Source organism: Hypanus sabinus, unplaced genomic scaffold, assembly GCF_030144855.1.
Source record: "Hypanus sabinus isolate sHypSab1 unplaced genomic scaffold, sHypSab1.hap1 scaffold_553, whole genome shotgun sequence".
NCBI lineage: Eukaryota > Metazoa > Chordata > Chondrichthyes > Myliobatiformes > Dasyatidae > Hypanus > Hypanus sabinus.
Window position 1 is genome coordinate 131,164 of NW_026781414.1, and position 109,176 is coordinate 240,339.

General features: G+C 44.0%; 3 protein-coding genes across 9 annotated transcripts in view; 1 reads left to right on the plus strand and 2 right to left on the minus strand.

The window, feature by feature from the left end:
• Positions 1-1,136, plus strand: part of LOC132389386 (gastrula zinc finger protein XlCGF26.1-like) — a 56,987-nt gene extending 55,851 nt beyond the window's left edge. The window contains exon 2 of the mRNA XM_059961913.1: positions 1-1,136. This exon is cut by the window's left edge and continues 1,635 nt beyond it. The gene's annotated coding sequence lies outside the window, so the exon portion shown is untranslated.
• Positions 1,137-35,846: 34,710 nt separating this feature from the next.
• On the minus strand, positions 35,847-80,948 carry LOC132389383 (zinc finger protein 773-like). 7 transcript variants are annotated; one of them, XR_009510512.1, is made up of 3 exons: positions 64,939-65,079; positions 60,769-60,936; positions 35,847-36,122 (listed from the first exon to the last, which is right to left on the minus strand). XR_009510512.1 is itself a non-coding variant. In XM_059961905.1 (3 exons), the coding sequence occupies exon 3, from the start codon at positions 50,740-50,742 to the stop codon at positions 50,191-50,193; it is 552 nt and encodes a 183-aa protein (XP_059817888.1). In that variant the 5' UTR covers positions 50,743-51,149; positions 60,769-60,936; positions 65,043-65,134; the 3' UTR covers positions 46,211-50,190. The 7 variants fall into 7 exon arrangements, 4 of the variants coding, with proteins under 4 accessions (XP_059817888.1, XP_059817887.1, XP_059817891.1 ...); XR_009510511.1 differs by lacking the exon at positions 35,847-36,122 and adding an exon at positions 43,394-44,085; XM_059961905.1 differs by lacking the exon at positions 35,847-36,122 and adding an exon at positions 46,211-51,149 and having other exon boundaries at positions 65,043-65,134.
• An 11,001-nt stretch (positions 80,949-91,949) lies between these two features.
• LOC132389382 (gastrula zinc finger protein XlCGF26.1-like) lies at positions 91,950-105,121 on the minus strand. The gene is made up of 2 exons (XM_059961903.1): positions 104,505-105,121; positions 91,950-95,071 (listed from the first exon to the last, which is right to left on the minus strand). Exon 2 carries the CDS (start codon positions 94,664-94,666, stop codon positions 92,771-92,773), a length of 1,896 nt encoding a protein of 631 aa, XP_059817886.1. The 5' UTR covers positions 94,667-95,071; positions 104,505-105,121; the 3' UTR covers positions 91,950-92,770.
• Between the last annotated feature and the right edge of the window lie 4,055 nt (positions 105,122-109,176).

Sequence of the window (109,176 nt, forward strand, 5' to 3'; positions counted from 1 at the left end):
TTACTGTATTACAAGTAGATCCTAATAAAGATAGTTTTAACATCAAAAACAGACTCCAGGTATAGTCTATTGCTGCTGGTTCATTTCTAAAACGTTATGATTCGTAACAAAATTGGGGCCTGCATCCAGTATATGAACAGATTTGGGGGTGTATTCATTAATTATCAACTTCATCCCTTTTCATTTATTTGTGTGTGGAAAATCAGCAGCAATGGATGCTGATAGCTGTCTGGAAGCACCAGCCTCTGAGGCATTAGAGGACGCCAGAAGGATTGAGTTGTTGAGCCTTGCTAGAAGGGTAAAACTTGCTAAGGTGAAATTGACAATGAGGAGGGCACAGATGCAGAGGATAATAGCTGAACATTATGTATTTGTTGGTGCGTTTAAAGTGGAGGAGTTGGAGGTGTTTCCTGAAAGTAAACCTCGTGAGCTTGAGCTCCCGTACAAGTGAGAAAAATTAAACTGGCTGCGGAAAGGCAGAGGCAGTTTGAGGCTAGAGTGGCAGAAAAACAGAGAAGAGGCAGAAAAATAGAAGGAGGAAACAGAAAGACAGAGGCTGTTCGAGCTGCAAAAGATAAAGAGGTTGCAGCAAAGGAGTCTAGTGTTAGTCTCTGGTGATAAATTTGACGAGAGTTGGGAAGTTAAATTGGTCTCTCCATTTGATGAGGCAGAGATTGATAAATACTTTCAGCATTTTGAGAAGATTGCTCAGAGTTTAAAGTGGGTTGGCCTCTTCTCATAAAAAGTGTAATTAAGGGGAATGCTCAACAAGCCTATTCTGCTTTGACAATTGATGAAGCAGCTGATTATGACCTAGTGAAACAGGCTATGCTCAAAGCTTATGAGTTGGTCCCAGAATCATACAGGCAAAAGTTTAGAAATTTGAGGAAATCTGTGAACCAGACTTATATGGAATTTGCTTATGAGAAGTTTGTGTGTGTGACCGCTGGTGCACATGTAAAAATGTGAATGATGATTTAACAGCTTGAAAGAATTGGTTTTAATTGCAGAATTCAAAAGGTGCGTCCCTGATGACATAAAGACGTATGCCTGTGTTCTGTATGTTGAAGCACCAAAAAACCCACAGGGTTCTGAACATTCTATGGAAGCTTAGTTAAAGTCTGAGGGCTCTGACCGTGTTAAGAAGGGATTTGATCATTTTATGTCAGATGGATTTGTATTAGTAAAGGAAGAGTGAAGCCCATTTCCAGTGAAAATTCTTCGAGATTAAAATTCTTTGAGTTACTGGGGCTTCTCAGCCACTTATATCAGACAGTGCTCTAAAGTTTGGTGATAAGTCTAACACTGGTGAGGTAAATCTTATTAAAGGCCTTGGGGGCGGCATGGTTTCTGTGCCGTTGCACAAGGTAACTTCACAGACAGGGCTGTTTCGGGACCTGTTGAGATCGGATTAAGCTCCAGTTTACCGGTGGAAGATGTTACTTTGCTGTTAGGGAATGACCTGGCAGATGGTAAAGTTGTTCCTGCAGTGAAGTTAACAATTAACCCAAGCACTGACAACCCACAGATGGATTTTAACATTTATCCTTCCTGCACAGGAACTCGAAGTATGGCTAAAAAGTCTGCTGACGCAGACGAGTTTATCGCAGAACAGAACCAAGACCCTGAGATTGAAGCTTTAAAAGAAACGGCTCTCTCAGATGATGAGATTAAGAAAGTGCCAGTAGTATATTATCTCAAGGATGGAGTGTTAATGAGGAAGTGGGCCACCTGCTACACCAGCGAGTGAGGAATGGGAAAGTGTTCACCAAGTTGTAGTTCATTAAGTTTATAGGGCTGAAATTTTAACTTTGACCCACCATCTACCCTCAGGTGGCCATCCTGGAGTGAATAAAACTGTAAACAGGATTATGAAATAATTCTACTGGCCTAATCTGAGGAAAGATGTGACCTTTTGCAGAACCTGTCACATTGGTCAAGTTGTGGGTAAACCTAATCAGGTCTTCACAGTGCCCCACTGCAGTTTATTTATAACTGCATTTGGTAAACCCTTTTCCAAAGTTATAGTGGATTGAGTTGGCCCATTGCCAAAGACTATAGCTGGCCATCAGTATCTGCTGACTATTATGTACACTGCATTCAGATTCCCAGAGGCAATACCTCTCAGAAATATTAAAGCTAAAATTGTGGTGAAGGCTCTTACCAATTTTCTTATTTTAGTTGTTTTGCCTAAAGAAATCCAGTCTCATTAAGGAAGCAATTTTACATCTGGATTATTCGAGCAGGTAGTTTATGAACTGGGAGCTTAAAAAATTACATCGTCTCGTACCATCCAGAATTACAATGGGTTCTAGAAAAATTTCATTCTACCCTCAAAACAATGATTACGACATAATGTGTTGCACACCATCTCTCTCTCTCTCTCACTCCATTCTTTGTAAAGGCTTGAAAAATACATCATCCGACGCACGCACGCACAAGCTGAAAAAAGACATACTGTGTTGAAAATGGAAAAGTCTGGGATGAAGGAACATATTTGCTTTTGTTCGCAGTAAGAGAATTGGTCAGGAATCAATGGGTTTTAGTCAATTTGAATTTGTATTTGGTCATCGAGTGAGGGGACGTTTCTCCTTGTTAAATGGAACAGTGGATTGATGCGGATGTGCATGTTAACTCGTTAGACTAAGTTTTGAAGTTCAACAGTGAACTACGTCAGGCCTGTAGTCTAGCGAGATAAAGCTTAAAGATTTCTCAAAACAAAATAAAGTGTTGGTTTGCTAAGCGGGCTTGCGAAAGAAAATACCAGGTGGGGGATAAGGTGCTGACTTTATCTCCAATGTTGACAAATCCACTTCAGGCAAAACTCAATGGACCGTGTGAAATAGTCGCTCAAATTAATAATGTGAATTATGTTATCAAAGCACCCGACCGACGTAAACTAACACAGGTGGTACAGATAAATATAATAAAGCCTTATTTTGACAAGCAGGCACCATCTTTGAGTGTTGTTGTCAAAACATATGAATCTGGCAACCCTGAGAATGAAACAATCGACTCGTCTGAGACCTTTCACAAGCCAAACATTGTCCAAGTTAGGCTAATGAACTCGGTTGTTCTAGAAAATATTGATAACAGGTTGGCTCATCTGCAGCCAAAGCAACAACAATAGCTGAATGAATTAATTCTGAAGGTTAAAGATGTATTTCCCGATGTTCCCAAGCAGACCACAGTCGCAGTACATGATATAGAGATTGGTCAAGACAAACCGATTAAACAACACCCATATTCACGAACGTAGAGAACTGTAAATAGGCTGAGCAGGAAATTGAAAATATGCTGGAAAATGGTATTATTAATCCTTCAGCATCAGATTGGAGTTCACCCTGCGTTATTGTGCCCAAACCTGATGGGAGTGTTAGATTTTGCACTGATTATAGGAAGGCAAATGCAGTAACGAAAACAGATGCCTATCCTATCCCTAGGGTGGATGATTGCATCAATAAGGTTGGAAAAGCTGAATTTCTTACAAAGTTTGATCTGTTGACAGGGTATTGGTGTGTTCCATTGATGGAGAGAGGTAGAGAAATTTCTGAGTTTGTGACACCTTCTGGGTTGTATGAAAACAATGTCTTGCAGTTTGGAATGAGAACTGGTCCAGGAACATTCCGGAGAATGAATGACTCTGTAATTCGTGGGTTGGAACACACAGATGCCTTTATTGATGACTTAGGCACAGGGAGTGACACTTGGGAAGAGCATATCTCTGCAGTAGAAAAGCTGTTTGACAGGCTTTTCCAGGCCAGCCTTACAGGTAACTTGGCTAAGAGTGAATTTGGGCATGCCATTGTGACCTGTCTTGGCTATGATGTAGGTCAAAGCTCCTGTTCGGGCAAAAGTCCAGGCAATTTCTCAAGTTCCTATTCTGACTGCTCAGAAGGCTCTTCGGAGGTTTCTGGGAATGGATGGATATTATTGTAAGTTCTGTAAGAACTGCTGCTATCGCTCTTCCTCTGACTAATCTCCTGAAGAAGGTTGAAAAGTTTGTTTGGACCGAGCCTTGTCAGGAGGCATTTGGGCGATTGAAAGTTATTATGTGAGATTAGGCCAATCAATGTAGTGCTGTCAGCAAATTTAATTAGCCGATTGGAGCTGTGGGTGGCAACACAAGTCATGGGTGCACAGAGAGTAAAGGAGGGGGCCAAAGTGACAACCCTGTGGGGTATGTGTGCTGAGGGTCAGAGAGACAGAAGAGATGGAGCCCACTCTTACCACCTGCCGGCGATCTGACAGGAAGTCCAGGATCCAGCTACACAAGGCAGGGTGAAGGCCGAGGTCTCTGAGCTCCTTGTCGATACTTCACGCCTTTGTATGGCTACTGCTCTGCCCATGACTGCAAGGAACTGCAGAGAACTTTGGAGAGCAGAGAACATCGGAGAAACAAGCCTCCCCTCCATGGACTCTCCCTACACTTCCCCTCCCTCAGAAAAGCAGGCCTTGTACACAAAGAAGCTCATAACCTGGACATTCTTGCTGCAAACCCGCTCCCACATTGGCGGAGAGATACAAAAGCCTTAAAGTGCGTAACAGCAGGCTGAAGGACGGCTTCCTGTCTGCAGTTATAAGCCAAATGAATGATAAAATGGACTCGACCACACAATGTAACTCGACGTGACCCTGCACCATATGTCTATCTGCACTGCACTTACTCTGCAGCCATAATGCGTTGTTACAGTTATTGTTTTTATCGTATATCAGCTCGATGTACCGTTGTAATGTATCGATCTGTGTGGATGGTACATCAGGCAAAATTTTCACTGTATCTCTGTACATGATGATAATAAATAAATTTCCATATTTTAATTGTGTGGAAATATTAGACAGACTGAGCTTCTGCTCTGGAAGCTCAGAAGGAAACTGAACTGTTGTCATTTCTGTGGAAAGCAAATATATGGAAAAGGCTTCAATCTCACATTACGATCTGCGGTAACTGGGATCAGGTGACCGGTGGTGGGTCTCCCATATCAATATCAGAATCAGGTTTAATAGCACCGACATGTGTCATGAAATTCGTTGTCTCTGCGGCAGCAGTAGAACCTAATTCTTAACAAAAGATTTTAACAATTGAGATTTAAAGTAAGAATACATATATATAGTGCAAAAATAGAAAAAATAAAAATGTAATAAACTATTTTAATTGTGTGGAACTATTTCACTGACTGGGTGTTGCTTTGGAAATTCTGAACTGAAGCTGAACTAAACTTTACACATTTATGAGAAGCTCAGAGAAATACAAATGGCTAAATTCTCACATAAACGGGTCAGACACCCAGAAACATCGGCTGCACTTCAGCACGTCGAAACAGTGAATGAAACATGCAGAAAATATTGTAGAAAAAAAAACATTGTCCACACACAACGAGAGGACGTGACAGATCCGGATCTCACTGCCTTGTCTGAAGGGGCAAAAGGTGAAGCTACACGTACATGTAGAGCAGTGACCCGCAGATGCTGTAGATCTGCAGAAAAACGTGAACAGGAAACGGGATCACGTGACGGGTGGAGGGTCTCCCACCTGATCCCACCTATGCTCCTCTCACCTCACACACTGCCTGACCCATCCGCCGCGTTCCCCACATTATTCCATTTTTACACCAGATACATGTCTACTTTTCCACAGTATGTCTACCCCGATCCGTTTTCGTCTACCTCCAGGTCAAAGAGTCCCGGGCTCGATTCCCATCGTAATCCCGGTCCTAATTCAAGCCCAAACAGGAAGTGTTCACGTTTCATTTAAATCAGTTCCGTGTTTATAAACACTAATTTCTATTCATATTCCTCCTGCTTCACTGGACAGGAACACTGAACATCAAATGAGAAACAGCAAGAGGTGGTCATTCAGCCCCTCTAACCATCAACAAGATGGCGGCTGCTCTCCCATCTCAGCCACGTATATGTGTGATCCTCATTTCCTCGATCACTTCGGTCTCCACACATCTGCCGGCCTCTTTTCTACGTGAGGACGATCACTGAGTCTTCACCGCCCTCTGTGGATGGGATTTACAGACATTCACCACCGTCGGAATGGAGACTTTTCCTCTCATCTCAGTCCCGGACAATCCACCCCCTTTTTCAGAGACTGGGATCCCTGGTTCAACGGTAATGATGTTGTGAATTTCAATGTGTTCACCTCTCAGTCCTCGACTCTCTAAATGACATTTAGAGTTATCACATTTGATCTTTCTTCAAGTGATGACCCCACCACTCCAGGGATCAGTTAGGTGAATCTTCATTGCACTCTCTATAACAAATACTCTCTCACCTCTTTGTTCATCCTATATGGAAGGAATTTCCATCTACTGCAGCCCCGTGTTGCCCCAAACACTCACCTCACACCCCTGTCACTATTTCCACCTTCCCACCTCCCCCCTCACCTGGATCCACCTCTCACTCCCCAGCTCCTGCCCCATCCCCACCCCTCACCTCTTTTCTCTGACTATTTCCCGTCCACTCTCAGTCCAGAGGGAGGGTCTCGGCCCGAAATGTTGACGGTACATTTCTCTCGACAGATTCTGCCCGACCCACTGAGTTCCTCCGGCAGTTTGTTCTTTGCTCTGTCTAACCCGTGTTAGCATGGGGAGCGGGATTTTACATCATATTCCAGGGTTAGGGTTAGTAGACCTCTCGGTGAGACAACAACATTAACCGCGGGTTTCATCACTGAATCCAGTGTTGTGAAATGTAAAGTCCCCTGTTATGTGTCCGGCTGTGTCGTGTTGTTGGTGGAGTGGGCAGCGTGGTGTTTGTCTCGATTCGGGTCACAACACCAGAATTGCCAGCGGGGTCCACACACAGTGTATTAGTCAACAGAAAACCTTTCGTCCCTGCAGTCTTTGTCTCCTGGTAAACTCAACACCCTGACAGTGTGGACCATAGATACCCCTTCCTCTCAGAGTCAGGGGATCATTCAGACAGCTGATTGCTGAGAGGAATTATATTTATTGGTCATTAAAGTTCACCCAGATTCTATTTGACGGATTTGATGTGGAGTTCTGGGTGTCACAGTGAAAGGGCCGGACGGCCGAACTCTCTCCGTTGTCCAAACATCCTTCCAGGTGAGGCGACACTTCACCTGTGAATCTTCCGGGGTCGCCTGTTGTGTCCGCTGCTCCCGATGCGGCCGCCTCCACACTGGTGACACCGGCTCCTCCGCAGATGTGCCGGGTAGGAATATTTTTTAACGGGTGTCGATATTTTTCTTCCCTTTTGTGCGGGAGGGGTGGGTTTTGGGGGTTGATGATCGGGATGCCGTCCTTTTTGATGCGGGAGGTTTGGAGGGAGTTTCATTTTTTTTTCTCTCTGAACGATTTTCATGTTTTCTTTGTTTCGTGATTTTCTGGAGAAGAAAAAAACTCAGCGTTATTTACGGATACCTGCTTTGATAATAAATTAACCTTTGAACTATCCACTCCGAGCGGGACTTACTTAGTTAGTCACTCAGACAGGAACAGTCTGTGAATGCTTCCACCCAATTCACCAGTTCCCCTTACACCACAGATATATCTGTCCAGATACTCCCCACACAAGACAGGCAGGAGCCAAAAAGATTTACTACATGACAGACCCAAAAGACAAATTACAAAATAGTCATAATGGCTTACACAGGGAGAACAGACAGAAGCTGTCCTATCTCTACACATGAGTGCACAAGGAGATAAGCATCCTGAAACCCTAGCCAGCCACCCTCAAGAAGAAATATGGCTCAGCATGGCTTAGTACATCTGTTGATCATCAGCAGTTTCTTTCAGAAAAAACAGGCTGTTATAGTTTAACGAAGTGTTAACCCTTTTACATACTTTAACATTCCATCCTTTAGATCATTACATGATCAACAAAGCAGTAACATTTTGCAAAGAAATCAATCAAGTACAGCGTTAACTTCTCAGTGGGTAAAAGCGGCATACATCAGTAATTATAACAATGATATGTACAACCATTTCGACATAATGCAATTTCGTGCCCCACATATTACCGACAGGTCTTCGAAGATCACCATTTCGACCCTTCGGTGAACCCGTGTAAATCCTGGCCTACTCTCTTGATGCTGTCAGTCTCCTTTGCAGTGTGCTCGGAGAGGGATGTAACCTTAGTCGCCTCATCAGGGATATAGGTGCAGCATTCTGTGTCAATAATAGCACAGGTTCCCCCTTTCTCAGCTGGGATAATATCTGAAGCCGTACGATTCTGTACGACTGTTTGCCGGATTGCAATCATTTCAGTGGATATTTCTGTTACTTGGGCCTGTGTTTCTGTCAGGGCCCCTGCAGTATTTTGGCCAGCTCCTTCAAGTGCTTGTAGCCAAATTGATTATCTCTCGTGAATTCCTGGCTACTCCATAGGAGAGAAAAGCGATCATCCAAAATCGCTCAGTCTCAGTTGTTCCTCTCGGCTGCTGGGCACCTGCGGTTCTGGCCAGGATGCATGTTTCCCAGTATATGAAGTTCAGTTTGGTGGGGGCCTGAGATTCCATTCCTCAAAACACTGACAGCCACAGTCATCTTTGACTGGACCACAGTTTCTCACTCTCTTCCCCTGGCGTTATTTGAGGAAGCCCAGGCTGAGAGTTCCTCACTCTGGTTGAGCAGGATTACAGACATTGGAATCATAGTTTTACCTAGCAGGCCCCTAGTTCTACCGGTTTGGCAAGGTGTGACAGAGAGACAGAAAGGTGTTAACATGGGGGCCCCCAGAAAGACATAAACACGAACACCTCTGTTACATTCCTGTAACGGTTTAAATGAACCAGCAGCAATAGACCACACCTGGTGTGTGGTTTTGATGTTAAAACCAATGTTTTTATTCGTATCTATTTATAATATAACAAATTAAGCAAACTAATCAAAAGCTAAAAATGTTATGAGTACACATATGTGTAAATATTACTCCCAAACCACTGAGCCCAGGGAATACCAAGCTTAAATCTTGACATGGTAAACTATGAAAGTTCAGTTCATCCACGGAATCAATGACGAGAGAGAGAGATTTGTAATCTAAGGTGAATGTCAAGAGAAGGCAATTACGTTGAATTCCACAAATTCCACAGAGGTAAAACAAGATAACAGTCGCTGTAGGTCTTATCCGTCGTTGTTCTAAATCCACATACGAATTATCACCAGAAGCAGCTTTTCACGGGAGTACTGTCTTCAGAAGGAACTACCACCCAGGCAAGGGTTAACACACAGGTAGATTCGGCAAAGGTACTCTCAGTCCAGATCAAACACACCACTTCTCACAAGTGTTTACCACATAACACACCCGAATCCGGCTAAGGGTTAACCAAAGTGGTAGACACGAGATACTCCAACAATATCCCCAGATGGATTATACGAATTATCACCAACAGTGATTGGTCACAGGGATACCCTCTTTAAGTGAATTACCACACCCAGGCAAGGGTTAGCACAAGTGGTCCTCACAGGATACTCCCAAACCAACAGATCCACTCCAATGGATCAAACAAAGTGACAATCCCACATTCGGTATAGGCTGGATCAATAATCAACCCACCTTGTGGGCAAAAGAGAGTCCAAACAGTGGCCTTTGGCCACTAGGCACTTTGTTTCGAGCTTTCCATCTTCTTTCTTTCTCTCTGGCTGACTGTGTTTGTGACTGTCCTTGCTTAAATAAAACAAACTGTGAACTATGTAAACACAAGCTGCAAGCAAGTGTAAACACGCTGCATAGTCAAATAGTTCCGCCCCTCTCTCTCTCTCAGTAAGAATCAAACAGGAGACGGGAAAGCCAGGCTTGTATGCACAGGAATTTAGAAGGAGAATCTAGAATTTAGTATTTTCTCAGTGTCGCCTTTTTAGTTATCTTCTGTTACTCTTTAAAAATTTCCCAATCCTCTGGCTTCCCACTCATATTTGCTATGTTACACATCTTCTCTTTTATTTTTATACTGTCCTTGACTTCCCTTGTCAGACATGGTCGCCCCCTACTACCCTTAGCTGGATTTTACCACTGAAATTGTTTCGGACTACAACCAGAGGCCATGGGTTAAGGGTGAAAGGTGAAATGTTAAGGTGAACATGAGGGGGAACTTCTTCACACAGACAGTCATTCGGGTGTGGAATGAACAGCCAGCACAAGTGGTGCATGCGAGCTTGCTCTTAATATTTAAGAGGTCCGTGTAGGTACCTCGATAGTAGGGATGTGGGAGTGGGCAGTTTAATTACTTCAGCACAAACCAGATGGCCCAAAAGGCCTGTTTCTGTATTGTAATTTTCCACAAGAACCTGAAGTAATACTAATATTCACTCTAAATCCTTTTACCAGCTGTGCAGACCAACCATTCACCACAGCAGGGATTTTTTTTTATGGCGTTAAAATTGTGGAACCTTAATTTAATAATAGGTAACAGAAAATCCCAGATGCACGTCAAGAAAGACAATTTGCATGAGAGTGTTTCAGTTACTGTGGGGCCAGGCACCCATGCAGCTCAGCAGGAAGAGGGAATAATACCAATGGAGAGAGTCAAACTGAGCCAGGGTACAAATTGCAGATGGCAGAAATGCCCCATTCTTATACAAATAGGAAGGACATCGGGGAATTAATGGTCATTCCCGATACCAGCTCTCTGCCCAGTCAGGAGATGATTTCTCTGTCCAACCTGGGTTCAACCTCATTGTAACAGCGAGGAACAGCCAGATCAAAACTTGGCGACTCAAGTAATCTCATCTGCAATGTTGTCCTAAAGCCATTGATGGACTTTGCAAATCATTTCTGAGGTTAAAAAGAGAAGGAATTAGTCTCCAGGAATCTCAAACACAGCACGCCAGTTTTGCTGTCTCTGTCCAGATATTTAAGAAGTAGAGCGAGGGATTCAATCGACCATCCTTCCTGCTCAGACTGTGGGGAGGGATTTATTCGGTCATCTGACCAACTGGCACGCCCGTCATTTTACAAAGGAAAAAGGCCGTTCATCTGCTCAGACGGTGGGAATAGATTCACTCTGTCGTCTCAACTGAAGGTACATCAGCAAGTTCACACTGGACAAGGCCATTCACCTGTTCTGTTTGTGAGAAAGGATTCAATTGGTCTTCCCACCTGCGGACACACCGTCAGTTCACATCGGGCAGAGGCTGGTGATCTGCTGAATTTGTGAAAGGATTCACTCAATAACCTGACGTAATGGCACACCAGCGGGTTCACAATGGGGAGAGGCCATTCACTTGCTCAGAATGTGCGAAACGATTCACTCGGTCATCCGACCTACAGAGACACCATCGAGCTCACACTGGGGAGAGGCCATTCACCTGCTCAGAATGTGCGAAACGATTCACTCGGTCATCCAACCTACTGAGACACCATCGAGTTCACACTGGGGAGAAGCCCTTCATTTGTTCAGAATGTGGGAAGCGATTCAAACGATCTTCCATCCTACAGATACATCAGCGAGTTCACACCGGGGAGAAGCCGTTCACCTGCTCAGTCTGTGGGGAGAGATTCACTCAGTCATCCACATTACAGAGACATCAGAGAGTTCACACTGGGGAGAGGCCGTTCACCTGCTCAGTCTGTGGGAAGGGATTCACTCTGTCCCACCACCTACAGAGACATCAGCGAATTCACACTCGGGAGAAGCCGTTCACCTGCTCAGTCTGTGGGAAGGGATTCACTGATCCATCGAACCTACAGAGTCATGAGCGAACTCACACTGGGGAGAAGCAGTTCACCTGCTCAGAATGAGGAACGCGATTCACACGGTCACCCAGCCGAGAGAGTCACTTGCGAGTTCACACTGGGGAGAAGCCGTTCACCTGCTCAGTCTGTGGGAAAGGATTCACTCAGTCATCCCAAGTACTGGCACAACAGTCAGTTCACAATGGGGAGTTGCCGTTGTTATGAATCCCTCGATTTCGTTTGCTGTAGACTGCCATTTTAAGAGAGAGAAATTAAAAAAAAAATAAATCAGTCTGACTTGCAGCTTGTTTAGTATTAACTGAAGACAAAGACACTCAGAGTCAGACGGAGACGAAGGAGGTAAAATGGAAGGATCAAAACCAGGGAACTCGTGGCTAAGGATCACTGATTGCAACTTTCCTATTCCCACAAGGGTGGGTTAATTATCGATTCAGCGTACTCAAATGTGTGGTTGTCACCTTGTTTGATCCGTAGGGGAGGATCTGATTTGGGGTATCCTGTGAACACCACGAATGTGTTAACCCTTGCCTGGGTGTGGTGTGGTAATTCACTTGAAGACGATCCCCCTTGTGACGAGTCACTTTCCGTGATAATTGGTATGTGGATTTGGAAAGATGACGGGTAAAATCTACAGCAACTGTTGCTTGGATTTACCGCCATGAAACCAGTGGAATTCGACATAATTGCCTTCTCTGAACTTTTACGCTGGATTACAAATATCTCTCTCATCACCTATTCCATGGTTGTACTGAACTTTCATACTTTGCCATCTCAAGACTCCAAGCCTTGTTTCTCACGAGCTCAATAGTCTGGGAGTTATATTTATACACATAACACATTTGTTTATCTTGTTTAAGTTACTATATAATAAGTAGATTCTAATAAAGATAGTTTTCACATCAAAACAGACTCCAGGTGTGGCCTGTTGCTGGTGTTCGTTTCTAACGCGTTACAATTCATAACAAAATTTGGACCTGAGTCTGGGATATGAACAGATTTGGGGGCGTAGTCATTAATTATTGATTTAATTGGGGAAATCCCTTTTTGCTAGAAGGTTAAAACTTGCTAAGGGGAAATCGACAATGAGGAGGGCACAGATGCAGAGTGTAATAGCTGAACATTATGTATCTGAGGGTGTGTTTAAAGTAGAGGAGTTGAAGGTGTTTCCTGAACGTAAACCTAGTGAGCTTGAACTCCAGTACAAGTGAAAAAAAATTAAATGCCGAGGCTGCGGAAAGGCAGAGGCAGAAAAACAGAGGGAGGAAGCAGAAAGGCAGCGGCTGTTCAAGCCGGAAAAGATAGAGAGATTGCAGCAAAGGAGTCGAGTGTTAGACTCTGGTGATAAGTTTAAGGCCAGTCGGGAAGTTAAATTGGTACCTCCATTTGAAGAAGCAGAGGTTGATAAATGCTTTCAGCATTTTGCGAAGGTTGCTCAGAGATTAAAGAGGCCAAAAGAGGGTTGTCCTATTCTCTTACAAAGTGTAATTAAGGGGAAGGCTCAGCAAACCTATTCTGCTTTGACAGTTGATGAAGCAGCTGATTATGACATCGTGAAACAGGATGTGCTCAAAGCTTACGAGTTGTGTCCCAGAATCATACAGGCAAAAGTTTAGAAATTTGAGGAGGTCTGTGAAGCAAACTTATATGGAACTTGCTTATGATAGGTTTGTGTGTTTTGACCGTTGGTGCACATATAAAAATATAAATGATGATTTCAACAGCTTGTAAGAGTTGGTTTTAATTGAAGAATTCAGAGGGTGCCCGCCTAATCACATAAAGAGATATTTAGATGAAAAGCATGCTGCCATTTTGCAGGAGTCTGCTAGATTAGCAGATGAGTTTGCTTTAACCCTCAAGGTTAAGTTTATCCCGAATAGGAGTTCCCAAAAGAGTAGCAGGGATCACCAGGGTAAACCAGAAATGAAAGCTGGGACTAGTAACAAGTGTAATGATGAAGGAAAGCAGTTGAGGGAGAAATATTCGTTTCTTACTTGTTACTATTGTAAGAAAGCTGGTCATATGATAGCTAATTGTTGCCTCCTGGAGAAGAAAAAGGAAAAGGAGGCAGTCCCGAATGCCTGTGATCAGTCTGTTGAAGCACCTATAAACCCACAGGGTTCTGAACATTCTGTTGAGCCTCAGGTAGGGACTGAGAGGTCTGACCCAGTTAAGAAGAGAATTGATTATTTTATGTCAGATGGGATTGTATTATTAAAGGAAGGGTCAACACCGATACCACTGAAAATTATTTGAGATACAGGGGCTTCTCAGTCACTTATATTTGACAGCATTCCAAAGTTTGGTGATGAGGCTGAAAACGGTGAGGTAAATCTTATTAAAGGCATTGGCAACGGTGTGGTTTCTGTTCCATTGTACAAGGTAACTTTACAGTCAGGGCTGTTTCGGGACCTGTTGAGATCGGATTGTGCTCCAGTTTACCGGTGGAAGATGTTACTTTGCTGTTAGGGAATGACCTGGCAGATGGTAAAGTTGTTCCTGCAGTGCTGTTGACAACTAAGCCAACCACTGACGACCCACAGATGGATTTTAACATTTATCCTTCCTGCGCAGTAACTCGAAGTATGGCTAAAAAATCTGCTGACGCAGACGGTTCTGTGCAGCATGATTCTGATACCCATGATGGCCACAATCGGGATTCAGGTTATGATGACTTGTCAGGGACTTTTCCGCCTTCATTGTTTCAACAGGATTTAGGTAGTAAGTCTGATGAGAAAGATTTATCCCTGTCTAGGAAGGAGTTGATAGCAGAACAGAACCGACAGCCTGAGTTTGAAGTTTTAAAAGCAACAGCTCTCTCAGATGATGAGAATAAGAAAGTGCCAGTTGTGTATTATCACAACGATGGAGTGTTCATGAGGAGGTGGAGACCTCCTGCTGTACCAGCGAGTGAGCAATAGGTAATTGTTCACCAAGTTGAATTTTCTAAAGTTTGAAGGGCTGAAATTTTAACTTTGGCCCTCAGTATGCCCTTAGGTGGCCATTTTGGAGTGAATATAACTGTATGCAGTCTTATGAAATAATTTTACTGGCCTAATTTGAGGAAATATTTAATATTTTGCAAACCTGTCACACTTGTCCAGTTGTGGGTAAACCCCACCAGGTCACCCCAGTGGCCCACTGGGGTCCATATCTGCATTCGGTGATCCCTTTTCTAAAGTTATAGTGGATTGTGTTGGCCCATTGCCAAAGACTAAAGCTGGCCATCAGTATCTGCTAACTATTATGTGTACTACATCCTGATTCCCAGAGGCAATACCTCTCAGAAATATTGAAGCTAAAACTGTGGCGAAGGCTCTTACCAAGTTGTTTTTTTCACTTTTTCTGGATTGCCTAAAGAAATCCAGTCTGATCAAGAAAGTAATTTTACACCTGGATTATTTCAGTAGGTAGGGTATGAACTAGGAACTGAACAAATAACATCACCTGTGTACCATTTGCAAACACAAGGGCGGTAGGAAGTTTTCATTCTACACTCAAAACAATGATTAAGACATACTGTGTTGAAAATGGAAAGGCTGGGATGAAGGAATATATTTGCTTTTGTTCTCAGTAAGAGAGTCAGTACAGGACCACTGGGCTTTAGCTCCCTTGAACTATTTGGTTGTAGACTGAGGGGACCTTTGACCTTGTTAAAGGAACAGTGGATTGATGGGGATGTACATGTGAACTTTTTAGACTATGTTTTGAAGTTCAGAAATAAACTACACCAAGCGTGAAGTCTAGTGAGACAAAACATAAAGATTTCTCAAAACAAAATGAAGTGTTGGTTTGATAAGCGGGCTTGCAAAAGAAAATACCAGGTGGGGGATATCTTACCTTATCTCCAAAGTTGACGAATCCACTCCAGATGAAACTCAATGGACCGTATGAAATAGGATCTCAAATTAACGATGTGAATTATGTTATTAAAACACCCGACTGACGTAACTAACACAAGTTGTACACATAAATATGATAAAGCCTTATTTTGACAAACAGGCACCATCTGTGAATGTTGCTGTCAAAACATATGAATCTGGTAACCCTGAGAATGAACCAATTGACTCGTCTGAGACTTTTCACAAGCCAAACATGGTCCCAGTTAGGCTAATGAGCTCGGTTGTTCTAGAAAACATTGATAACAAGTTGGCTCATCTGCAGCCAAAGCAACAAGAATAGCTGAAGGACTTAATTCTGAAGTTTAAAGATTTATTTCCTGATGTTCCCAGGCAAACCACGGTCGCAGTACATGATGTAGATATTGGTCAAGCCAAACCGATTAAACAACACCCTTATTGAATGAACGTAGAAAAGTGTAAATTGGCAGAGCAAGAAATTGAAAATATGCTGGAAAATGGTATGATTAGTCATTCAGCATCTGATTGGAGCTCACCCTGCATTATTGTGCCCAAACCTGATGGTAGTGTTAGATTTTGCACTGATTATAAGAAGGTAAATGCAGCAACAAATAGAGATGCCTATCCTATCCCTAGGGTGGATGATTGCATCGATAAAGTTGGAAAAGCTAATTTTCCAATACTGATTGATCTGTTGAAAGGGTATTGGTGTGTTCCATTGATGCAGAGAGGTAGAAAAATTTCTGCGTCTGTGACACCTTCTGGGTTGTATGAATACAATGTTTTGCCGTTTGGAATGTAAAAATGGTCCAGGAACATTCCAGAGAACGTTTGATTCTGTAATTCGAGGGTTAGAACACACAGATGCCTATATTGTTGACTTAGTCACAGGGAGTGACACTTGGGAAGAGCATATCTCTGCAGTAGAGAAGCTGTTTGACAGGCTTTCCCAGGCCAGCCTTACATTTAGCTAAGAGTGAATGTTGCCATGCCACTGTGACTTATCTTGGCTATGTTGTAGGTCAAAGCAAGTTGGCTTCTGTTCAGGCAAAAGTCCAGGCAGTTTCTCAAGTTCCTATTCTGACTGGTAAGAAGGCTCTTCGAACGTTTCTGCGAATGGTTGGATGAAGTTCAGCAAGAACTTCACTCGTCCTCTGACTAATCTCCTGAAGAAGGGTGAAAAGTTTGTTTGGACCGAGACTTGTCAGGAGGCATTTGATGGATTAAAAGCCATTTTTATGTCATTAGCCTGTGCTCAGGGCACCTGACTTTACAAAGCCGTTTTCTGTAGCTGTGGATGCCAGTGAGGAAGCTGCCGGGACAGTGTTATTACAGAAAGATGATGATGATGTTGAACATCCTGCAGCTTACTTTTCGCGAAAATTCAATGAGCAGCAAATAAATTATTCCTCCTTATCGGGCTCACTTTTGACATATAAGAAAAACTTGTACAGATATATGGATGAGAGGGGTTTGGGTTGATATGGCCCAGGTTCAGGTCAGTGGGACTAGCCCATCAAACCAGCCCACTCCGGCTAACCACTGAGGAATTTTAATGAACAGAATAGTACCAAGTAAGCAGCCCTTTCCGGAGCCGTGAGTCTTACAGGAGTCATAATATGGTCTCACTCCCCCGGTGTTATCAGCAGCAGATGTTCCAAATTGTTTTCCTCTTATCTGTGTCTCTCTCTCATTCCCTCTCATGAGCAGCGTGGTAACAGTAACAGTTTGTGATTTTTTTCCCAGAGGAGGGGACATGGGCAACCCTGCACCCTTCTGTCCATCAAAGCTGTTCATCCTTCGTAACAATGGTCATGCACGACAAGACCTAATGGGCCTCGCACGACAAGATTGCTAACTAACCCTTCCTCATTGCTCAATACCCAATCTGGAATGGCCTGCTCTCTGGTTGGTTCTTCGACATGCTGGTTCAGAAAACCATCCCGCATACATTCCAAGAAATCCTCTTCCTCAGCACCTTTATCAATTTGGTTCACCCAATCTATATGTAGATTGAAGTCACCAATTATAACTACTGTTCCTTTATTGCACGCATTTCTAATTTCCTGTTTGATGCCATCTCCATCTTCACTACTACTGTTAGGTGGCCTGTACACAACTCCCACCAGCGTCTTCTACCCCTTAGTGTTATGCAGCTCTACCCATATCGATTCCACATCATCCAGGCTAATGTCCTTCCATTATATTGCGTTAATCCTCTCTCTAACCAGCAATGCTACCCCGCCTCCTTTTCTTTCCTGTCTATCCCTCCCTGAATATTGAATATCCCTGGATGTTGAGCTCCCATCCTTGGTCACCCTGGAGCCATGTCACTGTGAGCCCAACTATATCAGATTCATTAATAACTATCTGCACATTCAATTCATCTGTCCTGTTCCGAATGCTCCTCACATTGACACACAAACCCTTCAGGTTTGTTTTCACAACACTCTTAGCCCTTATACAATTATGTTGAAAAGTGGCCTTTTTTGCTTTTTGCCCTGGAATTGCCTGCCTGCCACTTTTACATTTCACCTTACTACTTTTTCGTCTACCCTCATTTTACACCCCTCTGACTCTCTGCACTTGTTCCCATACCCCTGCCACATTAGTTTAAATCCTCGTGAACAGCAGTAGCAAATGCTCCCCCTATGACATTGGTTCCAGTCCAACCCTGGCGCAGACATACCGGTCCCACCTCCCCCAAATCAGGTTCCAATGCCCCAGAAATTTGAATCCCTCCCCCTTGCACCAGTTTTCAAGCCACGTATTCATCTGGAATATCCTCCTATTTCTACTCTGACGAGCAGGTTTTTGATGTTACCAAGGGCAAATCATGCTTGACTAATCTGTTGGAGTTTTTTGAGGGTGTAACAAGGATGTTAGACGAGGGTAAGCCTGTGGATGTTGTGTACCTAGATTTTCAGAAGGCATTCGATAAAGTGCCACCTAGGAGATTGGTGAGTAAAATCAGAGCTCATGGCATTGAGGGCAGGGTTTCAACATGGATAGAAAACTGGTTGGCAGATAGAAAGCAAAGGGTAGCAGTGAATGGGTGTTTCTCGGACTGGCTGGAGGTGGCTAGTGGGGTACCACAGGGCTCTGTATTGGGACCACAGCTCTTTACGATTTATGTCAACGATTTAGATGAGGGCATTGAAAACTATATTAGCAAGTTTGCTGACGATACGAAACTGGGTGGCAGTGTGACATGCGAAGAGGACGTTAGGAGAATACAGGGAGACTTGGATAGGCTGGGTGAGTGGGCAGATACTTGGCAGATTCCATTCAATGTGAATAAATGTGAAGTTATCCACTTTGGAAGCAGGAACAAGAGGGCAGAGTATTGTCTGAACGGTGTAGAGTTAGGTAAGGGAGAAATGCAAAGAGACCTAGGAGTCCTAGTTCAACAGTCAATGAAGGTGAATGTGCAAGTGCAACAGGCAGTGAAGAAGGCAAATGGAATGTTGGTCTTTGTTACAAGGGGAATTGAGTACAAGAGCAAGGATGTCCTTTTGCATTTGTACAGGGCCCTGGTGAGACCACACCTGGAATATTGTGTACAGTTTTGGTCTCCAGGTTTAAGGAAGGACATTCTGGCAATTGAAGAAGTGCAGCGTAGATTCACTAGGGTGATTCCTGAGATGGCAGGGCTGTCTTACGCAGAGAGATTGGAGAGATTGGGCTTGTACACGCTGGAATTGAGGAGATTGAGAGGGGATCTGATTGAAACGTTTAAGATAATTAAAGGATTTGATAGGATTGAGGCAGGAAATATGTTCCAGATGTTGGGAGAGTCCAGTACCAGAGGGCATGGATTGAGAATAAGAGGTCAGTTATTTAAAACAGAGTTGAGGAAGAGCTTCTTGTCCCAGAGAGTTGTGGAGGTGTGGAATGCACTGCCTCGGAAGACGGTGGAGGCCAATTCTCTGGATGCTTTCAAGAAGGAGCTAGATAGATATCTGATTGATAGGGGAATCAAAGGATATGAGGACAAGGCAGCGACTGGGTATTGATAGTGAATGATCAGCCATGATCTCGAATGACGGTGCAGAATCGAGGGGCCGAATGGTCTACTTCTGCACCTATTGTCTATAGTCTATCGTCTGAAACCACTATCTTTATTCGTATCTACTTACAATATAATAACTTAAGCAAGATAAGTGTGTATATGTATGTGTACATAGAACTCCCAAAATATTGAGCTCGGTTTTGGATGGTGGGGTGGGGGGTGTTTGGATCAATGCTTAGAATCTTGAGATGGCAAAGTGTGAAAGTTCAGTTCATTCACGGAATAGGGGATGGGACAGAGATATTTGTAATCCAGGGCAAATACAGAGAGAAGGCAATTACATTGAATTCCATAGGTACCACGGTGGTAAAATGAGATAACAGTCGCCGTAGATTTTACCCGTCGCCGTTCCAAATCCACGTACGAATGATCACCGAAAGTGACTTGTCACAGGGATCAACAACACACACAAAATACTGGTAGAACACAGCAGTCCATGCAGCACCTATAGGGAGAAGCGCTTTCGATGTTTCGGGCCGAGACCCTTCGTCAGGACTAACCGAAAGAAAAGAGATTTGAAAGTAGTGGGGGAGAGGGGGAAATGCGAAATGATGGAAGACCGGAGGGGGTGGGATGAAGCTAAAAGCTGGAAAGGTGACTGGCGAAACTGATACGGAGCTGGAGAAGGGAAAGGATCATGGGACGGGAGGCCTCGGGAGTAGGAAAGGAGGGGGTATCACAAGAGGGAGATGGAAAACAGGCAAACAACTAAGTATGTCCGGGATGGGGTAAGAAGGGGAGGAGGAGCATTAACGGAAGTTAGAGAAGACAATATTCATGTCATCATGTTGGAGGCTACCCAGCCGGTAGATAAAGTATTATTCCTTCAACCTGAGTTTGGATTCATTTTGACAATATAGGAAGCCATGGATAGACATATCAGAATGGGAATGGGACGTGTAATTAAAATGTCTAACTTCCGTTAATGCCCCTTCTCCCCTTCTTACCCCATCCCTGACATACTTAGTTGTTTACCTGTTCTCCATCTACCCCCGTCCTTCCTTTCTCCTGAGGCCGACCGTCCCATGATCCTTTCCCTTCTCCATCTCTGTATCACTTTCGCCAATCACCTTTCCAGCTCTTAGCTTCATCCCACCACCTCTGGTCTTCTCCGATCATTTCGCATTTCCCCTCCCCCCAACTAGTTTCAAATTTCTTACTATCTTTCCTTTCGGTTAGTCCTGACGAAGTGTCTCGGCCCGAAACGTTGACATCGCTTCTCCCTATAGATGCTGCCTGGCCTGCTGTGTTCTACCAGCATTTTGTGTGTGTTGTTGTTTGAAGTTCAGATTTCCTCGTGTTTGCTTTTAGGGAAATCTTCTTCTAATGAATCACCACACCACATACCCAAGCAAGGTTTAATACATAAGTGATCTCCACAGGATTCCCCAAACAGTTCCAAGCCTCATCAAGGTCGTTCTTGTGTGTGGCAATGGCAGTCACGGGGTACAAATCATGACTCTGATTTCGAATTATTTCATTTAACCTGATCAGGAACACGCAGTGCCTTTGCGAGAAGTTGAAATCCCAACAGACTCTGTTACTGACCCCACTTCTGCACCCTCATGTGGGCTTTTCCATTTACATTCCGCACTTAGCTGGCAATGCCCCGTATTTCCTACTTTCGAATCCATTATTACAGTCTCCTCAACGATGAGCAAAATAACACGAAAATATTCGCGATACAGACATTGGCCATTCTACCAATCTGGACCGCTCCGCCATTCCATTATGACTCGTTTATTATCCATTTCAAGACTGTTTTCCTGGATTCTCCTCGTCGTCTTTAATCGTGCAAACTGCGCCTGAAGTATAACTAATATCCTGGGCTGCACAGCCAAAGAATTCCACAGATTCACTGCGTTCTGGCTGAAGAAATTTTCTCCATCTGTGTTCTAATTGGATGTCCTTCGATTCTGAGGCGTTGATCTCTGGTCCTAGACTATCCCACTGTAGGAAACGTCCTTTCAAATCCTCTGTATTGAGAGGTTTCAATGTTCGGTAGTTTGCCACGAGATCTCCCTTCATACTGCTAAACTCACCGTGAGTTAATCAGTCTGATGGCCTGGTGGAAGCTGCCCCGGAGCCTGTTGGGTCTGGGCTTTGATGCTGCCGAATGGTAGCAGCCGGAACAGTTTGTGGTTGGGGTGCCTCTGTTCCCCAATGATCCTTTGGACGCGTTTTTTCACCTGTGTTTGTAAATGTCCTGAGTCTTGCCAAGTTCACAACTACAGATGTGCCGGGCTGTCCGCACCACACTCTGCAGAATCCTGCGAGTAAGGGAGGTACAGTTCGCATGCCAGGTAGTGATGCAGCCAGTCAAGATGCTCTCAATTTTGCCCCTTTCGAAATTTCTTAGGATTTAGGGGCCCATACCAAATTTCCTCAACCGTCTGAGCTAAAACAAAGCGCCGTTGTGCCTTTTTCACAACACACCTGGTGTGCACAGACCACGTGAGTTCCCCGGTGATGTGGATGCCGAGGAACTTAAAGCTGTTCACCCTCTCGACCCCAGATCCAATAATGTCAACAGGGATTATCCCGCCTCCATTCCTCCTGTAATCCTCAACCAGCTTCTTTGCTTTTGCAACATTGAGGGTGAGCTAGTTTCCTTGCAACCACACTGTCAGGGAGATGACTTCTTCCCTGGAGGCCACCTCGTTATTGTTTAAGTCCAATCCATTTAGCGTCGTCAGCAAATTTAATTCGCAGATTAGATCAGTGGGTAGCGAAACAATCGTGGGTATACGGGGAGTAAAGGAGGGGGCTTAGTACACAGCCCTAAGGGGCTCATGTGTTGAGAGTCAGAGGGGTGGAGATGATGGAGCCCACTCTTGTGAATTGTGAAGTTATACATTTTAACATTATTGAAATTATAAAACGAAAATTCTTTTAACTTGTTTCTTGTTTTCCTCATGTTTTCCTCATCATTACTGCAAACGGCCGTGCTGCAAACCTGCTTTAGCAAGGTTAACTTATATTTACAGTTTGAAAATTCTCTCAGGCCAATAGGAAATGTGTCCCGATATGTTGTCAGATTAGAGACAAGCTGGGCCGATGAAGAACTACATCGCATCTGTACTGTAGGATTCGATGATTGCTGAAACTGGAAAGCTTCAGCCAGACAGAGAAAGGGCAATTATTCTCCCAGCAACATACTGGTATAGGAGATAAACCAGAACTTTAAATAAAGGGAAAACGCCGAACGAGAAGGAAAGAGAATGGACGTCGGGATTGGCAGTCACTCCCAGGTCACTAGGAAGGTTTAGAAAATGGACACTTCGACAGTGGATCTGTGTGTTTTCAATACGGGATATCAGGGTGATATAACGTGCAAAGTAAAATACATTTTACAGGACGGAAATTACCAAGCAATCCAATCTATACTTTGATTTTTTTCCCTCTGAAATAAAGGCATAACTGCTGGGAACAGCAACACTTTCAGGCAGTTCAATTCACTAATATGCTTTCAGAGCAGGTTTTTTATTTCGAAATTTGTAAATTATTTGATCCTATCATCTGAGCGGTACAGACCTAAAATATTTCAAAACTAAAGTAGCCGGCGAGAGCAGAAGAACTTTCAGTTGTTCTCTAAATTTTGTCTGGGTTACTCCGTAGATAAAAGTATTTGTGCAGCTGCTGAAATTCTGAATCACTGAACTCCAAACCTGTGCCTGAAAAAGCCGGATAGACATTTCTAGGTCTGTGTAGAGGCATCGCATGAAAATGAAGACCAGAGTGGTTGTCGCCCAACAGAGAAGGAAACTCGCCGACAGACTGAAGAGCAGAATGATGGATTGTCTCCGACTCTCCATCTCCGGATCTCGCTGTTTCCCGCAATTTCCCCGTCCCTTCAGCCCCCTGCGGACTCTGCTCGCCGCCAGTATCTGTCTGACGGTCAGAGTATTGAGGGTCAAAATGAGGAAGAAAGGAAGTAGCGGATTCAACAGACGGTCCACCCAATAAAACCCCTCAAACGATCCCGAGAAAAGAAGTACGGACCTATCGAAACAGACCCAGTGACCCCTCACCAACAACGATGCCCATTCCATGTATACGAAATAAAATGGTATGTTTTTTAAACAGAAACCGATCGATATTGCGCCAATCACCAAACCCGCAATTTTTGGGATGCAGTATTTCGTTTTAAAATTAGCGGAGCAAATGGCCACAAAGCGATCGAAAGTGAAAACGACAGTTAACCACACGGAACAGTCAACGGCCACGTGACACAGGACGTAGTGGGCAAGGCAGAACGGAGCATTGCCCAGGACTCTGTAAGGAAATCTGTATACTCGACCCATCTGGTAGAACAGGACTTCGATAATCACCACCATTAGATCCGCCGCAGCCATCGCCACCAGGTAACGCGTCACACATTTGGAGAGACCGCAGTTTCCTCGGCTGAGAATGATGATGGCCACAAGGTTAACTGCAGTGAATCAAAAAAGACCAAAAATAAGATTAAAGAAAATCAAAAGCATTTTTTTTTTGGAGAAATACAGCAGTCATTTGTTCGATTGAGGTAAAATCCATCGTTCATCTCTGCTGGACTTTATCAGTGGAAGTAAAAAAATGCTTTGCTTGTTTCAACACGTGACCGCAGCACAAAGCGTTTGACAGTAGCGCATGCTCACATTAATCTCTTCACGTTCACCGATGCAGCAGCGAGGAGTAGAGTCCAAGAATGATGGAGCACAGAAACGGGTCCTTCGGCCCAATATCTCCATACTGACCGACGTGGACATCTGATACCGTTTTCCGTGATTGGATCAGATTCGTCAAACTATTCATGTGTACTTCAAATATTAGTAACGACTGTGTAAGGCCCATTTCCTTTGTCAGGCTGTTCAATGCACACAGCAACTTCTATGTGAGGAAACGTCGCTCGGAATCCAACTAGATTTCTGCCTTTTGCAATAAAATGCCACTCGGCCGAACCTCTCCCTGTAACTCAATCCCGCGAGTCCCTGCAAATCTTTGTAAATACCGACTGCACTCTTTTCAGCGGACTTCTGGCTTTCCTATCACAGGGCGGCCAAGACTGTTCACAGAACTCCAAGCGCGGTATCTCCAAGGAGAGAGGTAGTGTAATTGAAGTGCGCATCTACGCTTCTTTCCGAAAGTCTGAGTTACTATTCGATTGCAAGGTCAGATTCTGAAACCAAGATCTTGCACCGCAGCAACCTTCCCTCTGTTTTATTTTACTGCTTCGGGGACAAACCATTGCTCTGAGCAGAACATTGTTACCCGGTCTTAAAAGTACTCGGCACTTGTAATGTTTTTTAAATCTGTAATATGCAAGTCAAACGATGACCAAACATAACACACAACACACGTAGACACTGTCAGGCAGTCACAATTGACAGGGAGGATGCAACAGTGAAATGTCCTGACGGGACGACGTTGGTGGTTTCTTAAAAGTAAGACTTCTATTCTGTCTTTATTGTGACCATCTTTGACAGTGTTGTAACTTCAAACAATGACAATGCACATACGTTGAAGCTAAAATTTTTCAATGTAACTGTTGTACGATTAGTGCTTAGCACATTTATGGTTTGTATTCATTAATACAGTTAAATTCAGTTTATTTCATTATTATATTACCAAAGATGTCGAAACATTTTAGCATAATTTTAAAATGATGTTAACATGGTGTAAAAGAAATTCCAGCTGCTTGTCCACAAATGCCACGTTCGCGGGGGAGTTTCAATCATGGCGAGGCTGTGGTATGGAATTGATGATGGGCGCCGTAAAATAAGTCCTGATCCATCGAGCCGGAATCGAACAAGCGACCTAAAGATGACTCTGTTTCCTCTACAGTCCTCCGCTCTACCAACTGAGCTATCGAAGGAAAAGCGACACCAAGTTTCTCCACGTTGGCTCCTACCGACAATCATTATGCAGATTTCAGCCTGGCATCTGTCGACCGATGGCAAAAGCCTGCCTGTGGCAACTATCTCGTCCTTCCAGGACTGGGGGCCACAGGCCACGGGATGACGCCTATCACCGCACTTCTGACAATTCTAGGGATAATACGATTCCAACACAGCTCTTTCATCGCCCTCGCCCGTTCAAATCAAAGGTTACTTAGCTTTCTCTTTTCACCCAGTCACCAGGGCAATGTCCTTCTAACCACTCACCTGATTTATGCCTGAATCGTCGCCTGCAGCTCATCCATTACTGAAACACCAGCTGCCAGCCGGCTTTCCCTCCAATCTGCTTTCAACGCAGCAAACCTACGACAATTTCTCCCGGCCCTTTGACTGAGACACTTTCCGCACTACCGCATCTTTTGTGCATTCCAAGTTCAGAGATTTGATGCGACGAATCCTCTGAATACAAAATGTCGATGGAGAATGCGAGCATCGATCTCGCTACCTCTCGCATGCTAAGCGAGTGCTCTACCATTTGAGCTAATTCCCCAGCACATCGCGCTAGCCTCCTATAATTTGCTCTGTCGGACAAACATCATTGCATGCCTGCCACTGTTCACCGATGCACAATCAGCAGCTCACAGACAGGCGCACACTGTCACTCACTCATCAGTAGCTGAGCGCGGCGTGAGGTCTCTGCTTCCGTATAAGTAATCGAAAGGTACTTACCCGGGATACCGACAATTACAGTGACTGTGTAACAAATCTCCCTGCCTGGAAACATTGTTGATCCAAGGCTGCTCTGTTTGGAATGTTGTCAATTTCTAAATTTCATAAATGTTGTAAATAGCCAGTAAATAAACTCAAACAGTTATAACAAAAGCCAGAGAGCAAATTTCATTCGCGCCTGCAGGGTAAAACTCTTCACGGATCACACGTTGTTGAGAGTCCACCGCGTCTGGATGTTTCCGTCTTCAATGTAGCTGAAGCACAGAATGACGTACTTTTATAGAAAAATCGGTCACCGACAATGAAAACAACTTGCACAGTGACTGGTGCTAATTACCGCTAATTAGCAAAAATATCTGTGGTCTAACGAACCGTAATGCCAGTGGGGAAATAATACGCCTTATTTCATTGAACTGAACGCAACACCTGTCATGAAGCCTCAAGAGACGGCCGATGCTGGGATCGCAACACCAGCTGCGATGTTGTCAAACTACTCCGTGTAATGACAGGACATTATCTGACCATCGCTGGTGACGACAGTAGTCTGTAATCCTGTGGGTGAGTCCACCTCATCAGCGCTGATTCCATTCTCACATTGCGAGTGGAGTCTCTGTCTTGTCTTCCCCGTGATGACGCACCTTTCATGTGATTCACTGTCACTTTGCTTGCGGTGATTTATTTTTTAATGGACATTAACATGAATGATTTCTGGCGCAGACCCTCACTGTTTGCACTGTTACCGGAGTCAGTCGCAAACACAGATGTTGGCAGGTATGCGGCGCGAAATGCGAACCAATGACCCCAGCATTACAGACATTGTCCGCTGCTGTACCAGACAGTGAAAAACAGAAAATATTGTGTCAACACCGGTCTTAATGCAAATGTAGCAGTAACGATATTACAGAGGCACCAGATGATTTTCGAAGTTAGATTTCAGAAAAAGTGCATATTAAGGTGCTAACCAGAGGTGAACAGCGCAGTGGAACATCAATACGCGTGCACAGCGAGGTATCAGGATATAGAAAGAGAGCTGTTCCTGAAACACGCTGTTCTCGTGTTTGGACAGAGAAATATGGAGAACCAGGGGACAGGGGTTCTTTGACATTTCATGAAACATAACAGGCCAGTTGCGTCACTTCAGCCACAGCACATCAGGAACAGAATGACGGTCCAAGGAGAGACGCATTGGAAATAACGCAGCATTATGAACCAGCATCAGTAACTGAGCTTCCGGGCGTGCACTGGCTTCAGATTAGAGCCGCGCAAATATCTGAGTGCCGGGGAAAGCGGATTGATGGTAAATCAGGGAGGATCCTGGCACTAATTGTCGAACCCCTTTCTATGTGCATGAGAATAAAATTCTGCGTCAATTCAGCCAGTGGACATTAGGAACATCCAGGGAGACGCTTTCGAAAGAAAGCAACATTCTGAAACCAGCATCAATAACTGAGATTTTGGCCGTACAGTGGCTTGGAATTACAGCTGTTTCTATATCTGAGTGCCGGGGAAAGGGGATTAATGGTATGTCAGGGAGCATTCTGGCACTAACGGTCGAACCTCTTTGTGTGTGCATGAGAATGAAATGGTTAATTGTGTGCAGCGCTCTCCTCCTCGAGGACAGGCATACTTTGGATTCTATGAAAGCGAAGATAAGGTGCCTCCACCCAAAAGGTCATCTGTCCATTTTCCTCCACTGACGCTGCCTACATGACTTGTTCCTCCAGCATCGTGCAGGCTCCTCATAGATTCTTTTACAGGAGTTTCTCAGCTTGTTCAAGGCCAAGACAGGAGCCGCGGAATTCAAAAGTTAATTCCAAGTAGCTTTGTGGAATAAAATGTTATTTTGCTCATTCATTGCTTAATTCACTGACAAGAATTGCAGAAAAAAATGAGGTAATTATTTCTGCCTACAGCAGACTATGAGAGAAATGGTTTGTGTCCCACACTGATACCACGCCACACCCAGACTGATGGAAGTACCCTTACCCCGCTGGAGAACATCCCGCAGTTGTATTCGGAAACAGAGTCACAAAGCACAGTTCATGGAGAAGTCCGGCACTGAAACAGGCTCCTATGCTCATCCGCCAGTGCGGAACTGATACTCTCCCTAGTCCCGTGGACATTGCACCTGGACCATGCCGTCCATTCATGTAGGAGTCAATTTCCTCTTCAATGTTGCAATCGGTCCTGCATCCGCCATTTCCGTTGGAAGCCCGTTCCACACTCTCGCTGCCTCAAGAAGATGTCAGCCGCATATTGCCCTGATGTACTTCACCTTACAACGATTGCTCACTACTCTCGTCAAAGTTCAGTGAAATACGCCTGCTTATATTTACGCTATCCATACACTTCATCAACTGGAACTTCTCTTACAAAACGTTCCCTCTTCCTTCAACGCTTGGGGGAACCCGAACCTATTCCTAACCTACTTAATCTTTAGCTCTAACTCCCGCCCTCCAGTCCCGGCATCATCCTTCTAACTTCTCTATGTACATTGAAGTCGTCCATGCAAGTACGTGTCTAGAACACACATTCAATACTCGATATAGGACATTGCCAACGCCTTATACAACTTCAACGTAGCATCACAACTCCTGTACACATTACGTTGATGTTTGAAATCAAATGTGTCAGTAGTACTCTTTACGACCCGATCTGCCTGTGAAGCGAATTTCAGGGAATTATGTATCGGTCTTCCCAGGTCTCTCTGTTATACCACACTACTCAATGCCCTACATTTTGCTGCGTAAGTCCTACCACCGTTTGTCTCTCCAGCCCCCCCCCCCCCCAAACTGATACACCACACATTTACCTGTATTCAAGACCATTAGCTAATCTTGTTGTTTACTGCTCATCCAATTTTCAAATATCATTTTCAAATCTGCAGATTCAGCCTATCAGACTGTCGGTCAGATGGTTGATCTATATAACACACAACAATGGACCCAGAGCAACACCTGCGGTACACCGGTAACTACAGGACCAGTTAGAGAAGCCACCGTCTACCACCACTCTTTGGATTCTGCGTCCAAGACAGGGGTTCCCATTATTTTTATTGTTTTTATTTTTTTATTGCGTGGAGGTCTTTCACCATCGTGCCGGTCGCTCAGAGACTCAGTCACCGGAGTTTCTGAGCTTACCCAAGGCCAAATCAAGAGCCGCCAAATTCAGAGGTTAAATCCATGTTGCTTTTTGGAATATAATATGTTGTTTTGCCAAATCATTGCTTAAGACCGACGAGAATTGCACAAATGTGCGATAATTATTTCAGCCTACAGCAGACTATGAGAGGAATGGTCAGTGGTCCCATATTGATGCCTCGCCACACCCGGCCTGACGGGAGTACCCTTACCCCGCTGGGGAACATCCCGCAGTGGCATCTGGTCACAGAGTCATCGAGCAGTCCGGCACTGAAACAGGCTCTTCTGCTCATCCTCCAGCGCCGAACTGATCCTCTCCCTAGTCCCGTGGACACTGCACCTGGACCATGCCGTCCATAACCCTCCCATTCGTGTCGGATCCAATTTCCTCTTCAATGTTGAAATCGGTCCTGCTTCTGCCATTTCCGTTGGAAGCCCGTTCCACACTCTCGCTGCCTCAAGAAGATGTTCCGCCGCATATTGCCCAGATATATTTCACCGTTCACCCGCAGCTCACCACTCTAGTCAAACCTCAGTGGAAAATGCCTGATTGTATTTACGCTACCTATACCCTTCATCAACTGGAACATCTCTTAAAAACCTTCCCTCTCACTCCAAAGCTTGGGGGAATGCGAACCTATTCCTAACCTACTCAATCCTTCCCTCCAACTCCCCTCCTTATGTCCCCGAATCATCCTTCTAATTTTTCTATGTACTCAGTCAAGATATTGATATTGTTCATGCAGGTTGGTGACCAGAACACATACAATACTCGACATTAGGCATCACCAACTATACAACTTCAGCATAGCATCGCAACCCCTGTACTCGTTGCTTCGATGTCTGAAGGCCGATGCGCCTATAGTTCTCTTCACAATCCTATCTGCCTGCGACGCCAGTTGCAACGGATTATGGATCAATCTTCCCAGGTCCCTCTGTAATACCGCAGTACTCAACGCGCTCCCTTTTACAGAATAAATCCTACCACGGTTTGTCCTCCCAAAGTGATACACCACACACTGACCTGTATTCAAGACCATCAGCCACTCTCGCTGTCTACCACTCATCCAATATCGGGATCACACGCAACTCTGCAGATTCAGCCTATCAGACTGTCGGTCAGATCGTTGATCTATATAACACACAACAATGGACCCAGTGCAACCCCTGCTATACACCAGTAACTACAGGCCTCCAGTTAGAGAGGCCACTACCTACTACCACCCTCAGGATTCTGCCTCTAGGACAGGGGTTCCAATATTTTTATTGCATGGAGCCCTACGGTTAACCGAGGGGTCCGTGGATACAAGGAAGGGAACACTTGCAGTAAGCCAGCGTTGCATCCAATTTACTACCGCATTCACAGTGACAAAAGACGGGACACTCCGGCACAACCTCTCAGGCCCGACATTGACAAAGGCATTAATAAACCTGATTCTGATTCTGGTTTGCTAATCTGGGTTTGGAGTGCTCTATAAATCTCAGCACGGAGTGCAGTATTGAACCGGGTGCATGGCGGCCCGGTGTGGGAACACCAATACCGCAGAACGGAAACACCTGCACAAGGTAGTGGATGCATCCCATCCCATCACAGGAAAAGCCCCGCACACCCGACAGGTGAAAACACAGGAAACTAGCGACACAGCTACAACGTGTGACGTCACAAGGAAGCAGAAGGCACAAACAAGAGCGTCCACCTTCCAGATGATTCTCTTTTACCCCGGCTGCCCTCGGAAAGAGACGCAAGACCAGGTTTAGGAACAGTTCTTCACTCCTACCTTCAGGCACCTGAAACAACGCGGATTACTTCACTCACCGCAAAACTGAACAGATTCCCCAACCATGGACACAGTTTGAATGGCTCCGAAAGTCATGTTCTCCTAATATTGATGTGATGTATTCATTGATCAAGTTATCCATTTTTCTGTCCTATCGACCTCTATTTACCTATCTATCTATCTATCTATCTATCTATCTATCTATCTATCTATCTATCTATCTATCTATCTATCTATCTATCTATCTATCTATCTATCTGTTTGTTTATTTATTTATTTACTGTTTTGCATTATTATTCACTCCCTCCGTTGGCCAGTGTTGACCATGGACGGTGCGACCGGGTTGTCTCCCTGGTACACAAGCCAATGTGTCAAGCTATTGCAACAGTATACACAGAGCACGTTGTTGCCACGTAGTTGTTGTTCACAACATTTCCTCGTAGTTTGCTACCGAAGCTTTCCCCAGGACTGGGTTTTGTTGTAGGGTGGAGAACAGAATTCTCCATCACATGATGAGTGCCAACCCCGGCTGACAAGCCCCATCCGTCCGAAGCCATGGTGAGCAGCCTTTGCTCCTCATCCTGTCAATAGAAATGGTTCCGCCGGGCTCAGCAGTTAAACCTCATGTGAAGGTCAGGAGCTGGGCTTGTTCAGACGGGGTAGACAGCCCAGAGGTTGTCTGAGAAACACGCCATTGAGAGATGTTTTGTGTAGTGGGAGTTAATCAGCATTACCAACCCCGTCTACAACACGCATAATGAAGCTTTTCATTCTGATTACTATTTAAGTTTTTTTTTTCTCAGCTCAAGCTGGTCAAACTTGCGGCATGTCCACAGCCGAGGGCACTTATTTTCTTAATTGCGGGGAGTTTTAGGAGCATTCTAGAGTTGTTTATTATTGTGGCTTTCTGGAGACTTACATAAATATTGTTGTGAAGGCCTAACTGTTTCAAAATACTGTATGGTGTGTTTGGGATGAGACCAGTTGTGAATATTCCTATTGGGACAATGTATACTAGACAATGTATGCTAGAGCTGTTCGGGAGGGTTTAAAGTAATTTGCCGTGGGTGGGACCCGGGTCGTTCGTGCTGAGGATGAGGTACGAGGGGTGATTGACGGACGGGCGCCATGTATTGGCCCTATTTGTAATAATGAACCGGCCTTAATGTAATTGTAGGACTCCGACGCTGAAAACTGGATCAGGTTCTATCTATAGTAACGTTACTGCCTTTTATGGGTTAGCATTTTAAAGCAAGAATTTGGTGAATGACGCTGGCCACCTGATTTCACCTGTATCAGTAATGAAACTGAGTTAATCTGCTGCAGGATCCTGTGCTGCGATCGATTGTTTCTGCTTTCTCGTGACATTGTCGGCTTGAATTTGTTGTTCTTCTGTATTTTATATTGATTCAGAATTCACCACCTTGTGTTACACCGTTCCTGGGAAAAGGACTCCAAATCTGAGCTAATCCTTCGCCGTTTCCTTGTCGACATCGGCTCTGTTCAGATCGTCGGGATGTTCTCCACAGAGGGTCATGTTCTTCCATCGGATAACTTTCTGTTCTGAAGTGACAATGTTATTATTTTTTCTATATTGTACTTTCATTTAAGTTTAATGGTGTTGCCTCCATATCAGAATTCCACATGTTCGCGTTGATTACTAAAGCCTGTCTTCCTTGATGAAAAGTTATCTTTCTAAGTTTCGTCTGGGTAGTGTGTAAACTTATTGCGTCTGTTATTTCTCTTCCGCCTCTGTCCGAGGTACCTGCTTTCAAGTGCATGTAGTGTTTTCTAAAATTTTCATTTCAGTTATTATTTTTCCTTATCAGTTTTCCAGATAGGTTTTGACAAACAAATATAATGTATTAGCAGCAAACCTGTGTGTTGCCTTTGTAATATTTTCACTATTGAGCTCTTTCTGGTGCATTTTCTTAAGACCTGAAGTGGTTTATTTCCATTTATTACGCCATGATCTAATTTGCTTGCATTTTGATATCCCAGGTGTTTATATGTTTCATATCCATCCATGGGGAGTATCGGAACTTGCTGCTCTACTCGCTCTATTGCACCTTTCATTATGTTTAATGTTCTGCGGTTATCCAGTCCAAATGACATGTTTCTCTAGGGTGGGGCAGAACTAAATAACTTTTGGTAGTCAACATAACAACATGAAAGCTTTCAGATATTCATTCGGGCTTGATTCAGAATTACAGAATCTATTAACAGTTATCTTTACATATTTTCACACCCTCACGGCATACTTTCTGCTCTTCTGTAATTATATTGTGATTACCTAAGTGAGTGTCGAATAGCTATGGGATGCATGATGCTACAATTTTATACCGTTTGTAAACAGGTAAATTATTATCAATGGCATTATTGCAGCCGCACTTTTTTTTTCCCTCTTGCTCTCAGCTCCAGCCGCTAAATCCTGAGGCACGAGCAAACCGCACACACCTACTTCTCAATTCGTGTGAACTTTCCAGCCACTCTGGTCGTGTGAACTATCATGGCGTTCTGGAGACTGACATCAGTATTGCTGTGTAAGCCTAATTGTTTAATGCTACTGTGTGCTGACTTTCGGATGATGCAGATGTAGCTGTCACAATTGAGACAATGTGTTACGAGGATTTCCCATCAGCAATAATGATCAGTTAGGTACAGAAGGAGTTTGTATTTATTGGTAAGTGCCTTTATTGTCTGAACTAAATGAGCACGTGAACGTACACAGCCGACGAAGTTTCCATGAACCTGGGTAAACTGTCAAATAATCGAAACGATGATTGCCGGTGAAGAGTGGGGTTCCACAGGGCTCCATGTTGGAACCGATTCTTCTTACGTTTTGTGCCAATGATTTCAATGATGGAATTTATCGCTTTTATTTACAATGTTTGCAGACGATATGAAGAGAGGTGGATAGGCAGGGAGCTTTGTGTAAGTAGAGAGGCTGCAGAAGCACCGACATAGATTAGGAGAATGGGTAAGGAAATGGCAGGTGGAAGGTAGCACCGTCTCTGGTCATGCATATTGGTAGGGGAAACGAAATCATTGATTATTTTCTAAACGGAGGGAAAATGCAAACACAAATCTCAGGGGGAAAGAGACCCGGGAGGTCCTGTGTGACAGTCCATAAAGGGGAATTTACAGGTTGAGTCTGGGTGAAGAAGGCGTGCAATGTCAGCGTGGATTTCCAGAGAACCAGAATATAAAAGCAAGAAGATAATGTGGACAATTTATAAAGAACTTTATAAAGGAGGGTTATGGGCTGAGTGCGGGTAGGTGGGACTAGGTGAGATTAAGGGTCAGAATTAGATCCTGGTTTGCACTGTTGAAAAATTATGATCGACACAACCGAGGTAATCCGGACGTGGACCCCGTCCGAAACGGGCTACGGGACAGATTTGTGAAAGATAGGTGGAGGCGTTGGTAGGGCTGAGGAAGCAATGTGATTGCAGGAAGACAGAGGCAAATTTGAAGAATGAGCAAAAATGTGGCAGATGGAATACAATATTGGGAAATGTACGATAGTGCTTTTTAGCAAAAGGAACAATACTGAACTATTATCTGATGGGGAAGAAGGTTCAAACAACATAAGTACAGAAGGAAATATGAATCATCGGGCAAAACTCACAGAAGGTTAATTTACGGGACGAGCCTGTGTAAAGAAGGCAAATGCAAACTTGGCAATTATTTAGAGTAAAGTGGAAGATGGCTTGTACACGCTGGAATTAAGGAGATTGAGAGGGGATCTGATTGAAACATATCTGATTATTAAGGGATTGGACAAGATAGAGGCAGGAAATATGTTTCAGATGCTGGGAGAGTCCAGTACCAGAGGGCATGGTTTGAGAATTAGGGGTAGGCCATTTAGGACAGAGTTAAGGAAAAACTTCTTCTCCCAGAGAGTTGTGGGGGCCTGGAATGCACTGCCTCGGAAGATAGTGGAGGCCAATTCTCTGGATGCTTTCAAGAAGGAGCTAGATAGGTATCTTATGGATAGGGGAATCAAGGGATATGGGGACAAAGCAGGAACAGGGTATTGATAGTAGATGATCAGCCATGATCTCAAAATGGCGGTGGAGAACTCGAAGGGCCGAATGGTCTACTTCTGCACCGATTGCCTATTGTCTATATATGCAAGGAGATAATGCTAGTATTTTTAAGACCCTTGTAGGCCGCACAGAGCATTTGAGACCCATATCTCTGAAAACGTGTGCTGTCGTTGGAGAGAATCCAGAGGATGTTCAAGATGATGATTCCGGGAATGAAGGGGTTAAGATATGAGGAGCGTTTGCCATCCTTGGGCCTGTACTCCTGCACTGACCTAAGTTTAATGAATGCGGGTAGTGGGGTGGCAAATCGCACTGAAACTCACCGAATGAGGGAAAAGTCTAGAAAAGGTGGATGAGGACTGGACTTTTCGTATGGTGGGGGTTGCGATAACAGAGGACACAGCCTCAACACTGAGGAGCGACCTTTCAGTTTCGTTAAAAAGAATCTTATTCAGTCAGAGAGCAGTGAATCTGTGGAATTCTCTGACGACGGTGAGGGACACGTCTGTGGGTACATTTAAGGCAGAATCCAGAAGCTTGCTGATCAGTCAGGGCATTACAGGATATGCTGAGGAGGCAGGTGCATAGGGTTGAGTGAGAACCGGGATCATCCATGACAGAACGGCAGAACAGACTTGATGGGCTGAATGGCCTAATTCTGCTCCTATGTCTTATTGTCTTATACAGTGAAGAATGACACAAAATACTTGTTACGTTCAGCTGCTATCTCTTTGTTCGATCGGCAGCATCATCTTCCAGCGGTACAATATCAACTCGCCCCCTTTTACTATTTATATGTATGAACAGCTCTTGATAACTGATATTATTGGCTCACTTACTTTAATTTTTCATCTTGTCTCTCCTGTGTGTCTTTTTTTCGTCGTCTCCTGTTGGTTATGTAATTTCCAATCCTCTCACTTCCGACTGTTTTCCTGCTATATTACGTGATCCCGCCTTTATTTTATCAAAAACAGGAGAAAATCTGTGGATGCTGGAAATCCAAGCAACACAAACACAAAATGCTGGATGAACCTAGGTGGCAAGGCAGCATATATGGGAAATAGTAAACAGTCGACGTTTCGGGCCGAGACCCTTCATCAGGACTGGGAAAAAAAGGATGAGCCGTCAGTGGAAGAAGTGTGGCGCTGAGAGGGAAGAAAGAAGCGGTAGATGACAGGTGAAACTGGGAGAATGGGAGTAATGAAGGAAGAATCTTCTCAGGATATAATTTCCTTAACGATTCTCAAAAGTTCATTGATAATACCTCCACATCTCCTCAGCCACCTCGTTCAGATCTCTGGAGTGTACGCTATCCGTTCCAGATGAACTATTTAACTTCAGACCTTTGTGTTTCCCAAAAACCTTCCCCTGAGTAACGTTACTTTACACATTCTGACCACTGACATCTGGGACTTCGGTATTCCTGGCAGAGTGATAAGAGTGATGTACAATAATTATTCAGTTCATCTGCCATTCCCATGCACCCCCACCACATTACTACCTCTCCAGCATCATTTTTCAGAGGTCTGATATCCACTTCCGCCTCTCTTTAACACTATATGTACCTGAAGAAAAATATGGCATCCTCTTGAATATTACTAGCTAGCTCACCTATGTATTCCATCATTTCCTTCTTAATTATTTTGGTTGCATTCTGTTGGTTTTTAAATGCTTCTCAATCATCTAACTACCGAGTAATTTTTGCTCTATGCCCTCTCTTTGGTTTTCATGTTGTGTTTGATTACTCTTATCAGCCAGAGTTTGGTCACCTTACCTTCAGAATTCCACTTCCTCCTTCGGATGTATACATCCTGTGCCTTCCCAATTTCTTCCAGAAATTCCAGCCTTTGCTGTTCCGTTTTTACCCTGCAAGTGTTCTTTTCAAATCAATTTTGACCAGTTTTTCTCTCGTGCATCTCTAATTCTCTTTATTCCACATCTGACTTTAGTTTCTCCTTCTCTAATGTCAGGATGAATATGATCATATTAAGATCACTTGTCTTTAAGAGTTCCTTGAACTTAAGTGACCGAATTAATTTAGGTTCATTACAACACACAATCCAGAACAGCTGATCCCCAAGTGGGTTCAATCACGAGCTGCTCTAAAAAAACATCTTGAACACCATCCTAATTTTCCTAATCACCTGCATGACAATCCTCCATGACCATTGTAACATTGCCCTTTTGGCACACATTTTCTATCTCCCAATGTAATGTTTGGACCACATACTTACTGTTGTTTGGAGGTCTCTGTAGAATTCCCATCAGGGAGTTTATTTACACTTGCTGCTCGTTAATTCAACCCAAGGAGATTCTACACCTTCCAACCCCATGCCAACTCCTTCCAATGATTTTATTTAATATTTTACCAACAGAGCCACACAACACAAATAGCTTGTTCTTGGCTTATTCTTTCAAGAAATATATAAGTATCTGGGAAACAAGAGGACCTGCAAACGCTAGAGAACTACACACAAAGTGCTGGAGGATCTCAGCATATCAGACAGCATCTATGGATGGGAATCAACATTTCTGGCCAAGACCCTTTATCGGGACTCTTGATTCCCATGTATCTGGGAAAACTTTTGACAAAATTTAGTTCAAGGCTTAAAAAAAAACCCTATCAAACAGAGCACAATATTTATCAAATACAACAAATGCAATAAACACCTTCATCAATACCGACATTGATTTTTCTTTAACAAAAATATCTTGGACACATTTCAATCAGCAAAGTTAAAAGATAAATAGCAACTTTAGAAAAGACTATTTACACACAAACCCACTTAGACTTTGGACAGAAGGAGGAAGAGAAATCATACACATGAAACAAATCACACAACCGTCAGATGAAACTTCTAACAACGTGAACTGACAACAAACATGAACTGGATTCAGCACTCCATGTGTGTATATGCAATCGTTATAAGAAAGATAGACCAGAAAACGTACATGAGAGGCCAACTCAGAAAAACGAATCATCACTATCAAAGAAAACATTAACCAGTGGAATGAGTATGACCCTCCATGGGAGACATCCCAACGATCTGAGCAGACTGGATGGTGACAAGGAAGCATCGAGCACCTGACAGAGAGTTGGAAAACTGTTCCCAGAAAGAGAGACATTCCTTGCAGAACTACAGGACAAGGTGGTTAAAATGTAAAAAAAAATCAAAAAAATACTTGAAATACAAACAAACAAGGCAGTAAGTGCACAAAATGCCAAGAGTAACCAGACACAATCCAACACAAACCAGGATCCTGCAGCAGTTTAACTCAATCGGATTACTTACAAAAGTACAATCAAGTGGCAAATATCATTCACCAAAATATTGCTTTAATGTACTGATGAATGACCTCCATCACTTCAAAAAGCCACCATAAATTCAAGCGTGATCCAGTTTTAGAGTCAAAATCTTACAAATTACATGATAATCAATACATTATTTCAGATAGGACAACCCATAATAACCATCCAGATATAACATTACAGGATAAACAAGCAGGAACAACTCCCCCAATAGATAAAACCGTTCCCAACACACACATGTTCCTCGACCACTGGAGCACCTCACCACAGGTACTGTTTGTGTCATCAGTCAGACAACCAAATTATTTTCTCTGTCAATCAGCTTCCAAATGTTACTACTCTGTCATTCGTTGCCACGCCTGCTGCTGATTCCCTTCTCCTCATCATACGTTTTTACCCTGATCATCGCCGAGCCCCAAACTCTTCCCTGTGCAGAATTGCCTCTGGTTTCTGACCCTGCTCCGTTGAACATCCGACAGATGGTTCCCCATTCCGCTTTCAGTCTTTAGAGGAAAGTGCGCTTTCAACAACCCTTCAGAAGCAGGAAAAATGACCCATAATGTGGAAATGAGCCATGAATAAGGAGGTTAACTACCAATGTCATTCTTCCTCAACCCAGAGATTTGAGGGGCGAAGAACATCTCAGACAGAACTGCAGTCAGCGCGACTTCTTCTTCAGTCTGCATGAACTTCAAAGGAAACCTCTTCACCCACAGAGTGGTGACTGCTTGGAAACCATCACCACAGGCAGAGCGAGAGGTGAACAACAGGGGAGGATTTACAAGGACTCACCTGGAACAGAATCACTGGCAGTGTCCAGCTGGCCTGACTTGACCATCTACTGTACATTAGCAGTGTTATAAATTCAACAGAATCCGAAGACAGAGTTGAAAATAGAACTGATTTATTTGTCTCAGAGCCAGAATATTAATCTCCAGTTCCATTAAAGGTGAATGTGCAGCAGAAGAAACTCCTCCCATGCCCAGTGACCAGGGTGCAGAACTGGGTGTGGTGAGCAGCAGCAATAATTGCGGAGTTCAGCACCGACAGTCAGTCTCAAAGTTGCATTCAGCAAAGGGGATGGACAAATATCCAGTATACAGCTTACTGAAACTTCTTCCTATTGTGAACTACAAGGTTAATGGTGCCATAAGGTTAATTACTGAGAGAATCCCTTTCACACTCACAGCAGGTGAACAATCACTCCCCAGTGTGAACTTAGTGATGCACATTTGGTGGAGATGACTGAGAGAAACTCTTCCCAAAGTCTGAGCAGGTGATCGGCCTCGAGCCAGTGTGAGATCGCTGGTGTTTCAGTAGGTGAGATGACCATGTGAAAGACTCCTCACATTCAGAGCAAGTGAACAGCTTCTCCCCAATGTGAACTCTCTGATGACTCTGTAGATTGGATGATTGACTGAATTCCTTCCCACAGTCTGAGCAGGTGAACGGCCGCTCCCCAGTTTGAACTGTCTGGTGCGTAATAGGGAGGATGACTGAGTAAATCCCTTCCCACAGACTGAGCAGGTGAACGGCTTCTCCCCAGTGTGAACTGGCTGGTGTCTCCATAGGGTGGAACAGTGAGTGAATCTCTTCTCACAAACTGAGCAGGTGAACGGCCGCTCCCCAGTTTGAACTTGCTGGTGAGACATTACGTTAGATGACCGAATAAATCTTTCTCCACAAGTTCAGCAGATGACCAGTCTCCGTTCAGTGTAACTGACTGGTGTGTCCACAGGTGGGAGGACAGACTGAATCCCTTCCCACACACAGCACAGGTGAATGGGCTTGCCCCAGTGTGAACTTGCTGATGTACCTTCAGATGAGATGACCGAGTGAATTAATTCCTATTGTCTGAGCAGGTTAATGGCCTCTCCTCTATGTAAAATGATGTGCGTGCCAGTCAGTCAGATGACCTTGTGAATCTCTCCCCATAGCCTGGGCAGGAAGGATGGTTGATTGGATCCCTTGCTCCACTTCTTAAATATCCAGACAGAGGCAGCACAACTGGTTTGTTGTGTTTTAATTCCCACAGAAAAATTCCTGGTCAGATTTAAACTGTAAAAAGATATACAAAATCCATCAGTGGGTGAAGGACAACATTTCAGATGAGATCACTTGAGAGTCAGAGAAGATCTATCAAATGTATATTTCAATAAAAGTACAAAGAAAGGAATATGCACTGTCAAAATCATGTAGCGTATACCACTGAGCTAATATAAAAAAGGAACCACAACTACTCTTAACAATTCATAGAAAAACTTCTATTATTGAGAAAGAAAAAAAGCATCACTTCCCAGTATTTCCGGCAAAAATCTCAGGAGCAAAATCTTCCACTATACCAATTTCAGTTGAATTGTAGATTAGTTGTCCTCTTTTTCTAGCCTCTCGGAGTATAGCTTTTTTGCTTGTATAACAATGCAAGAAAAGTATGAGTGGTCGTGGACGTAATTCAGATAAACGCCGAAATCTCGGAATTCTATGTGCTCTGTCGAGTAAAGGGTTCACTTCAAGGATCTCACTAAAAAGTGAATGCAGCATATCTCAGAAGAAAATTAAGAGGTCACCAGTTTCAGTATTTTCAGGCAAACCCGAAAATTCTTCCGGCGCGCTCTGCTGTCTAAATCAATCATTTTTTTCTCTTTGTTCTTGATAATTCCAATGTGACTTCATTAACTTTCTTTTCCATAGATGACATCTTCAATTCTAGTTTGTTAACTGTTATTGTTCCCTCTCAATTCGATGGGTAGTCTGTTTGAGCATCTGAAAGGTGTTTCAGGAAAGGTCTTGCCGCTTCTCAATTCAAAACCAGATCGACTTCCTGCCATCATGATTAAATCTTAAATCCTTTAACAAAAATAATGAAATTGAAAGTCCAAAATCTTCAGAGATTCTTGAACAGTAGAGATAGATTTGTCAAGCTTTCTGTTAGCATCCGTCATCTGTAAGCGAACCAAATTCAAGTTTCATATCATGTATTTCTGCGAAAGTAACAGATTTCTCTGATTTATTTGTTCTGCTGTTCCATTTCAGGAAAGGTCTTGCCGCTTTTCAATTCAATACCAGATCGACTTCAGGCCATCATGATTAAATCATAAATCCTTTAACAAAAATAATGAATCTTCATTTTCAGAAACTTTTTATTGATGCATAATCTTCTACAGCTATAAAATGATACAAAACTTCAACAAGTTCATATATATACAATTAATAAAGCTGAAGAAAAAAAGATTATCAAAATATATGAAGGAAAAAATGAGAACCCCAACTAACTAAAAAAAAAGAAACCCCACTAACTACCAAAAAAGGAAAAAAGGAAAAAAAAACATTAGGAATCAACTCCCACAGCGATACATCTTACCATCATATATTCATATTCTCTCTCTCTCTCTCTCTCACAAAAAAAAAAGAAAAAGAATCATTAACTGCTAATTCATCCTTACATAAAATAAAATTGGAAGGAAACCATATAAAATACTACAAATTAAATAATTTGGCAAAACAGCCCCATCTTCTCTCAAAGTCGAATCAAGGATCAAAAGTTCTACTTCCATTTTTTTTTCCCAAAACCGAGATATAATATTACTTGAGAAAACTATTGAATTAATGTAGGGACAGAGGTATCTTTCCACTTTAATAAAATAGCCCTTCTTGCAAACAATGTAACAAATGCAATTACATGTTGATGTGAAGATGCAATACCCTGAATATGATGTGGAACTATTCCAATTAGTACAGTCAATGTAATAGGTTGTAAATTAATTTTCAGAGCTTTAGAACTTGTAGAAAACAAAGATTTCCAAAAAGATTTTAATGAAGAACATGACCAGAATATATGTGACAAAGTGGCTATTTTAGTTTTAGACCTATCACAGTAATTGTCTATGTCAGGAAATATCTTGAATATCTCACCTTTGTTAAATAATAACGGTGAACAATTTTAAACTTAATTAAACCGTGATTGGCATTACTTATTTTCAGAACTCGCAACCAATCTTCATTAACCAAGGTCATATTAAGTTCTCTCTCACAATCTTGTTTAATCTTTAGTGAGAGGATATCTTTTTATAGTAAACATAAATTATAAATTCTACCAATGGAACCTCTTACTAATGGATTCAAATTCAAAATTGTATCCAACAAATCAGATTCTGCCATATATAGAAACTTAGATAAGTATTGTTGTAAAAAAATGTCAAACCTGAAAATATTGCAGTAAGTGTGTATGAGAGAGAATGTTTGCTAATAAACTCTTCAAAAGTCATCAATCGGCCATCACAAAGTAAATCTGCACAAGACCGGATCCCCTTATTTCTCCACAGGAGAAAAATCGGATGAGTTATTGAAGGTTTAAATAAAAAAATTCAATATAAAAAACCATTGTTCTAAATTATTGTTCTAAATAAAGTACAAAATAAGTGAGTCAGTTTGATCAATTATTTTATTTAAAAAGATAGGAGTATTTTGAAAAATATATAAAAATCTAAGTAAAATCATCATTTTCACGGCATGGATACGACCTATTAAAGCAAGAGTAAGTGGATTCCATCCAGAAAATAGTTGTTTCATGGAGTCCATTAAAGGAACTACATTATCTTTATAAAGATATATATTTAGTAATTATAATACCTAAAGATTTAAAAGAATGAACAATACTAAATGGAATATCATTATATTTAAACACAGCGGCATTTCATGGAAACAATCCCCTTTTTATTGGTTAAGTTTATATCCTGAAAATTTACCAAAATCTTTTACCAAAAGATCATCTGTGTAAAGAGAAATCTTATGTATAGTTCAATTCATAGAAATACCATGAATATTTTTAGCTTCACGGAGTTTTATGGCCAAAGGCTCCAGTACAAGATTAAATAATGAAGGGCTTAATGGAAAACCTTGTCTTGTGCCACTGAAAGTGGGAAAAAAAAGGACCTGAAATTATTAGTAATAACTGTGGCAATAGGATTCTCATAAATCATTTGAATCCACCTGTTGAAATTATTACCAAAACCAATTTTTTCCTAAAATTTTAAACAAATATGACCACTCAACTCTATCAAATGCCTGTCCTGCATCGAAAGAGTTAACACATTGGGGTTCCTTAGATAGTGATGAATATATAATGTTCATCAATCTCCGAACACTGGAGAAACAGTAACGACCTTTAATAAAGCCTGTTGGCTCCATCGAGATAATTTTAGTTGAAATATTTTCCAAGTGGTTAGCCATTATCTTAGAGAGAGTTTTCAAATCCACATTTAATAACGAAATAGGTCTATATGATGAACGTTCAGTAGGATTTTTATCTTTCTTAAGGATTAAAGAAATAGAAGCTTCATAAAAAGGTAAACTACCCTTCTCAAAGGATTCATGAAATATTTCCAACAGGTAACGAGAAAGTAACCTTTCAATTTTTATGTAAAATCCTACCAAATACACATCAAGTCCAGGAGCTTGACCTGACTGCATTAACAACATAGTTTTCTGAATTAAATGCTCAATAACTGGTGCATCAGGCATCTGTTGATCTTCAACAGTAATTTGAGGAAATTTAATCTTATGTAAAAAAAAGCCTTCACTTTGGAGGAATCTGCAGAAAGTTGAGATCTATAAAGAAAAGAATAAATATCCTGAAAAATATTATTGATGTCTTTATCGTTACATGATATATCTCCAATATTTTTACGAATCTTTAAAATTTGTCTTAGCTACAGCTGCCATTAATTGGGAAGCTAAGTGCACAGTATTTTTATCCCCAAAAATATAAAACTGAATTTACAATTTAAGCAAATATCCTTCAATAGGATATGTTAGTAATAAATTATACTGTGATTGTAATTTAACTCTTCTTTTAAACAAAGCAACATTTGGAGAGGTAGCACTGATGTTATCTAATTCTTTGTTTAGAGATTTTATCTAATTCCATTCTTGTCTGTTTCTTCAGCTTAGCTATATATGAAATAATCTGATCACCTAAATAGTCTTTTAATGTATCCGAAATTACTAACTTTGAGACGTTTCCTGTATTATTAAAGATAAAAAAAACTCTGAGTTTCAATAAACTCAACAAATTCAGAACTTCGTTGACAATGTTCTGGAAAACAAAGTGGTCCAGTAGAAGCATCATCTTTCAGTTCAATTATTAGGTTTAAAGGAGTATGATCAGAGACAACAATTGCATCATATTCACATTTCTGAACATTAAATATAAATCGAGGGTTGACTATAAAATAGTCGATTCTCGAATATTTATTATGAACATGTGAGGGAAAAAAAAGAGTATTCTCTATCACTAGGATGCATATGCCTCCAAATTTCAATTAAGCCATAATCAATTAAAAAAAGAATTAATAAGTGATGCAGAATGATTAGGGAGTTGATGTTCGGATGAAAGAAGCATAGAAAATAGGTTCAGGGGTAGGTCATTCAGCCCTTTGAGCCTGCACCGCTATTCAGCATGGTCATGGCGAATCATCCAACTCAGAACCCTGTACCTACTTTCTCTCCATACTCCCGGTCGCTTTAGCCACAAGGGCCATATCTAACTCCCTCTTAAATATAGCCAATGAACTGGCCTCAACTGTTTCCTGTGGCGGAGAATTCCACAGATTCTCCACTCTCTGTGTGAAGAACTTTTTCTTCATCTCGGTCCCAAAATGCTTCCCCTATCTCTTTAAACTGTGACCCCCTCGTTCCAGACTTCTCCAACATCGGGAACAATCTTCCTGCATCTAGCCGGTCCAATCCCTTTAGAATTTTATACATTTCAATAAGATCCCCCTCAATCTTCTAAATTCCAGCGAGTATAAGCCTAGTCTTTCCTCATATGAAAGTCCTGCCATCCCAGGAATCAATCTGATGAACGTTCTTTGTACTCCCTCAACGGCAAGAGTGTCTGTCCTCAGAGTAGGGGACCAAAACTGAACACAATACTCCAGGTGTGGTCTCACCAAGGCCTTGTACAACTGCAGTAGAACATTCCTGCTCCTATACTGGAATCCTCGTGCTATGAACGCCAACATACCATTTGCCTTTTTCACCGCCTGCTGTACCTGCATACCAACTTTCAATGACTGGTGTACAATTACACCCAGGTCTCGTTGTACCTCCCCTTTTCCTAATTGGCCACCATGTTTTCCTGCTCTTGCCACCAAGGTGGAGAACCTCACATTTATCCACATTAATTTGCATCTGCCATGAATCTGCCCACTCATCTAACCTATCCAAGTCAGCCTGCATCCACTTTGCATCCTCCTCATAGCTAACACTGCCTCCCAGCTTCATGTCTTCCACAAACTTGGAGATACTGCATTTAATTCCCTGGTCTAAATCATTAATAAATATTGTAAACAGCTGGGGTCCCAGCAATGAGCCTTGCAATACCCCACTAGTCACTGCTTGCCATTATGAAATGGTCCCATTTATTCCCACTCTTTGCTTCCTGTCTGGCAAACAATTCTCTATCCACATCTGTACCATACCCCCAATACCGTGTGCTTTAAGTTTGCACACTAATCTACTGTGTGGGACCTTGTCAAAAGCCTTTTGAAAATCCAAATATACCAGATCCACTGGATCTCCCCATCCACTCTACTAGTTACATCCTCAAAAACTTCTATAAGATTTGTCAGACATGATTTACCTTTCACAAATCCATGCTGACTTTTTCCGATGATTTCACCTCTTTCCAAATGTGCTGCTTTCACACCTTCGATAACTGTCTAGCATTGTCCCCACCACTGATGTCAGGCTAACCAATCTACAATTCCCCAGTTTCTCTCTCCCTCCTTTTGTAAGAAGTGGGGTTACATTAGCCACCCTCCAATCCTCAGGAATTAATCCAGAATCTAAAGAGTTTTGAAAAATTATTGCTAATGCATCCACTGTTTCTTAGGCTACTTCCTTAAGCACTCTGGGATGCAGGCCATCTGGCCCTGAGGAGTTATCTGCTTTTAATCCCTTCAATTTACCTAACACCACTTCTCTACGAACATGCATTTCCCTCAGTTCCTCAATCTAACTAGACCCTCGGTCCCCTACTATTTCCAGAAGATTATTTATGTCCTCCTTAGTGAAGACAGAACCAAAGTTGTTATTCAAATGGTCTGCCATGTCCTTGTTCCCCATGATCAATTCACCTGTTTCTGACTGTAAGGGTTGACATTTGTCAACCAATCGTTTTCTTTAAAAGGCTATAAAAGATTTTACAGTCAGTTTTTATGTTCCCTGCCAGCTTTCTCTCATAATCTTTTGTCCCTTTCCGAATTAATCCCTTTGTCCTCCTCTGCTGGACTCTGAATTTCTCCCAGTCCTCAGGTGTGCTGCCTTTTCTGGCTAATTTGTATGTTTCTTCTTTGGAATTGATACTATCCCTAATTTCCGATGTCAGCCATGGGTGCACTACCTTCCCTGGTTTATTCTTTTGCCAAACTGGGATGAACATTTGTTGTAGTTCATCCACACGATCTTTAAATGCTTGCCATTGCATATCCACCATCATCCCTTTAAGTATCATTTGCCAGTCTATCTTAGCTAATTCCTATCTCATACCTTCAAAGTTGCCCTTCTTTAAGTTCAGAAACTTTTTTTTCTGAATTAACTACGTCACTCCCCATCTTAATGAAGAATTCCACCATATTATGGTCACTCTTACCCAAGGGGCCTCGCACGACAAGATTGCTAACTAACCCTTTCTCATCACACAATAATACCCGGTCTAGAATGGCTTGCTGTCTAGTTGGTTCCTCGACATTTTGGTTCAGAAAACCATTTTGCATACATTCCAAGAAATCTTCTTCCTCAGCACCCTTACCCACTTGGTCCACCCAATCTATATGTAGAATGAACTCACCCATTACAACTGTTGTACCTTTATTGCATGCATTTCTGATTTCCTGTTTAATGCCATCCGAAACCACACTAGTACTGTTATGTGGCCTGTACACAACTCCCACCAGCGTTTTCTACCCTGGAGTGTTATGCAGCTGTACTGATATTGATTCCACATCCTCCAGGCCAATTTCCTTTCTTTCTATTGCATTAATCTCCTCTCTAACCAGCAATGCTACCCCACCTCCTTTTCTTTCTTGTCTATCCCTCCTGAATATTGAATATCCCTGGATGTTGACCTCGCATCCTTGGTCACCCTGGAGCCATGACTCTGGGATCCCAACTATATCATATTCATTAATAACTATCTGCACATTCAATCATTCACCTTGTTACAAATGCTCCATGCATTGACCCACAATGCCTTCAGCCTTGTTTTTAAACACTCTTAGCCCTTATACAATTATGTTGAAAACTGGCCCTTTTTGATTTTTGCCCCGGATTTGCCTGCCTGCCACTTTTACTTTTCACCTTACTACTTTTTGCTTCTACCTTCAGAAGTGTGAGGTGGTGCACTTTGGAAGCTGAAATCTCCAAGGCAAAGTACAAAGTAAATGGCAGGATAATTGGTAGTGTGGAGGAGCAGAGGGGTCTGCGATACATGTCCACAGATCTCTGAAAGTTGCCTCACAGGTAGATAGGGTAGTTAAGAAAGCTTATGTGGTGTTAGCCTTCATATGTCGAGGGATAGAGTTTAAGAGACGCGATGTAATGATGCAGCTCTATAAAACTCTAATTAGGCCACATTTGGAGTATTGTGTCCAGTTCTGGTCGCCTCACTATAGGAAGTATGTGGAAGCATTGCAAAGCGTACAGAGGAGATTTACCAGGATACTGCCTGGTTTAGTCAGCATGCATTATGATCAGAGTTTAAGGGAGCTAGGGCTTTACTCTCTGGAAAGAAGGAGAATGAAAGGAGACATGATAGAGGTATACAAGATATTAAGAGGCATAGATAGAGTGGACAGCCAGCACCTCTTCCCCAGGGCACCACTGCTCAATACAAGAGGACGTAGCTTTAAGGTAAGGGGTGGGAAGTTCAAGGGGGATATCAGAGAAAGGTTTTTTCACTCAGAGGGTGGTTGGTGTGTGGAATGCACTGCCTGAGTCAGTGGTGGAAGCAGATATAGTGAAATTCAAAAGGCTACTAGACAGGTATATGGAGAAATTTAAGGTGTGGGGGGATATATGGGAGGCAGGGCTTAAGGGTTGGCACAACATTGTGGGCCAAAGGGCCTGTATTGTGCTGTACTATTCTATGTCCTATAATCAGCTGCTTCATCAACTGTCAAAGCAGAATCGGCTTGCTAAGCGTTCCCCTGAATTACACTTTGTAAGAGAATATGCCAACCCTCTCTTGGCCATTTTAAACTCTGAGCAAACTTCTCAAAAAGCCGAAAGTATTTATCAACCTCTACCTCGTCAAATGGAGGAACCAATTTAACTTCTTGACTGGCCTCAACTTAACACTAGAGTCTAACGCTAGACCCCTTTGCTGCAATCTCTCTATCTTTTCCAACTCAAACAGCCGGTCTTTCTGCTTCCTCCCTGTTTTTCTAACTGTCTAGTCTCAAGCTCCCACTGCCTTTCCGCAGCCTCCATCTTTAATTTTTCTCACTTCTACTGGAGCTCAAGCTCATGAGGTTTACTTTCAGGAAAAAACTCCAACTCTGCCACTTTAAACACTCCCTCAGATACATAATGTTCAGCTATTATCCTCTGCATCTGAGCCCTCCTCATTGTCGATTTCACCTTAGCAAGTTTTAACCTTCTAGCAAGACTCAACAACTCAATCCTACCGGCGTCCTCTAATGCCTCAGAGGCTGGTGCTTCCTGACATCTATCAACATCCATTGCTGCTGATTTTCCACACACAAATAAATCAAAAGGAATTTCCCCAATGAAATCGATAACTAATCAATACACCCCCAAATCTGTTCATATTTCGGTTGCAGGCCCCAATTTTACTCTGAATTGTTATGCTTTAGAAATGAACCAGCAGCAATGGACTACACCTGGAGTCTGTTTTTGATGTTAAAACAATCTTTAATAGAATCTACTTATACAATAACTTAAGGAAGATAAACAAAAGTTAAGTGGCATGTGTGTAAATATAGCTCCCAAACTATTCTCGGGGGAAACAAGGCTTGGAGTCTTGAGATGGTAAAGTATGAATGTTCAGTTCATCCACAGAATAGGTGATGAGAGAGAGATATTTGTAATCTAGGGTAAATGTCGAGAGAAGGCAATTATGTTGAATTCCACAGGTTCCATGGTTGTAAAATGAGAGAATAGTCACTGTAGATTTTATCTGTCATCATTCCAAATCCACATATGAATTATCACCGAAAGTGACTTGTCACAAGAGGTATCGTCAAGTGAATTACCACACCACATCTAGGCAAGGGTTAACACATCAGTGGTCTTCACAGGATACCCCAAAACAGATCCACCCCTATGGATCAAACAAGGTAACAACCACACATTCGATGAATGCTGAATTGATAATTAACCCACCATTGTGGGCATAGAAAAATTCCAAACAGTGACCCTTGTCCACTAGTTCCCTGGGTTCGATCCTTCCATTTTTCCTCCTTCATCCCCATCTGACTCTGAGTGTCTATGTCCTCGGTTAAACTAAACAAGCTGCGAGCAATGTAAAATAGCTGCAAGTCAGACTGATTCATCTTCTTCATTTCTCTCTCTTAAAATGATAGTCCACAGCAAATGAAACCTAGAGATTCATAACAATGGCCACTCCTCATTGTGATCCGACTGGTGTACCAGCAGTTGGGATGACTAAGTGAATCCTGTCCCACATTCTCAGCAGATGAATGGCTTCTCCCCGGAGTGAACTTGCCGATGTCTCTGTAGGCTGGAAGAGCGAGTGAATCTCTTCCCACATTCTGAGCAGTTGAACGGCCTCTCCCCAGTGTGAACTCGCTGGTGACTCTGTAGGGTGGATGACTGAGTGAATCTCTTCCCACATTCTGAGCAGGTGAACGGCTTCTCCCCAGTGTGAACTCGCTGATGTCTCTGTAGGCTGGATAACTCAGTGAATCCTTTTCCACATTCTGAGCAGGTGAATGGCCTCTCCCCAGTGTGAACTCGCTGATGACTCTGTAGGTGGGTTAACTGAGTGAATCTCTTCCCACAGACTGAGCAGGTGAATGGCTTCTCCCCAGTGTGAACTCGCTGATGTACCAGTAGGATGGATGACTCAGTGAATCTCTTCCCACAGATTGAGCAGATGTACGGCTTCTCCCCAGTGTGAACTCGCTGGTGTTTCCACAAGATGGAAGAGTGAGTGAATCTCTTCCCACAGTCTGAGCAGGTGAACGGCTGCTCCCTCGTGTGAACTCGCTGGTGAGCCATTAGATCAGATGACTGAGTGAACCTTTCCCCACAAATTCAGCAGATGACCAGCCTCTGCCCAGTGTGAACTGACTGGTATGACCACAGGTGGGAAGACCGACTGAATCCCTTCTCACACACAGAACAGGTGATTGGCCTTGCCCAGTGTGAGCTTGCTGATGTACATTCAATTGTGATAAGCAAGTGAATCCATTCCCACTGTCTGAGCGGGTGAACGGCCTTTCTCCTGTGTAAAATGACGGGCATGCAAGTTCGTCAAATGCACGAGTGAATCCCTCCCCACAGTCTGAGCTGGAAGGATGGTCGATTGAATCTCTTGCTCCACTTCTTAAATATCTAGACAGAGACAGCAAAACTGCCGTGCCAAGTTTGAGATTCCTGGAGACAAATTCCTTCTCATTTTTAACCTGTAAAAAGATTTTCAAAATCCATCAGTGGGTTTAGGACAACATTTCAGTTGAGATTACTTGAGTTGCCAAGGTTTGATCTGGTATCACACTGTTACAGTGAGGTACATCCCAAGTTGGAGAGAGAAATCATCTTCTGACTGGGCAGAGTGCTGGTATCTGGAATGAGCATCAATTCCCTGATGCTCTTCCTGTCTCTATAAGAATGGGGCATTTCTGCCGTCTCAAATTTGTGACTTGGCTCAGTCTGACTCTCTCCATTGGTATTATTCCCTGTTCCTCCTGAGCTGCATGGGTGCCTGGCCCCACAGTAACTTAAACACTCTCACACAAATAGTTTTTCTTGATGTGCAGCTGGGATTTTCTTTTCTGTGTTATTAACTTAAAGTGCCACAGTTTTCACGCCATATAAAAATTCCTGCTGAGGTGAATGGTTGGTTCGCACAGCTGTTAAAAGGGCTCAGTGAATTGTTCTAATATTTCAGGTTCTTCTAGAAATGTACAACACAGAAACAGACTAAAATAATCGATAGGGATGGGGGTAAGGGTAGGCCGGCAGGAAGGAGGCTACCTAGGCGGGAGATAAGGTATGGCTCCATCCACCTGTGTCTCCATCTTGATGGCAGAGGAGGCCAAGGACAGACATGTCGGAGTGGGAGTGGTCTGTGGAATTGAAGTGTGTGGCCACAGGGAGATCCCGCCACTGCTGGAGGACCGATGGCTGGTGTTCGGCGAAATGGTCTTCCAGTCTGTGGCGGGTCTCCCCAATGAATAAATGGCCACATCGGGAGCACCGGATACTGTATATCACCCCAGTTGACTTTCAGGTGAAGTGGTGCCTCACCTGAAAGGACTGTCTGGGGCCTGAGATAGTGGTGAGGGAAGAAGTGTGGGGGCATGTGTAGCACTTATTCCGTTTGCAGGGAAGAGTGCCCGGAGGGAGGTCGGTGGGGAGGGTTGGGGGGGGAATGAATGGACAAGGGAGTCGCGTAGGGAGTGTTCCCTGCTGAAAGCCGAGGGGGGTGGGGAGAGGAAGATGTGGTTGGTGGTGGGATCATGTAGGAGGTGGCGGAAGTTACAGAGGATTATGCGTTGGATCTGTACGCTGGTAGGGTGATAGGTGAGGACTGGGGGGACTCTATCCCTGGTGGGCTGGTGGGGGATGGGCGAGAGCAGAGGTGCGTGAAATATGGGAGGAACGATGGAGGGCAGAGTTGATAGTGGACGAACGGAAGCCACTTTCTTTAAAAAAGGAAGACATCTCTTTTGCCCGAGAATGAAAGGCCTCATGCTGAGAGCAGATGCGGCGGAGGAATTGAGTGAAAGGGATAGCATTTTTGCAGGAGACAGGGTGGGAGGAGGAATAGTCTAGGTAGCTGTGGGAGTTAGTAGGTTTGTAGTAGACGTCAGTGGATCGGGTGTCTCCAGAGATAGAAACAGAAAGATCTGGAAAGGGGAGGGAGGTGTTGGAAATAGACCAGGTGAATTTGAGGTGAAAGTTGGAGGCGAAGTTAATGAAGTCCTAGGCCCCAGGCAGTCCTTTCAGGTAAGGCACCACTTTACCTGTGAGTCAACTGGGGTGATATACTGTATCCGGTGCTCCCGATGTGGACATTTATACATTGAGGAGACCCGACTCATACTGCGAGACCGTTTCGCCGAACACCGGCGCTCAGTCCTCCAGCAGTGGCGGGATCTCCCTGTGGCCACACACTTCAATTCCACAGACCACTCCCACTCCGACATGTCTGTCCTTGGGCTCCTCTGCCATCAAGATGGAGACACAGTTCGATGGAGCAATACCTTATCTCCCGCCTAGGTAGCCTCCTTCCTGCCGGCATGAACATCCAACTCACAGACATCCGTTGATACCCCTGCCCCCCACCCTTACCCCCATCCCTATCGATTATTTTAGTCTGGTTCTCTTTCTCTCTCTTTGTCCCCCCTCCCTATAATCTCTCCCCCCAGACCTACCTTTCTTTTTCTTTTATTTCCCATAATTCTCCACCTTCCCCCAGCCCATTTCCCTCCAGCCTATCACTTCCCAGCTCTCTACTTTAACCCTCCCCCCACTTCTTATCCCCCATCGACCATTCCATGTTACTCCACTCCTGATGAAGTTTTTCGGCCCGAAATGTCATTATTACCTCCTTCCATAGATGCTGTCTGACTTGCTGAGTTTTGCCAGCATTTCGTGTTTTTTTATTTATTTCCAGCATCTGCAGATTCACTCGTGTTGAACACAGAAACAGGTCCTTTGGGCCATCTAGTTTGTGCTGAACTATTTAAACTGCCCACTCCCACACCTCTACCATCCAGGTACCTACACAAACCTCTTAAATGTTGAAATCGAGCTCGCATGCACCACTCCTGATGGCTGCTCATTCCACACCCGGATGACCGTCTGTACGAAGAAGTTTCCCCTCATGTTCTCCTTAACATTTCACCTTTCACCCTTAACCCCTGGCCTCTGGTTGTAGTCCCACCCAATCTCAGTGGAGAAAGCCAGCTTGCATTTCCACTATCTATTCCTCTCTATCACAATCAAATCTCCCCTCAATCTGCTACATTCGAAGGAATAAAGTTCTGACCTGTTCAATCTTTCCTTATAACCCAAGTCCTCCAGACATGGCAACTTTATTGTGAATTTTCTCTGAAATCTCTGAACCTCTTTTACAGCTTTCCTGTAGGCAGGTGACCAAAACTACACACAATACTCTAAATTAAGCATCACCAATGTTTTCTACAAGTCAACATAACATCTATATATTGTCAATATTTGGTTCATGAAGGCCAGTGGGCTAAAATCTTTCCTTCCGTCTCTATCTGACTGTGAGACCACTTTCAGTGAAATAAGGACTTGTATTCCCAGGTCCCTTTCTTCCACAGCACTCCTCCGTGCCCGATCAGTCATTGTGAAAGGCCTCCCTTGGTAGGTCAGACCAAAGTGGAACACCTATTTTCCATTTCTCAAACCATTTTCCCAGGGGGTCCAGATCGCACTGCAAGCCATGATAGTCTTCCTCGCTGTCCACTACACCACCAGTCTTGGTGTCATCCACAAATCTGCTGATCCAGTTAACCACACTATCATCCAGATTACTGATATAGATGACAAACAACAACAGACCCAGCACTGATCCCTGTGGCAACCACTAGTAACAGGCCTCCAGACAGAGAGGCAACCATCTGCTACCACACTCTGGCTTCTCCCAAAGACATTGTCTCATCCGATTTCCTGTCTACTCTTGAATGCTGAATGACTGAACATTCTTGACCAACCTCCCATATGAGATTTTGTCAAGTGCCTTGCTAACATCCATGTAGACAACATCCACTGCCTTGTCTTCATCCACTTTCCTGATAACTTCCTCGAGAGACTCTATAAGACTGGTCAGACATGATCTACCATGCTGTCTATCCTTAATCAGTCCACATCGATCCAAATACTTATATATCGGGTTCCTGCCCATATGTTCTAATAACTTTCCCACAACTGATGTCAAGTTCACTAACATAACATTTTCTCGTTTTTACTTAGAGCCCCTCTCGAACAGTGGAACAACATCGGCTGTCCTCCAATCCTCCAGTACCTCACCTGTCACTAAGGATTATTTCAATATCTCTGCTTGAACCCTGACAATTTCTGCTCTTGTCATCCGCAGGGTCCCAGGGAACTTGCCGAGCCCTGGGAATTAATCCACGCTAATTTGTCTTAAGGCAGCAAAAACCTCCACCTCTGTAATCTGTCCAGGGTCTCTGAAATTGTTGCTGCTTTGTGTCACCTCTATCGACTCTGTGTCCATCTCCTGAGCAAATACAGATACAAAACTACTATTTAAAACCTCCCCCATCTATTTTGTCTCCAGTATAGATTACCATTCCGATCGTCCAGAGTGGGCTTGTTTCTGTTCTGACCTTCTCCATGTTTCTGTGACAGAGAAGCTGGCCAAACCTGACTGGAAGGGGAGTCTGGTAGGAGTGACGACGGAGCAGCAATGGCTGGAGTTTCTGGGAGCAACTCGGGAGCTGAGTGAGAGACACATCCCAAAGAAGTTGAGCATTGGAAAGGCAGGAGGACACAACTGTGGCTGAAATGAGAAGCCTAAGCCAACATAAAAGCCAAAGAGAGGGCAAATAATAGAGCAAAAAACATTGGGAAGCTTTAAGAAACCAACAGAAGACAACAACAGAAAGTCAGATGAGCTCTGGGTGTGGAAATATGATATTGTAGTCATTAATGTGTCTTGGTAACATCCAACAGCCTGAGGAATTTAGAGGAACAAAATATCCATGGCCTCGATATCTCTTAAAAACAAAGGTTCCCTGCACCAGTTACCTTTCAAGTTTTATTATGGTAGGCACATACAAACTCTACACCTTCAAAATTTCACTTCTGAAGAACCCCCACTTACCAAGTACTCCTTTGCCAGAAAACAGCCTGTCCCAGTCCACACTTGTCAAATCCTTGCAAATACCATAAAAATTGATCTTTCTCCAATTTAGAATCTCGAGAGGTCCAGGCCTCTGTTTTTCCGTACTTACTTGGAATCTCATGGCATTATGATCACTATACACAAAGTGTTCCCATTCACTAATTTCTGTCGCCAGCCCTGGATCGTTTCCCAAAGCTTATTGCACACTTCTACACCGGATGTGTTACGTCCTGATTAAGGCTCATTTGACAAACTCTACCCCATCTAGTCCTTTTACAGTATGGGAGTCCCAGTCAATATATGGAAAGTTAAAATCACTTACTATATCAACTATTGTTTCTTGGTATAGTCTGTGAACTCTCTACAAATTTGTTCCTCTAGATCCGTCAGACTGTTGGGTGCAACCAATTCCCAGTAATGCCTACGATATCACAATTCCATTCCCTGGGTTCATCTGGCTTTCCTACGATGCTTCTTGCATCGTGATTTCCACAGCTCATCACATCCATCGCACCAGGCTCAAGCATTTGATGCTGACTCTGTCTGAGCTCTGAACAACATCTGTCTAGTGTCAAGAAAACAACCTCTCCCTCAATGTCAGAAAAACCTCTGACGCTGAATTTTGTGGTGAGGACGCAAGAAAGGTTTTCTTCTGATGACTCTTCCATGAAGGTCATGTTTGTGCAGGTATCACTGCACAGTAGAACAATGCACCACCACTCCAGAGTCTGCTAAATCTTCCTGAAGGTCTTTTTACAGTCAAACAGGGGTTTTGATTTGTCTTTCCAGCAATCCTACGAGTAGTTCTTTCGGAAAGTTTTCTTGGTCTTCCAGACATCAACTTGACCTCCACCGTTCCTGTTAACTGCCATTTCTTAAATTACATTACAAACTGAGGAAACGGCTACCTGAAAACGCTTTACTATCTTCTCATTGCCTTCTCCTGCTTTGTGGGCATCAATTATTTTAACTTTCAGAGTGCTGGGCGGCTGCTTAGAGGAGCCCATGGCTGCGGATTGTTGGGACAAGGTTTGAGGAGTCTGGGTTTGTGATCTGCATAACTTGGCCTGTCCTAACAATGACTGTGAACAAGCCATTGTCCTAACAAGCTAATTCAGGTCTGAGACCTTGGTAAAATTTAACTGAGAGCTCAAATCTCTTGGGGTGCCCAAACTTTTCCATGATGCTCCTTTCCTTTTTTTCCCCACTCTAAAATTGTACAAAACAGAAATAATACACTAAACTGCTGAAGAAGGATTTCAGCCCAAAACGTTGTCACTACCTCCTCCCATAGTTGCTGTCTGGCCTGCTGAATTCTACCAGCATTTTTGTGTTTTTAATAATACACTAATCTTGCTTAAAATGTTGAATGTTTTATTTTTAATTTTATGACTTTCGTAGACCAGTTCACCTTCTACTCACTGAACTATTCATAGTAACAGGAAGTTTGACCAGTGGTGCCCAGGCGTTTGCATACTGGGGTGGAGAGCGCGGGGTGTGACGGGGGAGAGGGGGAGGAGGAGGAGGAGTGGGACTGACAAGGAGCGAAGAGGGAGAATGCGTGGGGTGAGTGGTAGATTTGGAGGGTGAGAAAGAGGGGAAGACACTATGGGATACGGGAGCCAGCAGGGAGAGTGTTTGAGAGAGGGGGGAGGGTGGGATGTAGGGAGAGAGACAGAGAGGGAGAGAGCTGGAAATGAAAGAGGTTACAGAGTGGTGGAGGCGACTGAGTGAGAGAGACGAGTTTGATTGAGGTGCATGAGAGAGGAGGAGATGGAGAGGGGAAGACAGAGGGTGACTGAGATCGAGTTGGTGGGTGATAGGGGTAGGGACAGGGATTGTGGAATGGGAGAGAGAATGGAAGAGAAACAGATGGAGAGATGGATAGAAGGGGAGAGAGTGAGAGAGAAATGAAGAGAGGCATGACAGAGTGAGGAGATGAAGAGAAACAAGAGAGAGGAGTACGATTTATTACTAGAGGGGTAGAGAGAGTGGCAAAAAAGGAGAGCGCGAGGAAAGGGGTGAAAGAGAGTGGGAGACTGGTCAAGTAGCAGTGCAACTGAGAGGGATAGGGAAGAGAGAAGCGGGAGGGAGAGAGGAGGTGAGGAAGCAAGAATGATTGAGGGGGTGATGATAAGGAAGGGGTGAGGGAGAGTTGAGAGTGTGGGAGAGAGGGAGCAAGAAGGGAGGGCTGGAGTAGAGGGCCCCAATGAGGAAGACTGTGAGGAGGGTGTGGTGAGGGAAGTGGGGTAAGTAGCTAGGGGTGAGGGAGAAAGGCAAGGAGACTGTGTGTCTGATTAGAATTGTTAGATTAACTATTTATCCAGTCCCCAGTTGCAGAGTCATTAATCACGTATGTTCACAAGTCACCGAACAAATCCACCGTGGGATTACGGTTCCATGCTGGGAATTATGAGTGTGAGGGCAGCTTGCTGTTCTCGGTGTCGGATGTGGGAGGTCCCGGAGTCTCCTAGCCTCCCGGACATTCACATCTGCGCCGAGCTGCAGTTCCTAAGGGTCTGTGTCAGGGAACTGGAGCTGCAGCTCGATGACCTTCGTCTGGTCAGGGAGAGTGATGAGTTGATAGAGAGGAGTTACAGGCAGGTGGTCACACCGGGGCCACGGGAGGCAAACAGGTGGGTCACGGTTAGGATGGGGAAGGGGAAGAGTCGGGTACTAGAGAGTACCCCAGTGGCTGTACCCCTTGACAATAAATACTCCTGTTTGAGTACTGTTGGGGGGGGGGGGGGGTGAACAGCCTACCTGGGGTAGCAACAGGGGCTGTGCCTCCGGCACAGAGTCCGGACCTGTAACTCAGAAGGGTAGGGAAAGGAAGAGGAAGGCAGTAGCAATAGGGGACTCAATAGTTAGGGGGGTCAGATAGGCGATTCTGTGTAAGCAGTCAGGAGACCCGGATGGTAGTTTGCCTCCCTGGTGCCAGGGTCCGGGATGTTTCTGATCACGTCCATGATATCCTGAAGTGGGAGGGTGAGGAGCCATAGGTCGTGGTACATATAGGTACCAATGACATAGGTAGGAAAAGGGAAGAGGTCCTGAAAGGAGAATATAGGGATCTTGGAAGGGAGTTGAGAAGAAGGTCTGCAAAGGTAGTAATCTCGGGATTACTGCCTGTGCCACACGGCTGTGACAGTAGTAATGGAATGAGGTGGAGGATAAATGCGTGGCTGAGGGATTGGAGCAGCGGGCAGGGATTCAAGATTCTGGATCATTGGGACCTCTTTTGGGGCAGGAGTGACCTGTACAAAAAGGACGGATTGCACTTAAAACCTAGGGGGACCAATATCCTGGTGGGGAGATCTGTGAAGGCTACTGGGGAGACTTTAAACTAGAATGGTTGGGTGGTGGGAATCAAATTGAAGAGTCTAGGAGAGAAGAGGTTAGTTCACAAATAGAGAAAGCTTGTAGACAGTGTGAGGAAATCTAGGAATAATGGTGCATATTTCCCTGAAGGAGGAATCTCATGTGGTGGTGAAGAAAGCTTTTGGTATGCTGACCTTTATAAATCAGAGCATTGAGTATAGGAGTTGAGATGTAATGTTAAAATTGTACAAGGCATTGGTGAGGCCAGATTTGGAGCATTATATACAGTTCTGGTCACCAAATTATACGTAAGATGTCAACAGAGAACAGAGATTTACTAGAATGTTACCTGGGTTTCAGCACCTAAGTTACAGAGGAAGGTTGAACAAGTTAGGTCTTTATTCTTTGGAGCATAGAAGGTTGAGGGGGGACTTGATAGAGGTATTTAAAATTATGCGGGGATTGATAGAGTTGATGTGGATAGGCTTTTTCCATTGAGTGTAGGGGAGATTCAAACAAGAGGACATGAGTTGAGAGTTAAGGGGCAAAAGGTTAGGGGTAACATGAGGGGTAACTTCTTTACTCAGAGAGTGATAACTGTGTGGAACGAGCCTCCAGTGGAAGTGGCAGAGGCAGGTTCGATTTTTTCATTTAAAAAAAAAATTGTATAGGTATATGGACAGGAAAGGAATGGAGGGTTATGGGCTGAGTGCAGGTCAGTGGGACTAGGTGAGAGTAAGCGTTCGGCACGCACTAGGAATGCCGAGATGGCCTTTTTCCGTGCTGTAATTGTTATATGGTTTTACCGCGTATGATTCTGGTCTCCATATCCGACAGCGGGGAGTTTTAACTCATATGGGGACCAACTGCAGCTCAACCCCAGCTGATGCGGGTGTTTCCCCTGTTCAGGTGGCGGTGAGGAAGGGGTTAATCTCGGGTTGTGTAAATCGAGGGCTGATTGCTGTGGGAAAGGGGTGGGACCGAGCCGGACAGCTGGAGGCTCCGGGCTCTCCACTCTTGCATCCCTGGTTTTAGTTTTGCACCGTGTCGGGATCGCGGGATCAGTTTGTTGTGGTTCCCCAAGCTGGGAGGGTGGACGTGGGTGAAGGGGGCCTGTCTATGTGTCGGTGTGGGATGAATGGTCAGAAGGGTGTGGGGCCACTGGCGGGACGGAGAGTGGTTGGGGTACTGTGGGTGATATGACGTGGGTGGATGGGCAAGGGGTAAATTACGTTGTCAACGAGGGTGGAACTGGTCCAGTGAATCAGACAGCTCAGCTCGCCTGTCCTTTCAGGAGGCCACAATTCTCTCATCATCTTAATCACTGATTAATCTTCCTGTTAACATTGAGTTTGTTACAGAGCCCCAGAGCCTGGGAATGGCTGGGTGGTAAGAGGCAGAGGGGGATGGTGAGAGGCTGTTTCTTGGACTCGAGTTCCATGCTTAGTGACGTTCCCTGGGGTTACACCCATTGCTACTGGTCATCTATGTCAATAATTTAGTTGAGAAAGTACAGGGTATGGGTAGAGAGTCTGCAGCAAGTTCAAACAATTACTGTTTTTGAAAGACAGTCAGTATAAACACTCCCCTCTCTTTCCCTCTCCCCACTCAGATCTGACCAAAAGCTACTTCAGAGGATGCAAGATCTTTTACTGAGTAACCACTGTGAGGGAATGGGAGTGGTTTCAAAGGGCTGGGCTGCTGGAAGCACATTACCAGACCTGGAGTGATTGCAACTGGGTCTGGCAGAGGCATAACTGGTTCTGCTGGGCACATTCAGTCTCACTCCCAACTATTTCCTCCCTTCCTTTGTACAGGTATGTAATGTCTAAAGGACCAGTGTTTGAGTAAAGGAGACTCACCAAACTTTCTCCTGACTGAATCACCGGAATCTCTGAGTCAGATGGGTTCTCTCCAGTCGGTGCTCTCAGTCCTCGGGCTGGTTCACTTGTTGCTGTTCCCTCGTCTTCAGTCGTGGTTTGCCTCCAGTTGGGGTTTTTCTTCAAATAAATCTCTCACCACAGGTCGAACTTTAAACAGAGAGACAATGAAGCACATTAATAATGAAAAGGAGAACCAAACATTTCTGTGTAATGTTACTAAGAACAAAACTCACTGAAATTTAAACACTGAAGGCAGATGTAATGATCTCAGTGAAGAATCTTTTATTGTCCCTCACATGTCACAGACGATATGGGATAAGAAGGAGCCATCATTCAGTCATGGTAAGACATAAGACACAGGAACAGAATTAGGTGATTCGATACATCTGGTCTGCTCCACCATTCAACCAGGGCTGATTTTTATTCCAACACCACATTCCTGCCTTCCTCCTGTAACCCTGAGCTGCTCAGCAATCATCAATATGTTAATCTCTGTCATATGTATACCCAAATGGCAGCTTCAACCACCCTCTGTGGCAACAAATTCCAAAGATCAGACATCTTCTGGCCATAAAATGTTTCTCATCTGAGTTTTAAGGGGAAGCATCTTTATTCTGAGACTGCACTGTCAGATCACAGTCTAATGGAAACATCCTCTCCATGTCCATTGTATCCAGGCTTTTCAGCATTCGGTAGGTTTATTAACCATACATCCCTCCACCACCCCCACCGGCCCTCTAAACTCCATTGAGCACAGGTCCAGAACCATCAAATGCTCCTCATTCATAACACCGATCGTTCCTGAGATTATTCATGTAAACCTTGTTAGGAACACTGTACTGAACACATTTCCAGGAAAAACAGAAAAATCGGTTCCAGGATAATTGACAGGGAAAAGTTGTGCTTTCTTTACTGTTCTACTATCACATGTGCTGGCGCGTGGCCAAGTGGTTAAGGCGTTGGTCTAGTGATCTGAAGGTTGCTAGTTCGAGCCTTGGCAGAGGCTGCCTGTGTGTCCTTGAGCGACGACACCGGTGCCAAGCTGTGTGTGTCCTAATGCCCTTCCCTTGGACAACATCGTTGGCGTGGAGAGGGGAGACCTGCAGAGACTCTAACGGAGGCCTACAAACTATCACAGCCATTTTCATTTCCAGGTTAAAACAGGTCCATTTCATGAAATATAAACCAAGAAATAAAAAGAAACTGGAATTACCAGAAAGACTCTGCAGGTAAGGAACAGCTTACAATACAATTCAATTAATAACATTTCATTAGATTGAGTTCAAACATTTTCAGTTATTAGTGCAGATCTCCAGCACAGCTGCCTGATTTCCACTGTGTGACAGTGGGGGGTGGGGGGGGGGGGGGGGGGGAGATTTCCAAACACAGTTTGAACACCAGACTCAGGGTCTATTTCTACTGTTGTAAACACGGAACAGCCCAGTTACTCACAGCCTCTCCCTGTGAGGATGGAATGGGAACTCATCCTCTCCTCAGACTGGCAGTCATTGCTTCCAAAGGAACTCCAGAAACAAACATCTGATCCCAGGCCAGAAATACTCAATCAACACCTCACAAGCCCAAACAGCTCGATCCCGGGGTCCACTTTAGCTGGATCAAAAACTATGATATCCCAGGACCCAACCTCACAGACTCACACAGCTTAATCTGCCACTCACCAACCCTGAGAGTCTCACACATCGTCCCCACATCTCACACTGGGTCGTGCAATCCGGGATTTCCCCACAACCAATGTCCAGCTGCTCGAAATTTCTGCTTCATTGCAGGACGAGCGTCCGGCCCCATCTGTAGAAGCTCAAACCAAAGTCAAAGCCAAAACACCAATAGTTCCATTTGCCTGGAAAGCCGATCACAGGATTAGAGCCCAAGCACCAACTCTCCCAGTACTCTTTGCTGCCAGCAAAATGCTGCAGTGTGTCAGCCCGTCACTGTTCATAAACTAGCACCTCCACACCAATGCACAACAGAACTGGGACCTGATGACCCTCCGGCATTCCAGCTAACAATAACCGATTCTGGAAATGACTCAGCGAGGCCAAAGGTACAAAAGAACACTTCACAATGAAGACAGAGGTTGGAAGAAAGTTTGCTGATATATAACATTGAGGAGGTGGGATACAGGGTGGACCGAAGATGACCCAGATGGGAGATGTAAATCACTGAAGCAGGAAGATGGGTTTAGGAGACTGCACAGAGGTTGAACAAGATGAGCAGAGATAAGCAGATGGAACCAGGTGGGAGAAGGGATCATACATTCAGAGGTGCAGTGCTACCAGAGCTCACCGGACAGCTGCTCCAATACCTCTGTAAAAAAGTCAAAATAAACAAGCGGGTAATTTAACAGCAGCCACATATTAAATAGAGGGAATTCTACGGAAGCAGGGGGTTGGGAAGTGGGGGTGTTGGCTGGTGGGGAAAAGTACCAGTAATAACATTAGGATATTTGATCGTTTTTGGTTTAATCCTGGAGCTGTGACTGTTTTTTATTTAGGTATTTGTGAAATTCCTTCTCGCTCGACCCATTGTCCAAGGAAGCTGGGAAATACCTGCACAGAAGTGCAAGCATTTTCCTGCTCTTTCCAACGGGTACCATTGGATTCCAGGAAGGAGCTATATTAAGCAAGGAATGAACATAGAAACCCAAGTTTAGAAGTTTAAAACAATGAAAGAAAAATTCACTGCTCGCTCATCTTCTTCCTGATTTTGATCAAATACACAAGCTCATCATCCAAAATCCTCTTCTACACCTGGATAAATTTAGTTTTGTTTTACAAGCTAAATGGAAAAAAAAACATTTCTGGGCTATAAGGTAGTTTTACGTCATTTCAACTATCATTAATAGCGGATCAACCCCTTGGCCTCGCTCCACCAACTGTAGCTGATGGGAAAGAGGCTCTTTTTCTCTTTGTGTTGATAGGAAAAAGAGTAATTTAGTGAGGCAATGAATGAGATGAAATGCATTTCCAAAACTCCCAAATGGTTGCTGTCCTCCCGTTAACATTTGTCACTTCCAAACAACGATATTTTCTATTTGTATAAATGCGATAATAATTTATGTAAAGATTCAAACTTCTTTAACTTTTTATATATTTAAAGACTAAACAGGATCTGTAAAGGTCGAACTATGTAACACCCGACGTGTGAGGAGATTGTATCGACACTCACAGATACACTTCCCGTCCAACCATTTCTGCGAGAGAAATGGTACGAGGTAGATTTGCCAACCTACCACTTTTGAGAATAACATTCAGCAATATTTGTGGCTTTTGCAATAGTTCATCAGAGTTTATTTTTTCATACTTGATTACTTGGTTCCAATTTAGGTGGCTAAAATCGTAAAAAATGAATTGCTTTATTTCTGTTATTTTTATACCTCTGAGGAACACTGCTAAGCGCTGCGGGCCCTGCCGTCTGCTCTGACTCAGTCGTATTAGTAAGGCTACATCTATGGTGGTCCGTGGATTACTCGCAAATCCTAAAGTAAATTTTTCTCAGTAACAACCCTTTGGCTTCTAAGCAAACAAAGTTATTTTACTTGCTTGATAATTATATTTTATGATAATCGGTTAAGTGCAACAATGCAATATTTTGTCATATTATTAAATTAAGTATTATATGTTTAATTTTACCAGTTATACACTGAAATGTAATGATAGGCTGTCATCTTGTTAATGTCTTAGCTGTGGAGCTCTGGAATTCATATATTTATTTCACCTTGGTTTACTGCTTGCCATTATAGGAAGCCCTATATATGTCACATCCAATTTGTGCACCTGCTCATTGCACGTATGGGGCAAGGCAGTTGCCCAGTAAATGAAATGAGCATGTACACAAATTGGATATCACAAACTGGAAGTGATTGATAAGTTCATGGCCTAAGGTGGAAGGAGTCAATTTTACAAAACCGATCAATTTTACAAAACCTAGCCATTTTCAATTATGTCAAACAGAAATACCACAAAAGTTATTAACTTCAAACTTTCTGCATAATCACTCAAAGAGTTGAACGACACGTGCAGGCACCGAGCGCTGTATAGCTTCAGGCCTTCCAATTTAGGCCACGAACTTATCAATCAAACCACCACCCACCCACCCACCCCCCCACAGCTCCGGCAGCTAAAAAATTACCACTTCAGCCCTGCTCCTCAGCCGTCCGGCAGAGCTCGGGCCCGGCCCTTTCCCAATGCAACCGGCCCCCGAGTTACACAACACCGGGATCATTCCCGACTCACCCCTGCTCGAATCGGAGAACCGCCAACAACAGCGGCACTCGGCACCGCGCATGCGTTCAGCAGGCGTTTCTCCGCAGCGCCACCGATGGCCGGAGGTCTGCACATCGTCACCGAAGGCCGGAGATCTGCACAGCGCCACCAGTGGCTGGAGATCTATACAGCGCCACCCGTGGTCGGGGGCCGGAAGGACAACGGAGAGTTAAATCACAAACACGACAAAGTCTGCAGATTCTGGAAATCCAAAGCAACACAAACAAAACGCTGGCCGAACACAGCAGGCCGGGTAGCAGCAGGAATGGAAATCAGAATGAAAATGTTTGGACACCGGGAACTCCCGCACGGAGCGGATAGTTCAAAGGTTAGTTTATTATTAGAGCAGCTATCCATAAATAACACTGAGTTTCTGTTTCTCCATAGAACCACGAAACAAAGAAAGAGCATGAAAGTCGCTCAGGGAGAAAAATCAAACTCCCACCCCACCCCCCGGATCAAGAAGAACGGGATCCCAATCATCAAACCCCAAAACCCACCCCTCCGCACAAAAGGGAACAATAACATCGAGCCCCCCACAAAAAAAATCACCCCTACCCCGCACAACTGCGGTGGAGCCGGTGTCACCAGTGTAGAGGCGGCCGCATCGGGAGCAGCGGACACAACGGGCGACCCCGGAAGATTCACAGGTGAAGTGTCGCCTCACCTGGAAGGATGTTTGGACAACGGAGAGAGTTCGGCCATCCGGCCCTTTCATTGTGACACCCCGAACTCCACGTCAAATCCGTCCAAACGAATCTGGGTGAATTTTAATGACCAATATATATCGATCAGCTGTCTGAATGATTCCCTGACTCTGAGAGGAAGGGGTATCTATGGTCCACACTGTCAGGGTGTTGAGTTTACCAGGAGACAAAGACTGCAGGGACGAAAGGTTTTCTGTTGACTAATACACTGTGTGTGGACCCCGCTGGCAATTCTGGTGTTGTGACCCGAATCGAGACAAACACCACGCTGCCCACTCCACCAACAACACGGCACAGCCGGACACATAACAGGGGACTTTACATCCCACAACCCTGGATTCAGTGATGAAACCCGTGATTAATGTTGTTGTCCCACTGAAAAGTCCATTAAGGTGCTTTTAAATGCCTGCGCTCTCCCACAGGTGACGTCACACAGCTCCTACCCCCCACGCGCCTGACGTCACACATGGGCTCCCCACACCGGGATCTGCCCTCACGTGCGCGGTGTCTTACGTCACCCACGAGCTTCATCGGTACAACGGCTGGGCTAATAATCACGTGACCAGCCCATTCCCCCATCGCTGTCAACAGAGGAGTCAGGAGCTACGTTATTCCCATTGGTGCGAAGCGATGTCAATCACTGGTTACAACCAGTCACGGAGGCGGACAAGCCGAGTGGGCGTTACCCCGCTGAGTACGTCTCCCGCTCAAGCGCCAACCGCCTCCTCAGAGCGGAGAAAACCTCAAAGTAAATGTCCGCTTTCTGATTTATTTCCATTTCCCTCCGAGGGAAGTTGGGGCGTTTGTGAAGCGTCTCCCGCGGCCGGAGTCTGATGTATCGCTGAGAGGTAGGAGGAGACCGCTCGGCCCGTCGGTTTGATGCCGGTTCCCCGGGGAGGGAGGGATTGTATTGAAAGGATGAAGATGCTGAGAGAGGGGGCGGACAGGATGTTTGTCCCGGTGGGGACAGGAGGGGCTCATCTGTGGAAATGTCTGAGCCCACGGTGGTGTCGAGCAGAGGGATTCACCACATTGGGGGCAAACACCGGCAGACTGTTGCCCTGCAAGCGGGGCCAATGGTCCGGGTAAAGTGATAATTATCTGTGCTTTGTTGAGATTGTACCTGGAATATGATGTAAAATCCCGCTCCCCATACTAACACGGGTTGAACAGACCAAAGAACAAACTGCTGGAGGTACTCAGTGGGTCGGGCAGCATCTGTGGAGGGAAATGGACCGTCAACATTTCGGGCCGAGACCCTCCGTCTGGACTGAGAGTGGACGGGAAATAGTCAGAGAAAGGAGGTGAGGGGTGGGGATGGGGCAAGAGCCGGGGAGTGAGAGGTGGATTCAGGTGAGGGGGGAGGTGGGAAGGTGGAAATAGTGACGGGTGGGAGGTGAGTGATCGGGGCAACACGGGGCTGCAGAAGATGGTAATTAATTCTATAGAGGATTAACAAAGAGGTTAGAGAGTATTTGTTAGAGAGAGTGCAATGAAGATACACCAGACTGATCCCTGGGGTGGTGGGGTCATCATATGGAGAAAGATCAAATGTGATAACCCTTTCTTTTAGAGAATCGAGGACTGAGAGGTGAACACACTGAAATGCACAACATCATTACCGGTTGAACCAGGGATCTCAGTCTCTGAAACAGGGATAGACTGTGCGGGACTGAAATGAGGGGAAATGTCTCCATTCCGAGGGTGGTGAATGTTTATAAATCCCCACCACAGAGTGCGGTGAAGACTCAGTGATTGTCCGCACGTAAAACAGATGTGTGGAGACCGAAGGGATCGAGGAAATGAGGATCGGGCAGAAACACATGGCTGAGATGGGTGAGCAGCCGCCATCTTGCTGATGGTTAGAGGGGCTGAATTGCCTCCTGCTGTTTCTCACTTGATGTTTCAGTGTTCCTGTCCAGCAAGGCTCTGGAGGAATGTGAATAGAAATTAGTGTTTAGAAACACAAAACTGATTTAAATGAAACGTGAACATTTCCTTTTTGCGTCTGAATTATGTTTTGGACCTGGATGGGAATTGAGCCGGTGACTCTGTGACCTGGACGTGGAGGGAAAAGGATCGGGGAAGATATGGTGTGGAAAAATAATCATGTATCTGGGGTAAATATGGAATAATGTGGGGAATGCGGTGGATGGGTCGGGCAGCATGTGAGGGGCGAGGAGCAGAGTCAACAGTTCAGGAGGGAGTCCCTCCACCCGTCACCTGATCCCGGTTCCTGTTCACATATTTCTGCAGATCTGCAGCATCTGCGGGTCACTGTTCTATGTGTCCGTGTAGCTTCACCTTTCCCCGTTCAGACAAGGCAGTGAGATCCGGATCTGTCACGTCCTCTCGTTGTGGGTGGACAATGTCTTTTTTCTCTGCAATAGTTTCTGCATGTTTCATTCACTGTTTTGAGGTGCTGAAGTGCTGCCAATGTTTCTGGGTGTCTGACCCGTTTATGTGAGAATTTAGCCATTTGTATTTATCTGAGCTTCTCATAAATGTGTAAAGTTTAGTTCAGCTTCACTTCAGAATTTCCAAAGCAACACCCAGTCAGTCAAATTGCTCCACACAATTAAAATAGCTTATTACTTTTTTCTCTATTTTTGTACTATATATATGTATATTCTTATTTTAAATCACAATTTTTCAAAACTATTGTTATCAATTAGGTTCTGCTGCTACCGCAGGGACAACAAATTTCATGACACATGCCGGTGCTATTAAACCTGATTCTGATATTGATATGGGAGACCAACCACCGGTTACCTGATCCCAGTTACCGCAGATCGTAATGTGAGATTGAAGTATTTTCCATATATTTGCTTTCCACAGAAATGACAACAGTTCAGTTTCCTTCTGTGGTTCCAGAGCAGAAGCTCAGTCTGTCTAATATTTCCACACAATTAAAATGGGAAATTTGTTTATTATCATCATGTACTGAGCTACAGTGAAAATCTTGCCTGATGTACCATCCAGACAGATGGATACATTTCAACAGTACATTGAGCTGATATACATCAAAAAAATCACTGTAACAAAGCATTATGGCTGCAGAGAAAGTGCGGTGCAGATAGACATATGGTGAAGGGTCACGTCCAGTTACATTGTGAGGTTGAGTCCATTTTATCATTCATTTGGCTTATAACTGCAGACAGGAAGCCATCCTTCAGCCTGGTGTTACGCACTTTAAGGCTTTTGTATCTCTTCCCAATGGGATAGCAGGTTTGCAGCAAGAATGTCTGTGGTTGTGAGGATCTTTGAGTCCGTGGCCTGTTTTTCCGAGGCAGGGGAAGTATAGGAAGAGTCCATGGAGGGGAGGCTTGTTTCTCTGATGTTCTCTGCAGTTCCTTGCAGTCATGGGCAGAGCAGTAGCTAGACGAAGGCGTGAAGTGTCGACAAGGAGCTCAGAGACCTCGGCCTTCACCCTGCCTTGTGTAGCTGGATCCTGGACTTCCTGTCAGATTACCGGCAGGTGGTAAGAGTAGGCTCCATCTCCTCTGTCTCTCTGACCCTCAGCACACATACCCCACAGGGCTGTCTCTTTGGCGCCCTCCTTTACTCTCTGTGCACCCATGACTTGTGTTGCCACCCACAGCTCCAATCTGATAATTAAATTTGCTGACAGCACTACATTGATTGGCCTAATCTGAAATACTGATAACAATCAATCAAATGCCTTCTGACAAGGCTCGGTCCAAACAAACTTTTCACCCTTCTTCAGGAGATTGGTCAGAGGAAGAGCGATAGCAGCAGAGTTCTTACGGTAATATCCATCCATTCCCAGAAACCTTCTAACAGCCTTCTTTGCAGTCAGAATAGGAACTTGAGAAATTGCCTGGACTTTTGCCCGAACAGGAGCCAACTTCCTTTGACCTACAACATAGCCAAGACAGGTCACACTGGCATGGCCAAATTCACTCTTAGCCAAGTTAACTGTAAGGTTGTCCTGGGAAAGCCTGTCAAACAGCTTTTCTACTGCAGAGATATGCTCTTCCCAAGTGCCACTCCCTGTAACTAAGTCATCAATATAGGTATCTGTGTGTTCTCACCCTCGAATTACAAAATCAATCATTCTCTGGGATGCTCCTGGAGCATTTTTCCTTCCAAAAGGCAAAACATTGTATTCATACAACCCAGATGCTGTCACAAACACAGAAATGTCTCTACCTCTGTCCGTCAATGGAACACACCAATACCCTTTCAACAGATCAATCTTTGTAAGATATTAGCTATTCCAACCTTATCGATGCAATCATCCACCCTAGGGATAGGATAGGCATCAGTTTTTGTTACTGCATTTACCTTTCTACAATCAGTGCAAAATCTAACACTACCATCATGTTTGGGCACAATAATGCAGAGTGACTCCAATCTCATTTTGAAGGCCTAATAATACCATTCTCCAGCATATACTCAATTCCCTGGTCAGCCAATTTACACTTTTCGACGTTCATGCGAAGTGGGTGTTGTTTAATCGGTTTGGCTTGACCAACATCTACATCATGTACTGCGACCGTGGTTTGCTTGGGAACATCGGGAAATAAATCTTTGTACTTCAGAATTAATTCCTTCAGCTGTTGTTGTTGCTTTGGCTGCAGATGAGCCAACTCGTTATCAATGTTTTCTAGAACAACCGAGTTCATTAGCCTAACTGGGACCATGTTTGGCTTGTGAAAAGTCTCAGACGAGTCAATTGTTTCATTCTCAGGGTTACCAGATTCATTTGTTTTGACAACAATACTCACAGATGGTGCCTGCTTGTCAAAAAAGGCTTTATCATATTTATGTGCACCACCTGTGTTAGTTTACGTCAGTCGGGTGTTTTAATAACAGAATTCACATTATTAATTTGAGAGACTATCTCATACGGTCTATTGAATTTCGCCTGAAGTGGATTCGTCAACATAAGGCAAGCACCTTATCTCCCACCTGGTATTTTCTTTCGCGAGCCCTGTTATCAAACCAACACTTCATTTTGTTTTGAGAAATCTTTAAGTTTTGTCTCGCTAGACTACAGGCTTGGTGTAGTTTATTTTTGAACTTCAAAACATAGTCTAACGAGTTAACATGTACATCCCCATCAATCCACGGTTCCTTTTAACAAGGTCAAAGGTCACTCTGCGACCAAATACAAGTTCAAATGGAGTAAAGCCCAGTGATTCCTGTACTGACTCTCTTTCTGTGGACAAAATCAAATGTATTCCTTCATCTGGACAAAAGCAAAAGTATCCCTTCATCCCAGTCTTTTCCATTTTCAACACAATATGTCTTAATCATTGTTTTGAGGGTAGAATGAAATCTTTCTAAAGCCCCTTCTGGTTCCGGATGGTATGCAAATGATGCAATCTGTTTTGCTCCCAATTCATAAACTACCTGCTTGAATAATGCAGATATACAAATACATCCTTGATCAGACTGTATTTCTTTAGACAAATCGAATAAAGTGAAAATCTTGGTAAGAGCCTTCACCACAGTTTTAGCTTTAATATTTCTGAGAGGCATTGCCTCTGGGAATCTGGATGTAGTACACATAATAGTTAGCAGATACTGATGGCCAGCTTTAGACTTTGGCAATGGGCCAACACAATCCACTATAACTTTGGAAAAGGGTTCACCGAATGCAGGTACAGGCCACTGGGGTGAGCTCATTAGGTTTACCCACAACTTGACAAGTGCCTTTTGGAAACTCTTATTCAGGGTAAACATAACTTCATGAATTAAAGCAAACTGATCTGCTAATCCAGCAGATTCCTGCGGAGTGGCAGCATCATTTCCATCTAAATACGTCTTTATGTCATCAGGGACGCACCTTTGGAATTCTTCAATTAAAACCAAATCTCTCAAGCTGTTAAAATCATCATTTACATGTTCAGATGTGCACCAGTGGTCAATAGACACAAATTTCTCATAAGCAAATTCCGTATATCTGGTTCACAGATTTCTTCAAATTTCTAAACTTTTGCCTGTCTGCTTCTGGGACCAACTCGTAAGCTTTGAGCACAGCCTGTTTCACTACGTCATAATATGTGGTCATAATGCGTGGCCATGTGGTTAAGGTGTTGAACTAGCGATCTGAAGGTCATGAGTTCGAGCCTCAGCCGAGGCAGCTTGTGTGTCCTTGAGCAAAACACTGAACCACACACAGCTCCTGCACATTTATAGCCCAGTGGCGATGATTGGGGCAGCATAAATAAGTAAATAATAAGCTGCTTCAGCAACTGTCAAAGCAGAATAGGGTTGCTAAGCCTTCCCCTTAAGTACACTTTGTAAGAGAATTTTCTGTCTGCTTTTCTGCCTCTTTAGCCTGAAACTGCATCTGCCTTTCCGGAGCCTCCATCTTTAATATTTCTAACTTCTATTGGAGCTCAAGCTCACGAGGTTTACATTCAGGAAACACCTCCAACTCCTTCACTTTAAACACATCCTCAGATTCATAATGCTCAGCTATTATCTTCTGCATCTGTGCCCTCCTCATTGTCAATTTCACCTTAGCAAGTATTAACGTTCTAGCAATACTCAACAACTCAATCTTTCTGGTGTCCTCTAATGCCTGAGAGGTTCACACTTCCAGATATCTATCAACATCCATTGCTGCTGGTTTTCCACACACAAGTAAATCAAAAGGGATTTCCCCAATGAAATTGATAATTAATCAATCCTTAAATTTGTCATATCCCAGACACAGCCCCATTTTGTTACAAACCATAATGCTTTAGAAATGAACCAACAGCAAAAGACTACTCCCAGTGGCCACACATTTTAATTCCACATCCCATTCCCATGCTGATATGTCTATCCATGGCCTCCTCTATTGTCAAAATGAATCCAAACTCAGGTTGGAGGAACAACACCTTATATACCGGCCGAGTAGCCTCCAACATGATGGCATGAACACTGACTTCTCTAACTTCTGTTAATGCCCGTCCTCCCCTTCTTACCCCATCCCTGACATATTTAGTTGTTTACCTGTTCTCCCCCTCACTCTGGTACTTACACCCCCACCCTTTTCTTTCTCCCAAGGCCTCCCTTCCCATGATCCTTTCCCTTCACCAGCTCTGTATCACTTTCGCCAATCACCTTTCCAGCTCTCAGCTTCACCCCCACCCCCTCAGGTCTTCTCCTATCATTTGCATTTCACCCTCCCCTCATTACTTTCAAATCTCTTACTATATTTCAGTTAGTACTGTCGAAGGGTCTCGGCCCACAACGTCGACAGTGCTTCTCCCTTCTCCCTGCCTGGCCTGCTGTGTTCTATCAGCATTTTTTTTGTGTTTGTATTTCCAGCATCTGCAGATTTCCTCATGAGTGTTATGTGTATGTATGTGTGTAAATATAACTCCCAAACTTCTGAGCTCAGGGGAAACAAGGCTTGGAGTCTGGAGATGTTAAAGTATTAAAGTTCAATTCATTCACAGAATAGGTGATGTGAGAGAGATATTTTTGTAATCCAGGGTAAATGTTGAGAGAAGGCAATTATGTTGTATTCCACAGGTTCCATGGTGGTAAAAAGAGAGAACAGTCGCTCTAGATTTTATCCATCATCTTTACAAATGTACATACGAATTATCACCTAAAGTGAATTGTCATAAGTGGTATCATCAAATGAATGACCACGCCACAGCCAGGCAAGGCTTAACACATAAGTCGTCTCCACAGGATATCGCAAATCAGATCCACTCCTGTGGATCAAATGAGGTGACAACCACACATTCGATGTACGGTGAATCGATAATTAGCCCACCCTTGTGAGCGAAGGAAAGTTCCAAACAGTGATCCTTGGCTACTAGTTCCCTGGTTTTGATCCTTCCATTTTTCCTCCTTTGTCTCCGTCTGACTCTGAGTGTCTGTGTCCTCAGTTAAAACTAAACAAGCTGCGAGCGATGTAAACAAGCTGCAAGTCAGACTGATTCACTTTCTTAATTTCTCTCTCTCTCTCTCTTAAAATGACAGTCTACAGCAAACAAAACCAAAGGATTCATAACAATGGCCTCTCCTTACTGTGAACTGACTGGTGTGCCAAGAGGTGGGATGACTGAGTGAATCCTTTCCCACATTCTGAGCCTCTCTCTAGTGTGAACTCGCTGATGACTCTGTAGGGTGGATGACTGAGTGAATCTCTTCCGACAGAATAAGCAGGTGAACGGCTTCTCCCCAGTGTGAAGTCGCTGGTGTCTCTGCAGGGTGGAAGAGTCAGTGAATCCTTTCCCACACACTGAGCAGGTGAACGGCATCTCCCCACTGTGAACTCGCTGGTGTCTCTGTAGGTCGGATGACCGAGTGAATCGCTTCCCACATTCTGAGCAGGTGAACGGCTTCTCCCCAGTGTGAACTCGCTGGTGTCTCCGTAGGGTGGAAGAGTCAGTGAATCTCTTCCCACAGTCTGAGCAGGTGAACAGCTTCTCCCCAGTGTGAATTCGCTGATGTACCAGTAGGATGGATGACACAGTGAATCCTTTTCCACAGACTGAGCAGGTGAATGGCTTCTCCCCAGTGTGAACTCGCTGGTGTCTCTGTAGGTTGGATGACTGAGTGAATCCTTTCCCACAGACTGAGCAGGTGAATGGCTTCACCTCAGTGTGAACTCGCTGGTGTCTCTGTAGGTTGGATGCCAGAGTGAATCCTTTCCCACAGACTGAGCAGGTGAAAGGCTTCTCCCCAGTGTGAACTCGCTGGTGACTCTGTAGGGTGGATGACAGAGTGAATCCTTTCCCACAGACTGAGCAGGTGAATGGCTTCACCTCAGTGTGAACTCGCTGGTGTCTCTGTAGGGTGGATGACAGAGTGAATCCTTTCCCACAGACTGAGCAGGTGAATGGCTTCTCCCCAGTGTGAACTCGCTGGTGACTCTGTAGGTTGGATAACTGAGTAAATCTCTTCTCACAGACTGAGCAGGTGAACGGCTTCTCCTCAGTGTGAATTTGCTGATGTACCAGTAGGCGGGATGACAGTGTGAATCCCTTTCCACAGTCTGAGCAGGTGAACAGCTTCTCCCCAGTGTGAATTCGCTGATGTACCAGTAGGGTGGATGACAGAGTGAATCCTTTCCCACAGACTGAGCAGGTGAATGGCTTCTCCCCAGTGTGAACTCGCTGGTGACTCTGTAGGTTGGATAACTGAGTAAATCTCTTCTCACAGACTGAGCAGGTGAACGGCCGCTCCCCAGTGTGAACTCGCTGGTGAGCCATTAGGTCAGATGACAGAGTGAATCCTTACCCAGAAGTTCAGCAGAAGACCAGCCTCTGCCCGGTGTGAACTGATTGGTGTGTCCACAGGTGGGATGACCGACTGAACCCCTTCTCACACACAGAACAGGTGAATGGCCTTGTCCAGTGTGAACTTGCTGATGTACCTTTAGTTGAGATGACCGAGTGAATCCATTCCCACTGTCTGGGCAGGTGAATGTCCTTTTTCCTGTGTAAAATGATGGGCATGCCAGTTGGTCAAAATCACCGAGTGAATTCCTCCCGACAGTCTGAGCAGGAAGGGTGGACAATTGGATCCCTTGCTCCACTTCTTAAGTATCTAGGCAGAGACAACAAAACTGGCGTGTCGTTTTTGAGCTTCCTGGAGATGAATTCCTTCTCATTTTTAACCTGTAAAAAAATTTACAAAATCCATCAATGGGTTTAGGACAACATTTCAGATGAGATTACTTGAGTTGCCAAGGTTTGATCTGGTATCACACGGTTACAGTGAGGTTCACCCTAAGTTGGACAGAGAAATCATCTCCTGACTGGGTAGAGTGCTGGAACCTGGAATGACCATCAATTCCCTGATACTCTTCCTGTCTCAATAACAATGGAGCATTTCTGTCGTCTCCAATCTGTGACCTGGCTCATTTTGACTCCCTCCATTGGTATTATTCCTGGCTCCTGCTGAGCGGCACGTGTTCCTTGTCCCACAGTGACTGAAACACTCTCATGCAAATTGTCTTTCTTGACATGCAGCTGGGATCTTCTCTTGTGTATTATTAACAAAATGCCACAATTTTAACGCCATTTAAAAAATTCCTGCTGAAATGACTGGTTGGCCGCACATCTGTTAAAAGGACTTAGAGTGAATTTTTGTATTATTTCAGGTTCTTGTCGCAATCATAGAAAATTTCAACACAGAAACAGGCCCTTTGGGCCATCTAGTTTGTGCTGAACTATTTAAACAGCCCACTCCCACACCCCTACCATCCAGGTATCTACACAAACCTCTTAAACGTTAAAATCGAGCTCGCATGCACCACTTGTGCTGGCTGCTCATTCCACAGCCGGATGACCCTCTATGTGAAGAAGTTCCTCTCATGCTCCCCTTAACATTTCACCTTTCACCCATAACCCATGGCCTCTGGTTGTAGTCCCACCCAATCTCAGTGGAGAAAGCCAGCTTGCATTAACACTATGTGTGCCTCTCTATCACAATCAAATCTCCCCTCAATCTTCTACATTCCCAAGAATAATGCCCTGATTTGTTCAATCTTTCCTTATAATCCAAGTCCTCCAGACATGGCAACATCCTTGTGTATTTTCTCTGAAATCTCTGAACTTCTTTTACATCTTTCCTGTAGGTAGGTGACCAAAACTGCACATAATACTCCAAATAAGGCCTCACCAATGTCTTCTACAAGTCAACATAACATCCATCTATTGTTGTCACTACTGTGGTTCATGAAGGGCAATGGGCTAAAATATTTCCTTCCATCCCTATCTAACTGTGATACCACTTTCAGTGAATTAAGGACTTGTATTCCCAGGTCCCTTTCTTCTACAACACTCCTCCGTGCCCGATCAGTCACTGTGAAAGACCTCCCTTGGTAGGTCAGACCAAAGTGCCACGACTCACACTGGTCTGCATTAAATTCCATTTTCCATTTCTCAAACCATTTTCCCACCTGGCCCAGATCACACTGCAAGCCATGAAAGTCTTCTTGCAGCTGCTAAACCCCCAGTCTTGTTGTCATCCACAAATTTTCTGATCCAGTTAACCACACTATCATCCAGATTACAGATATAGATGACAAACAACAACAGATCCAGCACTGATCCCTTTGGCACACAACTAATCACAGGATTACAGTTATAGAGGCAACCATCTGCTACTACACTGTGGCTTCTCCCAAAGACAGTGTCTCATCCAATCTACTGTCTCATCTAGAATGCTGAGTGACTGAACCTTCTTGACCAACCTCCCATATGAGACTTTATCAAGTGCCTTGCTAAAGTCCATGTAGACAACATCTACTGCCTTGCCTTCATCCACTTCCCTGATAACTTCCTCGAGAGACTCTGAAAGATTGGCTAGAGCCATACTGTCTATCCTTTATCAGTCCACATCTATCCAAATACTTACAGTATATACTTGGTTCCTGCACCCACATTCCAATAACTTTCCCAGTTCTGATGTCAAGCTCACCAATGGATAACTTCCTAGTTTATTTTACAGCCTTTCTTGAACAGCAGAACAACATTGTCTGTCCTCCAATCCTCCAGTACCTCACCTGTCACTAAGGATGATTTAAATATCTGTGCTTGGACCCCAATAATTTCTGCACTTGTCTTCCGCAGGGTCCAAGTGAACAACTTGTCAGGCCCTGGGGATTGATCCACACTAATTTGCCTCAAGACAGCAAACCCCTCCACCTCTGTAATCTGTACAGCGTCCATGAAGTTGATGCGGCTTTGCCTCACTTCTCTAGACTCTGTGTCCATCTCTTGAGTAAATACGGATGCAAAAAAAATCTCCCCAAGTCTAGGCTATCCTTCACGTGGATTACCATTTTGATCTTCCAGAGGATTAATTTTTTTTCCCTTGCAATCTTTTTTGCTCTTAACATATCTGAAGAATCCCTGAGGATTCTCCTTCACCTTGTCTGCTGGGGCAACCTCATGCCTTCTTTTATTTCTTTCATAAGTGTTCACTTGAATTTCCTGTATTTCATAAGTACCCCATTTGCTCCTATCTGCCTGTACCTGGTATGCACCTCCTTTTTATTGATCTGGGAGAGGAAAGCCAAAGAGGTGATAGATCTGCATGGAGGGAGGTGGGGGTAAGGAGTGTTAAACTAAAGTTGCAGGGGGAATGGGAGCCTGAATAACAGAACAGATGGTGGTGGGGTTGTGGAGAAAGATGTTGTTCAGGCCTCAGACAAATTTCAGGAATGAAAAAGTTGAGCATGGTGCAGTGAATATGCTGAGCCCTGTATATTTCAATACAGGGAGCAGTGCAGGAAAGGTGGATGAGTTCAGTGCATGGATCAACACCCAGAATCAACACTAGGACCTGGCAACTGTGGATTGGGACAGGCTGCTTTATGGCAAAGGTGTGCTTGGTAAATGGGAGGCTTCAAAGCAAAATTTTGAAAGTAGTAAGCGGGTATGTCAGAATAAAAGGTAAAGATAGAAACTGTAGGGAAACTTGGATTGCACGAGATATTGAGACCCTGGTAAAGCACAAAATGGAATTGCATAACAGGGATAGGCAGTCAGTTTCTTATGGAGTATAAGAAATGCAAGAGAACACATAAGAAATCAATCAGGATGGCTAAAAGATGGCATGAGGTTGCTGACACAGAAAAGGTGAAGGATAATCCTCAGGGATTCTAGTGATAGATTAAGAGCAAAAGGATTGCAAGGCACAAAGTTGGTCCTCTGGAAGACCGGAATGGCAATCCACGTGTGGAACCAAAGCAGATGGGGGAGATCTTAAATATTTTTCCATCTCTCTTAACTCAGGAGATGGACAAAGGGTCTTTGGGAGTGTGGAAACTCGGCATTAACCATTTCAACCCTGGGGGAAAAAACACTCCTCTGGCCACTCACATGCTCAATACCCCTCATCATTTTATACACCAAAAAATGTCTCTAAATATAAACAAGGAAATTATACATTGCACAATCTACTTTCCACGATTCAGTACATTTACACAGACAGGTGTGTAAAAAGGGCCCAACGAATATCAGCAACAAAAAGGCCCAATTCACCAGAACCACAAACTGTTCCTGCTGCTATCATCCAGGACACGGTACCACAGCAAAAGGGCCAACAGGCTTCGGGACATCATCTTCTACCAGGCCATCAGACTGATTAATTCATGCTGATACAATTGCATTTCGATGTTATATTGACTGTCCTATGTACAAACTATCTATTATAAATTACTATAAATTACACATTGCACATTTAGATGATGTAAGGTAAATATTTCTACTCCTCATGTTTATGAAATATGTATCTAATAAAGTCAATTCAATTCACCCTCTCCACTATCTGTTCTGTCATTCTGGCTCCCATTCCCCCTACAACTTATTTTAACCACATCACCCCCTCCCCTGCTCACTACCACTAGCAAGTCTTACCACTAGGATATTCGTCCCCTCTTGTTCTGTTCCTCTAACTAACGAATCCCCTATCAGTCTTTTGACTTTCCTCTGCCAGGTAATTCCCCCCACAGCTTCTGAAGTGGTCCACCTGTTGTTGTGTGAAATGGCCACAAGAGTACTCTGCGATGCCTATTTAACCTCATTCCCCTTCCTGACTCTCACCCAGTTTCCTGTGTCCTGCACCTTGGGAGTAGCTCACCTCCCTTCATGTCATATCTATCACCCCCTCCAACTGCTGGATGATATGGAATTCACCCATTTCAAGCAGCTCATTGAAGTGCAGGGTTACAAGTTGCAGCTGGATGCACATCTTGTAGGGGAGGGCATCAGGGACACTGCAGGTCTCCCCTCCTTCCCTTGAATACCCCTCTACTTTGTAATAACCAGTGTGCAGATAAATCTTGTACTGTGTATTTTTTACCCAGTGACAAGATGTGCACAGTGAATTTTATATAGAGAGGTATTCATTTTCACGGCTAGCAAATCACTGTCAATAGGAACTTTGATCTCCTCTGGGTTTGATCGAGTTCATCTGCACTCTCACACAACCTATGTAGCAGGCCTGTAACAGGAAATGCAGGAGTTTCTCACCAAAGCTTTTACACATTGTCCATATGTGGTTTGCTTGCTAAATTACACTTTAAGAAGTCAGATTTCCAAATATCACTCCACTTCTTCCCACTTGCAAATTCTCCAGCAACTTTTGCATCACCAAAATGCAAACAGGCATCACTAGTTTCTGTGTTCTACATAAATATTCCCCCTGAACCCGTCCCCAATGACTGATGGTGGTGAACTCAGTGAATGAAATCCCAATGAATATGAAGGGATGGGCAGTAGTCTGTCTCACTGGAGTCTGGCACATTTGTGAAGTGAAAGCTACTTGTTGTCCAGGGCAAAGGTGTTTGATATCATAATGTACCCAGAGAGAATGGGACAAAACATGTTCTCACCGGTAGAAAAGTGCAGAACTAGAGGAGGTAGAGGAAGCAACACACACAAAATACTGGAGGAACTCAGCAGGCCAGGCAGCATCTACGGAAAAGAGTACTAATGCTGAGTTCCTCCGGCATTTTGTGTGTGTTGCTTGGAATTCCAGCATCTGCAGATTTTCTCTTGTTTGTGTTGGAGGGAGAACAAAGGTGATTTTCTCAACTGCTGATGTAAAAGATTTTGTTCCCTTTCTCCGAGTTCCTAATCCTTGGATTTAGATAGCTGGAGCTCAGCTCTGTCTGAGAGATCCATCGGTTCCCATTCCCTCATCAGCCGGAAGCTCCCCGGGGCCCGTGTACGGATCGTGGAGCTGAGAGAGAGGGAAGAGGGCAGGACTGTCCCGGGATTGCTGTCCACGGTGTCCGAAATTCAGAGGAATTATCCTGAAGTCGGTATTTAAGATAAAAACACAATTAATCGCTCTTACCTGCAACCGACATTTTCAAAGCCTTCTGTGCACTGCGCGCATGCGTGAAACTCAGGGACGTCCTCAGCCTGACGCCTGCGCATTTCATCGGCGCTTCAGCGCCGGCGAAATTCTTAACGAATTGCCCTATGGGTAATCACGGTGCCATTAAACATTTCTGCAAGCACCGGTTCAATGTCCATACCTCATTTTTTTTATCTTGGGTATAGAAAAAATCTGCAGCTGTTTTAATGCAGAAAGCGGCTCCCATAAGCAATATACTCAATATCAACGTGTATCTAATGCCAAAGTAAAATGCAGATATAAAACATAGGAGATTCTGCAGTTGCTGGAAATACTGAGAAAACATTTTCTAAGTATTCCTCTCCAAAATTTCTGCCTTATCTGTTGATTTCCACCTGTGTTTTGCAGAAATTAACCACCTTTTTTTTTCGATCAACCAGTTTCCAAATGCTTCTAATCTTTCACTTTTAACCACATCGTGCTGGTCTTATTCGTCCTCCTCCTCTGGACACCATCTCTCTATGGAGCCCCTGACTCAGGCTGGCAAATCTTCGGTTTCTGACTCTGCACCATCGGAGATTCACTCGTTAGTCTGCTGTCAGACTTTAGAGGTGCATTGTGTTACGAGACCGCAGGTTCGTTTACTGTGAGTGTCGCTTTAAGTGGCTGAGTGAGGCGGGGCTGTGACGTCAGACACAGGCTGCGGCAGCCTGAGGGAGCGGGAGAGGGAGAGGGAGAGGGAGACAAGCTGTTGGAACTTCAGCGTGTGACTGCTATAGGCTGCAACTCTTCCATGCCCAAAAGGTTGTGTTGATCTGATCATCGACACGCAGTGCAGAACGGATGTGTGACTGTCACTTCGTATCATCCATATGTGTGGATTTGCTGGAGTATCCTGTGGTATCACTTTTGTTGGCCCTTACCTGGAATCGGGGTGTTCTGTGGTAATCACTTGAAGACGATATTCCTGTGACTGTCACCTGGTGATATTTCTAAGTGGATTTCGGAGCTAATCGACGGATAAGATCTTCGGCGACTGTTATTTCGTTTACCCAGCGTGGAATGTGTGTGGAATTCTTCGTAATTGCCTTCTCTCTACATTCCCTTTATTAGTAACTACGCTATACAACAATATAAATGCAGATATATCAAACAGGTTAGCAATGATTGTGTGTGTGTGTGTGTGTGTGTGTGTGTGTGTGTGTGTGTGTGTGTGTGTGTGTGTGTGTAAATAGGAAAGCCAAGCTTCTTCACGCCTCGGGGTGAATGGATACCGTCTTCCGGTGATGAGTGAAGTTCGGTTCAGTTCGTGGGATTGAGTCGGGGAGTGATGGAGAGAGAGAGAGGGAGAGTTTTGAGTCTTCAGGTAAGCTGACGCCGTCGATAGTCCCTTCGTCCTCCGAAATCCTTTGGAAGTCACCGACTGTGACCACTATAAATGGGACCGTTCTTCAGTGGTGGAGTTATTAACCCAGGCGAGGGATGGACACACGAATAACTCCCCACCGGTCACAGCCTTTTCACACTGCGAGAGCCACTGTTCGATGCTCCGGATCGATCTTCCAAAGCCCAACTTTTTCTGTGGACACAACAAAGCTCATTCAGTGTCCAAAACCATGTGTCTGGAGGTCTATCAGCGGACCTCCTACTTATCTCATCGTGCTGAGCCCCAGCTGTCCATCAAACAGTTCCTCCCTTCTCTCTCTGTAAGAACACAGAAGCTGACAGTGTCCTTGTAAAAGTGTCAACAAGCTTGCAGAGAAACCATAACATCGTCTCCGAGCAGTCTTCCTCTCTAACTCTCTCTCTCTCTCTCTCTCTCTCACTCTCTGTCCACCTTCCCTCCCTCCCTCTCTCTGTGTCCGGTGTTGAACATCTCCCTCTCTCTTTTCAAAAATACAGTTCATAAGGGTAATTCAGGACCCCGTCACTATAATAATGAAGAGAGTGGTTTTAACATCGAAACCAGACTCCGTTAGTGATCTATTGCTGCTGGCACGTAACAATTGCAACAACCCAGCTGTCTGAGGCACAATCCTTTAAAATTGGTGAAAATGACCCAAAACGTTGAAAAGAGCGGGTAAGAAGGAGTTTAACCAACTTCGTCCGGAGCCCTGAACAACGTCACAACCACAGTGAGCTCATCGTCTTGTTCAGCCCGGAGACAATCATGCAGGAAATTCATTCAGGTGTATAAGATGATGAGAGGCATTGGTCGTGTGGATAGTCAGAGGCTTTTTCCCAGGGCAGAAACGGCTAACATGAGGGGGAATAGGTTTAAGCTGCTTGGAAGTAGGTATAGAGGACATGTCAGAGCTAAGTTTTTTAAACAAAGAGTGGCGTGTGTGTGGAATGCACCGCCAGCGACGGTAGTAGAGGCGGATACAAAAAGGTCTGTTAAGATAGGTACATGGAGCTTAGGAAAATAGATGGCTATGCGGTAGGGTAATTCTAAGCAATTTCTAGAGTAAGTTACATGGTCGGTACAACATTGTGGGACAAAGTATCGATAATATGTTGTAGATTTCTGTGATTCTATGACATTCAAGGGAAATCTCCTATCCCACGGAGTGGTGACTAGATGCAACCTGTCATCTCAGGGAGAGTGAGAGGGAAACGGCGGGGGTAGATTTTCATATACTGATATGGAACAGAAACATGGGCAGGGACCAGCTGGGCTGAGTGGCCTCTCAAGCGAGACACGGGATTTGATACAGACCTGATTTATCTTTCACAGATCCACAATATTAAACACCAGTCTAGTTTAAGGCTACCATCAGCAGAACGGACTCCTCCAATGCTCAGTGACCAGGGTTCAGTCCTGGGTGCGATGAGCAGCCGCAAGAACTGCAGAATCTGACAGTAACAGTCCCTCATGAACCCGCAGCTGCCTTCAGTCACCGTGATGGTTAAACATTTAACACGGAGCTGATTTGAACTTCCTCCCTGATGTGAAGTTTCTGGTGTTGCAGCAGCTGGGATGATTGAGTAAAACTCATTGCTCACTCCAGACAGAAATGTGGCCTCTATTTATTGCGAACTCACCGGAGCATCACAAGGTGGGTTAACTGAATGAGTCTCTTCGCACACACGGAGCAGGTGAACGGCCGCTTCCCAGTGTGAAGCTGTTTGTGTATCTGCGATGGCCGACTGAATCCCTTCCAAAATGAGAGCCAGTGAATGACGTCACAGTGCTATAACGTCATGGCGATGTATCCAATCAGATCACGGACATGGACACGTGATCGGGCTCTCCTTGTCGCGAGTGGGGCGCTGTCTTCTCCAACATCTCCGCCTCCACATTCAAGGACCGGAGGCATTCAAGCGATGGTGACCTGACAGATACAGCGGACTAACGTGTTTGTGAGTCCCATAGACAATTCCTTTGCCTTTTCTACACTGTTAAAAGCTTACAACGCACGTTGGAGGGTGAAGGACAACATTTCAACTCAGGTAATTTTACTCTCCATGGTGCCTTCTGAAAAAAACTGTCACAGCTCAGAACAAGTTGGAGGAACAAGACTTCATCTTCTAACAGGCTACAGTTCCGGCATCAGGAACAATATCAAACTCTCCGCTTCCCTCTCTGTGTCAAAATGGATCATTCCTCCCCTTCATCAGTCTGTGACTTGGCTCAGTTTGTCTGTCTCCTTCGCGTTCTGAGCATGCGCCACACACCCACTGAGATCACATTTTATTTACACGGCTGTGACTAGAGACTTTCTGATTATTATGTCCCTCCCGGCATTTGACGGTGGTAAACTCCGAGTCAGCAATGGTATTGACCCTCAGGAGTAGGTGATTAGGCTTTTTCGTTGGAGATCGATAAACTGCCGGTAGTGTGTGTCTGGATGAGTGGGTCATTTTCAGACTGGAAGGAGGTAGCGTTTGGAGTACCCCAGAGAGCAGTCCCTGACCACAGTTGTTCACAATTTAATGTCCTGGCGGAGGCAGCGAGATGTGAGATGCCCCAGTCTGCTGGTGACGCAGAAAGAGTGGAGTTGAGGGAGGGGAGGCTATTCACATGCAATTTCGTAGCTTTGCAATCAGTACATAGTGCACTGTGGGGCTGCAGTGGCGGGTTCCAATCTGCTAATTAGATTTGCTGACCACGGTACATTGATCCGCCGGATCCCAAATAATAACGAGGCAGCGTATAGAGAAGAAGTCATCACCCCGACACAGTCATGTCAAGAAAACAACCTCTCCCTCATTGTAACGAAAACAAAGGAGCTGGTTGTGGATTACAGGAGGAATGGAGACAGGGAACAAATTCAACATTTCCAAGTCTGTTATTGACACACATGCACATTTTAGTATTGATCATGACACAATGTATTTTAAATATTGTTAATGACATAAAACATATTTACAGATTGTTACTGACAGAGAACCGTATAACTTCTGTTCCGCGTATTATTTGAATGTACTTGCCTGTGATGCTGCCACAAGTCAGTGTTTCTCTGTTCCTGTACCTTCCCGTACTTGAGCACTTGGCAATAAATTCAACAGGACCTGAGAAATCTCAGTGAGATTTGATTAGTGATGATCATCTTGGCAGCTCGGTAGGTCGAATGTATGAGACAGTACACTGTTAAATGCAAAACCCTGAGCATTGTCGATGATCAGAGGGATCTTAGACTCCAAGTTCATCGCTCCCTGAAAGAGACTGCACAGATTGATCCGGTGGTTAAGAAGGCAAATGACATGGTTGTCCTTATTAGTTGAAGCATTGAGTTCAAAAGTCGGGAAGTTGTGTTGCGGCTGTTACGAGCCTGCGGTCGTACTGTGACTGTTTCTTTAAGAGCGCCGGCCGGCGTGAGGAGGCGGGACTATGACGTCAGTCACAGGCTGACAGCGCTGACTGTGGACTGAACCGTAAGAGAGAGAGAGAGCGATCTGCAGACAGGCAGTCGGCCAGTCTAAAAAAGAGAGAGAGAGAGAGAGAGAGTGAGAGAGAAAGAGAAAAAAGCTGATCGCTTCAGTTAGTCGCAGCTGAGGCTTGGAACTCTCCTATGCCCACAAGAGTGGGTTGATCATCGGTAGACGGAAACACAACGAACGTCTGTGGCTGTCACTTCGTATAATCCATAGGAGTGGGTTTTGGAATATCTTGTGTTAACCCTTACCTGGGTATGTTGTGTGGTAACCCCTGGAAGACGGTAACTCGTCTGTGGACGGATTCAGCGGATAAGAACTTCGACGGCGGTTGGTTGAAGTAACGGCCGTTTCTCTACGTTTCACCCTGGATTACAAATATCTCTCTCCCATCATTTATTCCGTGGATTACTGAACTTTCCTACTTTACCATCTCAGGACTCTAAGCTTTGTTCCCTCAGGCTCGATAATCTGTGGGTTATATTTACACACATATACACATAACACTGTTAATTTCCCTTCATTTCGTTAAGTTACTATATTATAAGTCGATACTACTAAAGATAATGGTTTTAACATCAAAACCAGACTCCACTGTGAACTCTAGTGCTGCTGGTTCGTTTCTAAAACGCCACAGTTTGGAACACAGTTTTATAGAACTAGTTAGACCACATCTGGATTGTTTCATACTGTTCTGGTCGCCCCGATTCTCGGAAGGATGTCGGGTCTTTGGAGAGGGCACAGAAGAGGTTTACCAGGACACTGCCTGGATTAGAGGACATGAGCTATAACGAGAGTTTGGACAAACTTGTGTTGTTTTCTCCAGAGCGGCGTAGGCTGGGGTGAGACTGGATGGACGTTTATAAGATTACGAGAGGAATAGATAGAGTGGATAGACGATATATTTTTCCTGGGGGTTGAAATGTCTAATACATTTAAGGTGAGTGGAGATGTGAGCGGCGTTTGCTTCTTTCCACAGAGTAGTGGGTAAACGGACATCTGTCTGGGGGTGAGAGACCAAAGCGGCCACGTGATCCCGTTTCCTGTTCACGTTTCTCTGCAGATCTGCAGCATCTGCGGGTCACTGCTCTACGTGTACGTGGAGCTTTATCTTTCCCCGTTCAGACAAGGCAGTGAGATCCGGATCTGTCACGTCCTCTCGTTGTGGTGGACAATATGGTTTTTTTTTCTGCAATATTTTCAGCATGTTTCATTCCACTGTTTTTACCTGCTGAAGTGCTGCCGATGTTTCTGGGTGTCTGACCCACTTATGTGAGAATTTAGCTTTTTATAATTATCTGAGCTTCTCATAAATGTGTGCAGTTCAGTTAAGCTTCACTCCACTACTTCCAAAGCAACAACCCAGTCAGTCAAATAGTTCCACACAATTAAAATAGTTTATTACATCTTTTTTTCATTTTGTACTATTTATATAATTTAACAATGTGATAGTTATATTCTTATATTAAATCACAATTGTTAAAATCTATGGTCAAAAATTAGGTTCTACTTCTGAACGAATTTCATGACATATGCCGGTGCTTTTAAACTTGATTCTGATATTGATATGGGAGACCCACCACCAGTCACCTGATCCCACTTACCGCAGATCGTAATGAGAGATTAAAGCCTTTTCTATTTATTTGCGTTCCTCAGAAAGACAACAGTTCAGTTTCCTTCTGTGGTTCCAGAGCAGAAGCTCAGTCTGTCTAATATTTGCACACAATTAAAATGGGGAATTTGTTTATTATCATCATGTACTGAACGACAGTGAAAATCTTCCCTGACGTACCATCCACACAGATCGATACATTACAACGGTACATCGAGCTGATATACGATAAAACAATAACTGTAACAAACATTATGGCTGCAGAGAAAGTGCAGTGCAGATAGACATATGGTGCAGGGTCACGTCGAGTTACATTGTGAGGTCGAGTCCATTTTATCATTCATTCGGCTAATAACTGCAGACAGGAAGCCGTCCTTGAGCCGGGTGGTTCGCTTTAAGGCTTTTGTATCTCTTCCCCGATGGGGGAGCGGGTTTGCAGGAAGAATGTCCAGGTTATGAGGTTCTTTGTGTACATGCCCTGCTTTTCTGAGGGAGAGGAAGTGTACGGAGAGTCCATGGAGGGGAAGCTTGTTTCTCTGATGTTCTCTGCTCTCCAAAGTTCTCTGCAGTTCCTTGCAGTCATGGGCAGAGCAGTAGCCATACAAAGGCGTGAAGTATCGACAAGAAGCTGAGACATCGGCCTTCACCCTGCCGTGTGTCGCTGGATCCTGGACTTCCTGTCAGATCGCCGGCAGGTGGTAAGAGTGGGCTCCATCTCCTCTGTCTCTCTGACCCTCAGCACACATACCCCACAGGGTTGTCTCTTTGGCCCTCTCCTTTACTCTCTGTGCACCCATGACTTGTGTTGCCACCCACACCTTCAACCTGCTAATGAAATTGGCTGACAGCACTACATTGATTGGCCTAATCTGAAATAATAACTTTCAATCGATCAAATGCCTCCCGACAAGGTTCGGTCCAAACATACTTTTCACGCTTCTTCAGGAGATTGGTCAGAGAAAGAGCGATAGCAGCAAAGTTCTTACGAAAATATCCATCCATTCCCAGAAACCTTCTAAGAGCCTTCTTATCAGTCAGAATAGGAACTTGAGAAATTGCCTGGACTTTTGCCCGAACAGGAGCCAACTTGCTTTGACCAACAACATAGCCAAGACAGGTCACAGTGGCATGGCCAAATTCACTCTTAGCTAACTGTAAGGTCGTCCTGAGAAAGCCTGTCAAACGGCTTCTCTACTGCAGAGATATGCAAGTGTCACTCCCTGTGGCTAAGTCATCAATATAGGCATCTGTGTGTTCTAACCCTGGAATTACAGAATCAATCATTCTCTGGAATGATCCTGGACCATTTTTTCTTCCAAAAGAGAAAACATTGTGTTCATACAACCCAGAAGGTGTCACAAATGCAGAAATTTCTCTACCTCTGTCCGTCAATGGATCACACCAATACCCTTTCAACAGATCAATCTTTGTAAGAAATTTAGCTTTTCCAGACTTATTGATGCAATCATCCTCCCTAGGGATAAGAGAGGATTCTGTTTTTGTTACTGCATTTACCTTCCCATAATCAGTGCAAAATCTAACACCACCATCAGGTTAAGGCACAATAACGCAGGGTGAGCTCCAATCTGATGCCAAAGGACTAATAATACCATTTTCATCATATATTCAATTCCTTGCTCAGCCAATTTACACTTTTCGACGTTCATGCAATATGGGTGTTGTTTAATCGGTTTGGCTTGACCAATATCTACATCATGTACTGCGACTGTGGTTTGCTTGGGAACATCGTGAAATAAATCTTTAAACATCAGGATTACTTCCTTCAACTGTTGTTGTTGCTTTGGCTGCAGATGAGCCAACTTGTTATCAATGTTTTCTGGAACAACCGAGTTCATTAGCCTAACTGGGACCATGTTTGGCTTGTGAAAATTCTCAGACGAGTCGATTGTTTCATTCTCAATATGTTTTGACAACAACACTCACAGACGGTGCCTGCTTGTCAAAATACGGCTTTATTATATTTATGTGTACCACCTGTGTTAGTTTACGTTGGTCGGGTGTTTTAATAGCATTATTCAGATCATTAATTTGAGAGACTATTTCAAGCACCTTATCTCCCACCTGGTATTTTCTTTCTCAAGCCCACTTATCAAACCAACACTTCATTTTGTTTTGAGAGATCTTTAAGTTTTGTCTCACTAGACTACAGACTTGGTGTAGTTTATTCTTGAACTTCTAAACAGAGTCTAACAAGTTAACATGTACATCCCCATCAATCCACTGTTCCTTTAACAAGGACAAAGTTCCCCTCACTATAAATTTTAAAAAGGGTTCACCGAATGCAGTTATAGGGCAGAGTGGGGCCACTGGGGTGACCTGATTCGGTTTACCCACAACTTGACAAGTGTGACAGCTTCTGCAAAAGGTCACAACATCTTTCCTCAAATTAGGCCAGTAGAATTATTACATAACTGTTTACAGTTTTATTCACTCCAAAATGTCGACCTAATGGCATACTGTGGGCCAAAGTTAAAATTTCAGCCATATAACTTTAGGAACTACAACTTGGTGAACAATTTCCCATTCCTCACTCGCTGGTATAGCAGGTGGCCTCCACTTCCTCATTGACACTTCATCATGAGATAATACCCTACTGGCACATTCTTAATCTCATCATCTGAGAGGGCTGTTTCTTTTAAAGCTTCAATCTCAGGGTCTCGGTTCTGTTCTGCTATAAACTCCTTCCTAGACAGGGATAAATCTTTCTCATCAGACTTACGACTGAATCCTGTTGAAACAATGAAGGCAGAAATTCCCTGACAAGTCATCATAACCTGAATCCCGATTTTGGCTATCATGGGTATCAGAATCATGCTGCACAGATTCGTCTGCGTCGGCATACTTTTAGCCATACTTTGAGTTCCTGCGCAGGAAGGATAAATGTTAAAATCCATCTGTGGGTCGTCAGCGGTTGTCTTAGTTGTCAACAGCGCTGCAGGAACAATTTTAGGTCATTCCCTAACAGCAAACTAACATCTTCCAATGGTAAAATGGAGTATAATCCAATTTTAACAGGTCCCAAAAGCAACCCTGACAGTAAAGTTACCTTGTACAATGGCACAGAAACCATGCTACCCCCAAAGCCTTTAATAAGATTTACTTCATCAGTGTTCGTCTCATCACCAAACTTTAGAATGCTGTCTAATATAAGTGACTGAGAATCCCCAGTAACTCGAAGAATTTTTGGTAGTTGGGTTGACCCTTCCTTTACTAATACAAACCCATTTGACATAAAATGATCAAAAGCCTTCTTAATTCAGTCAGAGTTCTCAGTCCATAACTGAGCCTCAACAGAATGTTCAGAACCCTGTGGGTTTATAGGTGCGTCAACAAACTGAACACCGGCATTTGGGACTGGCTTCTTTTCATTTTTCTTATTCAGGATAGAACAATTAGCCTTCACATGACCAGCTTTCTTACAATAGTAACAAGCAAGACCAGAATATTTCTCTTTCAACTGCTTCCCTTCATCCTTACTCTTGTCACTAGTCCCAGCTGTAATTTCTGGTTTACCCTGGTGATCTCTGGCACTCTTTTGGAAGCTCTTATTTGGGATAATCTTAACCTTATGAGTAAAAGCAAACTCATCTGCTATTCTATCAGACTCCTGCAAATTGGCAGTATCCTTTTCATCTAAATATGTCTTTATGTCGTCAGGAGCACACCTTTTGAATTCTTCAATTAAAACTAACTCTTTCAAGCTATTAAAATCATCATATACTTATCATCATCATCATATATGTGCACCAGCAATCAAAACACACAGACTTCTCATAAGCAAATTACATATGTCCGGTTCACAGATTTCCACAAATTTCAAAACTTTTGGGACCAACTCGTAAGCTTTGAGCACAGCCTGTTTCACTATGTCACAATCAGCTGCTTCATCAACTGTCAAAGCAGAATAGGCTTGCTAAGCCTCCCCCTTTGTAAGAGAACCAACCCTCTTTTGGCCACTTTAAATTCTAAGCAACCTTCTCAAAATGCTGTAAGTATTTATCAACCTCTTTCTGATCAAATGGAGGTACCAATTTAATTTCCTGACTAGCCTCAAACTTATTACCAGAGTCTAACGCTAGACCCCTTTGCTGAAACCACTGTATCTTTTCCAGCTCGAATAGCCTCTGTCTTTCTGCTTCCTCCTTCTGTTTTTCTGCCTCCTCTCTGATTTTCTGCCTCTCTAGCCTCAAGTTGCCTCTGCCTTTCCGGAGCCTCCATCTTTAATTTTTCTAACTTGTCCTGGAGCTCAAGCTCACTAGGTTTACTTCCAGGAAACACGTCCAACTCCTCCACTTTAAACACACCCTCAGATACATAATGTTCAGCTATTACCCTCTGCATCTGTTCCCTCCTCATTGTCAATTTCAACATAGCAAGTTTTAACCTTCTGGCAAGACTCAACAACTCAATCCGTCTGGCATCCTCTAATGCCTCAGAGGTTCCCGCTTCCAAACAATAATCAGCATCCGCTGCTGATTTTCTACACACAAATATATCAAAAGGGACTTCCCCAATGAAATCGATAATTAATGACTACGCCCCCATAGCTGTTCATATCCCAGATGCAGGCCCCAATTTTGTTATGAATCGTAAAGCTTTAGAAACGAATCAGCACCAATAGACTACACCTGGAACAACACACACAAAATACTGGTGGAACACAGCAGGCCAGGCAGCATCTATAAGGAGAAGCATAGTCGACGTTTCAGGCCGAGACCCTTCATCAGGACTGCCTGAGACTGCCTGACAAAGGGTCTCGGCCTGAAACGTTGACAGTGCTTCTCCTTAAAGATGCTCCCTGGCCTGCTGTGCTCCACCAGCATTTTGTGTATGTTTGACTTCCAAGCATCTGCAGGTTTCCTCGTGGAGACTACACCAGGAGTCTGTTTTTGATCTTAAAACTATCTTTATTAGAATCGACTTATAATATAGTAACTTAAGCAAGATAAACAAAAGTTAACAGTGTTATGTGTATATATGTGTGTAAATATAAATCCAAAACTATTGAGCTTGGGGGGGACAAGGCTTGGAGTCTTGAGATGGTAAAGTATGAAAGTTCAGTTCAACCACAGAATAGGTGATGAGAGAGATATATGTAATCCAGGGTAAATGTCGAGAGAAGGCAATTATGTCGAATTCCACAGGTTCCATGGTGGTAAAACAAGAGAACAGTCACTGTAGATATTATCTGTCATCCTTCCAAATCCACATACTAATTATCACCCAAAGTGACTTGTCACAAGGCGTATCGTCTTCAAGTGAATTACCACACCACACCCAGGCAAGGGTTAACACATCGGTGGTCTTCACATGATACCCCAAATCAGATCCACTCCTATGGATCAAACGAGGTGACAACCACACATTCGATGTATGATGAATCGATAATTAACCCATACTTGCGGGCATAGGAAAATTCCAAACAGTGACCCTTGGCACCTATTTCCCTTGTATCGATCTTTCCATTTTTCCTCCTTCATCTCCGTCTGACTCTGAGAGTCTGTGTCCTCAGTTAAAACTAAACAAGCTGTGAGTGATGTAAACAAGCTGCAAGTCAGACTGATTCACCTTCCTAATCTCTCTCTCTTAAAATGACAGTCCACAGCAAACAAAACCTAGGGATTCATAACAACTGACTGGTGTGCCAGTAGTTGGAATGACTGAGTGAATCCTATCCCACATTCTCAGCAGGTAAATGGCTCCTCTCCAGTGTGAACTCGCTGATGTCTCTGTAGTGTGGAAGAGTGAGTGAATCTCTTCCCACATTCTGAGCAGGTGAACGGCCTCTCTCCAGTGTGAACTCGCTGATGTTCCAGCAATCTGGATGAGTTATTGAATCTCTTCCCACAGACTAAGCAGATGAACGGCTTCTCCCCAGTGTGAACTGACTGGTGTCTCTGCAGGGAGCGTGAGTGACTGAACCTCTTCCCACATTCTGAGCAGGGGAATGGCTTCTCTCCAGTGTGAACTCGCTGATGAGTCTGCAGGTCGGATGAGCGAGTGAATCTCTTCCCACATTCTGAGCAGAGGAACGGCTTCTCCCCAGTGTGAACTCGCTGGTGTTTCAGAAGGTTGGATGACAGAGTGAACCGTTTCCCACATTCTGTGCAATTGAATGGCTTTTCACCGGTGTGAGCACTCTCATGTCTCTGTAGGTAGGATGACTGAGTGAATCCCTTCCCACATTCTGAGCAGGTGAACGGCTTCTCCCCAGTGTGAGCTCGCTGGTGTCTCTGTAGAGCGGATGAATGAGTGAATCTCTTCCCACATTCTGAGCAGGTGAACGGCTTCTCCCCAGTGTGAGCTCGCTGGTGACTCTGTAGGGCGGATGAATGAGTGAATCTCTTCCCACATTCTGAGCAGGTGAATGGCCTCTCTCCAGTGTGAACTCGCTGATGACTCCGTAGGTTGGATGACTGAGTGAATCCCTTCCCACATTCTGAACAGGTGAACGGCTTCACCCCAGTGTGAATTCGCTGATGACTCTGTAGGTGGGATGACACAGTGAATCTCTTCCCACAGACTGAGCAGGTGAATGGCTTCTCCCCAGTGTGAACACGCTGGTGACTCCGTAGGTGGGATGACTGAGTGAATCCCTTCCCACAGACTGAGCAGTTGAACGGCTTCTCCCCCGTGTGAACTCGCTGATGTCTCTGTAGGCGGGATATCAGAGTGAATCCTTTCCCACAGTCTGAGCAGGTGAATGGCCTCTCCCCAGTGTGAACTGGCAGATGACTCTGTAGGTGGGATGACTGAGTGAATCTCTTCCCGCATTCTGAACAGGTGAACAGTTTCTGCCCAGTGTGAAGTCGCTGATGTCTCTGTAGGGTGGATAACTCACGGAATCCTTTCCCACATTCTGAGCAGGTGAACGGCTTCTCCCCAGTGTGAACTCGCTGATGTCTCTGTAGGCTGGATAACTCACTGAATCCTTTCCCACATTCTGAGCATGTGAATGGCTTCTCCCCAGTGTGAACTCGCTGATGTCTCAGTTGGCTGGATAAAGCACTGAATCCTTTCCCACATTCTGAGCAGGTGAATGGCTTCTCCCCAGTGTGAACTCGCTGATGTACCAGTAGGTTGGATAACTCACTGAATCCTTTCCCACATTCTGAGCATGTGAATGGCTTCTCCCCAGTGTGAACTCGCTGATGACTCTGTAGGCTGGATGACCGACTGAATCCCTTCGCACAGACTGAGCAGGTGAATGGCTTCTCCCCAGAGTGAACTCGCTGATGTACCAGTAGGTTGGATAACTCACTGAATCCTTTCCCACATTCTGAGCAGGTGAATGGCTTCTCCCCAGTGTGAACTCGCTGATGTACCAGTAGGTTGGATGACCGAGTGAATCTCTTCCCACAGACTGAGCAGGTGAAGCGCCTCTCTCCAGTGTGAACTCGCTGGGGACTCCGTAGGTTGGATGACTGAGTGAATCTCTTCTCACATTCTGAACAGGTGAACGGCCTCTCCCCAGTGTGAACTCGCTGGGGACTCCGTAGGTTGGATGACTGAGTGAATCCCTTCCCACAGACTGAACAGGTGAATGGCTTCTCCCCAGTGTGAACTCGCTGGTGAGCCATTAGGTCAAATGACTGAGTGAATCCTTTCCCAGAAATTCAGCAGATCATCAGCCTCTACCAGGTGTGGTGTGAACTGACTGGAGTGTCCACAGGTCCAACTGAATCCTTTCTCACACACACAACAGATGAATGGCCTTGCCCAGTGTGAACTTGCTGATGTACCTTCAATTGTGATAACTGAGTGAATCTATTCCCACTGTCTGAGCAGGTGAACAGCCTTTCTCCTGTATAAGATGACTGGCTTGCTATTTGGTCAAATGATCAATTGAATCCCTCTCCACAGTCTGAGCAGGAAGGATAGTCGATTGAATCCCTCGCTCCACTTCTTAAATATCCAGACAGAGACAGCAAAACTGGCGTTTTCTGTTTGAGATCCCCGGCGAAAAATTCCTTCTCGTTTTTAACCTGTGAAAAGATTTACAAAATCCATCAATGGGTTTAGGATAACATTTCAGATGAGATTACTTGAGTTGCCATGGTTTGACTTGGTATCACACGGTTACAGTGAGGTTCAACCCAAGTTGGACAGAGAAATCATCTTCTGACTGGGCAGAGTGCTGGTATCTGGAATGACCATCAATTCCCTGAAGCTCTTCCTGTCTCTATAAGAATGGGGCATTTCTGCCGTCTCCAATCTGTGACCTGGCTCAGTTTGACTCTCTCCATTGGTATTATTCCCTGTTCCTGCTGAGCTGCATGGGTGCCTGGCCCCACAGTAACTGAAACAGTCTCACGCAAATTGTCTTTGTGGATGTGCATCTGGGAATTCTTTTATGTATTATTAACTTAAAGTGCTACAGCTTTAACACCATATAAAAAAATTCCTGCTGAGATGACTGGTTGGTCCGCACAGCTGGTAAAAGGGGTTAGAGTGAATTTTTGTAATACTTCAAGTTCTTGTAGAAAAGTACAACACAGAAACAGGTCCTTTGGGCCATCTAGTCTTGTGCTGAACTATTTAAATTGCCCCTCCCACACTCCTACAATCCAGGTACCTACACGAACTTCCTAAATGTTGAAATCGAGCTCGCGTGCACCACTTGTGCTGGCTGCTCATTCCAAACCTAGATGACCATTTGTGTGCAGAAGTTTCCCCTCATGTTCCCCTTAACATTTCACCTTTCACCCTTAACCCCTGGCCACTGGTTGAAGTCCTACCCAATCTCAGTGGAGAAAGCCAGCTTGCATTTACACTATCTATGCCCCTCTACCACAATCAAATCTCACCTCAATCTTCTACATTCCAAAGAATAAAGTCCTGACCTGTTCAATCTTTCCTTATAACCCAAGTCCTCCAAACTTGACAACAGCCTTGTGAATTTTCTCTGAAATCTTTGAATCTCTTTTAAATCTTTCCTGTCAGTAGGTGACCAAAACATCACACAATACTCCAAATTAGGCCTCTTTTACAAGTCAACATAATATCCATCTATTGTCAGGATTTGGTTCACGAAAGCCAATGGGCTAAAATCTTTCTTTCCGTCACTATCTAACTGTGATACCACTTTCAGTGAATTAAGGACTTGTATTCCCAGGTCCCTTTCTTCTACAACACTCCTCCGTGCCCGACCAGTCACTGTGAAAGACCTCCCGTGGTATGTCAAACCAAAGTGCATCAGCTCACACTGGTCTGAATTAAATTCCATTTTCCATTTCTCAAACCATTTTCCCAGGGGGTCCAGATTGCACTGCAAGCCATGATAGTCTTCCTCGCTGTCCACTACACCACCAGTCTTGGTGGTCATAAATCTGCTAATCCAGTTAACCACACTATCATCCAGATTACTGATATAGATGACAAACCACAACAGATCTAGCACTGATCCCTGTGGCAACCACTAGTCACAGGCCTCCAGTCAGAGAGGCAACCATCTGCTACCACACTCTGGCTTCTGCCAAAGACAGTGTCTCATCCAATTTACTGTCTCATCTAGAATGCTGAGTGACTGAACCTTCTTGACCAACCTCCCATATGAGACTGTGTCAAGTGCCTTGCTAACGTCCATGTAGACAACATCCACTGCCTTGTCTTCAACCACTTTCCTGATAACTTCCTCAAGAGACTCTGTAAGACTGGTTAGACATGACCTACCATGCACAAAGCCATGCTGTCTATCCTTAATCAGTCCACATCTATCCAAATACTTATATTTCCGGTTCTTGCACATAAGTTCCAGTAACTTCCCCACTATTCACTACTAGTCACCACTCCGTGGGTTTGGAGATTTCCCTTGAATTTCATAGAATCATAGAAATCTATAGCACATTACAGACCCTTTGGCCCACAGTGCTGTGCCGACCATGTAACTTACTCTAGAAGCTGCCTGGAGTTTCCCTAGCGCATAGTCCTCTATTTTTCTGAGCTCCATGTAACTATCTAAGAGAGTGTTAAAAGTCCCTGTTGTATCCGCCTCGACAACCGCTGCTGGCAGTGCATTCGACACATCCAACACTCTCTGTGTAAAAAACCTACCCCTGACATCCCCTCCGCATATATTTCCAAGCACCTTAAAACTATGCCCCATCCTGTTAGCCATCTTAATGCTGGGGAAAAATCCTCTGGCTATCCACACACTCACTGCCCCTCATCATCTTATACACCTAAAAAAGGCTCTAAACATAAACAAGGAAATTTTACATTGCTCTGAGGATTTGTTGGAAGTAAACAAAATTATGAGGGTATAGATAGGGTAAATGCAAGCAGCTTTTTCCACTGAGGTTGGGTGGGACGACAACCAGAGGTCATGGGTAAGTGGGGAAGGTGAAAATTTAATGGGAACATTTGGAAAAGTTCTTTGCTGAAATGGTCGTGAGAGTGCAGAATGAGATGTCAGCACTAGTGGAGAATATGAGCTCGATTTCACCATTAAGAGAAGTTTGACAGGTACCTGGATGGTAGGGGTATGGAGGGTGATGATCCCGGTGCAGGTAGTTGCATTAGAGAGCTTAAATGTTTTTGGCATTGACTAGATGGGCCAAATAGCCTGTTTCTGTACTGAACTTCTCCATGTTTCTGTGACAGAGAAGCTGGCCAAACTTGTTTGGAAGGGAAAAGGTAGGAGTGGCAATGGAGCAGCAATGGCTGGAGTTTCTGGGAGCAATTCGAGAGCTGAGTAATCGATACATCCCAAAGACGTGGAAGCATTGGAAAGGCAGCAGGGCACAACCGTGGGTTAAATGAGAATCCAAAACCAACATAAAATCAGAGGAGAGGGCAAACAAAAGAGCAAAGGACCATTAGGAAGCTTTTAGAATCCAACAGAAGACAACTAAAGGAAAGTCAGATGAGTTCGGGAGTGGAATTATGAAATGACTGTCATTAATGAATTTTGGTTGCACCAACAGTCCGCGGCATTTAGAGGAACGAGATATCCAGGGCCTCAATATCTCTTGAAAACCAAGATTCCCTGCACTAGTTACCATTCAACTTTTATTTTGTCAGACACATACAAACTCTACACCCTTAAAATTTCACTTCTGAAGAACTCCCACTTACCAAGTTCTCCTTTGCTAAAAAACATCCTGTCCCAATCCACACTTGTCAAATCCTTGTAAGTATCATAAAAATTGGATTTCTCCAATTTAGAATCTCAAGAGAGGTCCAGGCCTCTGCTTTTCTGTATTTACTTGGAATCTCATGATCAGTAGATACAAAGTGTTCCCATACACTAATTTCTGTCACTCGCCCTAGATCACTTCCCAATAGCTTATTGCACACTTCTACATCGGGAATTTTACATACTGATTAAGGTAGATTTAATAAGCTCTACCCCATCTAGTCCTTTTACAGCCTAGGATTCCAGTCAATAAACGGAAAGTTAAAATCACTCACTTTAACAACCTTTGTTTCTTGGCATAGTCCGCAATCTCTCTACAGATTTGTTCCTTGAAATCCCTCAGACTGTTGGGCGCAAGCAAGTCCAAGTAATGGCTACAATATCGTAATCTCATGTCCTGAGGTCTGAATGACATCTGTTTGGTGTCAAAAACAGAACCTTGCCCTCAATGTCACTGAAACAAAGGAGCTGGCTGCAGACTACAGGAGAAATGGAGACAGGCTGACCCAGGATCTGGGGTTGAGAGGGTGAACAGCTTTAAGTTCCCTGGCACACACAACACCGAGGATCTCACCGGGTCTGTACATACTGGCTGTGTGGTGAAAAAGGCACAACAGCACCACTTTCACCGCAGGCGGTTCAGGAAGTGTGGGACGGGGCCCCAAATACTAACAACTTTCTACAGGGGCACAATTGAGAGCATCCTGACGGGTGGCATCACTGCCTGGTATGGGTGCTGTACTTCACTCAGTTGCAGGACTCTGCAGAGAGTGGTGCGGACAGCCCAGCGCATATGTAGATGTGAACTTCTCACTATTCAGGACATTGACAAAAACAGGTGTGTAAAAAGGGCCACTGTGTAAAAAGGATCTTTGGGGACCAGAGTCACCCCAACCACAAACTGTTCCAGCTGCTACCATCTGGGAAACGGTACCACAGCCTGAAAGCCAGGACCAACAGGCCCAGGGACAGCTTCTTCCACCAGGCCCTCTGATTGATTAATTCATGCTGATACAATTGTACTTTTATTTATCCTGACTGTCCTGTTGTACATACTATTTATTATAAACTAAAATTAACATTGCACACTTAGACAGTGACATAACATAAAGATTTCACAACTCGTGTATGAAGAATGTAAGTAATAAAGTTAATTCGATTCAATTCAACCTCTCCACTATCTGTTCTGTCATTCTGGCTCCAATCCTCCCTGCAACTTTAGTTTAACCACCCACCCCACAGGGGAGCACCAGCAAGCCTTGCCACTAGGATATTCGTCCCTTTCTAGTTCTGTTCCACTAACTAACAAATCCCCTATCACCCCTTTGACTTTCCTCTGCCAGGTAATTCCCCCCAACAGTTTCTAAAGTGTCCACCTGTTGTTGTGTGGGATAGCAACAAGAGTACTCGGCGATGGCTATTTAACCTCACTCCCCTTCCTGACTCTCACCCAGTTTCCTGTGTCCTGCACCTTGGGTGTAACTCACCTCTCTGCACGTCATACCTATCACACCCTCTGACGCTTGGATGATGCGGAATTCATCCAGTTCCAGCTCTAACTCCTTAAAGTGCAGCTGGATATACACCTTCTACGTGAGGGCGTCAGGGACACTGGAGGTCTCCCCGCCTTCCCACCAATATCCCCTCTAATTTGTAATGACCAGTGTGTGCAAAACCTTGTACTGTACAATTTTTACCCAGTGACAACAACATGTGCAAACTGAATTTTATATAGAGAGGTATTCATTTCAACAGCGAGCAAATCACTGTCAGTAAGAACTTTAATCTCCTCTGGTTGAGTCTTGATTGAGTTCATCTGCACTCTCACACAACCTAAGTAACAGGTTAATGAAGGATTTACTCGCCACAGCTTCTGCAAACCACCTATTTGTGATTTTCTTGCTAAATGATGCTTTCAATTTCAGATTTCCAAATATCACTCCTCTTCTTCCCACTTGAAAATCCTCAGCAACTCTTGCATCACCACAATACACGAAGTATTGTACATAAGTATTTCCCCTGAAGTCTCACCCAGGTGACTGACAGTGGTGAACTCAGTGATGGTAATGCCAAAGAATACTGCCTTTAAGGACAGTAGTCTGTCTCCCTGGAGTCTGGCACATTTCTGATGTGAAGGCTACTTGTTGCCCAGGGCAAAGGTGTTTGATATCATTATGTAGCCAGACAGAATTGGTGGAAGCGTGTTCTCACTGGTAGAAAAATGCAGACCGAGAGGAGGTAGAACAAGCAACACACACAAAATGCTGGAGGAACTCAGCAGGTCAGGCAGTATCTATGGAAAAGAGTACTAATGCTGAATTCCTCCAGCAATTTGTGTGTGTAGCTTGGATTTCCAGCATCTGCAGATTTCCTCTTTGTGATTGGAGGTAGAACAAAGATGATTTTCTCAACTGGTGATGTAAAAGATTTTAGAGCCACAGAATAGAACACTGCAGCACAGTACAGGCCCTTCAGCCCTCCATGTTGTGCCAACCCATATAAACCTTAAAAAAAAGAACTAAACCCACACTACCCCGTAACCCTCCATTTTTCTTTCATCCATGTGCCTGTCCAAGAGGATGTTAAATACCCCTAATGTTTTAGCCTCCACCACCATCCCTGGCAAGTCATTCCAGTCACTCACAACCCTCTGTGAAAAAAAAAACTTACCCCTGATGTCTCCCCTAAACTTTCCTCCCTTAATTTTATACATATGCCCTCTGGTGTTTGCTGTTGGTGCCCTGGGAAACGGGTACTGACTATCCACCCTGTCTATGCCTCTCGTAATCTTTTAGCCCTCTATCAAGTTCTAGACCAGGCATGGGCAAACTACGGCCCGCGGGCCATATGCGGCCCGTTAAGCTTTTTAATCCGGCCCGCAGAACTTGATGAAATTATATTAATAAACCTTGTTAACGTCTTTTCCCCACAATTCTGGCGTTTTCCCAATAGATGACGCACTCTATATACATTGACCTTTGTTGAGGTGCAGCGTATTACTCCACATTTGCGCTTTACTCTTTGTTCGGCTCGACCTATTTGTGTGAACAGGCGTTCAGCGTCATGAACATCAACAAAGCCAGCCACAGATCCAAGTTAACTGACCAACCCCTCAGATCCATCCTGAGAATCGCCACAACAAAACTAAATCCAGACTTTGATGCGCTAACTAAAAAGGGAGACCAACAACACTGTTCCCACTGAAATTAAAAATAAGTTTCTTCGTTGTGTTATGTAAAAAATGCATTTGAAAATATTTTTTTCAATAAGCCTTACATGTTACATGTCATTCCTGTTAAGTGATGGACACGAGTAGTACGCAGGTGCACGTACGTTCTCAAAATAAAAAATGCACTCCAGATCAATAACGCGCTCCGCATACTGGCACGCTGGCATTGTTCTGCCTTTGTGCTGGTCGTTGTTGAGTTTTGGCACAGTGGACAATTGAATAAGAAGGAGTAGGACAAGTAGACCTGCATCTCCTACCGGTTTTGAAATAAAGACAGTCAGGAGGAGAGTGATGATGATAATACCTTGAAGGATAACAGAATTTTCAGTGCTTTAAAATAATAACTGTTACTATTTAAAAAAGCTGTATTTTATTCATTTAATTTTCAGTGTTTTAAAAGTCATTTCAATAAATAGCTAAATACCATGGGACTTCAAAGACAGATATTTTGTTGTAATGCATTTGTTCATTTTCAATTGAAATTAAAGCACATGTTTTCTACATATCCCATGATATTTTATTTTCTCTTATGAGGTGTATTACCAAAACACTCCGTCCATCTGCTCCTGGTCTGGCCCCCCTGTCAAATTTTAGAACCCTTTGTGGCCCACAAGTCAAAAAGTTTGCCCACCCTTGTTCTAGACCTTTCATATTATTTCACATTTCATAAAGATTGAAACAGAATAGGCTGAAACACACTGTTCAAAAGTGCTGGTGTTCAATCCACTTGGTGCATTGACTCATTACATTTTTTGGGTTTATGTTTGTCAGAAACACATCCAACAGATTTCCCATCAGAAGTGCAGGAAAATTCTGGACCTGATTTCAAATGAACCACTGAGCACTCTGAAAAAAAGGTGTGGCAGAGGCCGATTTCTCCCCTGTGCTTTTATTTTCAGTGTGAACTATGTAACATTGATGGTGATTAATGATCATTACTTTCAGGCGACAGCCCTCCAAACATGTGACGAACCACAGTAAAACTTAGTGAACCTGCCATGGTTGGGTCTTGGGTGTCGGACCAGCAGATTTTCTGTATTATTAGATGTTCTCATATTAATACATCATACCTCACTTCCAAATCACTGTTTTTAGACATCACATTATAGAATGATATGTTCCACATAACCTGCAAGTTTAAAAGAAGCTCAGAAAATAAGGTCAAAGTAAGTTTCAAAGGCATCTCGGAAACAGAAACGTGCAAGTTTAAAGGGAGCAGAGATACCTGACTGACCTGCATGAGGTGTTGAGCTACCTAAAATGCATTCTTGAACGTATAATGTAGATTTAAAGCAATAATTGGATTTAAATTATTTTATTAAATTAACATTATCTTGGATCTCTTAATCGTAATTCACATTTAATGTAGGATTAACCTTTCTGCATTTGGATAACTACAATTTTTGTTCTTTTCTTTCGAAAAATGCAGTCACATCATAACACTATTCAAACTTCAGACCAAAAGTCTTCTTTTTCCCCCTTCTATTTTTTCCCAGGAAAAAAATACTATAAACTTTTTGCTATTTAAAATTGGTAACATTTATCAATTCATGCTGTTGTTTAAAATTAAATTGCTTAACTCCATGAAGCAAACTTGCAAGTTCACTAGCTAATAAAGAATTGAACAAAGAGGATTGTATATTTTACGCACAAAGCAGCATAATATCAATGCTCCTACATCATAAATTGGGAGACAAATGTACACATCCCAACCTTATTAGGTATTTGTACTCAATTTTTCCCACAGATGGTGAACTGCTAATCTTGGCTGGTTCATCAGGCACAGCATGGAGTAGATCTGAAGGGAGCTGGAGTGGTTTGTGTATTTGCAGCAGTGCTGGGAGGAAAAATCAGCATGAATGATGAATGTCTTTAATGTCCCTTCCTATAAAATGCTCGACAGATGGTTCACACTTATTTGACCTTGAGCTTTTTTTTAAAAACCATATTACAATTTAGTCAGGATTACTTAGAATTTCAACATCTCTCTTCCAGTGAAAATAATAAGTGGGAAGGGGTATAATTTAAAGATCCTATATATTCAGTTTAATCCACCCCGTTCTAATGAAATGTTTATTCAGTTATTTATGCTATTGACAAGGCTCCGAATAAAGCAAATGAGGACCAATAGGTGTGATCCATTCTTACAACCAGTTCAATGGCATAATTTTAAACTCACTTCCCCAAGTTTTCACATTTAGGAGCAGAATCACAAGAAGAGCTGGCAAATGACCAGGGAAAGCTTCACACAGAATCACAGAATAATTATTATAAAATTATTGTTGGCATGAAAGGAGATCATCAACCAGAACTATCCTTTCAACAACAATCCTTTTCTCTTGCCCTGCATCACTGCAAAAGTTCACTCTCATTTCCTTTCCAATTCTATTTGAAAGTACTGTCTTAGTCTTCGACAGTACTGTCCTGTGGATATCCAGTAACTGTGCTCTGGAAGTCCAATCCAAAGTAGAATCTTTGCTAATCTACAATGCTAGCAATGTACCTCACCATACTTTATCCCTATTTTCTAATCACAGGAAAGACTAAGTACTAATTTAAAACAAAGGCTAAGATTTAAACTTTCATCTTATGGTGATGATCATCTAATGTTATACTGCTATATATAAATAAAAGGGGTGATAGATAAGTTTGTGGCCTAAGGTAGAAGGAGACAATTTTAGAAAACCCAGCACATCTATTTTTCAACATAGTCCACTCCTACATTTACACACTTAGTCCAGCGGTCGTGGAGCGTACGGATCTTGCACCTCCAGAAAGTGTCCACAGATGGGTGATTGATAAGTTTTGTTCCCTTTCTCCGAGTTCCTAATCCTTGCATTTAGAAAGCTGGAGCTCAGCTCTGTCTGAGAGATCCATCGGTTCCCATTCCCTCATCAGCCGGGAGCTCCCCGGGGCCCGTGTACGGATCGTGGGGCTGAGAGAGAGGGAAGAGAACAGGACTGTCCCGGGATTGCTGGCCACGGTGTCCGAAATTCAAAGGAATTATCCCGAAGTCTGTGTTTAAGATAAAAACACGGAGAATCACTCTTACCTGCATCCGACATTTTCAAAGCCTTCTGTGTACTGCGCGCATGCCTGAAACTCAGGGACGTCCTCAGCCTGACGCCTGCGCATTTCATCGGCGCTTCAGCGCCGGCGAAATTCTTAATGAATGGCCCTATGGGTAATCACGGTGCCATTAAACATTTGTGCAAGCACCGGTTCAATGTCCATACTTCATTCTTTTCGTGTGTATAGAAAAATGTACACATCCCAATCTTATTAGGTATTTGTACTCAATTTTTCCCACAGATGGTGAACTGCTAATCTTGGCTGTTTCATGAGGCACAGCATGGAGTAGATCTGAAGGGAGCTGGAGTGGTTTGTGTATTTGCAGCAGTGCTGGGAGGAAAAATCAGCATCAATGATGAATGTCTTTAATGTCCCTTCCTATAAAATGCTCGCCAGATGTTTCACGCTTATTTGACCTTGAGCTTTTTTTCTAAAACCATATTACACTTTAGTCATGATTACTTAGAATTTCAACATCTCTTTTCCAGTGAAAATAATAAGTGGGAAGGGGTATAATTTAAAGATCCTATATATTCAGTTTAATCCACCCCGTTCTAATGAAATGTTTATTCAGTTATTTATGCTATTGACAAGGCTCTGAATGAAGCAAATGAGGACCAATAGGTGTGATCCATTCTTACAACCAGTTCAATGGCATAATTTTAAACTCACATCTCCAAGTTTTCACATTTAGGAGCAGAATCACAAGAAGAGGTGGCAAATGACCAGGGAAAGCTTCACACAGAATCACAGAATAATTATTATAAAATTATTGTTGGCATGAATGGAGATCATCAATCAGAACTATCCTCTCAATTCCAATCCTTCTCTTGCCCTGTATCACTGTAAAAATTCCCGCTCATTTCCTTTCCAATGCTATTTGAAAGTACCATCTTAGTCTTTGACAGTACTGTCCTGTGGATATCCAGTAACTGTGCTCTGGAAGTCCAATCCAAAGTAGAATATTTGCTAATCTACAATGCTAGCACTGCACCTCACCATACTTTATGTCCAGTAATTTAACCAAGATTCCGATTTTCTAATCACAGGAAAGACTAAGTACTGATTTAAAGCAAAGGCTAAGGTTTCAACTTTCATCTTATGGTGATGATCATCTAATGTTATACTGCTTTTCCATATACATATATATATATATATATATATATATAAATAAATAGATAGATAGATAAATAAATAAATAAGGAGTGACAGATAAGTTTGTGGCCTAAGGTAGGAGTCAATTTTAGAAAATCCAGCACATCTATTTTTCAACATAGTCCACTCCTACATTTACACACTTAGTCCAGCGGTCGTGTAACATACGAATCTTGGACCTCCAGAGAGTGTCCACAGACGGGTTTTGTTCCCTTTCTCCGAGTTCCTAATCCTTGCATTTAGATAGCTGGAGCTCAGCTCTGTCTGAGAGATCCATCGGTTCCCATTCCCTCATCAGCCGGGAGCTCCACGGGGCCCGTGTACGGATCGAGGGGCTGAGAGAGAGGGAAGAGGGCAGGACTGTCTCGGTGTTGCTGCCCACGGTCTCCGAAATTCAGAGGAATTATCCCGAAGTCGGTGTTTAAGATAAAAACACGGAAAATCACTCTTACCTGCAACCGACATTTTCAAGGCCTCGTGTGCTGCGCGCATGCGTGATACTCGGGGACGTCGTCAGCCTGACGCCTGCGCAGTTCATCAGTGCTTCAGCGCCTGCTAAGATTTATTCGCGCAGGGCCTTTTGGGTAATACCGGTGCCATTAAACAGTTCTTGAAGTACCGGTTCAATGTCCATATCTCATTTTTTTTTGGGTATATAGAAAAAGTCTGCAGCTTTTTTAACGCAGGAAGCGGCTCACATGAACAATATACTCAATATCAACGTGTATTTAATGCCAAAGTAAAATGTGGATATAAAACACAAGAGATTCTGCAGTGGCTGGACATACAGAGACGCGCACACACACAAAATGCTGGAGGAGCTCTGCAGTTCAGGTAGCAACTAAGCAGCGGAGTCCACAGTCTAGGCATGCTGAAGAGGCTCGGTCTAAAAGTTGTTTATTTATCCCTTTCCACAATTGCTGCCTGATCTTTTGATTCCCACTAGTATTTTGCAGAAACTAACCATCTTTTTTTTCGGTCAACCAGTTTCCAAATTTTTCTGATCTTCCCTTTGTAGCCATATCCTGCTGGTCTGATTCCTCCTCCTCCTCGTAAACTCCAGACCCCATCTCTGTCTGGAGCCGCAAAGCCCTGGCTCAGGCTGGCAACTCTTTGGTTTCTGACTCTGCTCCATCGAAGATTCACTCGCTAGTCTGCTGTCAGACTTCAGAGGTGCATTGTGTTACGAGACCGCAGATTCGTTTACTGTGAGTGTCGCTTTGAGTGCCTGAGTGAGGCGGGGCTGTGACGTCAGACAGGCGCTGCAGCAGAGACAGAGAGACAGAGGGGGGAGGAGAGGGAGGGGAGAGAGAGAGATAGAGGGAGAGGAAGAGAGGAAGAGTGAGAGAGACTTCAGCTTGTCACTGCTATGCCCAAAAGATTGGGTTGATCATCGGCACGCAGTGCACAACGGATGTGTGACTGTCACTTCGTATAATCCATATGTGTGGATTTCCCTTACCCGGAATCGGGGTGTTTTGTGGTAACCACCCGAAGACGATATTCTTGTGACTGTCACCTGGTGATATTTCTAAGTGTATTTCGGAACTAATCGACGGATAAGATCTTCGGCGACTGTTATTCCGTTCACCCAGCGTGGAATGTGTGTGGAATTCTTCGTAGTTGCCTTCTCTCTACATCTTCGTGTGGATTTACAAATCTCTCCTCTCACTCACTTGTTCCGTAGATTACTGAACTTTTCCACTTTACCATCTTAAGACTTTAAGCATTGTTTCCCAAGTTTGATAGTTTGGAATACGTACAACACCGTTAATTGCTGTTTATTTCGTTCAATCTTTTAGATTTGGAGTAGATACTAATGAAGAGGGTGGTTTTAACATCGAAACCTGACTCCGTTAGTGATCTATTGCTGCTGGTACGTAAAAATTGCAACAACCCAGCTGTCTGAGGCACAGTCCTTTAAAATAGGTGAAAATGACACAAAACATTGAAAAGAGCGGAGAAGGAGTTTAACCAACTTCGTCCAGAGCCCTGAACAACGTCACAACCACAGTGAGCTCATCGTCTTGTTCAGCCCGGAGAAAATCATGCAGGAAATTCATGCAGGTGTATAAGATGATGAGAGGCATTGGTCGTGTGGATAGCCAGAGGCTTTTTCCCAGGGCAGAAACGGCTAACACGAGGGGGAATAGGTTTAAGCTGCTTGGAAGTAGGTACAGAGGAGATGTCAGAGCTAAGGTTTTAAAACAAAGAGTGGTGTTTGTGTGGAATGCATTGCCAGCGATGGTGGCAGAAGCGAATACAATAGAGTATTTTAAGAGTCTCTTAGATAGGTACACGGAGCTTAGGAAAATAGGTGGCTATGCGGTAGGGTAATTTTAAAGCAGTTTCTAGTGTAAGTTACATGGTCGGCGCAACATTGTGGGCCAAAGCGTCTGTAATGTGTTGTAGATTTCTATGATTCTCTGAAATTCAAGAGAAATCTCCTATCCCACGGAGCGGTGACTAGTTGTAACCTGTCATCTCAGGGAGAGTGAGAGAGGGGAACGGCAGGGGTAGATTTTAATATACTGATATGGAACAGAAACATGGGCAGGGACCAGATGGACAGAGTGGCCACTCTAGTGTACATTGTGAGTGTGTTAGAGACGATAAGAACCTAAGACACGGGATTTGATACAGAGCTGATTTATCTTTCACAGCTCCACAATATTAAACACCAGTCTAGTTTAAGTCTAACATCAGCAGAACAGACTCCTCCAATGCTCAGTGACCAGGGTTCTGTCCTGGGTACGATGAGCAGGCGCAAGAACTGCAGAATCTGACAGTAACAGTCCCTCATGAACCTGCAGCTGCCTTCAGTCACCGTGATGGTTAAACATTTAACACGGAGCTGATTTGAACTTCCTCCCTGATGTGAAGTTGCTGGTGTTGCAGCAGCTGGGATGATTGAGTAAAACTCTTTGCTCACTCCGGACAGAAATGTGGCCTCTATTTATTGTGAACTCACCGGAGCGTCACAAGGTGGGTTAACTGAATGAGTCTCTTCACACACACGGAGCAGGTGAACGGCCGCTTCCCAGAGCGAAGCTGTTGGTGAATCTGCGATGGCCGACTGAATCCCTTCCAAAATGAGAGCCAGTGAATGACGTCACAGTGCTATAACGTCATGGCGATGTATCCAATCAGATCACGGACATGGACACGTGATCGGGCTCTCCTAGTCGCGAGTGGGGCGCTGTCTTCTCCAACATCTCCGCCTCCACATTCAAGGATCGGCGACATTCAAGCGCTGGTGAACTGACAGATACAGCGGAACTAACGAGCTGTTGTGTTTGTGAGTCCCAGCATGAAAGTCGTTCAGAGAGAAAAATCAAACTCCCACCCCAACCCCAGCTTAAAAAAAGAACGGCATCCCGATCATCAATCTACAAACCCCACCCCTCTGGACAAAAGGGTTATTTCAGGTTGGAGAGGGGTGTGGAGTTTTGAAATCAATTCCTTGTGGTGCCACCATCGTTAATTTAGCATGTCCG

Coding starts and splice junctions, on each gene's coding strand:
- LOC132389383 (XM_059961905.1), bottom strand. CDS start 50,742: ATGGCTCACCAGCGAGTTCACACGAGGGAGCAGCCGTTCACCTGCTCA.
- LOC132389382 (XM_059961903.1), bottom strand. CDS start 94,666: ATGGCTCACCAGCGAGTTCACACTGGGGAGAAGCCATTCACCTGTTCA.